This window comes from Mercenaria mercenaria, chromosome 7 (genome assembly GCF_021730395.1).
Source record: "Mercenaria mercenaria strain notata chromosome 7, MADL_Memer_1, whole genome shotgun sequence".
Classification (NCBI taxonomy): Eukaryota; Metazoa; Mollusca; class Bivalvia; order Venerida; family Veneridae; genus Mercenaria; species Mercenaria mercenaria.
The window spans coordinates 7,118,544-7,262,722 of NC_069367.1; the positions used below are offsets into that span (position 1 = coordinate 7,118,544).

At 35.4% G+C, this 144,179-nt stretch overlaps 8 protein-coding genes across 14 annotated transcripts; 2 read left to right on the forward strand and 6 right to left on the reverse strand.

Moving 5' to 3' along the window:
* The first annotated feature begins 869 nt into the window (after positions 1 to 869).
* Positions 870 to 26,210, forward strand: LOC123554987 (glutathione synthetase-like). 5 transcript variants are annotated; one of them, XM_053547487.1, is made up of 14 exons: positions 8,586 to 8,731; positions 11,969 to 12,151; positions 15,280 to 15,407; positions 16,028 to 16,211; positions 17,492 to 17,567; positions 19,162 to 19,307; positions 20,349 to 20,391; positions 22,132 to 22,205; positions 22,586 to 22,750; positions 23,154 to 23,223; positions 24,041 to 24,232; positions 24,806 to 24,884; positions 25,199 to 25,388; positions 25,684 to 26,210. In XM_053547487.1, exons 3-14 carry the CDS (start codon positions 15,305 to 15,307, stop codon positions 25,805 to 25,807), a joined length of 1,446 nt encoding a protein of 481 aa, XP_053403462.1. In that variant the 5' UTR covers positions 8,586 to 8,731; positions 11,969 to 12,151; positions 15,280 to 15,304; the 3' UTR covers positions 25,808 to 26,210. The 5 variants fall into 5 exon arrangements, with proteins under 5 accessions (XP_053403463.1, XP_045201411.2, XP_053403462.1 ...); XM_053547488.1 differs by lacking the exons at positions 8,586 to 8,731; positions 11,969 to 12,151 and adding an exon at positions 870 to 892; XM_045345476.2 differs by lacking the exon at positions 11,969 to 12,151 and having other exon boundaries at positions 8,573 to 8,731.
* A 1,760-nt stretch (positions 26,211 to 27,970) lies between these two features.
* Positions 27,971 to 76,210, reverse strand: LOC123554988 (ribonuclease H2 subunit B-like). Of its 3 annotated transcripts, XM_053547490.1 has the most exons (12): positions 76,025 to 76,209; positions 51,216 to 51,287; positions 47,553 to 47,660; positions 47,037 to 47,110; positions 38,896 to 39,010; positions 37,453 to 37,517; positions 36,872 to 36,962; positions 34,237 to 34,318; positions 33,753 to 33,807; positions 32,182 to 32,256; positions 30,719 to 30,778; positions 27,971 to 29,657 (listed from the first exon to the last, which is right to left on the reverse strand). In XM_053547490.1, exons 1-11 carry the CDS (start codon positions 76,155 to 76,157, stop codon positions 30,737 to 30,739), a joined length of 912 nt encoding a protein of 303 aa, XP_053403465.1. In that variant the 5' UTR covers positions 76,158 to 76,209; the 3' UTR covers positions 27,971 to 29,657; positions 30,719 to 30,736. The 3 variants fall into 3 exon arrangements, with proteins under 3 accessions (XP_053403465.1, XP_045201413.1, XP_045201415.1); XM_045345478.2 differs by lacking the exon at positions 30,719 to 30,778; XM_045345480.2 differs by lacking the exons at positions 30,719 to 30,778; positions 47,553 to 47,660 and having other exon boundaries at positions 76,025 to 76,210.
* Positions 76,211 to 77,839: 1,629 nt separating this feature from the next.
* On the forward strand, positions 77,840 to 78,958 carry LOC128558752 (uncharacterized). Its single transcript, XM_053548939.1, has 3 exons — positions 77,840 to 78,065; positions 78,262 to 78,360; positions 78,755 to 78,958. The coding sequence occupies exons 1-3, from the start codon at positions 77,961 to 77,963 to the stop codon at positions 78,956 to 78,958; spliced, it is 408 nt and encodes a 135-aa protein (XP_053404914.1). The 5' UTR covers positions 77,840 to 77,960.
* A 1,503-nt stretch (positions 78,959 to 80,461) lies between these two features.
* Positions 80,462 to 83,186, reverse strand: LOC123554989 (glucose dehydrogenase [FAD, quinone]-like). Its single transcript, XM_045345482.2, has one exon. It carries the CDS (start codon positions 82,918 to 82,920, stop codon positions 81,109 to 81,111), a length of 1,812 nt encoding a protein of 603 aa, XP_045201417.2. The 5' UTR covers positions 82,921 to 83,186; the 3' UTR covers positions 80,462 to 81,108.
* Positions 83,187 to 91,311: 8,125 nt separating this feature from the next.
* Positions 91,312 to 92,767, reverse strand: LOC123556065 (glucose dehydrogenase [FAD, quinone]-like). The gene is made up of 3 exons (XM_053548940.1): positions 92,704 to 92,767; positions 92,154 to 92,230; positions 91,312 to 91,920 (listed from the first exon to the last, which is right to left on the reverse strand). Exons 1-3 carry the CDS (start codon positions 92,765 to 92,767, stop codon positions 91,312 to 91,314), a joined length of 750 nt encoding a protein of 249 aa, XP_053404915.1.
* Positions 92,768 to 97,665: 4,898 nt separating this feature from the next.
* On the reverse strand, positions 97,666 to 99,688 carry LOC123555640 (L-sorbose 1-dehydrogenase-like). The gene has a single exon (XM_045346234.2). It carries the CDS (start codon positions 99,636 to 99,638, stop codon positions 97,827 to 97,829), a length of 1,812 nt encoding a protein of 603 aa, XP_045202169.2. The 5' UTR covers positions 99,639 to 99,688; the 3' UTR covers positions 97,666 to 97,826.
* A 5,647-nt stretch (positions 99,689 to 105,335) lies between these two features.
* On the reverse strand, positions 105,336 to 109,620 carry LOC123556066 (glucose dehydrogenase [FAD, quinone]-like). Its single transcript, XM_053548941.1, has 3 exons — positions 109,482 to 109,620; positions 108,883 to 109,077; positions 105,336 to 107,107 (listed from the first exon to the last, which is right to left on the reverse strand). Exons 1-3 carry the CDS (start codon positions 109,618 to 109,620, stop codon positions 105,336 to 105,338), a joined length of 2,106 nt encoding a protein of 701 aa, XP_053404916.1.
* Positions 109,621 to 114,808: 5,188 nt separating this feature from the next.
* LOC123554990 (glucose dehydrogenase [FAD, quinone]-like) lies at positions 114,809 to 118,797 on the reverse strand. The gene has a single exon (XM_045345483.2). It carries the CDS (start codon positions 118,698 to 118,700, stop codon positions 116,904 to 116,906), a length of 1,797 nt encoding a protein of 598 aa, XP_045201418.1. The 5' UTR covers positions 118,701 to 118,797; the 3' UTR covers positions 114,809 to 116,903.
* Positions 118,798 to 144,179: the final 25,382 nt, after the last annotated feature.

Here is a 144,179-nt window from a genome sequence, read left to right on the forward strand (position 1 = left end):
TCATTATGTCAAAATATTCTCTCGTGCACCGTGAGTCCGAACACAGTTATGAGTCTGGTTTAACAGTAAATGTATGGTTTTGAATGACACCTCACAGAGTTCTTTAATTAAGTTAATATTGGTAACATGAAGATCGGAAACGCTTTTTTGTGGGGTGGGGTGGGGAGGGGTGCAAAACATAAATTAATAAATCAATGTGTGGAGCTTTTATGTTGATTTTCAAATCCGAAATTACGTCAGCTCGTTAGGTTTGTCTCAAATTCCGATAAAACCATGATTTGAACATTATATCTACATAAAATGATAAGTAATACCCGGGCAGTATATTCAGTGCAGTATATCCCTGTGGAATTTTGGTTCTGGACTGTCACCGCGTTAGAGTTTGGAGACGGTATAGGCCTACAAGAGATAATTTGCATATCCCATACTCTGATATAACTTACTTTTGTCCTGATTTTGTATATCTGACCGACAAAGGAGAATATTCACTTTGCCCAAAATGGCCTCCAATCTGAAATTTTGTAAACGGAGTAGATCTAAATCTAAGTTTCCTTTCATAAAAAAACTGTCATTTCGTCAGCTTATGTATGCACTATTTTGCAATTTATATATCATTGAAAATTAACATATACTTTCACACCAGACTGGCGTTTCTCGTATACCGTACTTTACAAATTATAGAATAAAGAAAGCGAAATATTTTCTTTGTAGCACTGTTTCTACTGAATAGTACCGTATTTAAACAGAGCGCGGGAAATTAACGTCCTTGAATAGAAATGACGTCATGACGCTTCAAAGGTCCACAGTAACAAATAATCATTTGTAGGTAACATTATGCTTTTTCTTTGAACTGAGAAATATATATTATAAGGAACAAAAAGCAACTGACAAGGTATTTGATTTTTGTCGAATTTTACATCAGTAATACATAATTAATGCACGAGCTGTCAGCTACATTACTAGATTATAGTCCAGCGTGCAAGAAAAATAATCTACTTAGTTGAAGAACTGAACACTCTAAATAGCTGCTCTTCTTTACAGCAAACGTCTGTAACTTGCATTTTCTTGAAGAATATTGTCAGTGCTATAAGCAAAAATCAGAAGAAAAATTGGGTATTGTTTGATGCAAGGAATCAAATAAACACACTGTAAAACCATCCCAAATTGTAGTGGTCACTAGCGAATCCAGCCGGGTGTGCCCCTTCACCCTGAAATCGCCGGAGCATAGGTAATTTGTCTTTTGTTCTATGTAAAAAATGTGCCTTTTTGTCTCTCGCAATCATAATTTGTCTCTTGTGCCGGTTGAAAAATATAAAATATTCACCTTTTTCTCTCTCGCTACGCTTGCATACGTAATATGTCTTTTGTTCTGGGTGAAAAATATCAAAATATGCATTTTTCTCGCCCGCTATGCTAGCATAGGTAATTTGTCTTTTGTTTTGGGTAAAAAATATACATGTAAAGTATACACTTTCTTCTCGCTTGCTACGCTCGCTTAGGTAATTTGTCTTTTGTTCTGGATGAAAAAAACAACAACAAAAAACAAACAAACAAACAAAAAACATGCATTTTTCTCGCTCGCTACGCCGGCACAGTTAAAGTCAGAAATAGTTTTGGGTTGATTTTGTCGTGGAAGTTAAATGTAACTTTTAAAATAATGCAGTCCTACATGATACTGTTTATGTCTTATATGGTACTGTCCGCAATCTCTATTCACTATCAGGTTCGTATGCACTTGTATTGGTTTTAACGATGATATTATAAAGCATAAAATATAGCCTCAGATAAATCTTAACTTTCGTTTCGCAAGTAGGCAACTCTGGGCAGAACCAGTGCTGTTTTGGTAGTTGGTAACCCTTACAATTTCGTTTCGGTAAGGATTTACACCATTGTTGTAATGTAGTTTAATTATATTTACTATTGAACAGCGGCGTGTGTCATAATATTAATGCATTCTTGGGCTACATGATTAATTTATTGCTATTAACAAAGTAAAGTATAGTTTGCTTCTCTTCTTGACTTTGATACACCTAAACACAAGTAATTGATTATATTGTTAGATTGTGAAATTTGATCTCATTCGTTGATATGTAGAAAATGTCATTATACCATATATAAACACTTTGCTAAATTTATCAATGGAGTCAAAAATTAATAAATTAGTTAGTACTAATTCGGTAGCACGTTAAAAATTAAGAAGTGCAGTTTGAACAATTTCAGCATGTTTTTAATTTATTTTATTTCATATGTATATATATTGTTATACTCTCTCGTATACACGCATGCATGTACAGTTTATGTGACGATGAACGTCTATGTTCAAGTCAAGTTGTTAATAAAAATTCTGTTCTGTTCTGTTTGTTCTGTTCTGTTGATTTTGTCACATAACCTGTCCTTTTTCAATACCAAATAAAGTACCTCAGAACGCCCAGAATGCACCAGATGGATCCATTTTTTTTACAATTTTTCAGGGGGGGGGGGGGGGGGGGGGGGGGGGCGGCATGCCCCCGGACCCCCCTAGTTGCTCTACTACAAATGTTTTACGCCCCCACGCCCTAACACCAAATCCAGTACCCGTTCCTGGTGGTGGTGTATGACCTTAGTTCTAAAACACAATCATTTCTTTATGAAAATCCTACATAAATGACTGGCTTACTTCTTTCACGTGGTTCTTGCAATGAAGAAAGGGAAAATAGCTCTACAGAGCAAAGGAATAAAATTAAGAACTATTTGAATTCGTCGTTATGCGATACCAGTTGTTTTTTTTTTTTCGTGTCATTCTCCTTTTTAAAGTTTGTATACGTTGTATAGATACAAATGGGAATATCCGGTAAAAGGGTAACACTTTTAGCGGTAACGAGGCAGAAACTGTAATTCCAAAACCGGATGCTCACATCAGCAACCAGTTCCAGATTGCTATATTCTGGTGATTTGATCCACTTTGTGAAATACAATATGCAAGAAAATTTCTTACACATGTAAGCAATAAGACTGTTAACATTACGGGCATGATATTGTCGTGTACCGTTTTATAGTTATGGTATATCTTTCATAACTCTAAAATTGAAACGGGAAGGTGTCCTGCATTCCCCTCTGTTGTGACAATTTCAGAGCTGGTTTGTTTATGGCTCTTTGAGGACAGGGGCTTTAAAAGAACTTTGAGCTTCGTGATTAGAAAAAAAGACCAATTAAAAGACAGATAGTTTCGGGCATGGAGACGCTTGATTAAACTTAATTTTTCAATTGAAAACCAATAAAATTGCTTCTTGTCAGCTTACTAAACTTCATACGCGGGAACCGACGCCTGAGAAGTAAGCGTCCGCAGCCAAAAGTAGTGCTAAAAACAATTGTCATTTATTACCTAATAAGCGATTATCATATAGGAGCCGCGCCATGAGAAAACCAACATAGTTCGTTTGCGACTAGCATGGATCCAGACCAGCCTGCGCATCCGCGCAGTCTGGTCAGGATCCATGCTGTTCGCTAACGGTTAGGCTTTGACAGCGAACAGCATGGGTCCTGGATCCATGCTGGCCGCAAACGCACTATGATGTTTTTTTTCATGGTGTGGCTCATATAACATCTTAACACTGCATCAATAGCCTGTAGCCTGGTAGCTTATCATAAAGTTAAAATAAGAATCACTTGGCTTTAAGCTAACATCTAAGGCAAATGACAGGTAGATCTAGTTAAGATACAAAAGGGCAAGACTGTAGGGATAATACACGTTTTTTTGTGTATTAACGTCTGCAGAAGCCCGCGGGATTGTTTGTGACCGAGACCGAAAGTCGAGGTCATAAACATATCTCAAGGGCTTCTGCAGATGTTAATACACGAAACAAACGTGTATTGTCGCTATTCTTGCATAAAAATATATTTCACGACGATTTATGTATTGTTTTCAAACGTGATGACTTGACGATTCCGGTACATTTTTTATTTACCATTCCAGTTGTTCTTGGAAACGGTAAACATGTTTTAAATATCCATATCCAGGGCCCGGAAATAAACAACGCTATCAAAAGCACCTCCTGAAGGTTTTTAAGCGATTTTTTATCTCTCATTATTACAAACATAAAATTACCAATAATTGTTCATATTATTTCACAATTTGGTGGCCTCGATCACAATTTCAAGAATAATTACTTTGCATTCGAGTAATATTGAGTACGGACACGCAGTTGGAGTACGGATAAGTACGAACGTAGTGTCAAGTTTCCAAGCTGTTTATATAAATTCTTCGAGAAATCAGATAAAAACATACCGACTGATACTTACCAAAATCATAAATATAATACCTAAAAACGAACAATAGCACAAGTTAAACGCGATACTTATTTATTCACAGTTATTTACAATGACTGTGACTCAATGCAGACTTGGAGCGCCGGTATAAATTACAGACTCCGGTACATACCGGATTAACTAAATTTGAACGAAAATATCATAAATGTATATATTTTGTAACCATGGTGATACTAACCCTAACCTTTAGTCAGTATTTTATGTATATTGTACACTAAATGCATGCGGACATGCAAAAATATGCATATTTTGCCGTGCGCTACAATTAACAATCACTTTCGGGCATGCGCAGAAGACCGCTCCAAGTCTGCAATGAGTTACATCGATTTACAATAATGAACAGACCCTTTGTAAAGGGAGTGAATTCTAAGAGAAGCTAGAGCGTACACTGATGGGGGCAGTACGTTTGGGGTTGGAAACAGATACAGCTAAACATACTATGGATTACATTGTATCTATAATGCTACAAGATGAGGTTGTTAAGGAAGAAACAAGACGCAGATGCCAAATATCAGTGTGCGTGAAAATACATACATATATCCCTGGCAAAGCATTTCAAAAATAAAAATCGGGTATTAACAACACGTGAATTGCCTTGTTTGCACACGATTTTTCTCCCGTTTATACATGGGCGGATCCAGTGAAAAAAGTAGTTTTTATGCAAGAAAAGATAATAAAATTGCCACCTAGCTATATCTTTGATCCCTAAAATCCTTCCTGTTTCTTTAGATATCACATTCCAAACACTATTCTACTTTTTTTGTTCAAAATGAAAATAAATTATTGAAATTCTTAGAGAAAACATTACATGTATGCACAAAAAATTTACCGTATCATAAACAATATTCACAACAATTTATTGCATAATAATTATCATAATTTATTTTTTTAATTTTTTGTTCTCTCATATTTTCTGGGCTCAGGTGAATTATGGCACATTACAGCACATTTCTGCGCGTCTTCTGTATCTTGCACTATCCTCCCACCACATTGCTGACAGTCTGGAGGAGCCGCCAATATGGGTTACTGGTGGTGACTATATAAAAAATGCATACAAGCAAGCGTAATGGGTTCATTAGGCGTAAAAAAATTGTTTGTTTCCGGTATCCCGACCTACCATAAATTTTTGGCCCGATCCTAAATGATTTTATGGCCTTGGAGAATATTTTTGTCAACTTTTTAACAAAAAGTTGCAAAACTGCACTTTTATACTTTAAACATGGCCAGTGATGTTAGAAATCAACTTATTGATGCTCTAAAGGCATAACCCCCTTTATTTGTATTCATTTTTTGACACAAAAATAATTTCCGAAGGTCCCTTAATAAAAAACAATCAAAAAAAAAAAAAAAAAAAAAAAAAAAATTCCGACCTACCTACCCTAATTTTTTTGAGCATGTTACCGGAAACAAATATTTTTTTTTAGGCCTTAGATGGAAGCAACCATCATTTAGAGGCAGCACAAATTAAAAGTATATACATGTATTGCTTAAATTCAGTGAACAAGGCACGATGTTTTTTTTTTTGCACAAAGTAAGATTTTTTTTTATATCCCACATAAACCTGATAAAGAAGTAACCTTTGTACAGAACTTGCCGGATACTTTTGGCTTTTAGTATACATTCCGATATATAAGTTTACAAAGTTTATAATTATGAATTTAAGTCCTGTAAAGCGAGATTGTTGTCGGTTTTAAAAGGTTTACTGCTTTTACGTTCGTTACATGTTGAATCATTCACAATGTACGTGATTTAAAGTTAACACTAGCCTGGCTCCATGGCTATTTGTTTTTTAAATACTGCAAACATTTTATTGTCTAAAATAGCACAATCATTAACTGATGGCTAAACCATACAGACCTATGTTAGGAGCCAGGGACAATAAAAATACGTCAATACAAAAACAACCTGCTGGAGTAACTTCAACTGTTAATGAAGAAAACTTTTGCGAAATCTCACACGGAAGCCAGTCTAACTTGACATCTACAAGAGAGAAAGAAATGACATATTATTTATTGAGGTCAAAAGTTTAACCTTAAAGTGATGTCGCAACAAGTAACAGTTTCTCTTATTTTTCATCAAATAACCTGTACGTATCTCCAAAACGTAAACTGGTTCTGTTTAAAGAGCCGTTTGGCTTTCATTTGGATAATAATTATCGTCCTTGGGTACCTGCATCAGTCTGAAGTGGAGGCTGTATTCAAATGTACATGTTTATTCCTATTACAATGTACGCATTATTGAAACATTCTGTAAGTAAAACTAGCAAGAAAATAAATCTAGCCTAAAATGCGCCCCGGAGGAAATTCGCGCTGAGATGGGGCTCATTTCAGATAAAATCTATTTAGGTAGCAAGGTACACTTAGATGCGAAAATTTTGGGCACGGACGGTCTTACATGTAGCGCGTCGCAATATTGCACTTCCCCTATGAGCAAAATTTGGGTGGCTATTTTATAAATTGCGTGCATGTTTTGTGCTTTTAATTAACGGCAAGATCGGGATTCTCATACAAGAATAAAGAAAGTTATCAAAGCGAAAGGTTTACATCATCCATGAAAAATAGCGTGCCAAAATCATCAATTTTGCACCTTTTGAACAGTCTACAATGATCCCGCTGCAAGAACACTGTCCAATTTTATTGCATTTCTTAATTTAATAGTCCTTACTGAACGTCATGACATAAACGGAATGGGGGCCCATCCAGCTCGTTTTTTCGGAAAATAACGAAAATGTTCCCGAGTATCAATCAACAAGCACAGAACCCTTCCGTGAATTGAATTTTTCCGCGAAATGGTGTCTCATTGATCATACAAAGCTACCAGCAGTTAGTTTTCCAACTGACATCAGAATTTTACATGTATCGGCTGTATAAATTTTCTAAAGAATTAATAATCATTATCTCTCACCTTAATTTACAGACATCCAAAATCACGATGTTCTCTTTATAACAAATATTGACGGGGGCCAAAATTCGAAAGTGTACCCTGCTACCTTAGATTTTTCAGTTAATGAACAAAGAGGTTTTACTTGTTCTGAACTTTTATATGTCTTTCGCCAATTCAACCAAGTAAAAATGTTTTCAATAGCATGAAAAGAAGTCTGTATGAGAGACTCTAAACTTGCCCACCCCTAATGCACAAATTTAGCCAAAATGTACAAATCGTCGCTACGAGACAAAGAACGTACAATACATCCGTTTTTACCATTTTCTGACATGATTTAACGTATTTTGTCATTAGGAACGATATAAGGGCAATTCTGCACCATTTTGCGAAAATAAAATGTCTCCACCCCTTATTTTCTTATTTCACGGGGTCCCCACCGTCCGACTATCCCCCTGATTGACGAACTGCATAGCTGGTGGGCCAGATATGCGCTGTGTGGGTTAATAACATTAAAAATGATGTTTTTACTGTACCAGAACATTGTTACTGGAGCTAGAATCCAAAAAAAATCGTATGCGTGTATATTGACTTTTATGCTTTTATGTGTCCTCACCGTGACATTTTTGAGCTGCTGTGCCGTCAGGTAGCGTTTTAAGTGCCCAGAAAGTTTAGAATATCGAAGAAGAGGTTCTAAACTATTTGAAACCGCACAAATTTAAGAGTTCTTTCAAAATTTAATTTTGGCAGATTTTCCTTAAGGTAGCAAGGTACACTTAGATGCGAAAAGTTTGGATACGGACGGTCTTACATGTAGCGCGTCGCAATATTGCACTTCCCCTATGAGCAAAATTTGGGTGGCTATTTTATAAATTGCGTGCATGTTTTGTGCTTTTAATTAATGGCAAGATCGGGATTCTCATACAAGAATAAAGAAAGTTATCAAAGCGAAAGGTTTACATCATCCATGAAAAATAGCGTGCCAAAATCATCAATTTTGCACCTTTTGAACAGTCTACAATGAACCCGCTGCAAGAACACTGTCCAATTTTATTGCATTTCTTAATTTAATAGTCCTTACTGAACGTCATGACATAAACGGAATGGGGGCCCATCCAGCTCGTTTTTTTTTTTCGGAAAATAACGAAAATGTGCCTGAGTATCAATCAACAAGCACAGAACCCTTCCGTGAATTGAATTTTTCCGCGAAATGGTGTCTCATTGATCATACAAAGCTACCAGCAGTTAGTTTTCCAACTGACATCAGAATTTTACATGTATCGGCTGTATAAATTTTCTAAAGAATTAATAATCATTATCTCTCACCTTAATTTACAGACATCCAAAATCACGATGTTCTCTTTATAACAAATATGCTACCTTATCCCTAATGTACGCCATACCGTTATCTATTGTTCTAAATATAGAACGTATTAACGTGTTAATCTCACTCACTAGTGGAGTATAAAGATACTTTTAATAGACGCTTGTTTTTATGTTTGGATTTCGAAGGAATGTTAAAGCTTGTGTGATCATCTTTGTAAAGGTTCGTTTGTTTTTTTTTAAATCTATTTTGCAAAATCAGTTTGTTTACATGTAATGATTAATGAAACGAAAGTAAACAGTATTCATACTGAATTTATTTTACAAATTGAGTTAAACTCACTTTTATGATCTGTCAAAAACACTTGATGGAACAATTAACTAGGCTACAGTTGTGTACACATAAAAAAGAAGATACACATGTATTATAATTAGGGTTGTGGTTATCGATTATCATGAGCAAGTGATGTTTGCTATTGTTTGGCCTGGCGTATGGTGGTTAAAAAGCGCCATCGCAAAATTTCCAATATATAAGACATCAGTTTCGGAATCTGTTCTTGTTGGCTCCAACATTTATTTATAATAGCCGGCCTACCTTACATTAGATCGAAAGAGATCAGACGGTCGGATGATAGACGTTTAGACAGTGCATTTTTGCACTTTTAATTATCACCATTATTTACATAATTTGAGCTAGCTATATGTATATGCGTTTGCACATTTTTGTGTGTTTGCGGTTTAAATATAATGATAACCTAATTTATTAAGTTTATCTCAGAGCTGTTTACATTACTTCTTTTATAAATAGCCGGTCTTCTTTTATAAATTTATATAAACAAAACTCTGAAACTAAAACCCGTGAAAATTAGTTTCTGATTCATGTGATTTAACATTTCGGTCAAGCCATTCAGTACGTGGTATTATCACACCCTATTACCTGATGTCCACCACGCCGAGGGATGCGGCTGCCACAGAGGTAGGAAATCAATAACGGTGAATAGTGGTGTTAGTTTTTTGCGCTGTATTTTTTCATTTCGACTTTCCATGAAGATATTCTGGTGCAGGCATATGTGTAAATGCCTAAACATATTATATGATTAATCCTGGTCGCCAACTTTGCGGAATAAAGAAGTATTCAGCTGTTTAAATTGGACGTTTATTAAAATTGATGCGAAAATCATATTCAACGGCCCAATTCGAAGTGTTTACAAAATAATTTGATCGGGTTTACCTCACAAGTCAAACGAACAAACATCTGGGGATAATGCTGGCAAGTTTCAAGTCTGTCCGTACGTGTACACCGACGTTATGACCCTCCAAAGGGACTCGGGTACAGTCACGCATGATAAACTTTACCGCAGAGGGCATTTTTAAATGATGCCCATCCCACCGAGGAGTCAAAATATAGGATATCGTTTACGACAGAGGGAAATTTTGTGTAAAAATGTCTATTTTGGCTGTTTGTTTTGCTTTTGAGACCTGGGAGGTCATGGAATTATTTGCAGTATGCATTGTTTATACTTATGTTTAATAATGGGCGATTTTCAATGGCGGACACCGCTGTAACACGGTGTAAATAAGTCTAGATTGAACTTCTATCTATCTCCGACGTTGTTTTGGTACTATAAGTTTTCGTTTTGTAAACTCAGTTTTGTTTCAATTTCTTTTATAATGAAATATACAGAAATAATGATATCGTAAGTCCTGATGGTATCAGTACTTGCGTTCATTCTGGATTCAGTGTTGAATTTACGGTTTATATTAAATGATAAATCGTTTTGCAATCAGTCTAGATTGTATACATGTTATATTATACATGTATAGAGTTGTTTTACCACTGAAAGTCTTCGTTTTGTAAAATCATTTTTGTTTCTTTTTTATCATAATATACAGATATTTGCTGCCAGCAATGAAATCCTAAGTCCTGGTACTTGCGTTCTTGCTGGTTTCAGTGTTGAATATATGTTAATATTAAATATCAAATTGTTTTGCATTATCAAGCTTTCATACTAAGAGGCTACTGATAGTAACATAGTTCTACAAAAAAAGATCCGTTAGGCTAGAAAATTTGAATATATTTGTTGTCAGTGGCATAAGTCAAGTGATCGGTTCTAAATAAAGCTGTTATTCATTAATCGTTTACAGAAATGTTCTAAACAATTTATTTTGTATTCATTTTCAGAACCAAAGATGAAGGCATACACGTGTTATTACTGTAACAATGATTTTGAAGTTAACACTGGAGTGATTGACCATTTAGTTAATTGTCACGTCAAGAGAGATCTATCACAATGCAATGGAAATAACTCAACCATCTGTTATTACCGAGTTACTATCTGAAATGAAGATTTCATTCTGATCGATCTCTCTTGAAAACTTTAAAGATGTATTCAATTTTGATATTTTGCCCTGTAACTTCGATACATGCCCACACGCTGGTCACTAGAAATGAATATTTCACCTTCATTTGGAATCACGTCGGTATATATTTTCTGTCCTATATCCAGCATTCCAAATGTTTTCATCTTATTCCAGTTCCATGTACTTAAATGGTCAATCACTCTAGCGTAAGCTGCAAATCAGTGTCTTAGTTTTTTTTTAAAACAATTCTCATAAAAGAAATTGAAGCAAAAATGAATTTACAAAATGAACATTTACAGCAGCAGAACCAATCTATACATGTAGCAGATAGTATGCAATGTCGGAGATAGATAGAAATACAATCTAGACTGATTAACACTGCGTTACAGCGGTGTTCGCCATTGAAAATCGCCCATTATTAAACATCAGTATATAAACAATGCATACTGAAAATGATTCCATGACCTCCCAAGACTTAAAAGCGAAACAAACAGCCAAAATAGACGTTTTTATACCAAATTCCCCTCTGCCGTAAACGGTATCCTACATTTTGACTCCTCGGTGGGATGGGCATCATTTAAAAATGCCCTCTGCGGTAAAGTTTATCATATGTGGCTGCACCCGGGTCCCATTGAAGGGTCATAACGTCGGTGTAGACGTACGGACAGACTTGAAACTTGCCAGGATTATCCCCAGATGATTGGTCGTTTGACGTGTGAGGTAAATTCGATCAAAATATTTTGTAAACACTTCGAATTGGGCCGTTGAATATGATTTTCGCATCAATTTTAATAAACGTCCAATTTAAACAGCTGAATACTTCTTTATTTCGCATAGTTGGCGACCAGGATTAATTATATAATATGTTAAGGCATTTACACATATGCTTGCACCAGAATATTTTCATGGAAAGTCGAAATGAAAAAATACAGCTCAAAAGAATAGCACCACTACTCATCGTTATTGATTTCTGACCTCTGTGGCAGCCGCATCCCTCGGCGTGGTGGACATCAGGTAATAGGGTGTGATTATGATAAGATCAAATTTCTTCCTCATAAGAGAAGAATGGTTTAATTTATATAAGCCTTCGGTCTCTCAGGGAACCCACTCTGTGACTTAGATGGATCATTTTATTTGTGGTTTTTGTGCAAGGTCCAATCCTGACTGTTATGCCATGTGAAGGGTGAAACGGGTTCGAGACTCTGGAGTACCATTAACTGAAACAGATAAAAGTTGCTGAACAAGTTCAAGTAGTAGCCCATGTTTTAGAAGTGTAAAGTCGGTAAGCATACCCATATGTGAAGATGGTATCTCCAATATGTAAAGATAGGTGAAGATTGCATCACCCGTAGGTGAAGATGGTGAAACTAGTAGTGTAGTAGGGTATATAGTATAAGGGTGCACTTACTTCCTTGTGTTTGCCTTAGGTGTGAGAGGTCCCGGGTTCGATTCCCGGTCAGGCCTGTTACATTTGGCGCCCAATGTAAATAACTTACGAGTAGATATGAATGGACACCTTGGAACGTCCCACAGAGGTTCAGACTCCTGGAATTGACGAATTCTAAAATGGAAGGAGGGTATGTAGTAGGGTATAGGCCCTAGTATAAAGGTGCACTTACACTTCCTTGCTATTGAGCTAGCTTTGCTTTTATAGCGACGTGGTAGAGTGTCCACCTTAGGTGTGACAGGTCCCGGGTTCCATTCCCGGTCAAGCCTGAAGTATTTTCAGCCTGTTACAGTAGTAGCTTTTGCTGAATTGAAGGTAGTGGACTTGTAATGCCAATTGGCAAATAACGTATTCTCCGCATGCACTTTCGGCGTTCTCCGGTTTTTACGGAAAGCTACATGCACGTTGAGCTAGATTTACGTCCGAAAAATGCCGAAATGACTAACAAGAATATAGGGATAACGCATGTTTTTTTCGTGTGATAACATCTGCAGAATCCCGAGGGATTCTGCAGATGTTATAACACGAAATGAACATGCGCTAACGCTATTCTAGCATAAAACGCGTAAAAACTGATAAATGAATACAATGTCACTCAACGTCATTAAATTTCCACGAAATGCACGGGAATGTCTTTCCTGTTAAAACACCCCCGAAAAGTGACAAGAACAGCAGTTTTATGCTAGAATGTAGGGATAATACACGTTTTCTTGGGTATTAACGTCTGCAGAAGCCCGCGGGAATGTTTGTGACCGAGACCGAAGGTCGAGGTCACAAACATATCCCAAGGGCTTCTGCAGGCGTTAATACCCAAAACAAACGTGTATTGTCGCTATTCTTGCATAAAAAAACAACAAAAAAACATAACACGACGACTAAATGCATTGTTTTCATATGTGATGACTTGACGATTCCGGTACATTTTTTATTTACCATTCTTGTTGTTCTTGGAAACGGTAAACATGTTTTAATTATCCATAACCGGGGCATACATAACATCTACACTACTAAAAGCGTGATTTGAAGGTTTTTGAGCATCTTATTTTTATTTTTAGTTATTACAAACGTTACATTACACATAATTTTGCATATAACTAAAAAATTTGATAAACAGGAACACAATTATTTTAAGAATAACAAATTTACATTCGAATTATTTTGAGTACGAACAAACAGAGTACGGATGAGTACGAAGCCAGTGATTAGCTTTCGAGGTTTATTATATGAATTCTGCGAACAATCAGGTAAAAACAAACCGACTGATACTAACAAAAATCATTAATATAATACCTAAAAACGGGCAATAGCACAAGTTACACGCGATACTTATTTATTCACAGTTATTTACAATAACTGAACAGACGCTTTGTAAAGGGAGTAAACTCTAAGAGAAGCTAGTGCGTACATTGATGGGGGCAGTATGTTTGGGGTTGGAAACTGATACAGCTAAACGTACTAAGGATTACATTGTATCTTTAATGCTACAAGAAGAGGTTATTATGGAAGAAACAAGATGCAGATGCCAAATATCAGTCTGCGCAGAAATACATACATACGTCCCTGGCAAAGCATTTCAAAAATAAAAATCATGTATTAACAGCACGTGAATTGCCTTGTTTGCACACGATTTTTCTCCCGTTTATACATGGGCGGATCCAATGAAAAAGGTAGTTTTTATGCAAGAATACGTATTCTAGCATAAAACTGCCGTTCTTATCACTTTTCGAGGGTGTTTTAACAGGAGAAAAAACGTATGTTAACAGGGAGATTTCCGCGCTCACGTGCTGTTATAACACTTTTTTATATATGCGCGTTCCGTGGCAAAGCGTAAACGTATTACGGCCCCAAAACGGATAATTCAAACGGAAATCACGTCAACGTGAAAAACAGCGTAGACTTTACCGCGCATTTCATGGAAATTTAATGACGTTGAGGGACAGTATATTCGTTTACTTGGTAAATTATGCGTTTTATGCTAGAATAGCGTTAGCGCATGTTCTTTTTGTGTTATAACATCTTTAGAATCCCCCGGGAATCGTTGGTACCCCCGCCCTACTGGGCTCGGGTACCAACCAATCCCTCGGGATTCTGCAGATGTTATAACACGAAAGAACATGCGTTATCCCTACAACCGCACCGAGTGTCATTATAGGTCCATTTACAGTTTAATTAACTGTAAAGTTTTGTCTTTGCATCAAGTTGATTTAATTAACATACGGGTTTTTCCTCGTTCGTCTTAGTAATCATTTGAATAAATATAGAATGATTAATCTAGAATTTTCTATATTTTAAATAAATAGAACACTTGAAAATTACATCATATATGATAGAATGTTCTAGAAAAAGCTTTATTTTCATATATAAGGCAACCTCTTTGGTACAGTTAGTTTATTGCATGATAGTTTCACCAGTGTTACAGCTTGATATTATTAGTGCTCATACAAACTGATTTGTGAGGAAGTTTAATACAATCGGTGAAGATTTTATTTAGTGTTTATATTCTATAAATTCAGGTATTCTTTTTAAGGCAGTGGACCCGTAATAACAGTCGGCAATTTCCATGCGATTTCGTATTCACGAATCTCCGGTCATAAATGTAGCTTATACGAGCAATGGTTTCCGTAAAACCCGAGAAATGCCGAAGTCACATCAGAGAAAACGTAGTCAACGGATATTAAGGGTTTTCTATTTTCTTGCTGAACGTATCACTTACTTATACTGAAAGCTTAAAAATTTGTTTGCACATTTGTTATTAATTTTCACATTTATCAGAGTTAAAGTATAATAGACCCGCATGGATCACAACTTCCCCTCCTTATTTTATATCAATTTCCCTCGTGTTTCAGACGAAAATATATTTATACACGAAACGTTTTCTAAATTTTCCGCTTTCACTTTCATAACTATAACATTGTGACCTCGCTTCCAGGTTTAGGAAATATCGCTCTTTTTATTTTTTACAGTGAATAGTGCGTGCCAAGTTTGAAAATGCCGAGGGTCCAGTCAGTTGAGGAAGACTATGGAAAGCCGTTATCGCCAGAAAGACTCGATGAAATGGTACAACGTGTCAGCGGATGGGCTTTGTTAAGTGGTTTGTAAGATGTATCATTGAAATGAAACAAACCGAGATGGTACAATAAATTAATTGAGCCATGTCATGAGAAAATCAACATAGTGGCTTTGCGACCAGCATGGATCCAGACCAGCCTGCGCATCCGCGCAGTCTGTTAACGATTTATGCTGTTCGCTAAAGGTTTCTCTAATGGCAGTAGACTTTGAAAGCAAACAGCATGGATCCTGACCAGACTGCGCATGCTGGTCGCAAACCCACTATGTTGGTTTTCTCATGGCACGGCTCAGTTAATGCTTAACCTTTCAACTTTATTATAAACACATTCAGAATCTTTAAGGTACATTTTCAAAAAAAAAACGGTCAAACATTAATTTTAGTTTTTTTAGCAAGAAAATAGTGTTGTTGTCCGATACGGTAGCTAGCTATACTTCAAGGACATTTACAATTAACAATACGTCAGTTATCTAATGAATAAACTGATATTTATAAGCACAAAAAAGAAATGATAAAAAATATATTGAAAGTCACGTCCCGGTGTGATTACGAAGAACTCAATTGTTTCGGTATATGACACTAGTAGTTACAGTTTTGCTGATGTTTTACTCTTTCAGTTGGTTTAAAAACGTTATTTTTTTAAGGCGTTCAGAAGAAAATAACGGCAACCGAGTTTCCAGAGAGGCTCGAACCTATGCCGTTCACGCTTTTTCCCAGTATATTACCAGCCGACGTGCTGAGCAAAACAAAATCTTTACAGACAGCCTTCCAGACTGTAATATACAAAGTGGCAAATAACCATGAGTTCATGAAGGCATGTTTAAGCGGGTAAGTCCCATATCTGATTCAATAAAACTTGCTGATTTGGTAATGTAGTCCGTGAACTTGCATCTTTGTTTATATTAGTAATTGACACAGTGTAGTAGCCGGTTGGTCGTTCAAGAAGAGCGTCATTTAGGAACTTTGAAGAGAATTTAAGATATTGCGGTCACTCAGCTTCCAAAAGTTTTCACATCTGCACTTGACTTTGGTTAAAAATCTCACCAGAAAGATCGTAAGTCATTAAAAGATGGAGAATCGTTAGATCGAACTCACGAATCCTGGTTCCGCATTCCTGTATGCTGCCACTTGATCACTGATTTGTTGGCTAATTGGCGTGCTATGTAGAGGCGAATGGCTTACTGGTCAATGGTGAAATCTAGTCAGTAGTCAAAACTGTTGTCCGAGGTCTAAAGGACGGAGGGTTAATAGTTTTAGACTATTTACCAGAAAGCCATTCAGCAAGTGTTTTATTACATGACATCAGAAGTGTTCAAACTTCGTTATTCAAAAGTTTTTATCTTAGCATTAACTATAGACAAGTCAATAGTACAAACTATCGACTAGCGATTTATGTAAAAAAATCTGTTGGATCCTTAACAAAACAATTTGAGTTTTGACAGGCTGTCACATGTTGACAACTTATAGCGTAAATGCAGTCAGTTAATTAATAAATATCACAAGTCAGAGGGTTCAATAACAAGCAGCCTACGTACTATTTTTAGACCGCCCAGTTAGCTCTTTTTTGTTGGGTTAAGAGTTGCGCCAATACTGTTGCGGCCATACGGCGATTTGGTGGTAGAGGAAGACCCCGTGTCCCTCATCAGATGTTGTGCAGTAAGTCAGCTGAATGGCTTTCTTATATGAAGAAAATCTGCATACGAAGCGATGTTTCGAAGCCACGTCAGTAAATGGAAAGTAATTTGAAGTCAGCTACCTTAACCACTCGGCCACGGAGGCCCGATTAGCAAAACAGGTGTAGGATAAGGCGTGTAGTTCCAGTTCCCATGTAATTTATTGAAAACACTACATTTAAGTTCCTTCGTCCTCCGCCTTCAATTTATGTGGGGAAGTTGGAAATACTGGTCAGATTTAGCGGCCAACATGTGTAAGTGAAATATTGCATTTAGCAAACAGAGAAACAAATTACGGAAATAAAACAATTTTATTTCTATTCAGTGTACATTTACAGCTGTTCGTGTATTCATCCATTTAGTAACTTACATTTGAATTTTACGGCACATTAAATTTTGTAAAAAAAAAATAAAACCTTCAATTTTAATTTTCAGGTTACTGAATGTTGATGATTTTACGCAACAGCTATGGAAAATTTATGAAACAGTAAGAAATGAAGGAACAACTCAGGTAAAACAACTGATTTTATACACAGACGCTTGGGGTTAGGTGAGCTGCTCTGGCCCGCAATAATCTCTTGCTTTTCCATTTTTGTTTTATTTTTATTTTATTGTTTGCAAATTATCATACCATAAGTACTGCAAACAACTATCAAAACGATTAAAATAGTATTTGACGGCGTTTTAAAAATGCCACCAAATACCATCAAGGCACTAAGTAGTATTTAGTTTGCTTTGATGGTATTTGGTGGCATTTTTAAAACGCCGTCAAATACTATTTTAATCGTTTTGATAGTTGTTTGCAGTACTTATGGTATGATAATTTGCAAAAAAAATAAAAATAATGGAAAAGCAAGAGATTATTGCGGGCCAGAGCAGCTCACCTAACCCCAAGCGTCTGTGATTTTATATTTGATATACCGCCTATGAAATGAAATCAACCGGACCTTAAATTTATGTACTTTTATGAATATATATGTATATATACACATCATTTATATTTAGGCCTAAAAAAATCTTTGTTTCCGGTAACATGCTCAAAAAATTATCGTAGGTAGGTCGGAATTTTCTTTTTATCAAGGGAGACTTTTCGGAAATTATTTTTGTGTCAAAAATGAATACAAATAAGGGGGCTATGCCTTTATAGCATCAGTAAGTTGATTTCTAACATCACTGGCCGAGTTTAAAGCATAAAAGTGCAATTTTGCAACTTTTTGTTAAAAAGTTGGAAAAAATTCTTCAAGGCCATAGAAACATTTAGGGTCGGGCCAAAAATTTTGGGTAGGTCGGGATACCGGAAACAAACATTTTTTTTACGCCTTAGTACCATATATTATATCTATACAACAAACTTCAAGGCGCAATTCTGCATGGTCAAAAGTCCAGGAACCAGTTACTAAGCGAGGTTAAGTGGGGATAATGTCCTTTGCAGAATCATTTTTTGACCTTTAAAAGAGACTATTTTTATCATGACGTGTTACAAGAAATACATTATAAAACCTCATGACACAAGAAAAAGTACATGTTCAGTAGGCCTATAAAGCAATATAGAAAGCCTTCCGTGTACGAAATGAAATATGAAATACACTTAAAACCAAATGTACAATGCAACCTCTGTAGTGCATCACCCTTTGGGAAATACATATATTGACTGTTATGTAGAGGTTGTTGTTCTGGCGGGGTAAATTAGATTGTATATTTCATTTTAAGGAAATTTTGATGTTGTTAAAGAGGGATTTTTGCTTAAGAGAGGGCCGCTCTGGAGAGGTTGTATACATACATGCAGTTCGAGCGAATATAAAATAACTGATGCGTATATCGGCCAAATATTTATTTGTTTTCGAAACTGGTTAAATTAACCTTCATTTGCGTACGGTAATATCTAGTGCTGTCGTTTCATATACTATAGTATGATCTAGAATATAAGCCATGTAAAAACAACAGACATTTTTGTTTCTTTCTAGCCTCTTTAACAACTCTAAACAAATTACTTCTGTCGCTAAGTCACACTTGGCGTCTAGTTAAAGTTGTATGCTTAATCCCGGGTGGAGACGTTTATTATTTTAAAGCTCATTTATATTATGGACAGTAATTGCATATTACAGGAGGTATCAATTATTCTTACACGAAATGATTACATGATGGAGTATGCGGAAGAGGATGGCGTCAAACAAGACTGTAAGCAGGTCGAGTTCAACACTTTTGCCTCTGGAGCTGGTGGCGTCATTAGCAGTATGGTAGATGTTCACAGGTAATTTTAACACACTATCTTGTTTATTAAAGAAAAAGTCATTTACGTGAATTTTCTGTTTATCTTTCGAAAAATTATCCTATGGTGGGTTAATCGAACGAGGGAATCGGCAAGCAGAACATGCAGTGAGCACTCGTAGATCAATCTGAATTGATTACCGCCTCGGTGGCCTAGTGGTAGAGTGCCCTCTTCGAGTGCGGGAGGTCGTGGGTTCGCACCCTGAGCGCGTCATATCAAAGCCGTGTAAAATGGTACTAGTAGCTTCCTAGCTTGGCGCTCAGCAATGAGAGCATAGGTCAGGGTCTGGTCAGCCCGATGTCAGTAGAATGAGATTGGATAGGTTATCATGCCACGTGTCTACAGCGTGATATTCCAGTGAGGCAGCCATTTTGCTCAGTGCTACAATAGACTCTGTCGTGTATATGACTAATAATGACTTGAAAGTATTGACTTGACTTGTTGAAAAAGACGCTTAACACAAACACGCACTGAATGGTCAGAACAATATAACATGACAAGTCATTGTTAATGACCTAGCCAGCCGCAAATGGGAAAACAGGCATAGACCTACATGTGCACATGTGCTGGGGCAACCTTGAGGGTTCGCGGCATGCTCCATAGTAACGCAGAACGGTCTGGCGCATTTTGACGTATATTTTGAGATAAAATCTACCCTATTTGGAAATTAATGATAAGATAAATTTAGCTTGTGGAATGTATGTGCAGGCCAGGGCCTTATTGCGTTATAGGTATCTGCGCCAATTAAATTTTCTTTGGACATACAATGTAGCAGACGATATTATATTCAACTAATATTGAGTTCCTTTAGCAAGAAGTTCAGAAATATATGTGATATCTCCAGGTTGTACGTGACACACAGCAGGAACGAGATGTATGTGTGGTATCTCTACCTTGTACGTGATACAAGAAAACCGAGATGCGTACGTGACATCTCCGCTCTTCTCGTCCTTGCGGTCCGTGTTTAAATAAACCATAGTTGGACATGACATTTTTCTTCATGCTATGTTACTTTTTTTACAGGTATAGTTTATCATTAGAAGATATACTGTTCAAAGATAACCAGGTAGTTACCCTATATTATAAAACCTAATCAAATCAGCGATTATAGCTGCAAAACTTAGATTTTATACTAAATTACATTTATCAACTCATTTTTATACGCCCGTTTGAAAAACGGGACGTATTATGGGAACGCCCCTGGCGGGCGGGCGGGCGGCGTCCACAGACTTTGTCCGGAGGATATCTTCTACATGCATGAAGGGATTTTGATGAAACTTGGCACAGTTGTTCACCATCATGAAACGGAGTGTCATGCGCAAAAACCAGGTCCCTAGGTCTAAGGTCAAGGTCACACTTAGAGGTCAAAGGTCAAATTCAAGAATGACTTTGTCCGGAGCATATCTTCTTCATGCATAGAGGGATTTTGATGAAAGTTGGCACAATTGTTCATCATCATGAGACGGAGTGTCATGCGCAAGAACCAGGTCCCTAGGTCTAAGGTCAAGGTCACACTTAGAGGTCAAAGGATACAAGAATGAAAACTTTGTCCGGAGCATATCTTCTTCATGCATAGAGGGATTTTGATATAACTTGGCACAAATGTTCACCACCACGAGGCGGAGTGTCATGCGCAAGAACCAGGTCCCTAGGTCTAAGGTCAAGGTCACACTTAGAGGTCAAAGGATACAAGAATGAAAACATTGTCCGGAGCATTTCTTCTTCATGCATAGAGGGATTTTGATATAACTTTGCACAAATGTTCACCACCACGAGGCGGAGTGTCATGCGCAAGAACCAGGTCCCTAGGTCAAAGGTCAAGGTCACACTTAGAGGCCAAAGGTCAGATACAAGAATGACTTTGTCCGAAGCATTTCTTCTTCATGCATAGAGGGATTTTGATGTAACTTGGCACAATTATACACCATCATGAGACGAAGTGTCATGCGCAGTTCCCTTCTTTAGAATTACTTCCCCTTGTTGTTACTATAAATAGCTTATATTGTAACTTTTTCATTACTAGTCGTAGAGAAAAATCGAGACCACTTTTCTGTAGTACAACATGCATGCTACATCCAATTATGAGGTTTATTTTGACCAATCTCTACCTGGTAAAGATTTTTGTGTGGACTTACAATTTTTGGATTTTTTTTTTTTTTTTTTTTTTTTTAAGATTATCTTCCCTTAGTTGTTACTATAAATAACTTATATTGTAACTTTTTTATAATTGACCGTAGGGAAAAAACAAGACCACTTTTCTGTGGTACAACATAGATGTTACTTTCAAATTTTAGATGTATTTTAAGGTATCTCTACCTGGTAAGGAGTTTTTTTGTGGACTTAGAAAAACAAATGACTTACAATGATTACTAAACAACCACAAAATTAAATTCCATTTGCAAATACAGGTGCTAGAGTAAAGAAATTTGCTGTGACGGGCGTATATTGTGACATTCTGGCACTCTTGTTGTGTTTATCACAGCCAAAAAAAAATAGAAAGAAATAGTAAAGACATTTTATTATATTTACGACCCATGAAACAAATGTTCAGATGTTTTGTTTGTTTTGTGTTGGACCGGAGGATGGTTCCAGGCGCACCTCTGGGCATTATTTAATATATGGAGCAGTCAGCCTTCCATAAGCCAGCTGGAGGACTTATATTGTATACTTTATGCTCTGTAGCTGTCAAACCCACAGCGTTGAGTGGCAAATGAAACATAGATAACGACCTTAACCATCTTTGTTATTAGCACAGATGAGTCAGCAAATTTTGTCTTATATGATTACTAATTTATTTATTTTATAGTTACCAGACAATCACCCTACCGCTGGACTAGCAAAGGGCTTGGTTAAAGCATGGCAACTGTACAAAAATAAACGGTAAGATGGTGGTGTGACTACATTTTCAGCACTACATGTTCTTTTATAAATACATGTATCAGTGAATATTTTAGTGTATAACTATTGCAACCATTAAGTACCGCGATACCAGCGAGGACCAGGCTACTTGTAATCATGTAATTCAGTTTTGATGTTTCAAGTCTCTTATAATATAGTCATTAAGTCATAATATGTAAAGTTTTAAACATTATTTTTGTTGTTTTCATTTAAGTTTGGTAGCCAACATTTATTGAGTAAATTATACGTTATTCCAAATTGACGTCATTCTTCAGGCTTGTTTTAACGATGTTCATTAATTAAAAAGCAAAACGGGCATTGATTAATGTACAATATAACATGCGTTTTATTAATGTTTACAGAGCAGCACTACTGTTTATAGTTGGTATACCAGAACCAAACACCCCGGACCAGCGCTGGTTGGAGAGGGACATATTAAGGCTAGACGGGTCAATTAAAGTAATATACAGAACATTCCCACAGCTGATAAAACAGATGACGTTAGGAGAAAATAAAGAATTAATAGTGTAAGAATTGTGACCATTTTTAAAGGATTTGTATACTAGGTAGCAAAAGGTGTTGCCGAGCTGAACTTCTGCTAAAATGGTAAACAAAAGTCCAGATCTGTACACTCGTAGCAATTTCTGTGAAATTGAATGCTAAGAGAAGTGCGTTGCTCTGACCGAGAATATATTTTGCGAGCAGTTGTGAATAGGTAGCCTGTACTTCAGTTTTTAAAGAAAAAACAAGGACCTGCATATTGTTTGTTTACTTAATTTTGTGATTCGGAATTTAAATATTGTAGTTAATTTTTTTTTACATTGAAATAAATGCATTGGAAATTTGACTATTTACTAGCAGGTGACTATATTATGCTACTAGTAAGTGTTATTTACTATTTTATAAGTTCAGATTTTCTATGTTTCACAGTGACGGGACAGAGGTTGCAATAGTTTACTACAGATACGGGTATGCACCTAAACATTACCCTACAGATGCGGTAAGTCGTCTACATTGAGTTTATCCTACATAATGCAGTAAGTCATCAGCCTAAAGTTTAGTTAGTCGTCTGCGTGAAGTTTGTCCTACATAATGCGTATGTCATCACTACATAAGGCAGTGAGTCCTTAGCTAAAAAGTTAAAGTTGTCTGCGCGAAGTTTTCGCTGCATGTTGATGTAAAAGTTATCAAGGTAACGGTTAGAAAGTCCTGTGCATAAGTTGTCCTTCATAATGTAGTAAGCCACCAGTGTAAATGTTTAAAAGTCGTCTGTGGGTAATGCTGTTAGTCATCAGCTTAGAGGTTTAAAGTCGTCTGCTTCAAATTGATCATACATAATGCAGTAAGTCATTAGCATAAAGGCTATTCTGCTGTATCTTTTGGTAAAGTTTGTCATTTTAATACAACAGATTTATTCCCGTTATTAAATACGAATTCATGTTTTGTAATAGCCTAACTTTAGGAAAGCAACTGAATAGTTGAGTATTCTAATAAATATACGTTTCTTATTCACCAGGCACAAAGGTTATTCAGTACAAATCACTCGTTATAAGACGGTGACATCTTGTTTGACTTGGGGAGTTGAGACCAGGCGCAAATGATAGTTCATACAATACACTTTGTTTTGGTCCGCTATTTATCATTCAGAATATACATGAAATGTTGTACCTTGCGCAAAACATACGATGCACTGTTGCTAAAATGGGTGCCTTATAATCTACTCAAAATGCTTCGCAGCCGTTACGGACAGAACCGATACTGAATATCAAAGCAGTATAGAATTTCATTATAGCTGTATAATTCTTGGTTTTTTTCAGGAATTCAAGTTACGATTAGACATGGAGAGATCTCGCGCAATCAAATGCCCTACCGTAGCATTCCATCTTGCCGGCTGTAAAAAGATACAGCAAGTGTTAGCCGAACCTGGAGTATTGGAGAAATTTATAGATGGGACAGATGTAATAAAAGATCTTAGGTCTACATTTGTAGGATTGTACAAACTAGATACAGTGAGTTGAAGCATTTAGTGTAGTAAACCCTTGTCGGCATTTTCCGGTAGTTTTCGTATTCTCCGTTAGCGACTTCGGCATACTCCGGTTATGAAAATTATGGCCAAGGGATGCTTAATGCACAGACATTTCAGACTATAATTACGAGCTTTTTACTGTAAACCAATTCATTCTCTTCGTTCGATTAATTCATTAACAGAAGGTGTCCCTCGACGTACTACTACACTCGAGTGTTGATGTGTTTCAAGTATAATCTTATTCGATCATATCACTTGAAATAGATTATTTATCAAAGATATCTCGTATGGGCTTATTTAAAGTAAAATTTGACTTCAATTTTCAGGTTCACTTTATGCGTAAATGCTGTAACATGTCTCGCCTTTCTGATGTACAAAGTCCTTCAGTCACGAAGGCCAAAATTCAGTCAGTGATTTGCAATTTGTTTACAAATACTTATAAGTTGTTCAAATATGAAAGCAGTGTGAAGTATCCACTTGCTTACTGAATAGCGTTTGTAGTTTCTTACGACTAATGTTAAATGCGCAAGAAGAAATATGCCCTTGTCAATTTCAGAAAGATTCCAGCAAAATAATAACACAAGCTCTGCAGACGCCAGAAAGATTCGTCCTTAAACCACAAAGAGAGGGAGGAGGTAGAGATTTTATTGCACACACATAATCCTTATTGTTGCTCTTTGATAAACATTACGGTGCTGACTTTGGTTCGCCTGTATAACCACCCTGCAGAGTCCTCCCTAGCACTAAATGAATGAAGTATTGTTCTAAAAACATTAGCAATGAAACGTTTTAATTATAGTTATGCTTAAGAGGATGGTTTTGATTTTCCAAAATGCCACCGCTACCTACTCCATTAGAATTTGTATGTAAATCCAACTGAAGGGTATTTACCACTTGCCTAGGTTGTGATACTAATATATACTTCTCTAAATATATCTTATTACTTTAGGAAATAATTTGTTTGGTGACGAACTGAAAGATTACCTCGAGAAGATCAAGGAATCACCAGAACTGTCTTCATGGATCCTGATGGATCGGATACGTGCTGCCAAACATAGGAACCGTCTGATACGTGTTGGTCTTGGGCCCGAGTGTCGTGATGTAGTCAGCGAACTTGGAATCTTCGGTGTTCATATCAGGTAAGCAAGTACGTAAAGCGTTTGCTTGCACGATTATCGTGTGGGTCTTAGCAATTACTGTATACAGGACGGCCTACCCAAAGGAGTTTAGAACATAACCAATTCCACACTTGGTTTAACTTGCGCTTCAAAATGCATTATAAATTAATCTAAGAAGTTTATTTAGTTTATACACTCGATTCCGCTTCCTTGAATAACTTTCCTTTTAAACCTGGTCTATTTATTTCCTTCTCGCCTTAATGCGTCAGGGAATTTTGTCGCAATGTCCAAACGTGAGCATGTTTTACATTTTCAGCACTCCCACGTCGGAGCTGGAGAATTTTGAATGTGGATATTTGTTACGTACCAAGCCCGAAGAGGCAAACGAAGGGGGATTATTCAGCGGGCATTCATGTCTAGATTCACCATTCCTTGTTTAGCGACCATTGCATAAACGACATGGAATCTCCACCGTACACTACATGTAAGAATCTGACTATCTGCTGTGAACATTTTTATGAAATGTCCATGTCCATGCAAAGTTTTAAGACAATACCGATAGTTTTTACGATGGAACCATATATATATACACGTATATATATATATATGTTGTTTAATCAGTGAACAAAATCCATGTGCATAATAATATGCATTCATTTTGGTCATTTACGCACTTTTGAGCAGCATTTATTTTGTTGTACCTTTTTTGTTGTATTATGTAGTTTTTATCAAAAGCATTTATTTACTTGCCATTTTAAATAACTAACGAACCAATCTGTTCTGTCGAATTATGCCGTTTATATTTACACGATTTATGTTTACATAAACGTTTTCCTGTTCATAGTCATGTTTTTGTTGTTGTCCATTCATGCCATTTTATTTTAAGTGACGCTTTTAAATACAAGTCGAGAATTTCATACGGGTCATGTTTAGGAGTCATTTATGTCAACATACAAATGATCAAAATAGTTTCAAATGCACAATATTGCTTCAAGATCATACGCATAAAATTGACAAAGGGAAGTGGGTAGAAACACTTGCAATGTCTTGCTCATCAAGAAAGTGAGACCATGTGGTAACAAGTGGGCCAAGATGGCCCTAGGTCGCTCACCTGAGTAACACACCATAACAGTGTGAACATGTTTTACCTAGTGATTTCATGGAGACAAATATTTTGACTAATTTTCATCAAGATTATACAAAAAAAAATGTGACCGGAGTGTAAACAAGCATTTTCTTTGATTTGACCTAGTGATCTCGTTTTTTATCACACATGACCCAGATTCAATCTTGTCCAAAATTTCATGAAATTAAACATTCTGACAAAGTTTCGGGAAGATTTGAGCAAAAACGTGGCCTCAATAGTGTATACAAGCTTTTCCGTTGATTTGACCTAGTTTTTGACCCCCCGTGACCCAGATTTGAAATCGTCCAAGACTTCATAATAACAAACATTCTGACCAAGTTTTAGTAAGATAGAATCAAAAATGTGCCCCTAGGGTGTAAACAAGCTTATTCTTTGATTTGACCTGGTGACCTGGTTTTTGACCACACATGACCCAGATAAAAATTCATGCAATGTTTAATGCAGACAAACATTCTGACCAAGTTTCATGCACATCAGATGAAGAGTGTTAACAAGCTTTTCCTTTGATTTTACTGTGACCTATTTATTGACCCCAATTGACCCAGTTTCGAACTTGGCCTATGAATCATCAAGATAAACATTCTGACCAAGTTTCATGAAGATAGGGTCATAAATGTGGCCTCTAGGTTGTCAACAAGCTTTTCCTATGATTCAGGGGCAGTAACTCTAGAACCCATGAGGGAATCTAGCCGGTTTTCAAAAGAAACCAAGATCTTATTGTGACTTAAGTTGTGTGTAAGTGTGGTTTAAATCAAATATAAAATGTCACTTCTATCGTCTTCACAAAGTAACTCTGCAACCCATGATGGGATCTGGCCAGTTTTCAAAAGGAACCAAGATATTATGCCAATACAAGTTGTGTACAAGTTTGATTAAAGTTGATTGCAAAAAGTTTGATTAAAGTTGACTGCAAAATGTGGTCTCTATCGTGTTCACAAGCCACAAATATAAAAGTTTGGCCCTTTAAGGAGCCATAACTCTAGAACCCATGATGGGATATGGCCAGTTTTCAAAAGGAACCGAGATATTATGCTAATACAAGTTTTATGCAAGTTTGATTAAAGTTGATTACAAAATGTGGTCTCTATCGTGTTCACAAGCTAAAAACAGCAAATTTTGGCCCTTGAAGGGGCCATAACTCTGGAACCCATGAAGGAATTTGGCCAGTTTTCGAAAGGAACCAAGATATTATGCCAATACTTGTTGTTTTCAAGATTAAGATTGATTGCAAAATGTGGTCTCTATCGTGTTCACAAGTAATTGTGGACGGACGACAGACGGACGAACGTGCGATCACAAAAGCTCACCCTGTCACTATGTGACAGGTGAGCTAAAAATGTACCCTGGGCAGGATGGAATTTTCCGTACATTGTTTTCAAATGACATATTTACCAGCCCCTACAGTCCAAATACAAACATTTCTATATTTTATTTCAAATAAACTTTCAACAACAAGTTCTGTGTGGCTTTTACAAAGTTTTATTCAATTTTGTCTGTTATACATGACTTAAATGTTCAGAAAATCTTATACTAGTATGTATATCATAAATACAGCACTGATACAATTGCTTTGTACATCAGCATTATAAACCGTAAATAACAAATATGCCTACTAAAAGCATCTATTTTGAACACAAACAATGGCAGCAATTGAATAAATATCTCTCATAAGCAAGCTGCTTTAACACAATGTAACAATACTTACATGCATTAACTGAGGTGGACATGCAAGTTAAATAAAACTGCAGAGTAGTAAATTGTCTTTTATGGTTTCACGAAGTTTCAACTACAGATCCCATCATGCATTTTTATTCTTAAACTTTAATCAATGTGAAGTCCATCCTGACCAACACTGAACAGTAGTTGGAAATGTACCCCTTTAATATAACTATTCATATATGGCAGTTGGTTTTGGTTAATACATGTACTGTGAAATCATTAATATTTGTGGGGGATTAACTTTCGTGGATTTCGTGGCCGAGTCAATCCACGAAATGTAATCCCAACGAAGAAGTAAAATTCACATTCATTTTATGTTCAAAAGTTTAAATCCACGAATTCATATTCTCCATTCCCCACGAAATTGCCGTTTTTACCAAAACCACGAAATTTCATGCCCACGAAATTTAATGATTCACAGTATATATAAAGCCCACTACAATGTAAATGCAAAATTTTAGCACCAGCAAACAATTAACGATTGAACAAATCATTCAACAAACCTAGATCTTTGCAGTAGACCACAGGAATTTTTGGTCTTCAAGTTTCTCCCATGCTTGCAATAAATTTCAACATTTACATAGCTCATTATTACAAATGTAATGTACTATACTGTTAACTTGTAACTAGGCAGAATGTTTAAATAATACAGATATGTAAAACTGTAATAAGCACTGGTGGAGTACTGAACTTTTTTATTAAAATGTCAGTCTAATAAAAAATTTACCGACTTTGGAACACGTTATCAAATGCCAATAATGGAGCCGAACAGGTCATAAAACTTAAAGGGAGGTGTATAATATTCAAAGGATCCTTGTAAAGTTGCAAATTTAACAATCAAATTAGTTACATGTACAACTAGGCAAAATTAGTAAATTTATCTCAAAGTATCCATAACTCCTGCGGATAGGAGCATAAACTGTTCTTCCCAAAACAAACCTCAAAAGCATAACTTAATTATGAACATTATTAATGTGTCTGGGAACCTATCTAACCTGCTTAATACTTGTTAAGTCAAATTCCACAAAAGCCCTGACCTGCTCTATTTCAGACTTGACTGAAAAAGATATTCTGGGAACAATAATTTCTCACAAGTTTCCCTGAATATTTTTCTTCCTGTAGTCAAAAGTCCTCAAATTCCAGACTAGCTTAAAAAAGAAAGATAAACTGGTACACTAAGGTTATAACCAAACTCTTCAGGCAGTGCGATTTCAACAATAATGCAGTAATGGGAACATCATTCTGATTAGCTAAAACAAATATACAAAGAACATACTGCAATGCCATTTTCTCCAGAAGAATGTCATACTCTAGCACAATAATTTTTATCAAGATTTGGTTTTCGGTGAGAAGAAACTCATCATGCTCTTCATGCCAGACTTGTCAACTTTCTCCAACTTCTTCTGTGCTGTTGTCTGTTTACCCTGTAATAATACAGTGATAATTCTCATATTGTTTGTTCATATTGGTGGAAAGTCTGAATTTCACTCACTTGATATTCATTACATTAAAAAAGAAACAAGACTGTGGCATTATTTATTGTATGATTTACAACAGCTGAGTTCTGAATCTGATGCATAGAAACTGAACCACAAGCACGTTAGCCCAAGTGGTTAAATATTACGCATCTGAATAACGAATGTGGTAAATCATACTAACCACAAGGTCTTTGTTATTTTTGTTCTTAAGGGGACGCATATTGCTACATTCACAGTTCATACAGAAATGCGGAAGGGGTGCATATTCAAGAAATCAATGGTGGGAAAATAAAAAACATATTCCTAAACTGATATAATACTGATGGACACCTGTAATATTCAGTATTTTGTGGATAAGGATGTGGTACTATGAATGTAATAGGAAAACAGAGGTCTTTGTGAAAGTACATTCAACACAAAATATTAAGCTTTTGTATAAGGAAAAAACAGGTTTTTTACAATAACAGTGTTCCAAATAATGTTGAAGGGATGAGATTTTCTTTCTAACATACCAGGTTTGCTTAAACATGTAAAAATTTAACGCCACGTCATTTCAGCTCGGGATGGACGCCATATTTCTCATTGATAAAAATGAAAACAAAAAATATCAGAATGGGATTAGCATTGCAAGGGCATAACATGACATTCTACACAATGAATACCTTAGAACAGATATCTAAGATGCTACACAGGTCAGGTGGGTTAAATGCATAATGGCGATCACTTGAAATTCATCTTGAAAAGGTGGTTAATTTTAGTTTATTTACATGGTTTTTAATTTTCCCACGACTTCTCGGCGATTCACTGCACATGTATTACTGCGCCGGACGAAAGGTAACTCTAATAAACAACGGGAGACAACTTAGGTGTCAGCACGTGTACGATTTCTAAAAAAACATGTCGATGATTATAATTTCTTATCAAATAATGAATCCTATTCAGATATTCGTCTTTAATATTAGAAAATTATTAATTTCTGTGGACATTTGTCAAAAAATATTACTTACATTGGACTACTTTGCGCATCAAACTGGTTTCCGCTTCAGTTGTGAGGCACTTCCGTTATACTTTTTGACAACAATAACAAAACACAAAATGAATCAATAAAGTCACTTATAAACCGACTGCTACTTAAATCAGTGTAAGTAAAGTTGTTGTTACAACATTATACATGTTCGTTACGTTATGAGATAAAGTTTATCTTGAACTGCATAATCCATTAATTACGTTTAGATGATATTGCATTTACAACTTATTTGACCCCATTTTTTACGTGAATGACAGCATTCTCGTGCAACTCGTGCAAACAGAGTTATGAAAAGTATGGTGGAGAATTCAAGGACAAATTATAAATGACATTAAAGTGAGGATAACTGTATATTCGTCCAGTTTTTATCATTGACATGCCTGCTGTGTATTAGTAACTTTTGTGAACAAGATTAGAATGTTACTTTTACACATATACACATTGATTGGACCTCTCAACCAAATTTCATACCTTATTTTAGGGATTTTTAAGACAATACATTTTCAAAAGTTTGTTGAATGTGTTTTGATATTTAAGTGCATTGTAGTTCATGAATACCAAGTTAAAAATTAATAATGGCAACATTTCTAGGCCCTTATTATAAGCTACTAGACTTCTGTAACCATAAATGTTTAATGTATTAAGGGGAATATACTCTTTTAGTTTTGGAATGTGGCATTCCTTGACCACCGTATCTTTTCTTATGCACTACTTTGTAAACAAACTAAATAATGTGTTTTAGCTTACATATGCGAAATGAAAAGCAAGACAGTGACCATATTTCACATTCTTTCTTTAAATTAGAATCTGTAGGACATTGATAAATGTTTGGACAAGGTGAAGCACTATTATTTTCGCACCAAAAAGTCTTAATTGTTGACTTTGAATGTACACAAGAAGTCTTATGTAATTCAACAATAACTTCCTTGTTTCAGTTTTCTCATTTTTATTTTAGTGAGCAATCCTTTATGTATTTATAACAGTTGAAACAGTATCCATTTCATGTACCAAAACCTTGTACTTTTTTGCATGTAAATTTTATCATACCCCACCCACTTTTTTCTAATTTCAAAGTATGCGTCCCCTTAAATGCCCTCTGCAATATCATGATCAATATTACGATGAACTTCATTTGTCAGTTTTGTAATGGACAAGACATCATATTATCCGATGTCAAATTAAGCAGACACGAAACAACGTCATATGACCTTTGACCCCTGTGACCTTGACCTTGAAGCGAGTCATCCAAAACATATGCTCTGCATGCCGTCTTGATGTGGTGAACATTTGTGTCAAGTTTCTTCCAAATCCTTCAAGGGGTTACAGGGCGGGTACGAAATTGCTAACAGACGGATGGATGGACAGACACTAGCGTCATAACATAATTGTCCCTTGGGGTGTATAAAAATTATCAATTTCAACTCTCAACGCTCAAACAATTACCTTATTAGATTTATCATCCTGTTTAACATTTGAACTGTAATCTTCGCTAGGTGTTATATCTTCCAACTTTGCACGCTGCAGAAAAAAAAAGCATCATTTAATTGGTTTAAACATATTTTATTTTGAAAATTTAACTTTGACTACATTTCAAAGTTTTGTCCTTGTGTAACAGTGACATATTTACATATATATATATATAAGACAGGAAGGTTAAAAGCATGCATAAAACTGCCATAATGATTCTAAATGGACAGGTTAGAAAAGTTTATCAAGAAATTATGTATCCCAGTGATTTTTTCTTTGAATTAAATCATTGATTAGAGTTCATGCGCGAAGGAATTATATCATGAGGGCGCAACCAGCTGGCAGCATGCGACCAGTGCAGACCAAGATCAGCCTGCACATTCATGCAGTCTGATCATGATCTGCACTGTTCGCTATTCAGTATCTTTTTGGTATGCACTCCTTTTAACAGTTAATGGTACTGTCCAAATTGAAAGATGGATAACTTCATTATAGAAGGGCGAGGGTTAAAACTCATCTCGATGACAGTGATTTTAATAAAGACAAAATCACTGTCTGGGATATACTATTTTGATTCTAACACGATGTTAAAGGTCATGATCAACATCCTTGACGACACCCACCAAATATTTATCTGTCTTGTGTGGTTTTCTTTTCCAGCGTGCCGCTATGCCGTTTTATGCAATTATAATTGTGACATACAAACATTGATTTTGTTGTATAATCACAAAGTTTCAGTCTCTCTTTTGTATATTAGGGAAATAAATCGGTCATGTTAGAAATAATGACAAAAACATACTAGGTCAGATATTTGAATATGTAAGATTCTAAAATACATGTAGAACTATTATATTCTATATCGAAGACACAGACCAGATATTTTACATATACAGATGGATATTCTACATGTATTTCCTGCAAATTCTCTCAAAATGAATAAACTCATGTAGACAGTATCAAAAGGGATGTCTATATGGCTATTAAGAGGGATTGAATGAAGATGCGGCACTCTTCAAAGAAGTAATAGGAAATGTCAGCACTGGAATCAGGTTTTGAAGGAAGAACTGACTCTCAGTAGATGCAATGTCTAAAGAAGTTACCCCACATCCCAGACTGATCTATAATAAGTTAAATTTGTTTGTTTTGTTGGGTTTAACGTAGCATCTACACAATTATAGGTCGATATGGCAACTTTCCAGGTTTTGACAGTGGGGGCAGACCTCAAGTGCCCTTCCATGCATTATTTCATCACAAGCAGACACTCGAATAGAACCATCAACCTTCCATAAGCCAGCTAAATGACTTCCTCACATGGAGAATTCAACGCCCCAAGTGAAGATCAGACCCACGAGGGGCAAAGTTTTTGAAGTCAGTGATCTTTACAACTCAGCCACGGAGGCCCTAATTTTCAGCTGATGTAACATCTGAAGTGGAAGTTTAAGACGAAACGGCTATTCCACTTCCGAGGCTGATCTATCTGACCGGAGCCAGTATACTGATCTATATCAAGTCAAAAGTTTGGCTGAATGAATGAAATAATGACAAACCTTTGATGGAGGATTTTTAGCATCAGATGGTCTCTTCTCTGTAACAACTGGAATACTGAAAAGACGAGAGTTCTGTAACAACATTTGTAATACCATCCTGATTTTAACAAGTTTTTATAAAAGAAAGAAATTGAACTGCCGTAGGCTATATAAGTAAGCTGATTTAATATTCAAACTATTCATCTAACAAATATACTTGAAGAATGTGTGTTTCTATATCATGACAAACTTGTTACAATATTATCTGTGCACCTGCGACTTTGACCTTACAGTGCGAGAGCCAACAAAACAAGCTTATTGCAAACTCAACCTGCATCATGTGTTAAATGAGGCTTGTTTGCAGCAGACCTCACTCATTGTGACATACTTGCACAGGGATAGACAGACAGAAGGCAAGCATCTGAAAACAGATTTTTTTTTAGTTGTAGAGACATATCCAATCAGCAGACGTTTTCCAGAAAATGTTGAAGTTGGAACCTCTTACCCTAGATGTTCTCTGAGAGCAGAACTCATCTCTGTAGAGAGATAATCTGACACAATTCCATATGCATACCTCATATATTCATCTGAAATCAGTAACAAAGATTATTAACTGATCATAATTTGCAACCATCTACTGTAAAACCATTTAATTTTGTAGGCATGATTTTCATGGTTCCTGTGAAAACAGCTGAAACTTGTTATCTCAAAATTCATGCTATTTCGAAGACATCAAGACCCGTCCCAAAAACATGTGCACAAAATATTGTTTTATCAGATTTTGATTATCTAAAATGCTTGATCCCCTGGAATTCATGACACTGAGTTTAAACTGTTTATCTTGGGGTAATGAACTTGTTGCATTTCAACTTCTGAATAAAAAATAAACGGGAATTTTACAAGTTTACTGGGATTTTATTTTGAGGAAACTGCGAAAATTAGTCCCCCATGAATATTGATGGTTTCACAGTATTTAATTATGCTTGTACAAAGGGCTGGCATTCTTAATTAGGTTTTGCTTTGTTGTTGGGTCACACCAAAACAATTTAAAGTCATATGGCAACTTCTGATGGTGGAAGAAGACACCAGGTGCCCCTCCTTGCATTATAAAATCACGGGTGGGCACCTGGGTAGAGCCAACGGCCTTCCGTAAGTCAGCTGGATGGCTTCCTCACATGAAGAATTCAATGCCCCCAACAAGGCTCAAACCCACATCGGTGAAGGGCAAGTGATTTGAAGTCTGTGACCTTAACCACTAGGCCATGGAGAACCCTTGTTAATTAGGGTATCAAGGTATTGATATACCAGTATATGGTAAAGCTAATAATATTATGGTAGATCATTTAAGAAACCTGGACTATGGGAAGTTTGTAATACTATTTACCATTGAAGATACATGTATATTTTAAATATTTTCTGTATTAGAGTAATTCAAAACCATTTATTTGCAAGTAAAAAAGGTCTGAAGTAGTACAGTCCTGGTTTTCCTTTTCAAAGCACTCAAATTATTTCGAACAAAAAATCATGTCCAAAGTTCAACAATGTTACCTTTTTGGTCTAATATTTGCCAAAATGGCTAAATCAAACCTTTACTTTCAGTTTCAAGGTCACTGTTATCTTGAAATTTTGTATACACTGACCCCGGAAACATGTGAAATAAACTTATGCTAGCAGGCCTCGACACTTACAGTGTCCCGGGATCCCGAGGACCCCAAATTCTAACGAGGGACACCCAATAGACAAAGCTGGTGTTCCTCCTGGATACCTATTTTCAATAATGACAATGTAATAGAAACATTACAGACCGAGTTACATTCAAAGATCTCTTAATTCCAACAGAATATTCAACCAAAACATATGAAACCGAAGTTGCTTTCATCTCATCTTAAATCGTATTTATATCTATTCTTGCTTCAAGTTAAATTAAGCAACAACCTATATAGAGTGTTGCTGAATTTAATTCGAAACAAGGAATTTAAGGTTTAGCTGTTATGGTTGAGTACATTTTCATCCTTTCAAACTGAAGGGATCCCATATATTGTTGAGGGACACCAAATTCAACAAGTAGGGGGCCCTCTATGACACCATGTCAAAGCATGATGCTAGGCAATCATCCCATGAAGTTTGATGGTTAGAGGCTGAAGTGTTCTTAAATTACTGATCTATCATTAGACCTTCTTCACTAAAACCTAATGACATGGATTTTTGCATTCTGTATAAAGTTTTGATTAGGCTAACAATGTTTGTTTTATGAAAATTCTTCCAGTGGTTAAGAAGATATGGAGCGGACACAAATTTATGTTTTTTTTATCTTTGGCCTACAAGTGTGACGTTGGACCTAGTGATTTGGGTCGTGAACTCTGCATGTCATCTGGATGAGGTAAACAACTGTTGCTAATTTTTTAAAATTCATTGTTCTGGTTAAGATATGGAGTAGACATGAATTCATGATAACTGATCTTTGACCTCAACTTTTGTGACACAGGTCATGTGCACTGAATGTTGTCTTGATTTGGTAAACAAGTGATACCAGTTTCATGAAAATCTTCCCAGCAGTTTAGACAATATGGAGTAGATGCAGATAAGCTAACTCAACTCTGACCCAGATACTTGTGTTGTGTGCTTTGCACATAACCATGATGAAGTTAATATTTAATGTGAACTTTACGAGTCTACTCTGGGGACAGAATTAGACACGGAGCAGACAAAAATTCACAAATTATAGACAGATGGACTAACAGACAGACATACAATACAAGCCCCATATATTCCGTACCTAAGTGGTGTAATGAATTGTTTTTTTTTTTTGTTTGTTTTGGGTTTAACACCGTTTTTCAACATTAATTCAGTCATATAACGGCTGACAGTTAACCTAATCAGTGTTCCTCGATTCTGTACCAGTACAAACCTGTTCTCCACAAGTAACTGCCAACTTCCCCACATGAATTATCAGAGGTGGAGGACAAATGATTTCAGACACAATGTCTTTTATCAAATTGTCACGGAGAACATACCCCCCTCACTAGGATTGAACTTGCGACACCGTGATCCATATACCAATGCTCTCCCTACTGAGCTAAGCGGGTGGGCTAGAATGGTGTGATAAAAGAAGCAAGATTTTAACTCAGTGTTTTACCAACCTTCAGTTGCCTTACTCTGAATAAGTTCGGATGTTTTAGCACCAGACACACATATATTCTTCCTTTCCAACACTTTACACACATTTTCTGTCTGAAATGAATAAAAGACAAATTTTCACCTAAAGACCTCACATGAAATGGACTGACATCAATGTACATAACAACATTTAAAATTATGGAATATTTATTTTTCAGTCATTAACTCAATTAAAATCATGGTACTATTTTTCAGTCATTAACTCAAATTCATGTATTATATGTAATAAAATTTCTTACTGGCCTTAATATAAATGCTTATATATGTGCCAGACTTTTAAACTGCTTGGTTTTTCCCTTAACCTAGTGCTAATTTGGAGCATTGCTAAAATGACATCTATTTGTCAGATGAAAAGTGCATGTACTTAAAAGTGAAAACAATAATTGTCTGTTATTAACAAACTTTATTTGATTGACAAAAGTTACCAGTTTAAACCTTGAAAAGTTTGAAATGGATTAATTTAAACAAAACTTGCGCAAAATTAAAGCCTGTCTGAGAGCCTTTGTTAGGCTACCAGTTTTGCAGGATTTGGTATGAAACTTACCTTTAACTTTAACCATGATAGAGTTTTATCTTTGTTGAATCTGTATACTTTAAAGTCATCATCACCTGAATATACATTACAAACGTCTGCAATTATCAAGGACTGTGAATTTTGAAAATGTTAATCCATTTTAAAAATGTCAACTTAACAAATGCAGGATGTTGAGAAAAAACTCATATTTTAATTCCATTTAGGGTTGAGTGTAAATTTTACTAAATGTTGCCCATTGACATTGTGAGACACTGTTCTAATGCCAAGTTAGAACATTCACAGTCCCAACAACAACCAGCAACGACAATCTGCTCCTGATACAGATTATTTATTTCAGAAGTTGGCAACACTGTCTACATGAATTCAATGTTCATGAAAGGTAATAATCAAGGTTTACAATACATTGGGTTTCTCAATATTCACAAACACAGTATCAAAATACCCCTAAAATACTTCATAATGCAATTTCTAAAGCTACTACTAAAGGGTGATTAATACAGGGGAATAAAAATATAAAATGATGTGATAATGACCATGGACTTAAAAAGCGTTGATCTGGACTTTGGACATAGTGACCCAGGTTGTGCACGCTGCATGTCCTCCTAATTTGATCTCTGACCTCTTACGTGCAAATTAAATCTAGTGACTTGTGTTGTGCTCTCTGCACGTCAAACTGATGAGGTAAACTAGAGCTGCTTTTGAGAAAAGTGCATGTCTCTCACAACTGCCAGATCACCTAGATTGGCATTTCTTCTCCATTATGTATCTGATTCAACCATGCACCAAGACCTGTATCACTCGCATCAGTTTTTCCAGTTCAAGGGCCATAATTCCGAAGTGCCTAGGCCGATTTGGCTAGTTATCGAACTTAGCCGAGGACTTATTGGCAAACACATTTTATTCAAGTTTGGTGTAGATTGGATGCAAAATGTTCCACTTACGAGTGCGGACAAGATTTGTGACAGACTAACAGACACACAGACAGACAGGAGTAAATCAATATGTCTCCCACCACAGTGGTATGTGAGACAATTTAAGATTATAAATCTTCAAACAGTTTAGACACAGTTCAGCTACTTGACCTCTGACCCGCGAATGCCAGGGGTGTTGCACATTTCATTAACCTCTCAGACTGACACAGTCTGCTTTTATTTAGCTTGGTTGTGATCTAAGCTTCCAAAAGTTCTTTTTGAATAAAATACCTTGACATTTGGCCTAGTGACCAACCTTGCATTTTCTGTGTGTCAGTCCTGATGAGGTTAACACTTAATGCCAGTTCAATAAAAATCTTTCCTGCAGTTCAGAAGATATGAAGCAGACATAAATTATGGACGGACAGACAGACAAGAGTGACTTTGGTAAATTTAATTCACTTCAGATATCGGAAATCATACAAAGAGCAGATGTTCTGACTGACAAAAAATAAGGTGTATTTTCATTGAAATTCATTACCTTTAACGTCGGCTACATGCTCCAGAAGTTCCGGCTGACAACAACTTTGTAATCTCTGACATTCTGGAAAATCGTCATCACACACTGTCTGGTCCAAGGTCATGAACTTCTCAGACTACAATATCACATAAATTAATATACATAACAGAACTGACCTATGATACTTGAGAAAGTTTTAACTAGTGATGTTCCGACTGTCGCCGATAATAGATTGTCGATCATTTAAGGAGCCAAAGTCGCCGACATCGATTATGAACTTGCATAATCGATTATCTGACACGTATGCTAGTTTTAAGCCTGTTCGGGAGTTACGCGTCTTTTCGTGGTATTTCCGCTTTAGGTTCATTTCTTTTCCACTCTTCAAAACGGAAGCAAAGCAATTTACTGCATTCGCTCAAAATAATAACGCAATCAAAACTATAGTCTATATTCCCTTATCCAAGGAAGACTATACCACCAGTGTGGAAGTAGTTGGATTCTACAAGATATATGAAGGTGCAGCAGTGAAAGAAAATTAAACAAGAGGACCATGATGGTCCTGAATCGCTCACCTCTTCCCACATGACCCAGTTTTGAGTATGACGTCATTTTTTCTATTATTTGATATAGTGACCTAGTTTTGAGCTCATGTGACCCAGTTTTGAACTTGACCTAGATATTATCAAGATAAAAATTCTGACCAATTTTCATGAAGATCCATTGAAAAATATGGTCTCTAGGTTTTTCTATTATTTGATCTATTGACCTAGTTTTCGAAGGTACGTGACCCTGTTTTGAACTTTACCTAGATATCATCAAGGTGAACATTCTCACTAATTTTCATGAAATCTCATGAAAAATATGGCCTCTAGAGATGTCACAAGGTTTTTCTATTTTTATACCTACTGGCCTAGTTTTTGACCGCACATGACCCAGTTTCGAAACTGACCTAGATATCATCAAGGTGAACATTCAGATCAATTTTCATGAAGATCCATTGAAAAATATGGCCTCTAGAGAGGTCAAAAGATTTTAATAATTTTAGACCTACTGACCTAGTTTTTGACCACAGTATCATCAAGATGAACATTCAGACCAACTTTCATACAGATCCCATGAAAAGTATGGCCTCTAGAGAGGTCACAAGGCTTTTTATTATTTGACCTACAGACCTAGTTTTTTATGGCACGTGACCCAGTTTCAAACTTGACCTAGATATCATCAAGGTGAACATTCTGACCAATTTTTATGGAGATCCATTCATAAGTATGGCCTCTAGAGAGGTCACAAGGTTTTTCTATTTTTAGACCTACTGACCTAGTTTTTGACCGCACATGACCCTGTTTCGAACTTGACCTAGATATCATCAAGATGAATATTCAGACCAATTTTTATACAGATCCAATGAAAAATATGGCCTTTAGAGAGGTCACAAGGTTTTTCTATTATTTGACCTACTGACTTAGTTTTTGATGGCACGTGACCCACTTTCGAACTTGACCTAGATATCATCAAGGTGAACGTTCTGACCAATTTTCATGAAGATGTCATGAAATATATGGCCTCTAGAGAGGTCACAAGGTTTTTCTATTTTTAGACCTACTGACCTAGTTTTTGATAGCACCTGACCCAGTTTCGAACTTGACCTAGATATCATCAAGATGATCATTCAGACCAACTTTCATACAGATCCCATGAAAAATATGGCCTTTAGAGAGGTCACAAGGTTTTTCTATTATTTGACCTACTGACCTAGTTTTTGACGGCACGTGACCGAGTTTCGAACTTGACCTAGATATCATCAAGGTGAACGTTCTGACCAATTTTCATGAAGATCTTGTAAAATATATGGCCTCTAGAGAGGTCACAAGGTTTTTCTATTTTTAGACCTACTGACCTAGTTTTTGACGGCACGTGACCCAGTTTCGAACTTGACCTAGATATCATCAAGATGAACATTCTGACCAACTTTCATAAAGATCCCATGAAAAATGTGACCTCTAGAGTGGTCACAAGGTTTTTCTATTTTTAGACCTACTGACCTAGTTTTTGACCGCAAGTGACCCAGTTTCGAATTTGACCTAGATATCATCAAGATGAGCATTCTGACCAATTTTCATAAAGATCCCATGAAAAATGTGACCTCTAGAGTGGTCACAAGCAAAAGTTTACGGACTGACGCATGGAAGCACTGTACCCCTATCAGCCGTTTTTAATATATAGTTCGTTAGTCGATCGTATAGTGGATTTTATTTAGTACAAAAAAAACATGAGGTACAAAGTTCTTTAAATATGATTTATTCATTCCAAATCCCGTAATCATCCTGAATTAATTAATACATAATAACTCTCTCTCTAGATGCACATTTAAAATAAATAATTCTATCTTTCTTAAATTAATTTGTCCATAGTTCCAAAATAGTCCTTTGAAATTAAATAAGTTTAATAAAAATAATTATAATTTAGAATCTTATATGCCAAAACTGAGAGACACCCATCATCTTACAGCTCTGTTCGAAAGCTGAGGCGCTCCGCAGCAAAAGCGCTGCCTAGCTAAGGTGCTCTCGACATTCTAACCTCCTAAACCCACCTTTCAGTCTGTCAATGAGACAAGAGTTATATAGCAAAACCGTTAAGGATGATGTGTCAACTGCTGACCATTTCTCATGCCACCTTAGTGGAATTAGTATATAATATATTCTAATAAGGTATATTTAAGGAAAGCAATCCAGTAACATCTTATAATAAGGATAGATATCTGCACGCCGAATAGATACCACGGTGGAACTTGTCATGCTTTATCTAAACTTGCTGACCCTTAAATTAGTCTCGCCTTTACTATAGTCTAGCTACTTTAAAGAAAATGAATATGATTTCAAGTTCAGAAAATAGTTAAAATCAAAATCTTATTAATTACAGAACGATACAGTCATAGTATTATATTTCCTCCCTTCCTTGGAAAAATAAAAGTGAGAATCACTTTTCTTTTTAAAATCAGTGCAAAAGTAGATAAACATGTGCATCCGTACAATGATGATGCAAAACATACAATTCTCACTCACACAGTCCTATCATGATAACAATGATTATATACAATTCATTTCAAGCATTTCAAATAAGGTTTCATCGTTGTGGAGGCGATAGTGGTTCGCTAGTGGGACATCATGGAAGCATCAGTGAACATCTGTGAGGCGTTAGTGGTTTGTTTGTAGGACATCATGGAGACATCAGTGAACATCTGTGAGGCGACAGTGGGCAGTGTAGACATCGTTGAACATTCGTGATAGTGTTGACTTAGTTTTGCGTAGACAACACGCTGCTGTACTGAGGCTACTGTTGTACCAATACATTGTTGACCATAACATCAGGATGTTGTAGCATTACCATTGCTGTGACCATTAAACCATAACACCATTGTTCCATAAACAGTTGTACCATGACACCGTTGTAAACAGACACCATTGACCAAAAGACAGTTGTACCATAACACCAATATACCACAGCATCGTTGTACCATAACACCAATGTACCACAGCATCGTTGTACCATAACACCAATGTACCACAGCATCTATGTACCATAACACCAATGTACCACAGCATCTATGTACCATAACACCAATGTACCACAACATCGTTGTACCGTAATACTATTAGACCATATGAGTGTTGGACCATAGCATCGTTGAACCATAACATCGTTGTACCATAACATCATTGGACCATAACATCATTGGACCATTACATCGTTGAACCATAACATCGTTGTACCATAACATCGTTGTACCATTACATCGTTGAACCATAACATTGTTGTACCATAATATCATTGGACCATAACATCGTTGAACCATAACATCGTTGTACCATAACATCGTTGTATTGTTGCTTCATTGTATAAGTGCGATACTCTTCATGCTGTAAATCTCAGATAGTGGATTGTTTGGCATTTCGAATAAACAGATAGTAGAGAAGGGTTCATTCATAGTACAACGCAGCATCCAATTTATTATTAAAATTTTTTAAAAGATAATGATTGATCGCGGAGAGAGAGAGTTAACAGTCACTAAGAACATTCGTGCCTGTAATATATCCTTCACCATATAAGTAAATTTCATTTATGCACTTTTATTCTTCACCATGTGAATGGCCCGAAATATTCATATCCCAATGCAGTGCAATATTCTCCTCAACAGGTAGTGCTGACTTGAATTTCACAATAGGATTCTTGTCCTTTTCAGCATCCATTGCCTGTTACCTTACCCTTTCTGCTAGTACCTCTTGCAAGCCAATGTCTTATAGAAAATTACTTAAGTCTATAACAAAAGCAGCAACAAACTAAAGTTATCATACCACGCACAAAGACAGGAAACCCCAACAACAACAGCAAAATACCGGAATAATAAACCTGTCCATTTATCTTCATATCGCGTGATGCCTTTTTTGTCAAAGCAGACAAATGCCACTCCAAATGAGTTTAATTACATGTTATAAGCTCCCCAAACTTAAACATTATTTTAAGTCATTTTTCTGTTAAAATGACATACGTTGAATACTGCTAATGTATTGCTAGACAATACCTTGCAAATGATACTGAGCAATTATCATGAACCTGCAGGGTAAGAAACCATGTTTCTATTATGGTTTTCTAATAGACAGAAACGAAATAAAATGCATCTCATGCAAATTTTATAAACACCTTTAATTCTTTTAGGTGCTATATAACATTTTTTCATTTGTTATATAAATAAAGTCTGTCTTCAGTATTCTAGGAGATATTTATCAATAAAACAAAAACAAGATATTCATAGACAAACAAAAATAAAACATTAATAAATTTGCCCTCACCCTAACTATAGCTATTAAATTCTAGTACTTACATATGTACAACGTAATAATTATCAAAGCCTTTCACTTATCATGCAATGATCTATAATAAGCAATTCACTAGTTCCAAAGAACCTTTTTTTCTTTTAATCAAAACAAAACATTTTGAGCAGTCCTTTTTTATACATGTACAAAAAAATCTTGATTTACTTAGTTTCTGGCTTTTTACAAGTAGCTTTATCTACTACTGACCTACCTTTAACAGATCGCAATAAGTTCGGAATATGAAAGGCGTCTAATGTCTTAAATCTCTAAAACTTTCCGCAAAGATAACCATATTTTTCTTGATAACACGGAATAGCACATGTTGATATTCAGATGGACATTTGACCTCTTTTAAAGGACTATGACTGTGGGAATCGTTACCATTCTTTGAGAAACTGATTTTGTCCTTATTTGAACCAAATTATTTGGAATTTTCCTGTTCTGTCCTATTTTGACCAAACTATCTATATATAATAAAGCCAACTTATCTGTCATGTAATCTTCGGTAATGGGTGAAATTTCATAAATAATTGGTTGAAAATGTGAACTTGTCCGTAGTTTTACTACACATGTTTGTGAACTCAGTGGTTTAATAACAGGCATTATTTACGGTCTATTAGTAAAAAAAAACGTTCAAATCTTTTTTTTTTGACGCATATAATTTCTGGCTACCCTTAGCCTTTGTAAATCGTAGTAAATATGAATCCTAAAATTATACAATAAACCTTTTCCTAAAATAACGTTTCTTGTCGTATCAGAGACAGCAAAAATCAAATAATTTACTTCCATTCTACCCATTTTGAAACATATTCTACATGATCAAGTTGCACATTTACATGTTTTTCTTTGATAACTTTGTTGAAATGATAAAGAGCCATAAACTTATTATAAATCAACGTCTTATGGTTATGTTTACCAATTTTTGCTAAACAAGAATTAGGATTATCTGCCTTATTAAGATGATAAAGTTTTTTAACTGGATATTTAAATCTTCTTTTAATGGTCTCATTTTGAGAGAAGAGTGCTAAACATTTAAACATTTCGGATGTTCATAAGATACAACTTCACACTGTAAATAATCCCTTTTAAAACGACAAGTCCTATATTTTCTATTTTCTTAATCCTGTTTATGAAAAATTTTGCATTCCGGTCTAATGCTGATATTGTGTGATTTATGCTATACGTGCTTAACTGAACAGCCTATTTGAATTTCTGTTGCTAAAGAATGGACGGCTTGCGTCATACTAGAAGGAAGGGAAAAATAAACAGGACTTACAATTGTTCTGATGTATAACTTCTTATGTTGTCCTTCCGTCATTCCTCTCAAAGACTGTAACTAAAACTGTCCGCCGACGAAACTGCTCAAAATGCCTAAAAGTCTAAACATTGTTGAAAAAATTGCTGGTCACGAGCACCAAGAAGGGACGATGTACCCCTATCAGCCGTTTTACATAGTTCATTAGTCGATCGTATAGTGGATTTTATTTAGTACATAAAAACATGAGGTACAAAGTTCTTTAAATATGATTTATTCATTCCAAATCCCGAAATTATCCTGAATTAATTAATACATAAAAACTCTCTCTCTAGATGCACATTTAAAATAAATAATTCTATCTTTCTTAAATTAATTTGTCCATAGTTCCAAAATAGTCCTTTAAAATAAAATAAGTTTAATAATAATAATTATAATTTAGAATCTTAAATGCCAAAACTGAGAGACACCCATCATCTTACAGCTCTGTTCGAAAGCTGAGGCGCTCCGCAGCAAAAGCGCTGCCTAGCTAAGGTGCTCTCGACATCCTAACCTCCTAAACCCACCTTTCAGTCTGTCAATGAGACAAGAGTTATATAGCAAAACCGTGAAGGATGATGTGTCAACTGCTGACCATTTCTCATGCCACCTTAGTGGAATTAGTATATAATATATTCTAATAAGGTATATTTAAGGAAAGCAATCCAGTAACATCTTATAATAAGGATAGATATCTGCACGCCGAATAGATACCACGGTGGAACTTGTCATGCTTTATCTAAACTTGCTGACCCTTAAATTAGTCTCGCCTTTACTATAGTCTAGCTACTTTAAAGAAAATGAATATGATTTCAAGTTCAGAAAATAGTTAAAATCAAAATCTTATTAATTACAGAACGATACAGTCATAGTATTATAGCACGGACTGACGACGGACACTGCGCGATCACAAAAGCTCACCTTGTCCCTTTGTGACAGGTTAGCTAAAAATGGGGATTGTCGTTTGCCGATTATACCGTAAAGACCGCAAATAACGGTACCCCTCCCACGTTCGTAAATTATGTAGGTTGATTTACTTCATAGTTTCAATCAGCACTGTGCTTGTAGATATTTTTAAAATGCAGCTGTAGTTGTGTGATTTTATAAACAGAAATAGTTATAAATAGAAAATTAGAAATAAAAACATTGGAGGGCATTGAAGTTTGAACCAATAATAAAATGTACAAATAGGGACAAAAATAGCATTCTTATTGAGGTGTTAGGTTTGACAACATGGTCAGTTTCTCAAGGAGTCCTGATTGTCACACAGACGTTTGGGTGCAAATCATATAAAAATGCCACATTATACCTCCATATATAAAAGATACTTTTTAATTAGCCACATTGGTACGTGCATACAAGGGCTAAAACTTCATACACAATTATACTACTCCTGCTAAATATATGCTAATATAGTTAGTCATGTGAGCTAATGGTTAATACGTTACAGAAGCTTCAGTGTTAAAGTCCGATTAGTTTTCCGATTAATCGCTATGAAGGCCTTCCGATTATATCCGATTAATCGATTACCATAATGCTGTCCGATTATCATCACTAGTTTTAACCCTTAGCATGCTGGACAGGATTAATTCTGCCTTTGCGCCCAGTGCAGATCTTGATCAGACTGCATCTTTTTGTCAAGCACCCATTTTAACAGTAAACGGTACTGTCCAAATTAAAAGATGGATAAGTTCATTATAAAAATTTAGCAGGATAAGGGTAAAATAAACATTAATACATATAAATAATAAATTCTTTTGTTTGAATTCGAATTGCTCGAATACTTCTTTTTGCTTGAACTTGTCCAGTCCCTGCAACATATATATTGTTCTACCTTGGACTGATCAAACATGGATGCCTCAGAGTTTCTCATTGTATCCCTATTCAGAGAGTAAATTTTCAGAACACCCCATTGAAAAATAAGTGGTGCTGTCCAAATTGAACGATGACCCAGTCCATTTTAGAAATTTAGCAGGCTAAAGGATAAATAATCTTACCTGAGCAGCCTTGATTAGGTATGGCAGAATAAGGAAAACTGGATCAACTTGTGTTGTAAGAAATATACTGCCATCTGTAACAGATTTACAACAGCACAGTAACAGGGAGTTTTTCTTCATTTAATCTAAAATACCTGTTTTTTTTTTTCTGAATTTTTTTCTGAAAATTACGAAAAATTATCTTCTCACAATTATCAATTTGGATAAAAGATTCAAGTCCCTGTAGAACAAAGGATTAAAAACACTGCAAGACTTCAACATGGGCTAAGAAATAACACACAAGTGTTTGATAAAATATTTTCAAATCCAGTTGCAGGAGAGGGCTAGTCCTGCTCAATGTGAATCTACCATCTTCAACTTTAACCTGCCATACACTTTTATGCACTAAAAATAACTTTACAGGTTCTGGAAAGACTACAAAACTTTTCCACTTCCACTTGCAAATTCCTCTTCTTCTTGACAGTGTGGCATGTGAAAAGCTGTTGTCAAACCCTGACTAATTTAGACACAACATACCATGTTGAATGGTCTCTCCAATAAACCACGATCTATATTCTTCTTTAAATTGTACAATCTCATAAATATCTTTGTCTTCATTCGTGAATAAAAACAGGCACTTCTGTCCTGAAAATAGAAACAGGCACTTCTGTCCTGAAAACAGAAACAGGCACTTCTGTCCTGAAAACAAAAACAGGCACTTCTGACCTGAAAACAGAAATACACACTATTGTCCTGAAAACAGAAACAGGCACTTCTGTCCTAAAAACAGAAACAGGCACCCCTGAAAACAGAAACAGGCAATTCTGCCCTGAAAACAGAAACAGGCAATTCTGTCCTGAAAACAGAAACGGACACTTCTGCCCTGAAAACAGAAACGGGCACTTCTGTTCTGTCCTGAAAACAGAAACGGACACTTCTGCCCTGTCCTGAAAACAGAAACGGACCCTTCTGCCCTGAAAACAGAAATGGGCACTTCTGTTCTGTCCTGAAAACAGAAACAGGCACTTCCCGACCTGAAAACTGGAAAACAGAAACAGGCACCTCTGTCCTGAAAACAGAAACAGGCACTTCTGCCCTGAAAACAGAAACAGGCACTTCTGCCCTGAAACCAGAAACGGCCACATCTGTCCTGAAAACAGAAACAGGCACTTCTGACCTGGTACAGAAACAGGCTCTTCTGTCCTGAAACCCGAAACGGCCACTTCTGTCCTGAATTAGGTGAAAATGTTCATTTCTTACTATTTCAGGGGCCATAACTTTAAAAATGGGGGGTGGAGCCAGCCAAAATATAAGGTGTGCAAGTTTATATTATGATAAAGACTTATGCAAGTTTTCAACCATTTATATTAAATACTTTTTGAGCTAGGTGCGTCACAAGGTGAAAATGTGCATTTTTTACTATTTCAGGGGCCATAACTCTGAAAATAGGGGGCAGGCCCAAATGAAAAATAGAAGGTGCGCAAGTTCATATCATGATTAAGACTCATGCAAAGTTTCATGAATCTATATCAAATACTTTTTGAGCTAGGCGTGTCACAGTGTGAAAATGTGCATTTTTTACTATTTCAGGGGCATAACTCTGAAAATAGGGAGTGGAGCCAGAAGAAAAATAGGAGGTGCGCAAGTTCATATCATGATAAAAACTCATGTCAGATTGAATCAATTTATATGAAATCCTTTTCGAGCTAGGGGCATCACAAGGAGAAAATGTGCATTTTTGACTATTTCAGGGGCCGTAACTATGAAATTTGGTGGCGGACACAAATGAACAAGAGATCACAAAGTGATCTTGGCGCCCACCAATGTGCCATTTTTGAGTGTTCCAAATTTTAAGACTTACTGACTAGCTCCAGGTCAAATTTCATTTCCGTACACAACACTGTGCATGTGGTCCAAATTCGAAAGCTTAGCTTGAGAAATGTGAAAGTAGGTCACTAGATCAATCTTAAGGTCAAAGTTTGTTTCGTTACACAAAACTATGCAAGTGGTCCAAATTTGAAGGCTGTAGCTTGAGAAATGTGTAAGTAGGTCACTAGATCAAAATCAAGGGTCAAATTTCACAGAACACAAATCTATGCATGTGGTCCAAATCTGAAGCCTGTACCTTCAAAAATGTGAAAGTAGGTCACTAGGTCAATGTCAAGGTCTAAGTTTGTTTCGGTACACAATCCTATGCATGTGGTCTAAATTTGAAGCCTGTAGCTACAGAAATGTGAAAGTAGGTCACTAGGTCAATCTTAAGGTCAAAGTTCATTTCGGTACACAAAACTATGCATGTGGTCTAAATTTGAAGGCTGTAGCTTGAGAAATGTGAAAGTAGGTCACTAGGTCAAAATCAAGGTCAAATTTTATTTCAGAATACAGAACTATGCATGTGGTCCAAATTTGAAGCTTGTACCTTCAAAAATGTGGAAGTAGGTCACTAGGTCAATGTAAAGGTCAAAGTTTGTTTCGGTACATAAAACCATGCATGTGGTCCAAATTTGAAGGCTGTAGCTTGAGAAATGAGAAACTAGGTCACTGGGTCAAAATCAAGGTCAAATTACATTTCGGAACACAAAACTTTGCATGTGGTCCAAATTTGAAGACTATACCTTCAAAAATGTGAAAGTAGGTCACTAGGTCAAAATCAATGTCAAATTTCATTTTGAAACACGGAACTATGCATATGGTCCAAATTTGATACCTGTACCTTCAAAAATGTGAAAGTAGGTCACTAGGTCAAAATCAAGGTCAAAGTTTTTTCAAGTGCACAAAACTATGCATGTGGTCCAAATTTGAAGGTTGTAGCTACAGAAATGTGGAAGTAGGTCACTAGGTCAAAATCAAGGTCAACTCATGTCAAGGTTCATCTTGCCACTCAAAAATATACATGTGGCCCAAATTTGAATGTTGTAGTTATTGACAAAAAGATTTTAAAAGCTTTTCCCTAGTGCGGGTAGAGAACCACTAGATGATGCTACATTACAAATATCAAAGCCCTAGGCTTTGTGGTTTGGACAAGAAGATTTTCAAAGTTTTTCCCTATATAAGTCTATGTAAACCATATGACCCCCAGGGTGGAGCCATATTTGACCCTAGGGGTATAATTTTAACAATCTTAGTTGAAGACCACTAGATGATGTCACATACAAAATATCAAAGCCCTAGGCCCTGTGGTTTTGGACAAGAGGTTTTTCAAAGTTTTTCCCTATATATAAGTCTATATAAACCATGTGACCCCCAGGGCGGGGCCATATTTGACCCCAGAGAAATAATTTGAATCATCTTGGTAGAGGACCACTAGATAATGCTTCATACCAAATATCAAAGCCCTAGGCTCTGTGGTTTTGGACAAGAAGGTTTTCAAAGTTTTTCCCAATATAAATCTATGTAAATTATAGAAATAAACAAAGGGCCATAACTCACTCATAAATTGTTGAACCAGTCTGATTTTCAAAAGGGACACAACTAGGGTACCAATACATCATTCTGACAAAGTTTGGTCAAAATCCCCCCAGTAGTTTCTGAGGAGATGCGATAACGAGAAATTGTTAACGGATGGACGGACGGACGGAATGACGGACGGACGAACCACGGACGCAGAGTGATTTTAATAGGCTAAAAATAAGAGGTGTGCAAGATCACATCATGATTAAGACTCATGCAAGGTTTCATGAATCTATATCAAATACTTTTTGAGCTAGGCATGTCACAAGGTGAAAATGTGCATTTTTGACTATTTCAGGGACAATAACTCCGGAAATAGGGGGCGGAGCCAGATGAAAAATAGGTGGTGTGCAAGTTCACATGATAAAGACTCATGCAAGGTTTCATCAATTTATATCAAACACTTCTTGAGCTAGGCGCATCACGAACTTCGGACAGACGCAACGACAAGACCAAATCTATATTACCCCACCACTCATGGGGGGCATAAGAAGTGGTACACATACTAATCTAATTTAGTTATACTTCAAAAAGAGGACCTAGATGCTTTGTACATATAAATCCTGCACGATAACTCAAACGATAACATGTTTGATAATTATGATTTTTCTTCATTAGGACGTTTCAATACAGAAAATATTTTTGCAAAACATAATTACAGTATGCACTTAACTGCTATCACTGACAACCTTTTTGAGTTCAACAATGCATGAGAGCCAAAACAATCAAACAATAATATAAACATAGTACCGGTTCTCGGATGTCTCAATCCACATACAACAGTCTCGTTATTTTTGTTTGGATCCGGCTTTATAACTTCATCTGTAAAAACAATAATATTAAATATACATCCTTGAACGCATGCACATTTCTTTTTAAGAGAGTAAATAAGCTAAAACTTTAAAGGTGTCTAGTATTGTCTACACACAGACAAAAGTGTTTCATGAAATATTAATCAGTCCTATTACCCTTTCTCTATGTATTTTGACACTGCTATTTTCCTCGAGTCTCATTTTCTTAGGCTGGAATAATTATTGTTTTTTCGCCCTTGTAAATGATGACCAGTATAATTACTTGTACCCAGCAAGCTGCAGCAAAATTATCCTAGAGTGTAATTCCTATGTTGGCTAAAATATGATCATTGGGTAAATAGTATTTTCTGTCAATAAAACAACCACAACTTCAAACAATTTCAACATCAGAGACCCTACTGCCCATGCACATGAAAGGAAAGAAGTAACACTGTGTGGGGTAGATGAAATAAACACTTTAACAGTTCAGTCCGGTACAAAAAATTTAAAGGCACATACATAATGTTACTATGTTACAAACAAGAGCTGTCCGTAAGACAGCCAAGCTCGACTATTCGAAATATTGTCACAGAAGCAGGAAATTATTACCCAAAATGTTAAATATCAAAAGAGTTTTAAGTTCGAAAGGGGACATAATTTGACTAAAATACATATCAGAGTTATGGGACTTGATGTTATCAACTAGTTTTATAACCCGAAGAAACATGTTAAGTTTCAATTCAATATCTGCATTAGTTTTGGGGATAGTAACTTGCATGTTAAACTTTAACCAGAATTTTCTAAGTCCAAAAGGGGGCATAATTTGCTCAAAATACATGTTAAGAGTTATGGAACTTGACCCAGTGAGGTTGGTAATTGACCTTGAAAAAGAATAAATAAGTTTCAAAGCTATATGCCTTTTGGTAATAGCTGTATGTACTTGCACGCAAAACTTTAACCAGGATTTTCTAAGTCCAAAAGGGGGGATAATTTGCCCAAAATACATGTCAGAGTTATGGGACTTGGTGCTATCAACTAGTTTTATAACCCCGAAGACATATGTGAAGTTTCAATTTAATATCTGTAGTAGTTTTGGAGATAGTTACTTGCATGTAAAACTTTAACCAGAATTTTCTAAGTCCAAAAGGGGGTATAATTTGCCCAAAATACGTGTCAGAGTTATGGGACTTGACCCAGTGAGGTAGGTAATTGACCTAGAAAAAGAAAAAATAAGTTTCAAATCTATATGCCTTTTAGTAATAGCTGTATGTACTTGCACGCAAAACTTTAACCAGAATTTTCTAAGTCCAAAAGGGGGCATAATTTGGCCAAAATACATGTCAGAGTTATGGGGCTTGACCCAGTGAGGAAGGTAATTGATCTAGAAAAAGAAAAAATAAGTTTCAAATCTATATGCCTTTTAGTAATAGCTGTATGTACTTCCACGCAAAACTTTAACCAGAATTTTCTAAGTCCAAAAGGGGGCATAATTTGGCCAAAATGAAGGTCAGAGTTATGGGACTTGGTGCTATCAACTAGTTTTATAACCCCAAAGACACATGTGAAGTTTCAATTCAATATCTGCATTAGTTTTGGAGATAGTAACTTGCATGTAAAACTTTAACCAGAATTTTCTAAGTCCAAAAGGGGGCATAATTTGCTCAAAATACATGTCAGAGTTATGGGACTTGACCCAGTGAGGTAGGTAATTGATCTAGAAAAAGAAAAAATAAGTTTCAAATCTATATGCCTTTTAGTAATAGCTGTATGTACTTGCACGCAAAACTTTAACCAGAATTTTCTAAGTCCAAAAGGGGGCATAATTTGGCCAAAATGAAGGTCAGTGTTATGGGACTTGGTGCTATCAACTAGTTTTATAACCCCGAAGACACATGTGAAGTTTCAATTCAATATCTGCATTAGTTTTGGAGATAGTAACTTGCATGTAAAACTTCAACCAAAATTTTCTAAGTCCAAAAGGGGGCATAATTTGCTCAAAATACATGTCAGAGTTATGGGACTTGACCCAGAGAGGTAGGTAATTGACCTAGAAAAAGAATAAATAAGTTTCAAAGCTATATGCCTTTAAATGATAGCTGTATGTACTTGCATGCAAAAACTTAACCAAGGTGTGACGCCGACGCCGACGCCGACGCCGACGCCGACGCCAGGGTGAGTAGAATAGCTAGACTATTCTTCGAATAGTCGAGCTAAAAACAAAGCACAGTAACTGTGCTTTGTTTTTTGTAACATAGTATTTTATGATGCCAAATTTCGATGAATATTTCAAAGTGATCAATAATTGAGGCAAGTCTCCAAAATTTCAGCTTGAAGGAAATGGGTAGTGTGGCAACTTGACAACATTCTGTCGTGGTTACTACTGCACAGCAATAAGACTTCAAAATTGTATTATATAAGCACTGACCTTCAGACTTTGGCTAAATTGATCTTTTTTTAAAATTGAATTTTGGTCATACTTAAAGTTATGATACTATTAGTATTAACATTTTGTCACCTCAACGCAACAAAGTCGTATCTCTATATAAATTTATAATAACATACGACTTTGTTGCGTTGAGGTGACGAAAATTTTGTTTCTAAAATATCTGAAAATGTCAAATCAAGGAAACACTAGTGGGAAATCTTACTCGGGCAACCCCCACAATAAAAATTTTCCTGTGTGCTTGACCAGTACAACACGGAAGAATAAGTACAAGAATATGTAACAAATGCAGTAGCTTATACAATGACTTATTCAACAATCATGTACGCGATAATCCACAATGTTTGTACGGCAGTTTGTGTGAACAGGGTTTTTTTTTATTCTATAGCATCAGCCGAATATCGGCCTCGTCCCCCATCCGAGGATTTCCCCCACAGCCAAGGATTTCCCCTACGTCCGAAATTCCCCCCTCTGAAATCGTAAACAAAGCAAGGGAGATTACTCCGTTAGTTCATACTGACACTTTACGATACTGTTTTACAACATCATTGGTTCCGATACCAAGCGTAAAAAAACTAAAATATCAGAGTCATTTTCGGAGGTAAACGGGGATTGTTAAAAAAAAAACTTTTTTCATCGGCAAAAGACGTAAGTATATGTCTCATATTACGACACACTTTGTAAGTTTGCGGCATTTGTGACCGTCAACAAACAACAACGAAAATGGACTGGTCTTATTCTATGTGCTTATCTGCTAAGTGACAGTGTGTATAGTTGCTAAAAGTTGCAGGAATATGTAATAAAAACATAGTTTAAAGTGTTTATTATGCATAATTGTAAATTCCCCTCCCCCCACGAGTGAAAAAAATCCCCCAAAGTTGCTTGTCGCGCGCTATTTTCTTCCCCCAATGACAGGCTGAGGCCCCTTCCCCCAGTCGTAAAAAAAAGTCCTGGTGAAGATGCTGAACATTTCTTTTTTCACTGTCCGCTACACATAAACCAAAGACTCCAACTGTTTACCAATACCAGAGAATATCACCCTCTTAACAGTAAACAAGAGGACCAAGATGGTCCTGAATCGCTCACCTGTTCCAACATGACCCAGTTTTGAGTATGACGTCGTTTTTTTCTATTATTTGACATACTGATCTAGTTTTTGAGCTCATGTGACCCAGTTTTGAACTTGACCTAAATAATTCTGACCAATTTTCATGAAGATCCATTGAAAAATATGACCTCTAGAGAGGTCACAAGGTTTTTCTATTATTTGACCTATTGACCTAGTTTTCGAAGATACGTGACCCTGTTTTGAACTTTACCTAGATATCATCAAGGTGAACATTCTCACTAATTTTCATAAAGATCTCATGAAAAATATGGCCTCTAGAGAGGTCACAAGGTTTTTCTGTTTTTATTCCTACTGTCCTAGTTTTTGACCGCACGTGACCCAGTTTCGAAACTGACCTAGATATCATCAAGATGAACATTCAGACCAATTTTCATGAAGATCCATTGAACAATATGGCCTCTAGAGAGGTCAAAAGATTTTTCTAATTTTAGACCTACTGACCTCGCTTTTGACCGCAGTTGACCCAGTTTCGAACCTGACCTAGAAATCATCGAGATGAACATTCATACAAACTTTCTTACAGATCCCATGAAAGGTATGGCCTCCAGAGAGGTCACAAGGTTTTTTTATTATTTGACCTACTGACCTAGTTTTAGATGGCACGTGACCCAGTTTCAAAATTTAACTAGATATCATCAAGGTGAACATTCTGACCAATTTCATGAAGATCCATTCAAGGGCATGGCCTCTAGAGAGGTCACCAGGTTTTTCTATTTTAAGACCTACTGACCTAGTTTTTGATCGCAGTTGACCCAGTTTCAAACTTGACCTATATATCATCAAGATAAACATTCAGACCAACTTTCATACAGATCAAATGAAAAATATGGCCTTTAGAGAGGTCACAAGGTTTTTTCATTATTTGACCTACTGACCTACTTTTAGAAGGCACGTGACCCAGTTTCGAACTTGATCTAGATATCATCAAGATGAACATTCTGACCAACTTTTATGAAGATCCATTCATAAGTATGGCCTCTAGAAAGTTCACAAGGTTTTTCTATTTTTAGACCTTCTGACCTAGTTTTTGACCGCATGTGACCCAGTTTCGAACTTGACCTAGATATCATCAAGATGAACATTCAGACCAACTTTCATACAGATCCCATGAAAAATATGGCCTTTAGAGAGGTCACAAGGTTTTTCTATTATTTGACCTATTGACCTAGTTTTTGAAAGCATGTGACCCAGTTTTGAACTTGACCTAGATATCATCAAGGTGAACGTTCTGACCAATTTTCATGAAGATCTTGTGAAATATATGGCCTCTAGAGAGGTCACAAGGTTTTTCTATTTTTAGACCTACTGACCTAGTTTTTGACCGCACGTGACCCAGTTTCAAACTTGACCTATATATCATCAAGATAAACATTCAGACCAACTTTCATACAGATCAAATGAAAAATATGGCCTCTAGAGAGGTCACAAGGTTTTTTTCATTATTTGACCTACTGACCTACTTTTAGAAGGCACGTGACCCAGTTTCGAACTTGATCTAGATATCATCAAGATGAACATTCTGACCAACTTTTATGAAGATCCATTCATAAGTATGGCCTCTAGAGAGGTCACAAGGTTTTTCTATTTTTAGACCTACTGACCTAGTTTTTGACCGCATGTGACCCAGTTTCGAACTTGGCCTAGATATTATCAAGATGAACATTCAGACCAACTTTCATACAGATCCCATGAAAAATATGGCCTTTAAAGAGGTCACAAGGTTTTTCTATTATTTGACCTACTGACCTAGTTTTTGAAAGCACGTGACCCAGTTTCGAACTTGATCTAGATATCATCAAGATGAACATTCTGACCAACTTTTATGAAGATCCATTCATAAGTATGGCCTCTAGAGAGGTCACAAGGTTTTTCTATTTTTAGACCTACTGACCTAGTTTTTGACTGCATGTGACCCAGTTTCGAACTTGACCTAGATATCATCAAGGTGAACATTCTGACCAATTTTCATAAAGATCCCATGCAAAATGTGACCTCTAGAGTGGTCACAAGCAAAAGTTTACGGACGGACTGACGGACGCACGGACGACGTACGCTGCGCGATCACAAAAGCTCACCTTGTCACTTTGTGACAGGTGAGCTAAAAATTGCTTTTCGGTACTGATTATTTAACCGATGAAGAAAATTCTACTCTTTACAAAGAAGTCCAGCAATTTATTAACTTTACCAAACGCTTTTAAACATCAAATATCTAAGGTTGTCTATTGTACCTTACCATAATTGTAAAAACTTAGTCGCTGATCTCAAACAAAACAGTAAACTCCGGGGGCATACGAGGCACGAGAATCGGGGGTGGTCAAATTTCAAATTTTCATAATTTAGTTTATTTTCCCTTTCTTTCTTGAGCTTTTTGTCTTTCTTTATTGAATTACACTTTTATGTTGTTTTTTTTTTTGTATTTATCATTATCTGTATAACAATATGACTGTGTTTATACTAGATTCTAGATCCATCTGTAACCTTAATTTACACTTGGGGAAGGCTGTCGCTAATGTTGGGAAAACTTGTGGCCCAACCCTTTCGCTTCTGATTTCAATGTATATATTTACTTAACATGCTTTTCTAATTCTCATTAATTTATGTTAAAATAACACATGTGTTTAATTGTATTATAAACATGTATTGATTCGTTTACAATAAAATATGTTTAAACTTTTGACAAAAATGCGACAAAGTGCTGTTTGTGATATTATTAACCCTTTGCCTGCTGGCGGCAGTAATTCTGCCTTTGCGACCAGTGCAGACCAAGATCAGCCTGCACATCCGTGCAGTCTGATCATGGTCTGCACTGTTCGCTATTCAGTCAGTAAATTTTCAGTAAACACCCCTTCGAATAATAAATGGTATTGCCCAAATTGAATGATGGATCAGTCCATTATAGAAATTTAGCATGCTAAGGGTTAATTTATTTATTCATTTTGTATGTTATAATATACTGCTCTTCTCCATAGCAGATTAAAAAATCCAGTAGCCAGAACTTTCAGCTGTGTTTACTTGTTAATTTTGTGTTTCTGTATGGAAGTTTAATGCAGTAGCATTATTTCCCACAATTCCACCAGTATACTGGATTTACCAATTACCGTGAGTCTTATATGTGTGTCTGTGGTTAGAGTGTCCGCCTACAGATCTAGAGGTTTGGGTTTCGAGCCCCTGAAGGGTCCTTGGTATTTTCTCTCCCAGGGTTATTTCAGCAATATTCTTTTTTAATTTAAATCTGATTTCTTTGAGCTTGCTTTGCGACTTTGCTTTTTTCGTATTAAACTTTTAGGCTGATCACTACCAAATAGAATGTAAGCCTCCGCTCGACTAGTCACAAGTAGTCCAAATATAAATAGTACTAATCTTCTTTCCTTTCCTAGTGCATTTTCTCGACAGCAACGTGCTTACATTTTTACCCTACCGTGTTTCAGTATGTATCACTTTGCATCCTATTGAAATCGGCATGTTCCTATCGCATGCTAGGTAAAAATGGTGGCGTAAGAATTTAATGTCTCGAAAAGAGAAACTGAAAGAAGCGAAAAGTAGTAAATTCAGCGGGTTGTATTTAACGAACTGTAGTTTTCTTATATAAAAGTTAACACCCCCTTTTCTTTTTGTTTTTGTAAAGTAGCGATCTAGTTCTTATGGGAATACAAGTCTCTGAAAATCTGATATGCTAGAAAATGTCGAACAAGAGCTGTCTGTGGACAGCGCGCTCGACTATTCTCAGTGCTTGATAGTATAATATTTGTGTAAGCAATGAGTAAAACTTTAACATTACAAATACAATAAGCATATTCTAAGTCAAAAAAGGGGCCAAAATTCAGTCAAAATGCTTGATAGAGTTGCCTCCTCCTTTTTACAGACTGGGGTCATGATGGTAAGCAAGTATGCAAAATATGAAAGCAATACCTCAATGGACTTTGAAAATATTTGGGGTGGTACGCAAACTTTAACATTTATTCCAAGATGAAAAGGGGCCATAATTCAGTCAAAATGCTTGATTTGATAGAGTTGCCTCCTTCTATTTACAGACTGGGGTCATGACGGTAAACAAGTATGCAAAATATGAAAGCAATATCTCAATGGACTTTGAAAATATTTTGGGTGGTACGCAAACTTTAACATTTATTCTAAGTCGAAAAGGGGCCATAATTCAGTCAAAATGCTTGATAGAGTTGCCTCGTCCTTTTAACAGACTGGGGTCATGATGGTTAACAAGTATGCAAAATATGAAAGCAATATCTCAATGGACTTTGAAATATTTGGGGTGGTACGCAAACTTTAACATTTATTCTAAGTCGAAAAGGGGCCATAATTCAGTCAAAATTCTTGATAGAGTTGCCACGTCCTTTTAACAGACTGGGGTCATGATGGTTAACAAGTATGCAAAATATGAAAGCAATATCTCAATGGACTTTAAAAATATTTGGGGTGGTACGCGAACTTTAACATTTATTCTAAGTCGAAAAGGGGCCATAATTCAGTCAAAATGCTTGATAGAGTTGCCTCCTCCTTTTTACAGACTGGGGTCATGATGGTAAACAAGTATGCAAAATATGAAAACAATATCTCAGTGGACTTTGAAAATATTTGGGGTGGTACGCAAACTTTAACATTTGTGCGACGCCCACGCTAACGCCGGGGTGAGTAGGATAGCTCCCCTATTCTTCAAATAGTTGAGCTAAAAACCGTTATGAAGTAAGTGAATTTTATATGAAATAAAGAACAGCTGGATTTAGTGGTGTTCAGCCTATAAGAGGCAATACATGGTATTTTGTCAAACTCTCGAAAATCAATGAAAATGCCATTAATCTATTTTTTATGATGTAAAACGGTGACAAATGGCTGAAAGCTCTTAAATTTCTTGTGATTTTGGAATTTAGATCGAATTTTCGACCAGGTGGCTATATTTTGGTCAGTTTAGGAACTAGTGAATGTCTTTTCTCGCATTTTAGCACTACAATTGTCTAAATATTATTGAAATTAGCATGTTTCTGAATGAAAAGGACAAACATCATAACGATTAAATGGATCTTGAATGAAAATTTGACGACAAAGGTAAAATAAATTGAAATATTGCTTGCACAGGGCTAAATTTCGCGTACTTTTTGGGATGGGGTGACCTGTAATGAATTGTCATTTCTCTATATTTTCTCAATATTTTGCAACAAAGCTAAGCAGAATCATTGTAAAATAGGTGTACCTTGAGAATGAATGTAAATTCATGGAAAAATCAAACAAAAACATTTTCTTCTAAGCTGATCACTACCAAATAGAATGTAAGCTTCTGCTGGTCTAGTCACAAGTAGTCCAAATATAAATAGTATTTATCTTTTTTCCTTTCCTACTATAGGGCATTTTCTTGACAGCAACGTGCTTACTTTTACCCTACCGTGTTTCAGTATGTATCACTTTGCATTCTATTGAAATCGGCATGTTCCTATCGCATGCAAGGTAAAAATGGCGGTGCAAGAATTTAATGTCTCGAAAAGAGAAATTGAAAGAAGCGAAAAGTAGTAAATTCAGCGGGCTGTATTTAAACGAACTGTAGTTTTCTTATATATACTGGTAAAAGTTAACACCAGAGCTCCAGATAAGGGCCGTATTTTCGTAATTACGAATTTGTTAGGGGTCAGATACAAATTTATTTTAAAATGTGGCCGTATCAATACGAATTTATTTTAAAATGTGGTCGTATCAGTACAACATGTAAACAGTGTTACAAATTTTAAAGGAAGATCGAGCCGAATTGCATGTCTGCGCCAAGCTGCGCTAATCAACGCTATCCGGACTGTTGACAATTTACATGGTGTCAAAATTAGTGTATTCCACACGAAACACACGCCGATAGCATAATTTAAGCTCCGCCTACTTCAGGTACTTGCGAGATTTTCCTGAGAAGTGTGAAAGCGAATCAAATTATCCGATACACTACAGTCGATTGTGTCCAGCCAATTAGCGCCGCGATTACGTATTTGACACTGTGTTTAATTGTTAGCATGTTCGAGAGCAAAAAAAATTTTTTATAAAGAAACTGCTGTAACCGTGCGATTAATTGGAATATTGTACACATTTTTTGTCATCTATGGTAAAAGAACGACACGTAATGTATTATTAATATGTTAAATCTAACTGACTTCAATCAATGAATTGATCTGAATATATGTAATTTTAGTTTACAGTTTACTTTCAGTTTTTATTCGAGTGAGATACTGTTCACCGATGATATGACTCGGTGTTAATAAGAACAATTTCATCCTGCATTCATACAAAATAGTTATAACCAAAAAATTAGATTTACAGCATCTGCTTGAATTTTTAAAAACGACTTTTTACAGAATTCTGTAATGAAACAATAACATGTTACCACTGTATGGAAAATGATATAACTAAGAAAATGAATGGTCACGTCAATGCTTTTTATCTAGAAACAAGAAAATTGTAGGCTCCACCTTTCAAATCACTCAACTGTGTTCAGGTAGAAAAAATCTTGCCCACTTCTTCCTAAAGTTGACGAGTTCATGGTTACTGCTTATTTTTGTCTGTTACATGTATCTGGAACTACCATTACTAATTTCACAAAACATCCGGTAGTACCATTACTAATAAGAAAAGATATCAGGTAGTACTGTTACTAATTAGAAAAGGTATCAGGTAGTATCGTTACTAATTTTCTGTATTATAATACTCTGTACTGAAGTCCCTAAATTGATATATTTTCAACAGATTTCGGAAATAACAAGAAATCACATTTGGTCATTGTGTTACAAATAAAATGTCGGGTCTGAATTGATGCAAACATCATGTCAAGCTGATGTATGAAAAACGTCAAGTATTAAACTTAATTAAAGGGCAATAAACATGTTTAGAGTGGTAAGGGATTTGTACTGTTGTGAAAAATGTGCATGTATATACACAAAACATAGATCAATAATAATCTAAATGGTTTAGATCTAGTTGAAAACACTTGGTCAATTTTTCTTAGTGTTTCAATATAAATAACGTATGTATTTACATCTACATCCATACAACCAAAAAATCATTTACCGAAAAAGTAAAGAAGTTGGGTGAAATTATACCAGTCAAATGAATTCAGTACTATGTGTAACACAAAACTGCCGTATGAATAACCACCTGCGGACTTTTCATAATTCGAAGAGCCGTAGGAATAGACACCTTCGGGCTTTTCACTATTCTTACACGAGAGCCATAATAGCAACTTCCGCTCTGTTAACACCCCCTTTCCTTTTTGTTTTGGAGGTGTCTAGGGGTACGGATCTGTACCTCTAGAATCTGATTCTAGAGGTACGGATTCGTACCTCTAGACAAGCCTGTTAGGGGTTTTCTAGGGGTACGGACCTCCTTTTTCGGGAGATTTAGGGTTACTTACATCTTAAATTTTGTTGAAAATGAAATAACAAATAAGACTTAACCAGTGTTCACTTAAAACTTGGATCTAAATGGTTTACAGATACCAGCGTTCACCCGATTGTTTACCTTTTCTTTCAAAACATAAAAACCGAGGAACTCCAAATGAATACACTCTTCCGTGCCGATTAGTTTATTGTAAAATAAACAGATGATAACAGATTAATGACTGATTCTAAACCTTGAATGAATTATACCGTATAAGTACTTATTTCTGCGGGCTTAATATTCTTCGATTTTTCAAAAATGAGGTGGTATTAAATTTCTGCGTACATTATTTCTGCGGGGTCTTCCTTCTCACGTTGATGGGATTTATTTCTGCGGTTCTGTATTCACCGGTTGTTTCATTAATTTCAAACAGACAGGTACATATTTGTTGTTATTTTGACAGAACTTTATGTCTGCTTCCGATTTGAAAATAAAAGTTAAAGGATACCGATGTAACATCGTCATCATCACATAATGTTGAGTGTTAAACGCAAGGAGAAACAGCCATTTTATAAATATGGTCATGCCAAACAAACACGAAAAAATGTCTGAATCTATAATTTGCAAACATTCTTGTCTGTGCATTGTAACGGTATGATAATTTTTGTTAATCACACCTTTTTCAAGTCCTGTACAAATAACGGTAAATATGACCGACGGACCGGTTAACAATAGACACAAAGAACACAATGGATTGTGTTTGTCACATAATTTAAGAAAATTGAAACTGAGAGCTGACTGCTCAATGGTGAATGAAAATCAAAACAAATTCGATGTTTTTATTATGGTTTATTCAACAGCAAAACATTAATAAAATGGTTCTATTATATTACCGTTACTACTAAATTTTCAACTTGATTTGTCAGTCTTTGGCTACATGGTTGACAAAAGCCGATAACGCTAACAAACGTTGTATTATACTTAACCGGATTATAATGGCGGCTTGTATCGTCGTATCACAGCATGTCAGGACAAAATTTTCTGCGGATTTTAAATCTGCCGTCTTATTGTCTTCCACAGAAAACGCAGAAATAAAGTTCCCGCAGAAAAAAGTACTTATATGGTATTTGAAATTCAGCAGGAAAAAAAATTAATTAAGCATAATAATAAGCACCAATTTATTTTGTTATTTAACAAGATATAATGATAATCGGCACGGAACTGATTGTTTAATAATCATTTAACCGACATTAAGTGAAAGAAACTGTTTGCGAAAACATTCTGATCTCGTAAAGGCTACCAAATATGTGGAAAAAATAAATACCCTAGGGTTAATTATTATTGAAAAATAGTTGGATTGTTTTTTTCACAACATAATTAACATTATTTTGTTTAATCTTTAATCTTTTTTCTGCCAGTTCGAATCCTCGTTATTTATTTGGTGTTCCTCGGTTATTTACGTTTTGAAAAGAAAACGTAACCAGTCAGGTGACGTTGGTATCTATATAAACAATTTAGATCCTAATTTAATGTAACAGTCTCAGGAAAAATGTGCAGCCTCGACCAGGACTCGAATCTCGGACCTTTGGCTTACCGTGCCAACGCTCTACCAATTGAGCTACCAAGGCCACCCGATACGAGAACCGCTACACACTTTTCCTCTTATTGCGAGAAATTGGCACTCCTGGCCAATGTCTGCCGCAGACTGTTAACCGAATTCAGATGCACACCCCAGCCAAACTGCTTCGCCCTGCATGGGCTCCAAGGGTGAGCATCCCGGACGAGCCCCCAAATGTAACAGTCTCAGGAAAAATGTGCAGCCTTGACCAGGACTCGAACCTCGGACCTTTGGCTTACCGCGCCAACGCTCTACCAATTGAGCTACCGCGGCCACCCGATACGAGAACCGCTACATTAAGGTGAATACTGATAAAGTCTTATTTGTTATTTCATTTTCAACAAAATTTGAAATGTAAATAACCCTTAATATGTAGAAAAACCGAGGTCCGTAACCCTAGAAAACCCCTAACAGGCTTGTCAAGAGGTACGGATCCGTACCTCTAGAATCAGATTCTAGAGGTACGGATCCGTACCGGCACTAGACACTTCCTTTTGTTTTTGTAAAGGCAGTGGCTAGAGAACCGGAATCGGTTCCCTAGACAGCAAACTTATTCGTCCGGAACCGGTTCTCTAGCCAAAGTACCGTGCATAGGCTAGGGAACCGGAATTTTATTTCTATGCATAAACTGGCGAAATTCACTTTGTTTCTTTTCATAAGTATCATGTGCATGTTCTTATCTTAATAAGTTAATTAATTTTACTATTTCAGCAAGCTATGCCCTGTTATTTATTTGTGTTTACTGTGTCTCCAGAAGTGTACTCGCCGCATACTGTCCGCCATATTGGAATGATAAAATAATCTAGTACGAATGAATGCGGAAGCCGAAATAAACTTGAAATTTAAACTTAAAAGGTGTAAGACAATAAAAGAAACGATTAAAACAAATTAAGTAATTTCTGTTAATTAGTATTGATTACGTATCTTTGAACGTGAAATGCCGAGGTGTTACAAACCAGTATTTAAAGAATCTGTATGAAGTTTTAAGGGCAATTAAATTAACTTGTTCATCTATAAACATGTAATGACGCAAATACAAACCAATATTATTTTATATTTAAATAATTTAAATATAGTAAAAGTTTAAAGCAAAATTTAATAACATTTAAAAACTGCGAAGTATAGTTAACGCATTTATTCGTACTAGTTTATATCATTCCAATACGGCAGACACGGTATATATGCGGCGAGTACACTTTTGGAGACAGTAAACGCAGTTAAATGCAAGTGAATAGTAGGGGAGACCGGGGCCATCGGGGCAAGTTGTTACATAGATTGGGGCAAGTTGTTACAAACTGTACTGCATCATAAAAAAAAGAAAATTGCAAATTTATTTTGCTTTTAACTTTATAAACTTCAAAAACTTTCATCGCAGTAACAAAGAACATCGTTCTGTATACTTCAGTAGGCCTAAATACTAGTTTCAAACACAGCAACTTTTTAAAAAGTTAATAGTATCCTTAAAATGTCCTGTCTATTTAAGTACATTCAAGTTTCAAAGACACTCACTTATTCAAAAGTCTATAGTATCATTGAAATTTTCTAACTGTAAAATCATAACAATGTCGCTTCAAATAAGAACACATAACATTACAACATAGTAGCAAAAATGGTTCGTAAGTCCGACTCGACCTGCTGTGTAGAAATTTCACTGCTGACATGGCTTTTAACTGCTACCCTGCGCCCATCAGTTGGCTGTGAGTCGTTGCCGTTCACCGTCACATCTGGACAAGGCTGAGGGCGATCTGTTACATAGGAAGCGCCAAACTCTGCCTCTTCAAAAATGTCTTCATTTAGTGGGTGAATTCCTGTAACCTGAAAAACAAAAGCTGTCACACGAGACAGCGCGCTAGACTATTTCGATGCTGGATAGTGAAACTGGGCACATCTGAGGAAACTAGAGCTGTCACTGGAGTGTTTAATGGCTCCGATTGTGGATGAAGATATTGCACAATAGCCTGTGTCTATGTCAAAAATATCAACTTAAAGTAATAAGAGAGGTAAAGATAAAATGTATCAAAACACTATATAAGTATATCCTAAGCAAAAAGGGGCATAATTCATTAAATACTGGAGCCAGAGTTATGCAGCTTGTGTCATATAGTGTGGGTGATGATGTTGAACAACTATTTTAAGTTTGAATCAAATCCATTCAGTAATAACAGAGACAGAGTGAAAGTGCATCAAAACTTTAACCTAAAATTCTAAGTAAAAAGGGGGAATAATTAATGAAAAATTGGTGCAAGAGTTATGCACCTTGCATCATATGGTGTGGGTGATGATGTTGAACAACTATTTTAAGTTTGAATCAAATCCATTCAGTAATAACAGAGACAGAGTGAAAGTGCATCAAAACTTTAACCAAAAATTCTAAGTAAAAAGGGGAAATAATTCAAGAAAAATTGGTCCCAGAGTTATGCATGCTGTGTCATATGATAAGGGTAATGATGTTGAACAATTGTTTAAGTTTGAATCAGATCCATTCAGTAATAACAGAGATAGAGTGAAAGTGCATAAAACTTTAACCTGAAATTCTAAGTGAAAAGGGGAATAAATTATGAAAAATTGTGCCAGAGTTATGCATCTTGGGTCATATGATGTGGGTGATGATGCTGAACAACTATTTTAAGTTTGAATCAAATCCATTCAGTAATAATAGAGGTAGAGTGAAAGTGCACCAAAACTTTAACCTGAAATTCTAAGTAAAAAGGGGGAATAATTCATGAACAAATGGTGCCAGAGTTATGCCCCTTGTGTCATATGATGTGGGTGATGATGTTGAACAACTATTTTAAGTTTGAATCAAATCCATTCAGTAAAAACAGAGATAGAGTGAAAGTGCATCAAAACTTTAACCTGAAAATCTAAGTGAAAAGGGGGGATAATTCATGAAATATTGGTGCCAGAGTTATGGCCCTTATGTCAGATGATGTGGGTGATGATGAGGTATAAGTATTTTTGAATGTTGGTAAAATAAACAAAAATTTTGATTAATAATTGTAAAGAGGTCTATCTAGTATACAATAAAAGAATGTTGTATCAAGTTACAGACTAGTACACCTTAAAACCACTTGAAGCATTAGTCTGGTTTGCTGAGCACTCTCTTCTAGGCTTCTCCTGCAATGCCTGGCAGGTGATAGATACTTAAAGTCCGCGCCGGATTCGCACGCATCCACGTGTCCTGGAGAGAAGATACATACTTCTTGAAGGGTCCGTACACTGTCACTGTTCAATCAAGCGGTCGAAGCTTGTGACTGGTGTGAGGCGGGAAGAAAAGCATATTAAAATCCCTTGTGCTTCTTGTTTGAGCCTCCTTAACGTATCTACAAAGAGTCATAACTTTCATGCCAAGCTCTGAAGCAACGGACCTTATAATTCTTCCTGCTAACAAAATTTCACTGACCCCGTGCCAAATGAAATCGTGTGGTGTTGAGGACCTGTTTGTTTTTTGTATATAAATTCTCGCCATCTGAAAAACAAGATAGATAATTATATAAGATGATGTTATGATATATCTAGATTTATAAACATGTATTCTATAACCATGGATATAGATCTATAAATATATTAAAGTCATTTTTTCATATTTGAAACTAATATAGAGTTCAGCTTTCCTACCCATTAAACCTACGAGATCTAGCCTATTCTGAAATGCACTAGATGTAAAATGACGCTTAAACCAAATTGTGGTTGTCTACATGCAAAATTATAACCAGTTTTGCACAAAAGTAACACATAAATTGAAACAAAATATATCACGGGGCAAGTTAGTATACACTGTAAAAACATGCCCCGTGGAGTGTGTAACAACTTGCCCCATCACTACCTCGTGTGACATAAACCAAGGTAGACAATTCAGATGTAATATTTTAATGTTCTGAACTCAAGAATCTGTACGCAATATGGTGCAAAGGTTTCATTATGAATCGGAGCAATATATCTCAATTATTGAATAAATGAAATTTTTTTTTCGGAAAAATTAGGAAAATTACTTTTGAGGCTAAAATTTGACTTTTATGTAAAATTTTCAAAAATACCTTTCTCTTGGTCTTCAGGCTTCCGGAAAAAATGGCGGTATTGAAATCCTATAGATTCTAGAAATCAGTGACGTGATAAACTACGTCTTCTTTTCAAATCAAACGCTGTAACAACCTGCCCCGTGTATCAACTAGCCCCGGTCTCCCCTAACATTAATTAAGATAATAATATGCATGACACTTACCAAGAAACAATGTGGATTTCGGCAGCATTATGCATAGAAATAAAATTCCGGTTCCCTAGCCTATGCACGGTATTTTGTTTAGAGACCCGGTTCCGGACGAATAAGTTCGCAGTCAGCCACTGCCTTTTGTAAAGTAGCGATCTAGTTCTTTATGGGAATACAAGTCTCTGAAAATCTGATATACTAGAATATGTTCAAAAACCGTTATGAAGTAAATGAATTTTATATGAAATAAAGAGGACAGCTGGATTTTGTGGTGTTCACCCTTATAATCAGGCTGGGGAACACTCCCGATCGAGCTATAATAGCTCGTTCGGGCTATAATAGCCCCTTCGGGCTATATTACAATGAATGAAAACCTGCTAAATGGCCCGCTTTTCATAGTTATCCGAAATATCGAATAAAACCGGAAACTATGCCACTTATACTTTCAGTATGGAACCTAAAACAGTAACTTTTTTCAACATTCAGCCCCGACGGGAATGAGAAATATTGGGTTAAAAAACACAGATTTTGAGAATTACCTACGAAAATGTCCCGTTTCTGCATAAAAATACGATTTCTGTAGGAGATCTTTCCGCACACTGCAACTCTTTAATTTTGGAGGAGATCCGCTTGACGGTTACCTACATTTTTGATCAATTTAAACGAAAATCTTTTGTTTTAATTAATTAGTGTACAGGGACTGGCCAAATGTTGATTGCAACGTATTTTAAGCTAAAAAGAAAGCTTGCTTTACTCTACAGGTTAACATGTAAATATATACTAATATAGTAAAAAATAATTCGTTTGTTTTTATATGATACCCCAGAATGCACGGGTTTGTTTATATGAATAACCTTGAAAAGCATTGAAGATGCCAGGCTCTTGTTCATGTAGAGAACATAGTAAATTTAGCGGTGGTGAATCAAGTTACCTCCATAAATAAGTAATAAGAAGTAAAAGCAGATATTTTGAATTTTATGAAAACGAAAGACCTAGTACCAAGAAATTGTACTGCTATATGCCAAAAATGTATTGACTTTGTGCAAGAAACTCTTATCCCTGAAGAAAGTTGTAAAAGAAAGAATGGCTTTCTAGGTGACATTATAACAGCTATTCTTCGGGGGATTTAAGTAACAATGAGATTGGTGACATTGCTGAGGCAATAGGTTCACGTATATGCAAGGATATTGACATAGATGTTCTCAATACAACTTCTGATTATAAAACCCCGCCTAATTTGACCTCTTTTTCTATCTCACAAATGGCTACAACAGAGAAACAATGTGTTGATTCGTTTTTTGATGTCATCAGCAGGGTGTTTATCTGCAAAAAATATTAAAAAGGAAGCATGTATTGCCAGTGCAGTTGATAGTGTGTATAAAGCCAGGAGGCTGACTTATGTTGCCCCCTTCCCTTTTTGTAATAATCTGATTGCGTATTACATAACTGGTAGCAAACTTATGGCCAAATGAACAGCCGACAGCACCCTTGCGGCAGCTACAATACTTTAAAAAAATGGTTGAATTCAGTAGCTTCACAACCGTTACAAACAAATACTCAAGGTGACATTATATCTTTTTTTGATAACAACCAGACAATTGCCAGAAACTGGCGTGTTACATTTGGGCATAAGACCACCGCCTCTGTTATTACCATGGTATTAAACATTTTTCCAAAATTAGCAACCTCCATACAGAATGATGCTAATAATAGTCCCAGACAATGGCTATATGTACCAATGACAATGCCACTATAGAAAGATTTATGGAAGCGCTGAAAAGGGACGAACGTAATTTCGATAGTATACGCAACAGTTTTCTGGCAGAAAGACTAGAAAAGGTCATTACTGAAAGGCGAAATTATGATGAGGTGCAGGAAAAAATTGATGGTAAGCTTGTCACATCATTAAAAATAGTACTATTAAGTGAAAAGTGTAATTATAAAAAGTGCAATACATTGAAACTTAGATCATACCCCACCACTATAATTTGGCGTTTGATTTTCTAGCTGATTCTGTATTTTGTGAGTTTGACTGAAATTATTTCTTTTGCATCAAAGTTTACATGTAATTTTCTTTTAATTTTGATTTCGCACTGACAATATTCTTCAAGAAAATGTAAGTAACAGACATTTAAAATCGGTCCTGGTGTGTGCTGTGGCCATTGAAAACAGATCCATATTATATAGAATAAAGAAGAACTACTATTTAGTGTGTTATAACCTTAATAGTTGGTTCACTCTTACTGTTGTATTTAGCATGCGTGAAGCAGGGAACCATATATCAATGTAATTAACCCAATGTTTCATAATTGACGGAAAGCTATACTTATAGTAATGATACAATGAAAAAGTAGTCAAGAAATATGTGTGCTTTGTTATTATTCATGTTATTGAAAATTATGGTATACATTCTGATAAATGAGAGTGAATGACTTTAATATATACCTTTGATATGTTTAATGTTTCTATTTTCTCTAAATATGGTTAAAATAGTATTTTATGACAAAATATATATCTTAATTAACCATTATGTAGGTTTCATTGGACCACGAATAAAAAATGCATCAGAAGATCCATATGCATGGGTCCCAAGTCAACACCTGCATGAAAAACCTACAATTTCAGTCGGAGAACCAGTTATGTGTAACCCATGCTCATATGAATCAGTGAAAAAAGTACTTCAGGTAATAATTGCAGGAAAAAAAGTTCTTTTTGGTATTTATGTCGTCTTTTTAGTAGTTTTTTAATGGTGCATACAAATTCTTTTATAGACGTTTTAAATACGTGTTTTTTGCATATGGACGTCTTTTACTTCATTTTTGAAGACGTCTTTTCCGTCTCTTTAGGTTGTTTTGAAAAGGTGTCATAACGTATTTCATATAGGTCTTATGACGTCTATTGAAAGAAATGTTTGTTCTGTACTATAATGAGGCCTTTATGAAATAATAAGATATTATAACATTTATATGATAATAAGATATAACCTTTTTGAATATGAATTACTACCATAATACAACGGATGAATGTTTTGTATTTAATGCATTGATATTTTTTACTTATGCATAATTTGTGATCAGCATGGATATTTTTATATTCTATATAGCATTTACATAACCAGAGTCTTGGTAACAGGCAATGGATATGTGCTGGTTGTGATGGCCTGCCGTACGTTTTGGGCTCAAGGCTTATAGAAAAGCATGAAGAATTACGTGATATCCTCCTCATACCTGGACATGGTCATATGGAAATGAATGCAGTAAAGGCTTGTTTCAAACTTTTATGGGATGTATGTCTACAAGACTTAGCCAAAATGTTAGGATATCGTTCGCCGCGTGCCCTGATCTGTTGCAAGAGTTGTACAGATCATCACAAAGCATGGATGATTCTTAATATATTTCTTCAAGGTACTGTAGATGAAGTATTGACAACATATATAAAGTATTGTACCAATGAACGTCAAACTCCATCTGTCACTGGACTGTACCAATACATATCCATTAGTAAAGACAAAAATTTCCGGTTTTTGTGCGATGCAACTTTCAATATCGTTTTAGCAGTATTTGTTTTCAGGTCCGGAGTTCGTAGAAATAACTCAAAATTTATTATGGCAGGTAAAAGTAAGTTCATTAACTATTTTATGGCTTCAATCATACATATTACCAGGAAATAGTATACAGAGACCTTAAAACAAGAACATTAGCTCCACAGGAAGTAAAAGAGTTTTTGGAAAAAAACTGAATCTTTCTCTGTGTCTGGCCATGAAAGCAAAGGCGAAGGTGGTGATTTTGTTCTAGAGGCAGTTAATGGCAAATCAAAGCGCTGGTTGCCACCTGAATACCACAGCACCAGCATTGGTTGCAAGTTTGCAGAAATTTGGACTTGCTTGATAAGGTAAGACAGTTTTTTTATATTGTCATTTGATTGCTTGACAATATTACTAATTATAAACAGAAATGATATAGCGAAACAGATTGTACGGAAATAAGATCACATTTTCCATATACATTTTCTTGTAAAATTCAAATATCCTAGTAATATTTAAGTGTTACAAAACATATCAAAAACATTATATAAATTTTGATTTATTTTTCTGATACAGATTAGAGAAAACACCTTCAAAGAAACAGGAATGAACGAAGAATCTAAAGGGGTATATCAGAGAGATATAGAAAAGGAAATATTAGAATGGCGTGTGAAACTTCGAGCTTCAGGATATATTAGCAATACAGCAGATGAAAATAGGTATACTTCATTCATAATGTTATTTTCAATATTAAGTATTTCTTAATATAATATACCTATTAAACATTCATAACGCTTTATGTTTTAAAACATGATGATGAAATCGTTGTCAAAATATTTGTAATGAATAATTGCATAGGTATCATACGGTTAAATTTTATATTTCACATGCACTTTTATAGGTAGATTAATAAAGGGAGTTAATAGAAATTAATGTATTCGATTATTTATAATATGTATGTCAATAATCAGATTTTACTTAAATATTCCATAAAAGAACAAACGGGAGTAACGTTTCAATATAAATAAATAAAAAAGTCAATAGTATAACAATTATTGATAAAAAATCATTATGTTCTTTTTTTTTCAGTAATATTTAATAATACACTTACTTTAAATAAATAAATGTATAAAAAAAATGTAATATCGTTTCAGTTGCCATATATCTGTATCTGGTGAAAATTTAGATAAAACGCTTGTTTCATTTGAGAGACAATGCAACACGAATATAAATGATTATTACAATGAATTGATCAAAGGAGGATTACCTGGAAAAGGTGTTTCCTTAACGCCCGTTTTTTACTACTCCATTGGACAGAACTAAATTTCACGACATTAGAAAAAAAACAAAATTACAGATAAGTGAAATCATTGAACAGGCTATTAGTGACATACAAAACCACGGTCACACAGATGAAGCATTCGTTTTAGAGGGGCAGTGGCAGAAGATAAAAGGTAAAATTATTCTTATTAATTTATTTCATAAATTTCCGAATGTGTTCGGGACAGAAAAAATTAACATCATCAAGATCACTGTCGCGCTTAACCACTATTCCTACACATAATGTGTGGACCCAATAATCGCACCCTTTTCTGTATTCGCAATTAAGCCATACATCATTCTTCTTCCCGACACTTTTCTTGTGGCAAATGTCACATTTAGATTTGATTCCTTGGGCATCATTATTGCCCAGATCTTGAACTTTAGGTTCCATTGGAGGTTCTGGATATTTAGGTTCTTCGTTTCCCAAGACCGGTTGAGGATCATTGACAGGTAGTATGTCTGATGTTGGGGCTTGCTCTGCTGCTGAGGATGGTGGGGATGATCTGACATAGTTTCATTCTGTACTGCTAAGTCTCCTATAAAAATGTAATTTTAAGGTATTCTGCACTTTTCATAAACATGCTTTGATGCCGTAACGTCAGTTATATGGCTAGCTTAGTATAATATATGGACATATTGTACGGAAGTTCTTATTATAGTAGTATATAATTATCTAAATTGATGTTATGTCTTAAATAATCTGCAAATATATGCACAAAACATTTTCCTTTCATTTGTCCTAACCACCTAGTTTTTTACTCCAGATGAACCATATTCAAACTTGACCTTATTTCACCAATTTGAAAGCAATAATTCTGAGCAAATTTATGAAGATCATTAAAAAATACAGTCTATATTGAATACACATACTTTTTATTTTATTTTGCCTAGTGACCTAGTTTCTGACCCTAGATGACCCATATTCTAACTTTACTTTATTTTATGAATGCAATAATTCGACTAAATTTTTATAAATATCCAGTGTAAAATGCAGCCCCTATTGCGTACATAACATTTGATCGGTTGGCCTAATTTTTGACCCAACATGACCTATATTCATACTTCTCCTACATTTCAATCAGACAAACATTCTGATCAAATTTCTTAAAAAACTACCGTGTAAAATGCCGCCCCCTATTGCATACATAAGGTTTTTGTTAGATTTGACACAGTGACCAAGTTTTTGACCATTTTCTGACAAAACTTAATGAAGATAAGTTGAAAAATACAGCCTCTATCGAATACACAATCTAAATGTTGACAGACAGACAGACAGACAGACGACAGATGACGGACGCCGGACATCGAACGGTCATTAAAACTCATCTGAGGATTGCTCAGGTGAGCTCAAATGTGTGAGGCATCATTATTTAAAGTCAATGGAGATAAAAATCAAACACACAAGTTCATAGTTTTAATAATCGAACTATCTAAGCATGTTATGAAAGTTTTAAAATCAGTGTTTAAAAAAGAAATGTTTTAAAATGAATTGACCCGAACATACTGAACTATATTAAGTAAGTGATAACATGTTTGTCATAGATAAATTTTCTATAAAAATCTCAAATAGTACCATTTTCTGCATGTTTTGCTTCTTTCCCATCTGACTTGAAAATTCCACTGCTACCAGTCGGGGTTTTCCATCTAACCACAAATTCTGTCTTGGTCAGTTTTGATAATTGTTCCATCTGAAAGAAAGAAATGAAAATAGATTTAATATTCTTTTTACGCCAACAAGACGTTTTGTTAAAATAAAAGTAAATGTTATTTGTCACTATAATGGTAGATATATTGTTTTGAAATATCACATAAGGTTATGTTTTATTGATTTGTAATGTTTAAATACATCTTATTTTATCATAGTGAAAAAGAAAGACGATATGCTGATGTTTTTATAAAGAGGTTGTGGTCGCTCTAGAAAATGCAACGAATGTAGAAAGTGATGATGGTAATACTTTATTACCTTACTAAAGATGGTAGCCCTTCTTTTACTTAGAGTTTGTGACCTCTTAAGGGGTCATTTAAATACTCCATACTGATATGTCCCGTGTGGTGATTCTTGGCACGTGAAGGTTGGCCATGAACATTATTGCCTGGGTTGTTTCCTTTGGTTTTCTAATTGTAAAAAATATTATAGATCTTTTTGTAACATTTTATTACAAAACTATGCAGTCATTCATTATATAAAGAGTGTGTTGTATGAATTGTGACTAAGCATTAAGACATTTCATTCATTTTTCAGAAATGGAAGAGGAGTCAGATGATAACGAAGACGAATAGAAATGTTATAGATATCTTTATAATCTGTGCTATATTATATCAATGGTAATATATAAAAATATTTCAAAGATTAAAGTACAACTTACAGCCATAATATTATATTCCAGCAATTGCCCTCTGTGATGTTACAGATACAGGAACAACGAAATACTCGTGCAAAAAACATCACGTGACATATAAGCTTGAAAATATATTTATTTATTTTTTTTAAAATATCCGATTTTACATATTGTAAAATTAAATTTTAAAACATATGAGCACCCACTGTACATTAATTAAGAAAAACAAAAGAATTCGTTTAATCAAAACATTTATTTACGTACCTTCAAGCGGAATTTCCTCCAAAATTGAAGAGTTGCAGTGTGCGAAAAGATCTCCTACAGAAATCGTATTTTTATGCAGAAACGGGACATTTTCGTTGGTAATTCTCAAAATCTGTGTTTTTTAACCCAATATTTCTCATTCCCGTCGGGGCTGAATGTTGAAAAAAGTTACTGTTTTAGGTTCCATACTGAAAGTATAAGTGGCATAGTTTCCGGTTTTATTCGATATTTCGGATAACTATGAAAAGCGGGCCATTTAGCAGGTTTTCATTCATTGTAATATAGCCCGAAGGGGCTATTATAGCCCGAACGAGCTATTATAGCTCGATCGGGAGTGTTCCCCAGCCTGATAATTTACTAGATACATCTACATCTACGCAGTACATCGTCTCAGTCACTCTTGACTATTACACGATGGTTGGTTACATGATCAGAAAAAAAGAGAAAAATAATAGGAATAGGTAGAAGAAGCTTGACAGATCAAAGAAAGAATACTAGTAAAAGATCTAGTTTTGGTACGAAGCAGTTCGAGAACGAATTCATGTCCTAACTCTATACTGTCGCACCTTTTGTAAAGAATAGCCATTGGGTTGGGTCTTTAACAATGAAAGATTGCTTTTTTGATTCTGTTTCTGGGTTTTCAGCTTCTTCATCATCTACTTCATTGTTTTCTTTCTTTATTTTTCTTGTAGAAGGCATCGTAGGTTCGCGGGGAAATGTAAACAGGTGCGGTAGAAAACAAACACGTCGTGATAATTACAAACTCACACCGTAGCGCCGGCACAATCCGTACAGTAGCTTAAGTTTCAAGCCGACGAGGCATATAACAATTCAACATAAGCTCTGAATGAGCTTTATCAACCGAATAAAGATAACAAATACATACAGACATGAGCTGTTAATTGTACGTGCCATTGTATAGGAATGTTTCGTTTGTGACAAACTGCTCAGCTATTAAGACCGATGCACTTGTCAACGTCGGATATATTCACACAAAGTGCTTCTCCGAAAAAATACAAGATAAAAATATCAATGTATAAGCTTCATCGAAATGTTCGTCCTTCATCTTCATCATCTTCTTCAGAGTTTGCTTTAAGTTCACACTATTTTCCATTGACTGGGACTTTTGATTCGATTCTCTTATTTCTTATTTATGTATAGTGTTGTATAATATCCTTGCTTTGCAGATTTGATGACTAGTGTAATACTATACAATTCTTAACTTTTTATCAACAACAACAACAACAACAACAACATTAGCAAACATCGACAAGAACTTGCCTTTGGCTAATGAACAGAAAAAGAAAATACTGATACAATAGATATGTAATCATACATGACATGTTATGAATATGTTGATAGTAAGTATATAATAGCATGTACATATAGCGGCAGCATGAACAGCATTATCAGTCAGAACCTTTGCCATATATCTTATAACTTTTTATCTATACCGATCATCTTATCTATTACCGGAATAGCTGTATTAAGCTTGTAGTTCATTTCCTGAGCTTTCAGAATTATGAATTCAATTCAGTAGTGCTGTATGAATCCCTCTTTTCTGGGTAGTAGAGTTCTGCTTTAGGTGGAGGGGTATTTCACATGCCATAAACTCTAATGAACAGACTCAAAACAACCAGTGTCGGTTAATATATAAAATTCTGAGGTTCTTTGCTCGGAAGAAGATATTTTCATAATAAACTATGTAATCTTATAATGTTGTAATTCATGAAGTGTTAAATGGCACGGATAGGAACAATGTGCTCTTTTTCTGCATAGCGTTTATCATAAATTACTTTGGAGAAGTCATACAAGTTCTATTTACATTATTCATTGACATTTAACATGGTTTTTGGACAAAGAATTAGCACAGTTTCTTTTCTGTTTCCGGTTTCTCCATGTCTTATGTCTTACACCAAGAACCGAACGAGCCGCAGTCTACTTTATTTAAAGCATTAAAGAGGACCCACTATCCATTCACCACCCGCACTCCAAAAATAAAAAAAGAAAAAAGAAAAAGAAGAAGATGAACAAAACAACAACAAAATCAACAAGAAATATCTTTAAAAATGATAGTCGGGGAATTGTAATAAGGAAAGAAGTTTATGAATTTTTCATCTAACATTCATCTTTCATCTAACATTTTTTCAAATTACAAAACTAAACACCGCACTTTAACAATTTAAATGGTTCTCTTTTAATTTTTCGCAAAGGTTTCGTAGGGTTGCAATTTTGTTTCGTTTATCCTTAGACGAATAATTACAGCAGTAGTTTGATGAGGATTTATGAAGCATTACATTTTAGTTGTTAATGTAAAGAAAGGCATATCTACTTTTAGCTATAGTGGTCCCTAATAGGGCCCAAGTTCCTATTGTAGTAGGGTCATTTATCCCCATTGGATACCTCTATTCCTAATTGTCCCTCATTTTATAGTTCATTGATTTTAGTTCACGAAATCTCGTGTTCAGGGAGATTTCGCGGGACTTTCTGAAAGTTGGTTGAATGGAAAAGGCGTTGGATATCGCTTGGTATCAAATGTACTTTTTTACAAGTTTTACTGTTCATCTCAAGCTCTTTTTAGTCTCTGCAATTGGTCATCTTACAAAGGTAACTGCTGGATTGATTTAAACCCCTTTCATAGAAATATCTTTAGATTTTGATAGTTTCGGTGCTGCAGAATTTAAGTATTGTATTGTGAATTCGCGATTAAAGATGGCGGTCTCAAATACAACTTTTCATATCTTCTCATGTTTGGAAATATTTAACAAGCATGTTATTATTAACCAGTTGTTCATTTTAACAGCAAGTTCCAGCACAGCACAGTAGAAGTTTGTATGAATGGCAGAGTGTTTTGTGGTTTACAGTTCGGAGTACTTTGTGGTTTACAGTTCTTACAGAACTGGTAAGTGTAACTGTTTAGTGTTATTCAGTTACCTTTCTGGATATAGTTGCAGCTGTATTTGTTTGTAACATATACCTTTTATACGTAGGCATTTTAATATGTTTTATTAGTGAATAAGGAATACTCGGACCACTGTGCTTAACTGTTGATTTAATAATACATAAATACAGCCATATTTTGTATATTGATCCTATAAGCCCAGTAACCGGTTCGAACCAGAATACAGGCCGTACCGCTTTATTATGCAACGAACCATGCCGGCTTGAACCGGTGAGCCCGGTTTCTAAGTCTTGTGTATATATGTATGTTAAGAGAGACTGAATGCTTTGTGTTTATTAATTAATAATCAGCTCTCTCGCATTATATTATAAGGCTCTTGGTTGTGTATTTTCAGAGCCAGGGTTACGAGGATTATGAGAGCTATGAGGATTATGCTAAGGACAGCTTTGATAGTACTATAAGTGATGAATCTGAAATGACAATGATTGTTGTAGAAGTAAATATAGTTATAGAAGTGAATAAATTAAATCCACGTCTGACGTCTCGTTTGTATTTAAATAAAGTAAGGAAAACCAACGAGATTACACTATATAAATAAAGAGGACCTTATAATGATGCTCCAGACCAAGTATGACAAAGATCCACCAAGCTGTTCATGAGACGCTGTATAAAGGCATTTCTAATTTTAGCTCTAAATGCCCCTAAAAGTGTCAAATGTCCCAGCTGAACAAAGTTGGCTGCTGGCCTTATAAAGATGCTACAAATCAAGTTTGATTAGAATACATGAGAAAAAAATCAATTAAAGGATTTTTTTATTTATTATTTTTATTTATTTCTAAAACAGGCCAACTGATCCCGCTTTAAGAAATGCATATTCGCTATTCATGAATCTTTGGACAATGACGTCACACCTATAAAAAAGTGAAGGTCAAGCAAAACATACAATTGTAATTATTTCAATATTTTTGTTTCATAAGCAAAGTTTGACCGTAGTCATATCACATAGATAAACTGTATGCAGCGTACCTTCATTTCAGTGTAATGAGATTCAGTCATTATATAGCATATATATAATAAAACAGATTTCAACTGAGTTCAATATTTGCATACCATACTAAAGAAAAATATTCATATATTATAATAAATCAGTTAAATAATTTATAACAAATATATCAAAGCAAACAAGTACTCATTTTAATATGCAATCTGAATAAGTCACAAAAGCAAGAAACCTTTTCATATACAGACGACAATTGTAACAAGGAAAATCTTTTAAAAAACACTTCTCTACATAAAAGACTCTTATCACACTCTTATTCATGTGATACGCAGACCGTATTCAGCTCTTTCTTTAATTTGAACAGGTTTTTATCATATTTATTAAACTTACTTATCATTTTGAGATATATCAATATTCTTGCTAAATATACTGAGCCAAAGTTAGCTTTAAAACTGTGAACAGCGTCGTTTAGAATAAACGCTTTGTCTACATTTCACTCAGCGTAGCACAATCAACAGAATGAAAGAAATTGACACTCTCGGCCAATCAGGCAGAGTGTTACATAAATCTTCCATGTTGATAAATTATCTATAATGCTCTCGAGTAGTTTGATTTGCAAACTGAAGTCACGTGGCATAGGTAACGAAAACGAATTTAGACGGCGTCGCCGAAAAACATATTCGATCTGCACAGGTACCTTGCTGATGATAAACACGATTGTAAAACATAAACATGAATCCACAGGGACGAACACTCCCCAAGGAAACATACGTTACTGTTTAGACAAATTACAAGGACGCAGCCATGGCTTTTTCTCTTCGTGTCATATGAGCCGCGCCATGAGAAAAACAACATAGTGCATTTGCGACCAGTATGGATCCAGACCAGCCTGCGCATCCGCGTAGTCTGGTTAGGAGCCATGCAGTTCGCTAACGGTTTCTCTAATTGCAATATGTTTTGAAAGCGAACAGCATGGATCCTGAGCAGACTGTGCGGATGCTATGTTGGTTTTCTCATATAGCTGCTCAAATATATATCATAATAATCAAGCAGACTTAGACTAGGTTTTGTCTGAAGTAATGACAACAGCAATTACAGTAATAGAATAAATACTTTGTCTGTTTAATAAAACAATATGTCAATGATAATGATTCAAAGTGTATCTGTACGACACTTAAGGACGTATGCTAGAATTCGGGGCGAAAATGTTCCAATAACAGAATTTCCTCAAACTTTGGATATTGAGGGACAATCATCTAAGAAATAAAAATATGCAATAAAAATCATAGGTCACCGGTATCGAAAATGAGTTATCTGCCCCTGAAAACATTTCCCTCAAAATTGACGTTTTCAAGGGCAGATAACTCCTTTTAGATACCGGTGACCTATGATTTTATTGCATATTTTTTGTTTCTTAGATGATTGCCCTTAGATATCCAAAATTTGAAGAAATTCTATTATTGGGAAAAATTCCACCCAACGCATATGTATACAAGGAATTCTAGCGTACGCCTTTAAAACCTCTGTTTCTATCGTTCACATTACACATAAGAACAAGTATGCACTTAGTTGGCCTTATCTATTGTTCTACCTTACACTAAATTATTTTAACTTTGTAGAACTGCTGGCACAAACACGTGTTAAGTTTTACTAATTAACTATTTCACAAATAAATCTCACAAACACATTGATTTGAATTATTCTATGTGAAAAAAATCAAAGAGTTCCACTACTCATGGTATTTTCGTTTATTTTTGACCTTTTAAATGCGTTCGTATGTTACTGACAGTGTCAGTTCCACGAATTATATCAGCGGCCTTTTCTGCTATCATAATAACTGGTGCATTAGTATTCCCAGAAATAATATTAGGCATTATAGAAGCGTCTAACACTCGAAGGCCTTCTATTCCCTTCACTTTCAACGCAGGGTCAACGACAGCTTCAGGATCTGTGTATGAACCCATTCTACAAGTTGATGTCGGATGATAAACAGTGTGAGCTAAATTCGTTATCAGACATTCATAAAATTCTTCCGACTTATATTCATGCATTGTACAGAAATCAGCATTCTTAAACCTGTCGGAATTCGCTCCTATTTGTTTAAAAGTGTCCGTCTCAAGTAACTTTTCCGATATCTTTATTGCTCTTTTGAAAACTTCCATGTCTTCCCTATGGTCTAAATAATTCGGGTCAATATCTGGGTAATCAAACGGATCGGAACTTTTTAATGTTATCGTTCCACGGCTCCTAGGATGCAATAGTATTGGGATCAGGGTGAAACCTTCCTTAAGCTCTTTGTTGTACACATTTCTTAGAAATGTTCCATTAATTTTAAAATGTTCTAAATTAGGTTGTCCTGCACCAATGTGAAACTGAATATCTGGATACTTTTTAAGCTGTTCTTCGGACTTGATAAACGCTGTTCCAATAAGACCAGTAGTTGATAAAGAACCCGTTTTAAATAACAAGTATTTAACAATTGGTAAAACACTTTCAACTTGTGACTTTCGAAGGACTTCTAATGTTTTATTGACATCTGACGGGTAGAGTATAAAAAGATGGTCTTGTAAATTCTTACCCACAGGCAGATCTTTAATTACATTTATATTCAAACTGTCCAAATGTTTCTTTGGACCTATTCCTGACAACATAAGGATATGTGGTGAACCAATCGCACCTGCAGATAAAATTACTTCTTTCCTTGCCTTTGCAATTTTCTTAACTCCATCTTGAACGAATGTCACACCTGTGGCGGTTTTCTGTTCTATGTTGACTTTCGTTACATGTGAGTTAACAGCAACGTGTAAATTACTGCGTGTCAAAGCCGGGCGCAGAAATTCCTTAACAGTACTTGCTCGAACTCCATTCCTCACGGAGATTTGGCTGATTCCAAAACCCAGTTGACTCTCGCCATTATAATCATCGTTTTCTACGTATCCCAAGTCTTTACCAGCTTTTATAAATCGTCTCACCAAATCTATGAAAAAAGTGTCTTGACTCACACCTAATGGTCCACCAACATGATGGTATTTCGAGTCTTCGAGCTCTCCTCCCAAATAGTCTTCTGACTTCAAAAAGTAGGGTAGTATATCATCATAACTCCAACCTGTGCATCCATTTTCAGCCCATTCGTCGTAGTCATATTTACTTCCTCTGACATATTGCATATTATTGTACATGCTTGTTCCTCCTAGAACTTTTCCACGAGGCCAGTAATGTCTGTTTCCACCAATCAAACTTGCCATACCAGTCTTTGTTTGAGATGTTGTGTAGAACTCCCAGTCAGACGGAGAATGTTGTAAAAGTGGTGCCAGCAAAGGTGCGTCATAGAAGGTGGAGTTGTCTGTTTCCTCGCCACCGGCTTCGATAAGTAGGACACTCACATGTTGATCTTCAGAAAGCCTTGCGGCTAGAACGGAACCGGCTGAACCGGCCCCTACAATGATGTAATCGTATGTGCTGTTTACATTTTTTACAACTAGCGACTTAGACGGAAAGTTTACATAGTAAATCAAATAAGCTATTATTCCAAACAAAACTGTAGTTTTTAAATTTCCCATTTTAAATCATACTTGACAGGTTTAACTCAAATTCTGGATATTTTTTTGTACTTCCCTGATCACAATTTTGTTCAGTCTAAATACACACTGTGTATATATATGTCCACGATATAAGTGACTTAAAGTTTACATTTTTTGTCATATCAGCACGAACTAAATATTGAACTGATTTATTCAGATATAATAACCTTTATTAAATAAGAACGAACGATCACGAGAGCCGCGAGTGAAGAAGTAAAAACCAAAGAGAGGTAGGGTAAGGTAATCAGTGGCCAGCTATCATGAAATAATTACTTTAACGTTGATGGTAAAGTTATTTTAAAGCTATAGTATTTTAGATAAATCGCTATTGTACACGGTACAAAGAGTAATCTAAATTTAACTAAATATACATAGTACGTGCATATAGCTACATTAATTGAATAAACTGTTAAGACATTAAACACAATAACTTAGCCTAATATATCTTATGTTACTGTGAATATGTAACTTTAGATATTTGTTATTCTCATTTTTCTTGCAAGTCAGGGATAATTATCACATGATGTAAACATAATAGAATATAGTTATGTATATTATCGCCTGTCAACTGTTTGACTAGAGAAATGTAGTAAATGCACATTACGATGATAATTGTGTTTTCATTCACAGTGTATCGTTCTGGCCATCTTGAATTAAAATCTTTTAATTACTGAATGAAATAAAGTCCAAAATGATTAATTTTGCAGTAAAGTTTTATTTGTATACTGCTTTTAAAAACATATCGGTAGTAATTAGCACATTATGTAAAAGTTGTTCTTTTCAGATATGATGTGTACAATAATTAATTGTTGTGTATGTTGTCTGTACTTTGTTATGAGTAGATGAAGTGTTATATAGAGGATATTACATGAGTGACTTTTCATATTGACTTTATTATACCAGTTGAAATAAAATAATAAAAAGCAAGGCTCTGTCGAGCATTTTATCAATTTTATTCAACGAGTTTAATAAATTCAATGTGGAAAGTCACGAACGTAATATTCTTTTTATCACATGTTAGCTTTTCCTGCCGAGACATTAAAGACATCTACTTTTCAACTATTATAAATAAGACAGTTTGACGAACGTCTCATATACTCTAAACGACGTTGACGTCAAACCTTTATTACACTAGTGTATGATCAATTTTATGTTGATCTAATGACTTTATTTCACTCCCGCGACGTCAAACATGTGAGAAATAATTTTATGCAGTTCTGTTACGTGATGCCATGATAGTTTGAGTAGAAATCAATAACTGAATAATTTATTTTTTCATGAATTTATAAAATGAAATTTTGCATATTCAATCATTTAACTTGCAAGGCTTAAGAGAGATGTTAAAGCTTACTAGACTTCTCAATGGAAAGAGATAATTAATGTTTAGTCATGGTACCAAAGTCAGCGAACTGATGCATGTTGTAAACAATGTCCAAATTTTACGAGCAAACAAATAGATACTTACTCGACATGTCCTTATTCATATATAAACAATGATAATCTGTATTCCTCGTTAACCATTTATGCACCAAATGATAAAAGGACTCGAATTCGTGTTTTTGAAACTGTAATCACATTTTTATAGGTCATTCGTACAGCTTTAAGGCAATCTGTGCGGATTTTAATAGTGAAGTAATCGAGCTTCAAGATAGAATTACGAAGTAGGTGAAAACACATAATAACCAAAGCATAGATCCTAGCTAGAGCCTTAATAATCTGTTTTAGAGTAAAAACCTTTCTGAACTTGGAGTGAGGTTAATGAAGATAAGAAGCAATACATTTGGAAAAGACTCCCCCTCCCCCGCCCCAAAAAAGACAACAATAATTGAAAATAGTCGTATTAATTTTTGGCTGGTTGATAGACATATACCTCCTTTAGTTTCTTCTGCAGACAATTGATCTGTATTAATCTAAAGTACTGCATCATCTAGCATTATCAGTGAAATTAAATCCCCATTTAAGCCAGGTCTGGTAATCAGAAATTAGGTAATCAGAAATTAAACAATTTTTATCTTTAAGACGAAGAATATTGAAACTTGTTTCTGATATTATTGACAAATGCATCATCTCTTACCGCTAGATAGCCCATTTAAATGTGACATTTGTACATATGAAATAAAAGCAGGTTATGTTATTCACTTCAAAACGAAATGAAGAGGTAATGAACTGATCGAAATATCATGTACATAACAAAATGATAATACGCGAAATGCTGAGATTGTTTGTTTAGAGTTTAGCACTGTTTTCCAACAGTACTTCAATAATGTAACGGCGGGCACCATGAAGTTTTACTGAGTTTTGTAAAAGTACAAACCTGTTCTCTATAAGTGACTGCTGAATCAGATGGAGGAAGAATGATTTGAGACAATTTTATCGACAGTCACGGAGAACGTATCCCTTGCCCGTGGATCGCACTCAGAAGCAATCGATTAATAAATCGATTCATTATAGATTTAAAACTAGAATGTGTCTGTAGGACACAGGGTGTGCCCCCACTGGTACATTTGTCACAGATAAGGGGCAATAATTCAAATGTTTGTAGTGTTAGTGGGGTTTAGCCTATACAAACATTTTATGAAAGGATTCATTATTTTTGAGCTATGAGCATCACAAACAAAAAATCCACTATTTTGGCTATTTCAAGGGGCATAACTCTGTAATAAGCGCAAAGATTCTCAAGAAAAATGCCAAGTGTGAAAGGTCACATCATGATAAAGACTCAAGCAAGGTTTCATGAATTTACATTAAATACGGTTTGAGCTAGGCACATAATTAGGTGAAAATGTGCATTTTTTTTACTATTTCAGGGGCCGTAACTTTAAAAATAGGGGGTGGAGCCAGCCCAAAAATAAAAGGTGTGCAAGAAGTTTATAATTATCATGATAAAGACTTATGCAAGTTTTCAACCATTTATATTAAAAACTTTTTGAGCTAGGTTCGTCAAAAGGTGAAAATGTGCATTTTTGACTATTTTAGGGGCCATAACTCTGAAAATAGGGGGCGGAGCCAGAAAACAAGAGCTGTCGGATGACAGCGCGCTCGACTATTCGAAGAATTGATTGAAGAATGGGGTCAAAATATTTCCATAGATTTTCAGACTAAACAAAAAAAAGAATTAAACAAAAAATGTTCCTGTATTTGTGGATTTCTATTAGTCTTGAACTAAATGGCAATGTGTGACCATGATGGCAAATATGTTAAGTTATATGCTAGGAAAAACATGGACTTATTTGAAAAATTTAACTAATTTCCATGTCCAAAAAGGGCCATAATTCAGTCAAAATAGTTGACAGAGTTATGTACTCCTGCCTACAGATGGAAATCATGTTGATAAACTAGTGTTAAAAGTTTCAAAGCCACAGTTCAAATAGTTTTGACAAAACGCTGACTTGTAAGAAAAACTGAACAAATTTCAAAGTCCAAAAAGGGCCATAATTCAGTCAAAATAGTTGTCAGAGTTATGTACTCTTGCCTACAGATGGAAATCATAATGATAAACAAGTGTTTAAAGTTTAAAAGCCATATGTCAAATAGTCTTGACAAAACATGGACATACACAAAACAGAACCAATTTCCAAGTTCAAAAAGGGCCATAATTCAGCCAAAAAAGATGAGAGAGTTATGTACTCTTGCCTATTGATAGAGACTATTATACTGAACAAGATATAAAAGTTTCAAAGCCATATGTCAAACACTTTACACAAAATATAAACTGGTACGAAAAACTTAACCAAGATTTCTAAGTCAAAAGGGGCCATAATTTAGTCAAAACGCTTGATGGAGTTATGTACTCTTGCCTACAACTGGACATTGTGATGGTAAACAAGTGTTGAAAGTTTCAAAGCTTTATCTCAAAAGACTTTGTCAAAATGTGGACTGGTACGAAAAACTTAACCAAGATTTTTAAGTCAAAAAGGGGCAAAAATTCAACCAAAATGCTTGATGGAGTTATGTACTCTTGCCTACAACTGGACATGGTGATGGTAAACAAGTGTTGAAAGTTTCAAAGCTTTATCTCAAAAGACTTTGTCAAAATATGAACTGGTACGAAAAACTTAACCAAGATTTCTAAGTCAAAAGGGGCCATAATTCAGTCAAAATGCTTGACAGAGTTATGTACTCTTGCCTATAACTGGACATGGTGATGGTAAACAAGTGTTGAAAGTTTCAAAGCTTTATCTCAAAAGACTTTGTTAAAATGTGGACTGGTACGAAAAACTTAACCAGGGTGTGACGCCGACGCCGACGCCGACGCCGACGCCGTGGTGAGAAGGATAGCTCTACTTATTCTTCGAATAGTCGAGCTAAAAAATAGGAGGTGCGCAGGTTCATATCATGACAAAGACTCATACAAGGTTTAATCAATTTATATGAAATACTTTTTGAGCTAGGCACGTCACAAGGTGAAAATGTGCATTTTTGAGTATTTCAGGGGCCATAACTCTGAAAATAGGGGGTGGAGCCAGACAAAAAATAGGAGGTGCACAAGTTCATATCATGATAAAGAAAATTGTGCTTCAGTTTTTTGACCTAGTTTTTGACCCATCTGACCCTGATTTAAACTTGACCTTGAGATCACTAAGATTAACATTCTGACCAAGTTTCATGAAGATACAGTCATAAATGTGGCCTTTAGAGTGTTAAGAAGCTTTTCATTTGATTTGACCTTGTGACCTAGTTTTTGACCCCGGTTGACCCAATATCAAATTTGTCCAAGATTGTACTGTGGGTAACATTCTTACCAAGTTTCATTAAGATTGGGCCCAAATTGTGACCTCTAGAGTGTTAACAAGCTTTTCCTTTGATTTGACCTAGTGACCTAGTTTTTAACCCCAGAAGACCCAATATTGAATTCGTCAAAGATCTTATTGAGGGTAACATTCTGACCAAGTTTCATTAGGTTTGGACCAAAATTGTGACCTCTAGAGTGATAACAAGCTTTTCCTTTGATTTGACCTGGTGACCTAGTTTTTGATTCCAGACGACCCAATATCAAAATTATCCAAGATTTTATTCAGGGTAACATTCTGACCAAGTTTCATTAAGTTTGGGCCAAAATTGTGACCTCTAGAATGTTAACAGTCAAATTGTTGACGACGGGCGACTGACGGACGACGACGGACACAGGGCGATCACAAAAGCTCACCTTTGAGCACTTCGTAAAAATCCTCAATATCTATTTAATAACATAAACTTTAGATGTCATCTTTGAATGCATTTGAGAATTTTTAAAGATAAGCGTTACAAATATGTAGCAAAATGTTAATACTTCTAACAATAAATTTACACATTCTTGCATGTTAGACAGATTTTCCAGGGAAATACTTGCAGGCTGTAAGATGACCAACATGCTGTATATGTGATACCATGCATTTATACAAATAATCTTCTAAATACCATTATATCTTGCATGCTAATAACATGTCCATCTAATATATTTTCAAAGAAAAAAAACAAACCTGGCCCTGAGCAAGTTATTTATGCTGCAGTGTGAAAGTGTAAGTGTCAAAATATGCAGTAGAAGAAACTGAAGCACAATTTCTACTATTGTATGAAATACTTTTTGAGCTAGGCGCGTCACAAGGTGAAAATGGGCATTTTTGCCTATTTCAGGGGCCATAATTCTAAAAATAGGGGGCAGACCAAAATGAAAAATAGGAGGTGCGCAAGTTCATATCATGATTAAGACTCATGCAAGGTTTCATGAATCTATATCAAATACTTTGTGAGCTAGTCGTGTCACAATGTGAAAATGTGCATTTTTGACTATTTTAGGGGCAAAAAACTCTAAAAATAGGAGACGGAGTCAGACGAAAAATAGGAGGTCGCAAGTTCATATCATGATAAAGACTCTTGCAAGGTTTCATCAATTTATATCAGATACTTCTAGCTAGCGCGTCACGAACTTCAGACGGACGGACGGAAAAAACCAAATCTATATGCCCACCTACCCTCATGGGGGGGGGGGGGGGGGGCAAAAAGCGTTTAATGCTAGATACTGTAGTAACCAAATGTTGAAAATAAGAATTTATTTACTGGACAATATTAGATAGAATAGCATTTCAAATAGACTCAGAAAACTATAAAAGGATTAAAATAATTAACTCGGCAAACTGACGATACCATCATGAAAAATACATAAGAAATAACAAGTTGAAGAACTAGGACTGTCACACCATTAACCTTTACCCTGCTAAATTTCTGAAATGGACTGGTCAGTCTTTCAATTTGGGCAGTACCACTTATTATTCAAAGAGGTGTTCACTGAAAATTTACTGACTGGATAACGAACAGTGCAGACCATGATCAGCCTGCACGGATGGATGTGCAGGCTGATCTTGGTCTGCACTGGTCGCAAAGGCAAAATCACTTGCCGCCAGCAGGCTAAAGGTTAAGGACAAAAACATAGATGACCCGCTGATTTGAAATAAAAAGCTTATCAATTGGTAATACTCGTACACATCATTAAGTTTAATATAAAAGGGCGTAGGAGGCCTACTTTGGACCAAATGCTACAGAATGTGAGCAGTTGAATTTGAACTGTAAAATAAAAAAAATGCTGTAATTTCCATATCCTGATAACGTGAAACTGTTTGAGGAAATATCAAATCTCGTTGTTTCATTTGTTCATTTCAGCTGTTCTACATTTTACTGAAGTACACATGAAGATGGATATTAGATCTGCCTTACGATTTTTGGTAACATAATCAGGCTGCCTACAGTTTAGTAAATATTTCACATGTGTCATTCATGTAATAATAGCTACTGCAGACACGTATCGAATGTAAATGATATCATATATATCTTCCTAAATTATCAACAAACGTTTTATAACTATTATAATAAATGTGTTTCAGTTAACATATTTTCATATCATTTCATTATTCAGACACGTGAGTAAAGAAATTTAAGGAAAGTAATCTTCACAAGATATTTACGAGATATAATACGAGATACTAGTATAACACTGAATCAAGTTTTACGGTCAAAAAATGATCTCTCTATTAAGTTATACCTTTCATCGTAATCTTAACACTGATTAATACATAAAAAAGTATCTACACTACTATGTTAAAATGATCTTGAAATGTATGTAGCGCGATGAATACCACAAAGTAAGTCTTTGTGCAGTTTTAGTTGCTGGGATCTCATTACTTGGTAATATGGGCATAAGTTACATCTTGTCATTAAATTTGCAAAAAGATGGGAATAAAAAGCACTTGATAACTGCCTTCGAACAATATAATCAGACAGAGCCTAATACTGTAAATGTAATGAATTAATGGACGTTTAGCTTTCCAGATACGAATTTCAAAAGATTACAGAAAACACATGTCTTACACCAAAGGGTTACGAATTTTGCTACTTTTAGAGTAGCGGAATTCTTTGACGGAAATTACAGACTTAAATTACTCAAATTTAGTAAAACAATAATAAAACACATTAGGTCAGAGGTGTTGAACCCAATGATGATATTTTGTTACACGCTTACATTTACCATGTTACATTACATACAATGTAATGTTCAAAATTGTATTATTATTTTATACGAATTCAAGTTTGTAAATTTATCAAATCAGAAAAGTATATACGTGTAGTGCAATATATAGTCCATTGTACAGCTTTAAATATATCCTACATGCTACGTGCCTATCATGTGCTTTATAGGTCTACACAGGGACATGCTGGCCATTCACTTTGAACAGAAGCCACCAATTATATTTTCAATAAAACCTACCCCTGGGGAGGTTCCACTGACCAAACCAAGCGGAAGACGATCCTTCTTTTCACACTCTCCGCTGTGTAAATTTTATTTTGATTTTTATATTGATTTTCAACACGAACCACAAAATATTACATTTAATCTGAAAAACAATAGCAACCAAACAATATAATACTTTTGACTGTTTACTATAAATTGCAAAAATGACAATGATTATAAGCTTATTCTCAAGACAAACACAAACTCGTGTTCATATCATTTAGATTTTGTAGCAGAAAGTACGATATAATAATAATTGTATTAAAAGTTTCTATTTAATTTATTTAACGCATTTTAAACGAAATCTTAGCAATTTATCAAATTCTAGCTTAATAAACCGATGTTACTGCCGTTTATTAAAAAAAACCTGACACATACTGACGAAAATATCGAACACGAATGACTCTTGATACACTGACTTACGTAAAATCGTCATACACCTCCGTAATAACATATTGATTAATAGATTTGTGATTACTAACGGGTGTTGTTATGTACATATGATTGCAAAGGCATGTAATAGTATATAGCTATCAAATAGAAGTGCATTTAGTTTATCCAAGAAAAGAGTTTACATATAAAGACATTGTCTCGCAGTATACATTTTTTTAACTGCTACGTCTTCGTATGTTTTTCACCGAGTCTATGCCACGGATCATATCAGCCGCCTGCTCCGCTATCATTATAGTTGGCGCATTTATATTCCCAGAAATGACTTTGGGCATTATAGAAACATCTGCCACACGAAGGCCTTCTATTCCCTTCACTTTCAACGCAGGATCAACGACGGCTTCAGGGTCTGTGTCTGAACCAATTTTACAAGATGATGTTGGATGATAAGCAGTGTGAGCTAAATTCGTTATCAGACATTCATAAAATGCATTCGACTTATATTCATGCATTGCACAGAAAACAGCATTCTTGTAAGTGTCGGAATGAGTCCCTATTTGCTTAAAACTGTCCGTCTCAAGCAATTTCTCCGATATCTTTATTGCTCTCTTTAAGACCTCCATGTCTTTCGTGTGGTCTAAATAATTCGGATCAATATTTGGGTAATCAAACGGATCGGTACTTTTTAATGTTATCGTGCCACGACTCCGAGGATGCAACACTATTGGAATCAAAGTGAAACCTTTCTTAAATCCTTTCTTGAACACATTTCTGACAAATGTGTCATTAAGTCTAAACAATGCTAAGTTTGGTTGTGTAATAATAATCTGAAACTGAATATCCTGGTATTTCTTAACCTGTTCTTCAATCTTGATAAACGCCGATCCAGTGAGACCAGTAGATGACAAAGCACCCGTCTAAATAACTAGTGTTGTAAAGCTATTAATGAGCTTTCAGCTTGCGACGCAGTCAAGACCTCTGATGTTTCATTAACGTCTGATGGGTAAGGTATTATAATGTGGTCTTGTAAATTTTTTCCAACAGGTAAGTCATTAATTACATTTACACTTAAACTCTCCAAATGTTTCTGAGGACCTATTCCTGATAGCATGAGGATATGTGGTGAACCAATAACACCTGCAGATAAAATGACCTCTTTTCTTACTGTGACAATTTTCTTTACTCCATTTTTAACAAATGTCACACCTGTAGCTGTCTTCTGCTCCACGTTTACCTTTGTCACGTGGGAATTAACAACAACATGTAAATTATTGCGATGCAAAGCAGGGCGTAGAAACTCTTTCGCTGTACTTGCTCGTACTCCATTCCTCACGGAGATTTGGCTGATTCTACGTATTCTACGTATCCTAATTCTTTACCAGCTTTTATAAATCGTCTCCAAAAATCTATAAAAACAGTGTCTAGACTCACGCCTAACGGTCCACCAACGTGGCGATATTTTGAGCCTCTGAGTTCTCCATCCAAATAGTCTTCTGATTTCAGAAAGTAAGGCAGTACATCGTTATAACTCCACCCTGCACATCCTTGCTCTGCCCATTCGTCATAGTCCTATTTCCTTCCTTTTACATATTGCATATTATTGTACATACTTGATCCTCCGAGAACTTTTCCACGAGGCCAATAGTGTCTATTTGCACCGATAAAACTTGCCATTCCAGACTTTGTTTGAGATGTTGTGAAGTACGTCCAGTCAGATTGAGAATGTTGTAAAAGTTATGCCACTAAAGGCGTATCATAGAATGTTTAGTTGTCCGTTTCCCCGCCACTGGCTTCGATAAGAAGAACACTCAAATGTGGATCTTCAGAAAACCTTGCAGCCAGAACAGAGCCAGCTGAACCGGCTCCAACAATGATGTAATCGTATGTGGTATTTACATTTCTTACCAGCAGAGTATTTGACGGAGTATTTAGATAATATATTAAATAAGCTATAATTCCAACAAAAATTTCAGCTTTAAAACTTCCCATTTTAAAACATATACTGCAGGTGTATTGCAAATTTCACTGATATTAGGTTCGGAAAGGTTAAATATATGTGCTATCACTAGGCAAGCTGCCAAATATTTACCTGACTTGTAATTTAACTTGACTAAGATCTGAAATTTGAACTTAAAAGTAATTGTGGTAATGAATACAATACATTTCAATACAATACCATAATGGTTTTATTTGTGATATATAATATCCAGCCCAAAATATATTTAACATGATATCAAATTAATGTACAAGATATTAAGTCTTTAAAAATGGTTCCAATATCAGTAACTCAATCTTTCAAACTGAGGTACATAATTTCTAGCTTATTCTCCTATTAATGTTTAAAACAGACAGACAGACAGACAGATAGACATGCAGGTTTCTTTATTACAGCCCAAGTATACATTTACATGTATAATATGGGGATTTTCTAATAAACAGAATAAGTACCGCGAGAGCGACACTGACTATTCTTTTGCATGTAACAGTATGTTACAATCTGTCAAATAGAGCATTTTTTTCTACATTTGTACTTGCATATATTAAATGTAGTCAATACTTATCTTCTACTTTATTTGCTCGTCAACAGGTTCAATGTCAGACGTACTGAATTATATCTGAATATGATTTACATAAACTACATAAAACGTACATATTTCAATAAACAAAGTAAAAACTAGGAGTACCGGTATTTGAATTGTGTAGATAACGAAGATAGGTTTATAGTTCAGTTTTAAATATGACTCTAGGGTAACTTTTATTTACACTGTCCTTTGACTTTGGAATTTGATGGGGTTAAAAGTGATGTTAGATGCACCAAAAACCGGTTTAAGCTCCCCGGTGGTGGTTTTGCAGTTGGCGGCCTATTGTGTTCCTTTATTTGATCGTTTTGTCCTAGTGTTTTCTTTGTGTGAGTGTTATTGTTGGTCACGTGCACGAGCGTGTGCTGAATTAAGGTTTTTGTAGACTGCGTTATTGGAACATGGCTTTCCCTGTTGGATATATTTTATTATTTTTATTTTAACATTAACTGTTACTTGATATTATGTTCGCGTTAAATATTTGGTTGAAAAGATTTTTTTTTCAGGGGAATTAATTACTTCTTGAATTTTGATATTTTACCAAACGGGATTTAACATCGTTCACTTGATATTGCTCAAGTGCTTCATTGTTAACTGAAACTCATGACCGTGAGCGTGATTTTTTCTGTAAACGTTTTTTTCATTATTTACATATAGGAACATTTTTGACTTAAGCCTAAAAAATTATTTCTGGTAACATGGTAAAAATAGGATAGGTAGGTCGAAATTAAAAAAACAAAAATTCTCCAAGGCAAAAACATTTAGGGTCAGGCCAAACATTTAGGGTAGGTCGAGATACCGGAAATAAACAATATTTTTACGCCTTAAAATGATTGCTTGAAAAATAATTGAAATAATGATGAACGTTCTGTACTAGATGCATGATAATTGTATATTCTCAAAACATATATTAATGTTTTCTTATGACGATTATTTCTCAAGTTGTTTGTTTGTTTTCGGTTTAGCGCCGTTTTACCAGTATTTCAGTCATGTAACGGCGGTGAATAAACATAACCAATGTTCCTGGATTCTGTACTGGTACTAACCTGTTCTAACATGAATCAGAGGTGGAGTACAAATGATTTCAGACACAATGTCGTTTATCAAATCGCCAGGGAGAACATACGCCCCGCCAGGGGATCGAACTGACGACTCCACAATCCGTAGATCTGTGCTCTGCGCATTGAGCTGAGCGGGCGGGCTTCACTTTTATCTAGTCTACATTTCAACAATTCAGATTAGGAAAATCCATCAAGCAGTGCATTCAATTTCTCGTCAGTTGGCAGTTTCATCAGTTTTTCCAGATTAAAAGCAGAAATTTTCGCTATATTCGCGAGGCCCTACATCTCGCGAAAATTAATCCTCGCGTAAATATTCAACGTTAGTAAAATGCGAATTCAAGTAAGACACCATTGTTACAATTTCGCGAATATTAAACCTCGCGAACATAGTCATAATTCCAAAATCGCGAAATTTTGACCTCGCGAAAATATGTGCTTTTGCAGTAACATGTGCAAATGGTTGTAATAAAATTGCATTCACCAAAACCATCATTCAATTCGTTCATGTAATTGCAGTACACGGACATTTTGCTGTTTTGTAAAACAATGAGTTGTTTAGAAGATTTAATTATGCTCATTTACGTACCTAATCCCTTAATCGGATTAATAAATAAAACGACCATCGAAGTTCATCTGGTGATTTGCATAGTTGTTTGAATATATCTGTTAAATTGTTTTCATGTCAGCGATGCTAGTTGTCTCGATCAATATTTGTTGACACTGTTATTCGATATTTGTAAAGACCATTTATCATATCTGTCATAAGACAACTTTATAGGTGATGTGAGAGGCAAAATGGTTTAGTTTTTAAACGCCACCAACTTCGAATTACTTGCCCCTCATCGATGTGAGTTCGAACCTGTCTAGCGTTGCAGAACATTTTTATGTGCGGCATCCACCTGGCTTATAAAATGTCTATGTCTCTACCCCGTGTGCCTGACTGAGTCTGAAGTAATGCACCAAGAGTAAGGAGATAGATGTGTAAACAATTAGCACGTGCATGGAACAGTGCGTATGTGCAATAAGCACGTGCCTGAAACTGTTGCCAGGTTTTTTTTTTATAGAACCGGAAGCAACTCAATCTCAGTCAAACTCCGGAATGAAGGTAGCTTCGACGAAGCAATTCTTTATTTATGTTTAAAATGTATAAATCGGCCATGTGCATTGAAAATAATCATACGTGTACACTACCAGTCTCGTGAAAAGTTTGTTACAGTTTCGGAAACTGCCTAGTGCACGGAGCCTTCTCCGTCGTTTGTGATACTGATGTTCAAAAGCAAATATTTGTTAAACGCGAAATGAACATAAATTAAGAGAGATGTACTCTAAATGGCCTATTTTTTAAAGTCCTGCACCCTCTTCAGCCGAAGTACCCACCCGCTTAACTCAATAGGGAGAGCGTAGATCTACGGATCGCGTGGTCGTGTATTCAATCTCCGGGCGGGGCGTATGATCTCCGTGACGATTTGATAAACGACATTGTTTCTCAAATAATTCGTCCTCCACCTCTGATTCATATGGGGAAGTTGGAACTTGCGAAGAAAAGGTTTGTAATAGATCTAGTACAGAATCCAGGATCACTGGTTATTTAAAAACGGCGTTTTACCCAAAACAAACAAACAAAATCTACAAAATAGATACGCGTATGTTCAACGATAATTCATACACTTTTAATATTAAGTTTCAAAAAAGAGGTTTTAAATACATTGTAGTACAATTTGAAAAGGTTAATAAAATTGCTTATGTATTGTTAACTTGGAACATATATTAAACAGGAAGTGTTCATGCAATGTAATTAAAATTCAGGAAAATATTACGCATGAGGAAAATAGTAAGATTGCTTTAAACATAATGACTGGCTCTGGTGTTTACTTTAAGTAAAATATAAAACTGATTAACCTTTAGCCTGCTGGCGGCAAGTGATTCTGCCTTTGTGACCAGTGCAGACCAAGATCAGCCTGCACATCCGTGCAGTCTGATCATGGTCTGCACTGTTCGCTATTCAGTCAGTAAATTTTCAGTGAACACCCCTTTGAATAATAAGTGGTACGGCCCAAATTGAATGATGGACCAGTCCATTTTAGAAATTTAGCAGACTAAGGGTTAAGAGGTCTGGTTATCTATATGTCTATATGAGATGTAAATATCCAGGTAATTCATGAATATTATAAATACCATGTCAACATGTAGTTATGTTATCAAAATTACAACATTTAATACAACGTAATTTACAAGTTTATGTCAAGCAGAGTGCACCACTATTTACGTAATATATTACGTAATATATTCGTGTCTATTATTACGTCATTGGTTGCGTTCTATGCTTCCAAACCTCTACTCTTCTAAATATTATCATTTACAAAATGATTATACAAAATATTTAAAAACAAGAGCTGTCTGTTGACAGCGTATTAGACCATTCGAAGAATTGTTGGAAGTATGAGGTCAAATTATTACTAGAGATTTTCTGACAAAAGAAGAAAAATAGATCAGACAAATAAAGTACCTGTATTTGTGGATTTGGATAAGTCTTGCTTTATATGGCAATGTGTGACCATAATAGTAAGCAAGTGTTCAAAGTTTCAAAGCCATATATCAAACAATTTAGACAAAATATGAAATGGTAGATCTATGCGAAAGTTATCTAATTTCTATGTAAAAAAGGACAATGGGCAATAACTAAAGTCCTTGTCCTAATTATGTAGATCTAGTCTTGCCTACATGTATATGTAGACTGTAATCATGGTAAACAAGTGGTCAAAGTTTCAAAGTCATACGACAAACAGGTTAGGCAAAATATGGACTGGTATGGAAAATTTTACTGATTTCCTAGTCCAAAAAGGGCCATAATTCAGCCAAAATAGTTGACAGAATTATGTACTCTTGTCTACTGATAAAGATCATGACGATAAACAAGTGTCCACATGTCAGATAGTTTTGACAAAGTATTGATTTATTGATTGTATACCAGTTGAATCATTTGTCTCTCTTACTGAAATTTCAGTGAACAGTTGTTTGGAACTCATATAGTTTATACCACTGATATTTTGTAGTAGAAAGTAAGAATCATAATTATATACACCGTGTTTCTATTTATTTTTCACTGCTCAAACGCTTTCTTATGTTCTTAACCGAGTCTATGCCACGGATAATGTCAGCGGCCTTTTCTGCTATCATAATAGTTGGCGCATTAGTATTCCCAGAAACGACATTTGGCATTATAGAGGCGTCTACAACTCGAAGGCCTTCTATTCCCTTCACTTTCAACGCAGGATCAACGACAGCTTCGGGGTTTGTGTCTGAACCCATCTTACATGTTGATGTCGGATGATAAACAGTGTGGGCTAAATTCGTTATCAGACATTCATAAAATTCATCCGACTTATATTCATGTGTTGCACAGAAATCAGCATTCTTGTACATGTCGGAATTCGCCCCTATTTGCTTAAAAGTGTCCGTCTCAAGTAATTTCTCCGATATTTTTATTGCTCTTTTTAAGACATCCATGTCTTCCGTACGGTCGAAGTAATTTGGATCTATATCTGGGTAATCGAACGGATCGGAACTGTTTAATTTTATCGTACCACGACTTTTAGGATGCAATAGTATTGGAAGCAGCGTGAAACCTTCCTTAAATCCTTTCGTGTACACATTTCTTACAAATGTTTCATTTAGTTTGAAATATTCTAAATTTGGTTGAGTGACATAAATGTGGAACTGAATATCAGGGTATTCCTCAACCTGTTCTTTGGACCTAATGAACGCCGTTCCAGTAATACCCGTAGATGACAGAGCACCCGTTTTAAAAAGTAAGTATTGCATAAGTGATAATGAGCCTTCAGCTTGCGACTCACTAATGACCTCTGATGTTCCATTAACGTCAGTGGGGTAAGGGATCATAAGATGGTCTTGCAAATTTTTTCCAACAGGTAAGTCATTAACTACACTTATTCCCAAACTCTCTAAATGTTTCCTAGGGCCTATTCCTGACAACATTAGGATATGCGGTGATCCAATCGCACCTGCAGATAGAATGACTTCTTTCCTTGTTTTGACGATTTTCTTCACACCATCTTTTACAAATGTCACACCTGTTGCTATTTTCTGCTCTATGTTTACCTTTGTCGCGTGGGAATTTACAACAACATGTAAATTTTTGCGAAGCAAAGCTGGACGTAGAAACTCTTTCGCAGTACTAGCTCTTACTCCATTCCTCACGGAGATTTGGCTGATTCCAAAACCCAGTTGACTCTCGCCATTATAATCATTGTTTTCTACGTATCCTAATTCTTTACCAGCTTTTATAAATCGTCTCCCCAAATCTTTAAAAACAGTCTCTTCACTAACGCCTAACGGTCCACCAACATGATGGTACTTTGAGCTTTGGTGTTCTTCACCCAAATAGTCTTCTGATTTCAGAAAGTAAGGCAGTACATCGTTATAACTCCACCCTGCACATCCTTGTTCTGCCCATTCGTCATAGTCATATTTACTTCCTCTCACATATTGCATGAGATTGTATATGCTTGTTCCTCCAAGTACTTTTCCACGAGGCCAATAGTGTCTATTAGCACCGATAAAACTAGCCATACCAGACTTTGTTTGAGAAGTTGAGAAGTACTCCCAGTCAGATTGAGAATGTTGTAAAAGTTGTGCCACTAAAGGCGTATCATAGAATGTTAAATTCTCCGTTTCCTCGCCTCCGGCTTCGATAAGAAGGACCCTTACTTCTGGATCTTCAGAAAGTCTTGCAGCCAGAACGGAGCCAGCTGAACCGGCCCCAACAATAATGTAGTCGTATGTGTCGTTCACATTTCTTACGGTTAATGTCCTAGACGGAGAGCTTACATAATATATTAAATAAGCTATAATTCCAAAGAAAAGTGCAGCTTTTAAACCTCCCATTTTAGAACGTGTAGTACCTGTATAGGTCAAATATTGTTCTGTGTTTCACAAGATTCGTAAAGGTTAAATAAGTGTGGTAAAAGTTAAATAAGTGTGTCATCAGTAGGCGAGCTATCTAATGTTGACATAACCTGAAATATTAACCTGACACTGATCTAAAATTTGGATTTAAAAAATCTGTGAGATCTCCTTACATAGACAAATTGATTTATTTCAACATACACAGTGTACAATTAAATGGCAAGTATAATATTAATACATACAACAAACAATAAACAGTGTATGACTTAATAGTCTTATGAACATTTGTCCGCAACGGAGTGCAGTGTATGCACATTCTTTACCCTGAGAATACGGCATCTTCGCCTAAGCCGGCCATGCCGGTAACATACACAGTACGATGCACCCATATCCTCAAACAACAAAGGATGTTTCAACAGCGCATATATAGGAGATCTGAACATGGCTGCCATTTCAACGGGTTCAAAATCCACATACACCACACTATTAAGTGGCTATCAATGTTGAGAACCTTTGTCTCAATTAAGTGTTTCATTTTCTTCCTGTTATACAATAATAGCCACAGACGACCCCCGAACAACAGAAGGTATTTTGCAACCTTTTTCTATTTATTTCCTTAAAGGGAGGGGATTCATCTGAAGTACAGAAGACGGCCTAAACTATAGCCATGCCAATCAACACAAGTGATTTCTGTTAAAAAGAAGCCAAGTAGAGGTCATCTACTTTGCACAGTATGTCAGTATGAGTTTCTTACACAGTTTCTGTTTGACTGATAACTGTCAGATCAATTGTAAACCTCAGCAGGTCTATCGCAAGTAGTCCAAATATAAATAGTGCTAATATTTCTTCCTTTTCTCGTGTCCTTTCTCAATAGCATCATACTCTTTTTTATTCTACCGCACTCCAGTTTGTATGTGTAGCATTCTATCGAAATCGGCATGTTCCTATTGCGTGCTAAGTAAAAATGGCGGCGTAAGAATTTTATGTCTCTGATATGCTAGAAAATGTCAAAAAAACCGTTATTAAATAAGTGGATTTTGTATGAAATAAAAGACATCTGGATTTAGTGGTGTTCAGCCTTTTGTGTCTTGAATTTCCCGAACTGACCATGTACAAAAGAAGGATTGCCACTGTTGTGGGCGAAATATCTTTTTTAATTTTCATTTTTTTTTCAAAGCTCTTAAAACATGTTTAATAGCATCAAAAAGTTTTCTTGTGCATTTGTGCATATGGAGAATATTATGTTAATATTATTTCAAGTCATTATATGCGTAATTATTATGCAACTTTACAATATTAAACACTGTATAATATCAATTCCGCACATCATATAAAACAAGTAGAGATAATACAAAGCATAACTGAGCCAATATGAGAAAAGCAGGGCCAATACGAGAAAACAGGGCCAATACGGAATTCAAGCATTCTGATTGGTTCAAAAGGGAGAGCCAATACGGAATAAGTCACTTCCGTTAGGTTCTTTAAATGACGCCATTTTGATTTACATAAAAATTATACATTACAATATTTTTCACAAAAATATTATCTAACATGTTCATGTAATAACCACGTACGACTGAGTAGACGTACGGTGTCAATGTACGATTTTGTAGATTATAACAATATTTTCTGCTTATTTGTTATTGTGTTCAAAACAAGTTCCTGCCCGAAGTCCTGACAATTTTCAAGGAAATATATTTTGAGATAATTTGCAAAACTCAGATTAATTGAAAGGATGCGACTTATCTTAAACCGAAATTTACACAACGGGGTTTAACAACGTTTACTGGATATTGCAAAGAAATACATTATTGTTGAGAGTAAGCTCTTGACTGTGTGGTTATCTGTTTTGAAAAAGCATTTATACTTATATCTGTACACATATAGGAAAGTACTTTCTAAGACGGATAAATGATTGCAGAGCAATCATTCAAATAACGACGAATGTTTCTCACTAGATCCATGCTTATAGCCTGGAAATGATACACTGTATATCAAGTTCTAAAAGGTAAGATCAAAATTTAACTAAACTTATACAGGTATAATTAGTATTTTTTTTGTCTTGTTTAACGTCACACCAACATATTAATAAGATAACATTTTCCAGCTATTAATGGCGAAGGAAATTTATTTAATTTATTCTGTTGTGTTTAGCGTCACACCTACACAGTTATAGGTCATATGGTTAACACTTCCGGTCTAGCGCAGACTACTACTTCATGCATGCAATAAGCAACGTCGCATTCAATTAATGTAACGTCGTTTTCGATTGATTAGTAGCTATCTCCACGTACGTCAAGTACCGTTGAAGTATGAGAAGCGGTGCTGAAACTATAAAAGACCCGCTTTTTGACCCCTAATTTGTCAATCTTTCCTCACCCCGAAGGCAGTAACCCTTATGTTAAATAAATAAAGATTGGCCCAATAAATCTTAATTCATCCTGACATAAGCATACTGTATACGAGTCATAGAACAGCAACTTTTGGTGGCATGTGGAAGTTAAGAATAATTTTCCTGCACACCGAACTGGCGTTTCCGGTGATTTCACCCATGCCGGCAAAACCCATCTGGAACCCCAATGTCGGATGACACTCGTGCTGTTAATGAAGAGTAAGAGTTCATGCATTGATTACATATTGTTCATGTAAGACACGAAAATATCGGGAACCTTGATAGCTTCTCTCCGTTCCTTAGTATATTTCTCGATTCAAAATTTCATTACCTTATTTTATTTAAAGAACATATCGTTACTCTAAAATCGATGAAACTAAAGTGAAACTTTGTTATTGTGTGTCACTGAAACGTCATGACGTCACCTCTGCTTACGGACGTTGATTTCCCGCGCTTTGTGTACATACTGTGAAAAATAATCTTGTCAGAATAAGAAAGTTTATATGTTTCCGATACGCAAGAAAAAAATATCGGCAATCCTCATTACTGCCCAATGCGCAAATGCCCTCGGGAGGGATATTTCTTTCCAGATAGAAAACACATGACAGATAGTACTAATAAACTACTAAATGTATTACCACTGGACTTCTTGAATATTACATCTGAATAAAAAAATTTGCAACTGAACACCATTTTTGCCTCTTTGCTATTGTCATCTCTCTTTGTCCGAACCCAATTAAACAACAGTTACCGGTCATAGGCAGTAGTTCCAGCGGAACAATATATCATATGTACCAAGCTTCTCATAACTGAATCATACCAAGGTCTGTCTTGAGGGTATTTTAAAGACGCACTTTGTTTATTACATAAATGTTAGTACCTCTGCGGTTATTCGCGTGAAATAACATGTCTCATATACCATCAGTGAATTTGAGAGAGAAATCAAATTAATATCTGAATTGTATGTAGTTGGCGGGTTCATTTATGAGTTCGTTATGTTAGCAGTAAATTACCTTTCAAACGCATGGTGATGACAGGAAACCATTTTAATTTTCATATCACCTACTACAATGAAGTAGTGAAATTTTCAAAACAATGGACAATGTCATGAATAACACCGACGTATTATATGTATTTAGTTGCATTCTGAAACAAAACAGGTTGTAATATCAAAATATCTTTTGTGATCTCTGCATTAAAAGTTTATGTATCTCTCAGACATGTTAAGAACTGATCTTATAAAGATATTGGAAATGATGTTTCATAGATGATTTGTTACCTATATATCGTTTTTAGATTTAATACCACACAAAGAAAGGATAACAATGTTAGATAATGACATTGAGCTTTAAGAGATGAATACACAACTCCTCTGCATTAAAATAGTTCCAGTCGGCTGCCTATTAGATATAGAGTGCAGTACAGACGCATACATGGTCATTTCTGTGTTTACAAAACCTTTAAAAAGGATATGATAGATGTATAAAGACCGACCAGGAACCTAAATTTTAACAGTTATACCAAATACTCGGCCAGAATTATGGCAGCCGGAACGTATTTTCCTTTTTTACTGTTATGCTACCATCGAGATGGATTGCTGTTGTTGTTCTACCAAGGTGCACGCCCGTAATAATATACTGCGCGTCGGAGCACCTAGGGTCTTCGTCCAACATTAAAACCTGGTTAGTTGCCATATGACTTATATTAGTGTCGTGGTAACGTTAAACCCAAACAATAACTATTAAAGCTATCTGTCTGAAGTTTGTATTATGGTTTTTTATCTTTCATATAAACAAGAGGGCCACGATGACCATTGCTCGCATAGCATGGTCGAAGGAACATTTCCGCCAAATTATTCTGAAACTGGTTAAGAGTTCAAAAGGCCATCTCGGACACAATTTTTTTTCGGATAATGTGTCATAGAAGAGGACATCCAATGAACTTTTAGAGCTGTGAAATAACTAAGTAAAATGGAACAGCGCTTTAGGAAATGTTCTTTGAAAGGTTTGTTAAAATGTTAAGCTCGGCTGGATATAATAAATACGATTATTTTGAACGATCTTGTTGAAAAGTTACCCGGAAATCTGTCTTAGGATTATTTTTGCCACAGTTGAACCTGTGATAATGACAAAATCCATTTAAAGGCCATTGCTATAAAAGTCCAATATTTTCTCTTGTTGTTTATCCAAAAGAAATGTAAATACACCTGTGTGGAGAGACTACTTGTTAACAAAAATCTTCTCTACTTTCCACTTGTGTCTTTACAAACACTATATATACATAAAGGTTTTAGTGACAACGCGTCCGGCGGCTATGCTTTGGACAACTTACATTTTATTAGATCATTAAATGCACATTTTCTTGAAATTATTTAAAGATTATAAAAAAATTTCAATTTATGTATGTCACTTGTTAAATTCTTATGTGCAATCAAACTCAAGTGTGTGAACACTGTTTGAAGACGAGTATATTAGAAACATTCATATCAAAACAAGGATGACATCTAACAGGGAAAGCCACGCGGACGCTGACACGACCAAACAAATAAACAAAGGAACACAGTGAGACACCAGTTTAACTTCTAAATTGTTTTAGAGGAAGTGTCATATATGATAAAAAGAAGACAGATGGACGCGGAGTGGTCACAATAGTCCAAGCCAAGCATTTCGATGGTAGGTTAAAGCATGCGTTTCAAGTTTGTATTTCAAGGAATAATTGGAAATGTTTAATATATATAAGATTACCTTCTTCACCAAACCGTGGAAATGAGTTAGATTTACAGTCCCAATGCATTGTCTTTTCCCGAACGTACACGTAAATTTATGATTTATGTTTTTAACTTTCAAAGGAAAAATCCGATTTATTATATAATTAAAAACACGGAGGAAGTAGTTTGGTACAATAAGTAATATCATGTATAATGCCACTTTATGTCGAATGCCAAATTTAACCGCCTGTTAAGCTTATATTTTGTTGGGGCCTCCGTGGCCGAGTGGGTAGGGTCGCCGACTTCAAATCACTTGCCCCTCATCAATGTGGGTTCGGGTTTTGATCCAAACTTGCAGTCTTGATGCGAATCACAAGCATTATGTTTAAATTAAACTGTAAACACCTTTAGTGCTCATGAGCCTTAACTTAAACATTTGTTTAACCGAGCTTTCTAAAATCTCGAAATATAACCCTAAAAAACTTAATTGCCTGTTATAATTTCGAACAACTGGGTCCAGATTTACGTCGTACATTTTGTATATAAATGTCGACACTTTATTGCAGTATCTATTGAATTAGTATTCATTTTTTAAATTTTCGCGAATGTCGTTAACCGAGTCTATGCCACGGATCATGTCAGCGGCCTTTTCTGCTATCATAATAGCGGGAGCATTAGTATTCCCAGAAACGATATTAGGCATTATAGAAGCGTCTACCACTCGAAGGCCTTCTATTCCCTTCACTTTCAACGCAGGATCAACGACAGCTTCAGGGTCTGTGTCTGCACCCATCTTACATGTTGATGTTGGATGATAAACAGTATGAGCTAAATTTCTTATCAGACATTCATAAAATTCATCCGACTTGTATTCATGCATTGCACAGAAGTCGGCATTTTTAAAGATATCGGAATTCGCCCCTATTTGTTTAAAACTGTCTGTCTCAAGTAACTTCTCCGATATCTTTATTGCTCTCTTTAAGACTTCAATGTCCTCTACATTGTCTAAATAATTCGGGTCAATGTTTGGATAATCAAACGGATCGGTACTTTTTAATGTTATCGTACCACGACTTTTAGGATGCAACAATATTGGGATCAGAGCAAAGCCTTCCTTAAAACCCTTATCATACACATTTTTGAGATATGTTTCATTTAGTGTGAAAAGTTCTAAATTCAGCTTTGTGACACCAATATGAAACTGAATATCTGGGTATTTTTCAACTTGTTCCGAAGACTTTATAAAAGCTGTTCCAACGGTACCTGTAGATGATAACACGCCTGTTTTAAATAATACGTATTTCACATCTTTTAAGAAGCCTTCAGCTTGCGACTTACTTAATACCTCTGATGTTTCATTAACATCTGAAGGGCACACTATCAAAAGGTGGTCTTGTAAATTTCTTCCAACTGGAAGATCATTAACTACATTTATATTTAAGTTCTCTAAATGTTTCCTGGGACCTATTCCTGATAACATGAGGATTTGTGGCGAACCAATCGCACCTGCAGATAAAATTACTTCTTTTCTCGCTGTGACAATTTTCTTTACTCCATTTTTAACAAATGTCACACCTGTAGCGGTTTCCTGTTCTATGTTGACCTTTGTTACATGCGAATTAACAGTAACGTGTAAATTTTTGCGAGTCAAAACCGGGCGTAGAAACTCTTTTACTGTACTTGCCCGTACTCCATTCCTCACAGAGATTTGACTTATCCCAAAACCGAGTTGGTTATTGCCATTGTAATCATCAATTTCTGGGTATCCTAATTCTTTACCAGCCTTAACGAATCGCCTCGCCAAATCTATAAAAACAGTATCCAGGCTCACGCCCAATGGTCCACCAACATGATGGTATTCAGAGTCTTTGAATTCACTTTCCAACATGTCTTCTGACTTTAAGAAGTAGGGCAGTACATCTTCATAGCTCCAGCCCTTACATCCGTTTTCCGCCCATTCGTCATAGTCATATTTACTTCCTCTGACGTAAAGCATATTATTGTACATACTTGTTCCTCCAAGAACTTTTCCACGAGGCCAGTAGTGTCTGTTTCCAGCAATCGAACTTGCCATTCCAGACTTCGCTTGAGATGTGGTGTAGTACTCCCAGTCAGATTCTGCATGTTGTAAAATTTGTGCAAGCAATGGCGGATCATAGAAGGTTGAGTTGTCTGTTTCCTCGCCACCTGCTTCGATAAGAAGGACACTCACATCTAAATCTACAGACAGTCTTGCAGCCAGAACGGAACCAGCTGAACCGGCTCCAACAATAATGTAGTCGTATTTGCTGTTTACATTTTTTACAATTAGTGTTTTGGGCAGAAAATTAAGACAGTAAATAAGATAAGCTATTAATCCAAATAAAACAGAAGCTTTTAAACTTCCCATTATTAAAACATGTATTTCCCAAACAACTGTTAAACGTTTGAGGTTTATTGCACTTGATCTGTAAGTTTAAATACATGTAACTGTTGAATGTTTATATATGCGACATTTATTTAGCTTATCCTATCTAACCTAGATATTATAGCGCAAACTTTAAGATATTTGTGCTCGTGAACCAAATTTATTTTAATCGTATCGTCACCAGTCCTTTAAAAGTGATAAAAGTAAATAGTGATATATCCACAAAATGGCTTAGTTTTCCAATCAGAAAATAAACTTTTATAATGCCTTTAACAAATAATTGGGGCCGTAATAGTAACAATGAATTACATCAAATGAAATTCTTATTTGACTGGTTTGAACTACACTTATGTTGCAATTATGATTTTACGACGGTATTATACTTGTTTTTCTCTAAAGAGTTACAATGAAGTTGACTGTTGTCAATGAATTATAGGGCTGCTAAAATCGTTGACTCTATCTTTAGCTACATTATACATTAATGACGCTAAATAAGCAATAAGCTAGTGTAAAACCTTCATTTCCTGTGGAATGTTCGCGCCTTCTGATGTTGTAGTCATATATTGGATGAAGTCTCTATGATGCCTGTAATATTTTTCCTTTATAGCCTCTTTTTGTTGCGGGCCTACTTGCGTGGCCGTGTGGTTAAGGTCGCTGACTTCTAATCACTTGCCCCACACCGATATTAGTTCGAGCCTCAATCGGGTCATTCAATTCTTCATGTGCACAATCATGTGCCAGCAGTTTGACGTGTGAAAGCCCGGCAAGCCGTGGACAGACATACGGACGGATAAACGGACATATAGGCAAAAAAATATGTCTTCCATATGTATGGGGGAGACATAATAACTTGAAACAAGTCACGAAGGCCAATTAGGTGTAACAAATTGTTTGTTTTCGGTATTCCAACCTCCCCTAAATGACCCGTATTGTTTTCATGGCTTTGGAAGATATTTTTTTCACATTTTTACAAAATGTTGCAAAACTGCACTTTTTATGCTTGAAAAAAAAAAAGGATCGGTGATGTAAGAAATCACATTACTTATGTTCTAAAGGCATAAGCCCCTTATTTGTATTAATTTTTTGACACAAAAATAATTCCCGAACAGTGTCCCTTAACAACAACAACAACAATAATAATAATAATATTAAAGAAATTACTGATCTACCTACCCTAATTATTTTTGCATGTTACCGGAAACATAGATTATAAAGACCTTATTTAAAAATTTCAAAAAGGTACTTTTTGAAGACTTTTTTAAGGAAAGACCTGAGTCACGTATTTGCAATAAAACTCCAGTGAGTAAACACTGTTTGAAGACGATACTCACAGAATAATTAAGACATTTGTTGTTAATAATCCTCTGCTGACACATTTGTTTCAATAAGTTTTCTAAAATCATGAAATGTAAGTAAACGTTCAAATGTAATCGACAATAGATTAATTGACTGATAACATTTTGAACAACTAGGTCCATATTCACTCTGTATAAAACTGAAGATAATTTATTATATTATCTATTCATTCAGTCTAAATTTTTAAAACGTATGCGTAAGTCCTTAATCGAGTCTATTCCGCGAATTATGTCAGCGGCCTTTTCTGCTATCATAATAGTTGGTGCATTAGTATTCCCAGCGGTTCCAGTCGATGATAAGACACCTGTTTTAAATAATAAGTATTTCACATTTGTTAAAGAGCCTTCAGCTTGCGACTTACCTAAAATTTCTAATGTTGCATTAACATCTGAAGGGCACACTATCAAAAGGTGGTCTTGTAAATTTCTCCCAACTGGAAGATCATTTACTACATTTATATTTAAACTCTCCAGATGCTTCTTAGGCCCTATTCCTGATAACATGAGGATTTGTGGCGAGCCAACCGCTCCAGCAGATAAAATTATATCTTTTCTCGCTGTGACAATTTTCTTTACTCCGTTTTTTTAATAAATTCCACACCTGTAGCGGTTTTCTGTTCTATGTTGACTTTCGTTACATGTGCGTCAACAGCAACGTGTAAATTTTTGCGTAGCAAAAACAGGGCGTAGGAACTCTTTTACTGTACTTGCTCGTACACCATTTCAAACGGAGGTTTGGCTGATCCCAAAACCGAGTTGGTTCTCGCCATTATAATCATCATTTTCTTGGAATCCTAATTCTTTACCAGCTTTAATAAATCGCTTCCCCAAATCTATAAAAACAGTATCCAGACTAACGCCCAATGGTCCACCAACATGATGGTATTCGAGCCTTCGAATTTTCTCCCCAAAAAGTCTTCTGACTTTAAAAAGTAGGGCAGTACATTTTCGTTCCTCCAACCTATGCATCCGTTTTCCGCCCATTCGTCATAATCATATTTACTTTCTCTCACATATTGCATATTATTGTATATACTTGATCCTCCGAGAACTTTTCCACGAGCCCAGTAATGTCTATTTTGTCCTATCAAGCTTGCCATTCCAGACTTTGTTTAGGCTGTTGTGTAGTACTCCCAGTCAGACTGCGATCGTTGTAAAAGTTGTGTAGGCAATGGTGGATCATAGAAGGTTGAGTTGTCTATTTCTTCCCCGCCTGCTTCAAGAAGAAGGACACTCGCATGTGGATCTTCAGAAAGTCTTGCAGCCAGAACAGAGCCTGCTGAACCGGATCCAACAATGATGTAGTCGTATGTGCTGTTTACATTCCTTACAATTAACGTCTCAGACGGAAAATTGAGATAGTAAATAAGATAAGCTATCAATCCAAATAAAAGTGAAACTTTCAAACTTCCCATCTTTAAAAACATGTATTTCGCGAATAACTGCATTAACGTTTGAGGTTTACTGAACTTTATTTGTAAAGTTTGAACATGTTTAAAGGTTAATATATATGCTATATTCATCTAGCATATCATATCAGCACAACCTATATATTTGAATCCAAACTTGAAGATAATGCTGCTCGATAACCAGATTTAGTTTTACGGTATTTTATGATACGGTTAGTGACCCTTAGAACACTTTAATAGTGACAAAATGTAAGTTGCAATATTTCAATTAAATGGCTCATTTTTCCCATCAGAAATGAGTTTCATAATGCCTTTAAAAGTGTTTGTTGGAATCTTCATGGTAACAATGAATTACATCAAATGAAATTTCTTATTTGACTGGTTTGAACTATTTATAAAACTTATAATGCAAGTATGCTTTTAGAAAGGTAGTATACTTATTCATATCTAAACGGCTAAAATGAAATCGACTGAAGTCCAAATAATTTAGTGGGCTGCTTAAAGGTTGACTCTGTCTCTAGCTTCATTACAACTTAGTGGGCTGCTTAAACGTTGACTCTGTCTCTAGCTTCATAACAACTTAGTGGGCTGCTTTAACGTTGACTCTGTCTCTAGCTTCATTACAACTTAGTGGGCTGCTTTAACGTTGACTCTGTCTCTAGCTTCATTACAACTTAGTGGGCTGCTTAAACGTTGACTCTGTCTCTAGCTTCATTACAACGTAGTGGGCTGCTTAAACGTTGACTCTGTCTCTAGCTTCATTACAACTTAGTGGGCTGCTTAAACGTTGACTCTGTCTCTAGCTTCATTACAACTTAGTGGGCTGCTTAAACGTTAATGACGCAAAATAATAATTATAATAAAAAAACATAGTACGGAGTCTATCTACTAACGTCGCAACAAATTCATTATTCTTATGATCATACTTTTAGAAGTTACGTTCTTTCAAAACCAGTTAATCACATGAATTTGGCGAACGGCGACACTTATCTTTTACATGTAACAACGTGAATGAGGTCATGACTCAAAAGGATGCATACATTAACTTCGCATTCATTCTTATTGATAAATTTCTTTTACTTATATTGATACACGATATCTAAGTCATATCTTCTAGTAAAATACTGTAAACAATCATAACTTTAATGCCAAACTGCTCGGACAAAATGTTTTTTTTTTAATCTAAGACATAACTGTTTGACGTTGGCGTCAAGTTACTGATCTGTTTTCTCCCTGTTTTAGTAGCTATTGGGTTCCTGAGAGTTATTTGTACTCGTTCGCCATAGAAAGGACAACCAAACATTTCTTTTATGTGTGCTTCATTGATTCGTAAATTGCAAGTTCTTAATAATACATTCACCTACCTGCGAAAATACTTTGAATTCGACCAGTTAAAACTACAAACACTGCAATATGCAATGATAAATTTCAAGTTGCACTGCCCATAGTAGGCGGCGTTTGACATAAAATGTTGATTTTATTTTCGTACATAAAGCTGTAATAATATAATCACCCATTATGACTTTTCGGACAAGATTTATAGCTAGAGGTTAACCAAGTATCAAAAATGTTTACTGCATTTTTAATCAGATTTTGTTGCATGACATCATGTTGTTCAGTAAATTATTCAAACATTAGAATGACATATATTTTGAATTTTACAGTGAAAAATATCAGCTTTGTTTTATTCCCTGGTGAGGCAGTATAAAATGAGTAGTCAAAACATGAAATAAAAAAAAATGTTTGTTTTACGTGCAAAGTCAAAATATCAATTACTTAGTGGTTATTACACAGGGTTAGTGTGCCTTAAGGCGATATTGGCATTAAATGTGAAGTATTGGCCCGAGGGCTTTAGCTCGGGGGTTAATACCGCTCTAGTATGTCAATATCGCCTTAAGGCACACCAGCCCTGTTTTATAACCTTTTTATTGCATATGTTCCACTATACTGTTAGTTCCACTATACTGTTAAAGTAATAATGACATTAAAACAATTTTCTGATGTTGGAATGTTTATGTAATGCGCGGGAACGTCAACGTTCTCTGATGACGCTGACGACATTTCCTTTCAAACATTTGTTTTAAATTCATGCATTTTAGTGCCGTAGTTTCTTGTTTCAGCCTTATTCAACTACCATAGAAATAGGAACTAGCGGAATCATGTATTCATATCATGTTTTCTTATTAAAATTAGTGCTAATTTGTATATACTTGACATTCTGCCAATGGAAGTATAAAATCTTGATGTTTTGAACAGCCGGAAGTATGCCTGATATGGATATTAGCACACACGGAAGTGTGCCTGATAACGATATCAGGAACACCAGTTCACACGAACGCGAATATCGGTCTCACGCTGCTTATATACGTTTAAATCCAATGCATATTTGTTACTATATTTAGTAACATATGCAATAATAATCAATATCGTACTTTATATTTCTTTCGTGGCTATAACGGCTTCTAATATTCACCCGGAACAGATGATTCAATCTTACACTGAAATAAACTAACATCCTCTTTATCTTCTATGACTTTATCTTTAAAGACCCACCATGACCTAGTGACCTACTTTTTTTCTCCCACCAGAACTTCGTTAAATCATTTTAATAATACAGCTGTATTACATGCTGACAGGTGGGTGATTTAGGCCTTCTCTGAATGAATATGTTTTCACAACTTCATCTACAAACTTATTCAGTCAATCTCTTATCAATATAGGTTTAAAAAACATTGATGAATAATTTTATTGCCATGTAGAAACAAAGATTGATCTAAAATCAGTTTAATATATCAAATACTGTTCTTATTGCTACATTCATTCAAAACAATTTTTAGACATTAAACACATTGTCTTGGCCTTAAATATCTCACGATAAATTTACTAGTAGATATTTGTATTTCTCTTTTTTTTTTCATGCAAATCACGTATAATTTCCATCATGGAAACACAAAAGAATACTGTTATTTTGTGGTACCTCTTTAAGTGCAGTAACAGAGGATGTTAAACGGGATTATCACAAGCTGAAAATAGAACGGCAAGACAACTTATAATTATTTGCTTTTAGTTAAAGTTTATAGGATAAGAACTTTATCGAAAAAGTATATGTTGCTATTTTAGTTAACATTCATATCAAAGTCCATTTTCACAGGTATTTCGATAAGTTCGTCCCTTATCTATTTCAAAACCTGAAGGTGTTACAAATCTTTCATAGTCTTTCCGTGGTTTTAAACAGTATAATTTCCTACTTTTTGCGGACATTAAAGTTTAAAAAAAACAATCAGTAGAAAATACCATCTAAAGTTAGATACAAGCATAATGTACTACAGTTATCGCATCAGGTTACATGAAACACAACCTTCTCTTGCACGGAAGACTCATCATAATCACTGAAAAATGCAGATAAAATGTTTTCACTGCATTAGATGGATGATATAACTTATTCACCCACCCGTTTAACTCAATAGGAAGAGCGTTGATCTATGAATCGCGGGGTCATTAATTTGATAACTGGGCGGGGCATATGTTCTCCAGGACGATTTGATAGAAGTCATTGTGTCTGAAGTCATTAAATCATTCATCCTCCACCTTTGATTCATGCGGGGAAGTTAGCAGTTACTTGCATAGAACAAATTTGTTCTGGTACAAAATTCAGGAACACTGGTTAGGTTAACTGCCCGTCGTTACATGACGTCAATACATAACGGCATTAAATCATTTACACAAAAATTAGGTTATTATGCACCGTAGTGCTGTATCCAACGTCATTACAGTTTCTGCTATCATTATCCACAGAAATTACATCCCATGATTTGCGGTTTAGAACATTTCATATAATTGATTCTGTTTCTATGTATTATTGTATACAACCATATATTTGGTCGTGATATTTATGATTAATTGAGCGGGTGTATATTTACACTGTTTTGCATAAGAGATTAAATTTAGGGCTATTTAGACATTAGCATGCCCAAAACTCTTTGCCTTTGCCTTTACAGTTATCATTGACCTGTCAAGGTTATTTCTGTTGAAAATTTTCTTCGTTCGTACCATTTTATATGTTAAGCATGTTGTCTTGTATGTGGTGTTACTTTTGCGTTTTCCCATTCTCAACTTCTTCTCTTCACATTTTCTTGTTCCAAAACCATTATTTTGATTAACTTTGTATAAAAATATTGGTCGTATTATTGCGCGTCGTCTGCCGTAACTGTCAATAGTATTGTTTTATATGTGTTGCTGCGGTACATTGTTCTGCTATTGTTGGCTTTGTAAAGCTGAATGATTCAATGGAGTAAACTGTTTGCCGGGTTTCAAAAACAATTTGTAGAAATGTTTTCTAGGTGACCCTCTACTAAAGCCTATCTCATCCTGTTTCAGTAAAAAAAGGTCGTTTGGGGGCGGGGCGTATTAATCGTATATGGCTATATTGTAAATCTCAAAAACCCTCTTCTTCAAAACCGCTGGGCAGATTTACACCAATTTTCACAGAAATGATCCTTGGGTACCCCTCCCCCTATCAAAAGTGCCCTAAAATTAAAATCCATGTAGAAATCTGGTTGCTATGGCATCTGAAAGTAAAACTTCGAAAATCTTCTTGTCAAAAACCACGGTAGATAGGTATTTGATATTTGGTATGTGGCATCATCTAATGGTCCTCTACCATGTTAGTTCAAATTTTCCCCTAGAGTCAAATATGGCTCCGCCCTGGGGGTCATATGGTTTACATAGACATATAGAAAATATTTGAAAATATTCTTGTCAAAACTACAGGGCTTAGTACTTTGATATTTTGTATGAAACACCATCTAGTTGTTCAAATCATCCACTAGGGCAAAATATGTACCATTGAAATTCTTGAAGGTATAAAGGCGACAAAACAAACAAGAAAAAAATCTTTAATATAGCAAACTAGCTCACTAACAACAACTTTTAAGAAAATTGTAGATTACAATTAGTAAGATCTGCTAAGAGATTCAAGGCTGATAGGCTTATAGGGGATGCACTCAATGACAAACCTTCAGTTTTTCAGTGGAATGTTCTTGTTCGCATCTTCTGATATCGACAGTACATAATTCAACTTAGGTGAGCCATCTGACCACTATGTCTACAATGGCACTATGCGCCCCACAGCTGTATATTGGGGTCTCGTGGCCGAGTGGTTAAGGTCGCCGACTTCGAATCACTTACCCCTCACAAGTGGGGGTTAAAACCTCACTCGGGTCGCTGAATTTTGCATGTGCGGAATCCGGCCAGCAGTTTGACCTGTGAAAGCCGGACAAACTAAATTTCGACAGACGGACGGACGGACAGACAGACGGCTAAGGCAAAAACAGTATGCCCCCCTCCCCCTCATACATGGAGGAGACATAATCATTTGAGAGCACTCATCAAGACCTATTTATGAAATTATTAAAGGTTGTATTACTTGAATATATTATTTTATGTATTCCGTACGAAAATAGGACCTGTTTTACAGCTGTAAAACGTCTGTAAAAGACCTGTATTTTAAAAATGCAGCCGTAAAAATCCTGTAAGTGATAAAAATACCAGGGATACAGTTGAAATCTACAGGTGTAAAACATGTAGGTCTCAAAAATGCAGCTGTAAAAATGAGCTGAAAGTTACAGCTGTAAAACGGTCATGTCCCAAATTCACAGCTGACCATTAAAGCCACAATGGCACTATGCGCCCCACAGCTGTATATTGGGGTCTCGTGGCCGAGTGGTTAAGGTCGCCGACTTCGAATCACTTACCCCTCACAAGTGGGGGTTAAACTTAGGTGAGCCATCTGGCCACTATGTCTACAATGGCACTATGCGCCCCACAGCTGTATATTGGGGTCTCGTGGCCGAGTGGTTAAGGTCGCCGACTTCGAATCACTTACCCCTCACAAGTGGGGGTTAAAACCTCACTCGGGTCGCTGAATTCTGCATGTGCGAAATCCGACCAGTAGTTTGACCTGTGAAAGCCGGACAAGCTTAATGTCGGACAGACGGACGGCGAAGGCAAAAACAGTATGCCCCCCCACCCTCATACATGGGGAGACATAATCATTTGAGATCACTCATCAAGACCTATTTATGAAATTATTAAATTTAATATATATAATATCTAATTTCACAGCTGTAAGTCTTTATTTACAGCTGTATCTCATTTACGTATTTTGACCTGTTTTACAGCCGTTTTACAGCTGTAAATTGAAATCTACAGCTGTAACATCAATGTTTTTATATGAAATCTACAGGTGTAAATTTGATAAAATCAAGACTGTAATTTTGAACAAAAATACAAGTCTTTTACAGTTGTTAAATTTCGTACAGGATGTCTGGAGAATATAATTTTAAATTTTCAGAGGAGATGTCTTACAGGAAAACGGAACACTGATGGACGAAGGATTGGAGTGATCATAATAGCTCAGCCCGAGCATTCCGATGGTAGGTTATAGCATGTGTTTTCATTTTGTGTGTTTTAAGGATTGTATTTGAAGATAGCTAAAATATATAAGATTACTTGCTTCATCAAACCATTGAAATGATTTCGATGAACAGTGCCAATGTCTAGTATCTCCTCGAACATATACGCAAGTTCAGCTATATTTTTTTAAACTTGCATACGAAGTGTCCAATTTATGAAATATTAAAAACATAGATGAAGCAGTTTGGTAAAATAAATAATGATATGTGCAGTTACACTTAATGTGTAATCATCTGTTTAGCTAAAAGCCGGTAAGATTTGATTTCAAATAATCTTGGTGAGAGTCACTAGCATGATGTTTTGAATTAACTTTTAAGACGTTTGTTGTTCATGATCCTTTACTCAACCGTTCAGTTTTCTAAAATCTTAAATTGTATGTTAAACCCTCCCCTCAAAGTTATTTGAACATAAGCTTTAATTGCCTGATAAAATTTCCAACAACTAGATTCATATGTACGTTGTGTAAAAGATAATTTGTTGCAGTATCTATTCATTTAGTCTTATTTTTTATAAATGTCTTTAACCGTGTCTATGCCGCGGATCATGTCAGCAGCCTTTTCTGCTATCATAATAACTGGTGCATTAGTATTCCCAGAAACGATATTAGGCATTATAGAAGCGTCTACCACTCGAAGACCTTCTATTCCCTTCACTTTCATCGCAGGATCAACGACAGCTTCCGGGTCTGTGTCTGAACCCATCTTACATGTTGACGTTGGATGAGCAACAGTATGAGCTAAATTTGTTATCAGACATTCATAAAATTCATCCGACTTGTATTCATGCATTGCACAGAAATCGGCATTCTTAAAGGTACCGGAATTCGCCCCTATTTGTTTAAAAGTGTCTGTCTCAAGTAACTTCTCCGATATCTTTATTGCTCTCTTTAAGTCCTCAATGTCCTGTGTATGGTCTAAATAATTCGGATCAATGTTTGGATAATCAAACGGATCGGTACTTTTTAAAGTTATCGTACCGCGGCTTTTAGGATGCAACAATATTGTGAACAGTACAAACCCTTCCTTAAAACCCTTATCGTACACATTTTTGAGATATGTTGCATTAAAGTTGAAAATATCTAAATTCAGCTTTGTGACACCAATATGAAATTGAATATCCGGGTATTTTTCAACTTGTTCCGACGACTTAATAAATGCTGTTCCAGCGATACCAGTTGATGATAAGGCACCAGTTTTAAATAATAAGTACTTCACATTTGTTAAGGAACCTTCTGCCTGCGACTTACGTAAAACCTCTGATGTTTCATTAACATCTGAAGGGTACACTATCATAAGGTGGTCTTGTAAATTTCTTCCAACTGGGAGATCATTTACTACATTTATATTTAAACTCTCCAAATGTTTCTTAGGACCTATTCCTGATAACATGAGGATATGTGGCGAACCAATTGCTCCAGCAGACAAAATTACTTCGTTTCTCGCTGTGACAATTTTCTTTACTCCATTTTTAACAAATGTCACACCTGTAGCGGTTTTCTGATCTATGTTGACTTTCGTTACATGCGAGTTAACAGCAACGTGTAAGTTTTTGCGAAGCAAAATCGGCCGTAGAAACTCTTTAACTGTGCTTGCTCGTACTCCATTCCTCACGGAGGTTTGGCTGATTCCAAAACCGAGTTGGTTCTCGCCATTATAATCATCGATTTCTTGGTATCCTAATTCTTTACCAGCCTTAACAAATCGCCTCCCCAAATCTATAAAAACAGTATCCAGACTCACGCCCAATGGTCCACCAATATGATGGTATTCCGAGCCTTCGAATTCTCTCCACAAAATGTCTTCTGACTTTAAGAAGTAGGGCAGTACATCTTTATAACTCCAACCCATGCATCCGTTTTCCGCCCATTCGTCATAGTCATATTTACTTCCCCTGACGTATTGCATATTATTGTACATACTTGATCCTCCAAGAACTTTTCCACGAGGCCAGTAGTGTCTGTTTCCACCAGTCAAACTTGCCATTCCAGACTTCGTTTGAGACGTGGTGTAGTACTCCCAGTCCGATTCAGCATGTTGTAAAAATTGTGCAAGCAATGGCGGATCATAGAAGGTTGAGTTGTCTGTTTCCTCGCCACCGGCTTCAATAAGAAGGACACTTACATCTGGATCTTCAGAAAGTCTTGCAGCCAGAACGGAACCAGCTGAACCGGCCCCAACAATGATGTAGTCGTATGTGCTGTTTACATTTCTTACAATTAGTGTCTTAGACGGAGAGTTGAGATTGTAAAAAAGGTAAGCTATTAATCCAAATAAAAGTGATACTTTCAAACTTCCCATTTTTAAAACATGTTTTTTTCCGAATAACTACAATAACGTTTGAGGTTTACTTAACTTAATTTGTAAGGTTTGAATGCATGTGACTATTAGATAGTAATGCGATATTTATTCAGCTTATCATATCTACACAACCAAGACATTTGAACCCAAACGATAAAATATTCGTGCTCGTGAATCAGATTTAGATTTATTGTATTATATGATTCGGCTCGTCACTTTTAGAATACATTAATATTGACAAAAAATGAATTGTGATTTCCACTAAATGGCTTAATTTTCCCATCAGAAATGAACTTTTATAATGCCTTAAAACAAATTGTGTGAACCTTAATATCAACAATGGATAACATCAATTGAAATTCTTACTTGACTGGTTTGAACTACTCAGTATAACACTTATGTTGTATTTATGATTTGAGGAAGGCAAAATAAGAAATAATAATCATACTAGTGTGCAGTCTTTCGACTAAAGTCGCAGCAAATTTATCATTGATATGATCATACTGTTAGAAGTTAGACTCTTTTAAAAACAGTCACTGACAAGAATCGTGCTAACGGTGATAATTATTTTTCAACGACGTTAACGACGTCACGTATACAAAAGGATACTTACATCTTCGCAATTCATATATGTAAATAACTTTTATTAATACCATAAACCATCGATGTGGGTTCGAGCCTCACTCCGGGCGTTGAATTCTTTATGTGAGGAAGCCTTCCAGCTGGCTTACGGAAGGTCGGTGGTTCTACCAAGGTGCCCGCTCGTGATGAAATAATGCACGGAGGGGCACCTGGGGTCTTCCTCCACCATTAAAGCTGGAATGTCGCCATATGACCTATCATGTGTCGGTGCCACGTTAAATCCAACCAAAAAAAAATACCATAAACAATATCTCTAGTTTGGTAAAATACTGTAAGCAATCACAAATCTAATGCAAAACAGTTCGGAGAAAATGTAAAAAGTAATTTTCTTAATTCAAGGCATCACGGTTTGATGTTGACGTTGAATTACAGATTGTTTGTTTTCTCCCGAAATCTTCACTGTTTTTGCAACTATTGGGCTACTGTAAATGATTTGTATAACTCTTAGACCATAGAACGGACAACCGAACATTTCTTTGATGTCTGCTTCATTAATTCGTAGATGCAAACATTAGTGATCGAGTTCAGTTAATACCAGACAAAAACAGTGACGTTAAATATTTAATTACATTCATCTGCCAGCGAAATTATTGTGTATATGATCCAGGTACAACTACACATACTCTGCAATATGCAATGATAGATTTCACGTTGCCCTGTGCACAGTAGGCGGCGTTTGGAAAAAAAATCGACGTTTTTTACAACCCTCGTACATAAAGATACAAGTTACTGCATGTAATAAGATATTCACCCAATATGACTTTTCGGACAAGGTTTACAGTTAGAGGTTAACCCCTGTATACAAAATGTTAACTGCATTTTTCAATGAGATAGCTTTTTCCCTGGTGAGAAAGTATGAAATGGGTAGTCAAAACGTGAATTAACAGGTAAATTGTGTTTTTTACGTGTAAAGTCAAAATATCAATTGTTCGGTAACATCATATTTTACATTTTTCTTGTGGCTATGCCACTCATGAATTTATTACAGCTGTTGTTCCCTCGTGTATTAACATCTTACACTGAAATAAAAAAAAATATTATCATTATCTTCTTCAAATTCATTTGCTGATCTTATCATTAAATGCATTGACAAATGGGTGTACCCCCTTAACCATACAATAAACGTCATCAACAGCAACACACAATGTTTCAAAAATCTGTTATATGGTCCCCTAAAATACAGACTAAAGTATAAATTGAACAACTATAACTATATAATTACTTTAGTGGCCTATAACTTTTTTGAAGTCAAAAACTTAGGGATTATATAGCTTTCTATCCTTTTCTAAATTTCTATATAAAAGATACATAAAAATATACGTATTCATCTACATTTCTTTTCCTACTTTTTAACTTAACAGGACTTATATAGAAAGCAATTGCTTCGTTAACGCAACAACAAGGAAGACTAATTAGAACCGCTGAAAATGTACACTGAATTGGATGTTATAGCTGATATGCTTTCTAAAACGTCATTGCAGCATCTGTTATTAGTTTCTATATAGTACATACTGCCTTGTTTTATGGTCAGACCGTTTCGTAAAATTGATTCTGTTTATACATGTTATTGTGTACAGCCCGTAATTTGGTTGATTAATTGAGTGGGTATGTATTTACACTGTCTTGAATAAAAGATCAAATTTAGGGCCATTAAGAGATTAACATGCTCCAAACTCTTTGCCTTTACAGTTATAACTGACCCTGTTTTTGTATTTCGAACTTTCTTTATCCGTACTGTTTTATATCCTTAGGACGGCCGACACATTTTTATGCAATATCCTCATGAATACGTATGTTTTGACAACACAAAAAATTACGTCAGACGACCTTCTGCTTTTCCGGAAGTGAAGAAAATGAAAATAAACAGGCTAAGCTTGAAAACGAAAGCCCCTTTTGCATTTGTCTATAGTCATGGGTTACGCGCATGGGTCACCCCGTCTAAAGGTATGCGCGTGGACTGCTTTTTTTTCGCTACTGGGGAGTCAAATTTCATTCTAACGAGTTCAAAATACCCGGGCTCTAGCACGACATGTCAGCTTTTCATCTACGAAAAAACATAAAAACTCGGAATAAACACAATCCCACAGGGAACCGTAACGAAGCAAGGGTATATGGAGAGTTTTGAAACTTCGCAAGATCGTTCAATATGTCCTTTTTTTGATGGTGTCTAAAAGTGTCAGTATATGCTCCATATTTTCCGTAATTGAGAGCTGCAGACCTAGACATTTCAAACATACATTCATAATAAATGTTGATTCTACGGAAGTGTGAAAGGGCAATCAGACGCCAATACGTTTTATTACGTTACGGTCGCGGAAAGGGTATTTTAAGCATGTTGTCTTGTATGTCAGTGATGCTACATTTTCGTTTTTTTTCCATCCTCAGATTATTTGTTTCATATTTTCTTTTTCCCAACTTTTTATTTTGATTATGTTATAGCATAATATTGCTCGAATTATTGGCACATCTGTCCAAAGTATTGTTCTCTGTGGATTGCTGCGTTTCACTGTGGGCTATGGTTGAATTTGTTAAACTCAATGGATTCTACTCTTTTAGACCCATCGCACCCTTCAAAGTTACCCCAACAGATAGAATCCCAACACGGAATGATATTGTCATGTACATAATAATGTACAAACGAAACAAAGTTTAGCTGAGTCTTTATGTTTTAATATATACTAGTGATGGGCAAATCGGTTAGATTTGCCAACCGATTAATCGACATAATCGGACAAGTCAACCCATTCGATTAATCGGATATAATCGGATAATCGGTTGCATATTGATAAGTTCACCTCAGATTGTATGTTTTATGTCATTACTTAAGGAATGAACCACACTATTTCTATTTTATCCCTTCATAAACATGAGTAAGTTATCAGCATAAAAGTAAAATATTTGTGAAGATAGTAAACTTCAAATCAGGTACTCGTCTTAATTTCACCAGGGACTTATCCTGTGATATTGTGTTATTAAATTAAAATTATTTGGAGCAAAAAAAAATATTAACGATTCATTAATTCTTAGTTAACGACTGGAAATGATTTCAATTCCACAAAATCAAAAAATTGAAATACCTTTGCTAATATATATATGCTTGCGTAAGTCTTGAGGAATGCCCTGCATATTGCCATACTAATGTCAAGAGTTTAGTTGATGGTTTTTCTGGCTTAATTTTGCAAAAGCCATATATCTTCCAAAATCTGGGTGATCACAGATGACCTCAATTTCTTTCGAGACTTTCGAGGAAGCCATTTTTACGTAGAGTAGTTTCCCTTGGCATAATTGCCCCAAAGAACCGTAAATACCAGAAAGAAAAAAAGTCAGAAACAAATAAATTATCCGTTTCCGGTGCCAAGTAATTAATCGGTCAGGGAAAAGTGAAGTCGGCGATCGCGCTCATGAATGCAACGCCGACGATTATTCGATTGTCGCCGATTGTCGGCCCATCACTAATATATACACTTACATCGTAAGACTTGATGTAATTCCGTCAATTACCTTTAAGTTATCATCTACCTGGACAGGAAGTTAATTAGGTTTAAGATATATTGACGGAGTGGCATCTTCACAAGTGTTAATAAAAATCCCTAAAGGTCACTACTGACTAAATATTGAATCTGATCTTGATTTATTAGATTCATCAATCAGATTTAACGAATCAAAAATAATTTAAAAGAAATGTGACCACAAACATTACCACAAAGATTTGATGGTGATTAAGAAAAAATAATTTTGAGTATTACGTGTTAATAACTTTTGATGGGAAATTAATGTCTGTGGTATCGACTTTTCTAAATGAATCCCAGTCTGTTACTCTGTTACCTTACATGCCTAATGTACTTACCTACGTTACGGTATTTGAGGCGCATTAGACACAAATTACATTAGTTTTCGCACCATCTATTTATTCATCTCCACAAGAAAGATGTTGCTGAATAATGTTATTCTCTACATTGAATTAGTTTTTAAAAGGTCTTTTATATTTCACTAATCAAAAGTATTTTATTATTGCCATGAAAATCGATTAAGCATTTGGGTTTACTGGAACGTTTTTTGTCTTAAAAAGTTTATTCAAAGTCATGTAGCGATCATGTTGCACCAATAGTGTTGGTTGAACAACAGGTTATTCAAATTGACTGCCCGTTGTTCCTTTGAGTTGTGTAATCTCTGATTTCAAATTGACATGACATTGTGTGATTTTCGTTCGGCTGATCCTACCGAACAAAATGGTAAATTTAGAGAATTTGTCTAGGACGGATGTATGATAGACCTTACCAATCCAAACATACTAGTACTATTAAAGTTACGGTAATACTAAAATTAATTCATTTCTTGTGATGAGATTTAAATCATTTAAAACAAAACTGGGCGAGAGATCCAGCAGTAGATTGTACAATTTTAGTTAAGTCTTGATTGGAAACTTGAGAATATTACTTTTAAACATTTAGCCTGCAGTCGGCAAGTGATTCTGCATTTGCGACCAAGGTAGACATAGATCAGTCTGCACATCTACACAGGCTTATCATGGTGTACGTTGTTTGCTTTTCAGTCAGTTAATATTCAGCAAAAACGTTTTTGAATCGTAAGTAGTACTTCCCAAACTGAATAAAGGACTAGTCCATTTTAGAAGTTTAGCAGAGTAAAAGCTAATCACCTTTAACGTACTTGTAATTATTTATTCCAGATAGATCCTCTGCTATCTTGTAATTCCTTACTTATGCTAGAGTATCATAAAAACCCATTAACTTCGCGTCATTTATGGTATTGAAATTAATCCGCTTTAAGTTGTTCGTCTTTTTATTTACGGCTCTAAACAGGATAAGCTAGCATTATGTTTCCCGGTTTTTAATCAAGAACTTGATATGACAATATCCCTGAAAATAAGTGTAAAGTGTTAAGCCTTTCTGCATGCGAAAATACTTGTACATGTATTTTGTTCTTTAAGTCTCTGTTTGTGTCATTATTTTGTCCATTTATCATTTATCATTTAAAATGAACTCTGTTACATGGTGTTTAGATGGAATATATTCTATAAGATATTTTTGTCGGCAGCGAAATCGAAGTCGAACTACAACATAACATCTAAAACTAGAACAGGAAATAGCTAGTATGGAATACCATTTCTCCGAACTTGAAACGTATGAACCATTTCTCTTCTGATATAGTTATATTAAAGTGGAATTCTGTGTATTTTTCAAGTAAATATCCAATTGAAATAGAGGTGTAGGAAATTATAGCTTTTAACCCAATATACCAATCTTTTCCTGTTGCCGGTAAGAAATAATTACTTTCCAAATACGACTTTCCTTATTTTGATTGGGGCAATCCTTTTAAGTAAAGTCGAACTGCATGCAGGAGTTGCTTCCCTTCAACTTCAAAAATCTACCTATAGGCAAAGGACCTATGGGTATGGACATCACTGTGAATGCACAGCAACAGAAAATTGCTTTTAAAAAACATTCACCAAAAACACACTATTTGCAGTACGATGCGCCTAATTCCACTTTAAACGACTAAAATAGGTAAAGCAAACAGATCTAGCGTCTAATGAGACAAATTCTTACTAAGAAACCTCAAATGCAGATGGATGAAATTATCTTAGGGATGGCGATAATATCTTAATCGATGAACTTGTTATTAACGTAAAAGAAGGTATGAAGGTACGTTTTTATATAAACAAAATAAAGGCACCTTTGTGGACAAACCAAGTCTATTATTAGTTTGTTTGGTTACCTTTTGTGCTTCCCAAGGATCTTCTTATAGATTGTATGAACTATCTGACACTAAAACAAATATTGGAGTTGCTGTTCCTTTAGCATCATGATGTCCATTTAATGTATATGTATACGTATGATATAATTCCATTAAAGCAAGTGCCAGATCCCGTCAGGGGTGTAATGTATAGTTTAATAAGCACTTTTGGCCAAATTCAATCAAACAGTTCCTGCTATTGTTTTGTTTGGTTGTAGTCGGTGATTCTAATTGATTTCCTTACAAATACCGACTTGTTTATAGTAGATGTTAGTGCTAGAGATCTTCCCGTGGACGGGGATGCGGTTAGGTATTCGTTAAAACAAAATAAAGCCTCAGTATCTTTTTGACAAAGACAGTTCAAAGGCGGTACAGTGGTTAGTTTGTTTCGCTTTATTCTTGTGTTGTGACAAGTTTTGAATTTTTATGTTTGTTTAGTAGTGATTACCGTTCTGTGATGTACTGTCTTCCGTTTGTGGCTAGTTGTTAGGTTTTGGTCTGTGATGCACTGTGTTCCTTCTGTTTTTGAATGCATGTTTGTGTGCTGTGATGTACTGCGTTCTGGTTTAGTTTGGTTGTTTGTTCATGGTCGTTTTGTGATGTAATGCGTTCCGTTTGTGGTTGATTGTAGGTTTGTTTGATAGACTCTGTCCCGTTTGTGGTTGGTTATTGGTTGTTGGTTTGTGTAATCTACTGTGTTCCGTTTGTGGTTGGTATTAGGTTTGTGTGATAGACTGTGTTCCGTTTGTGGTTGGTTGTAGGTTTGTGTGATAGACTCTGTCCCCTTTGTGGTTAGTTGTTGGTTTGTGTGATCTACTGTGTTCCGTGTGTGGTTGGTTATACGTTTGTGTGATAGACAATGTACCGTTTATGGTTGCTTGTAGGTTTGTGAGATAGACTCTATTCCGTTTGCGGTTTGTTGTTGGTTTGTGTGATCTACTGTGTTCCGTTTGTGGTTGGTTTTAGGTTTGTGTGATAGACTCTGCCCCATTTGTGGTTGGTTGTTAGCTTGTGTGATCTACTTTGTTCCGTGTGTGGTTGGTTATACGTTTGTTTGATAGACAGTGTTCCGTTTGTGGTTGGTTGTAGGTTTGTGTGATCTACTGTGTTCCGTTTGTGGTTAGTTGTATGTTTGTATGATCTACTGTGTTCCGTTTGTGGTTGGTTGTAGGTTTGTGTGATCTACTGTGCTCCGTTTGTGGTTGGTTGCAGGTTTGTGTGATCTACTGTATTCCGTTTTAGGTTGGTTTGGTTGTAGGTTTGTGTGATCTACTGTGTTCCGTTTGTGGTTGGTTGTAGGTTTGTGTGATAGACTCTGTCCCGTTTGTGGTTGGTTTGTGTGATCTACTGTTTTCCGTTTGTGGTTGCTTGTAGGTTTTTGGGATAGACTCTCTCCCGTTTGTGGTTGGTTGTTGGTTTGTGCGATCTACTGTGGTTCGTTTGTGGTTGGTTTTAGGTTTGTGTGATAGACACTGTCCCGTTTGTGGTTGGTTGTTAGTTTTTGTGATCTACTGTGTTCCGTTTGTGGTTGGTTTTAGGTTTTCGTGAGTGACTGTGTTCCGTTCGTGGTGGGTTGTTAGTTTGTGTGATCTACTGTGTTCCGTTTGTGGCTGGTTTTAGGTTTGTGTGATAAACTGTGTTCCGTTTGTGATTGGTTGAAGGTTTGTGTGATGTACTGTGTTCCATGTGTGGTTGGTTCTAGGTTTAAGTGATATACTGTGTTCCGTTTGTTGTTGGTTGTACGTTTGTGTAATGAACTGTGTTCCATTTTTGTTAGGATATGTGGGTTTGTTATTTTGCTCTGAAAGGTCAAACTATTGTATCACGCAATTCATGTGAATCCCGTTTGTGTCTAATAATATCTCTCATTTCTTTAGCCGTTTTGTAAAATTGAGAGTACATGTAATATCAGGTGAATAGAATTTGTTAACATTTTCATTTATCGCATTTTAGAGGTTTTTATGTAATAAAATAACTTTTAAAAGTTAGTTGTACAGCTCGAAATATTACTTTTGACTTTATACTGCTTAATTAAGCGCTTTTCATATACATTTAGAAACACATTTCCACATTTTACCATTTGGTGATGTAAGCACATCATACAATACAAATTGTTCATTGAAACCCATTCTTAGCCTCAAAAGATATTTCTTACTGAGTCTTATATGTTGCACGTGCTATGTATTCTGTCTCACATCATACTAGATACGACGGCTGTTTAAAAATGACGTAGACGTTTTTTACCAAAAGCCGCCTATTGTGTAACGTGTAATGTGAAATATTTGATCGTATTTCGCAAATTTTGCGCAAGATGATCATACATATTTGTAACATTATTTGCTGTTAGGCGAAACGCATAGAACGTTTTAATAACCATAGCTACGCATAACCGGCGCAGTTGCTTTTTCTCGTATCTGCAGGTAATGAAAAAGATTGTATGAAGCATTAAATGGAATCGACAAATACTGTAAACCTGTCGACGAAACATATCCAGCTTGAAAGGTAGACAAAGGACAAATTACACTGAAATGTTCATCACAGCTCTGGCAAAGCTTCGTCGTTTCTGATGACATTTAGACCCGCCAATAATCTATCTGTTGTAAACAACGATTCATCGGTCGTCCTTTAGTCTTGATTGTAGTGACACCCACCTCCATTGATGACCAGATAGAGAAGAAGATAAAATGGTTCATAAAACATAACAACCATGCAAGAAACTTCAGAAGAAAAGATGTATTCTTCTAATTCTATTGAGTACATCCTTTCAAACGATACGTTTATGAGATAATGTCCTAACAAAACCATGCCTACGCATTAATTTTGTATCATCAACTTATTCCTAAATGTATCGTAAATATGTGTTTATGAAGTTACAAACCTATGACATTTTAGGTTCAATAGACAGCATATTCATGTTAGATTTCGCTATTTCAACTTCATTCATCAGTTTATAAGCTTTTTCAATACAGGTGAGATTGTTTATCAATTTTATATTCTTGAAAAGGTTAATGCTTCTTTCGCTTCGTTTAAACAGAAAAAGTACCTGTTATATCATTGAGTTTTGTTGTCTTAAAATTTCTGCATTCTTGTCAGGGCTTTTTACGAACCACTAAGTAAAGAAATGTAGCGTTGCCCAGTGCTAATTGTAACACGTTCGGCACCTAATTAAGATGTCACCGGTTTGAATCCCGGTAGAAACAAGTAAAATAGATGTGTAAGCGACCGTTATAGTAGATGTCAGTACAGGTAATTCTTTTAAAGAAAAAGCCATCTGAAATAGAAAACAAAAGGGTAAGACTGACTAAAGTACTTTTTGAATTTATTTCTTGTAGAGACTTGTCATGTCCTACATTTTGTACTTTTGAAGATTACACGTTTTCCTGTAAGATGCAACGATGAACAGAGCGTGGTTAAATTGCCTCACCATGCTTCATTAAAACAATATCCTGTAACAGTGAGAAGCATACTCTGTATAAGGCAGTCAATACAGGGTAAAGTTTCCATAATTTGTACAAGCGTTTTAACGGTCGAAAATCATCTTAATTGAAATGGTCTACCATTTTTGTCAATTTTCTCACTGATTATATATGTATAAGACGACGGACAATGTTTAAAGAAATTCCTCCCATTTTTAGTGATTATGTTTGTCCATTTACTCCTCTGCTTTGATTCAAAATGTATATTTAAAAAACAGGCTTGTAAGTAATTTTGTATCGCATATTCCAATTCGGAATCCTCCAATTCAACAAGTACTTAGAATTGTCATACACTTAAGTGACACGTAATGCAGCGACTTTTCGTTCTCAGGAAAATAAACGTTGTGTACATGACATTGTAGATGCATCATATGTAGTCAAGTTCACAGGACACTACATAAAATAAATTTCACTATAAACAGCAACAAGCTCGAAACTTGTAAGATATTGATATCCCCAAAACTCTTAACTAGTGCTGAAGCGGCAGGATATGTAAAAAGTCCGTACTCTCATATTTATGAGGGTAGGCATTTGTATTATTTGTATTTTCAAACTGAGAGATAAGCAAGAGCGTCCAAGAACTGTGTGTTCCTGGAAGAGTACATAATCACTGAATCTAGAATAAAAAATACGAGGGAATTGTTTATCAATAATGTTAAATGTGCTCTGAATAGCTGCAGCCTTAAAGTTTCTACAGGAGTCTCAACAGTTTTGTATGGCAGTGTTAGATAAAAGCGTTAAGGTAGTTCTGCATGTTTGGATCGAAATTTTTTCTACAATGTAGAATTTGATTAATCTCTGGTTTTTCAAAACTTCAGAATATATCTAGAAAAATCAGCAAATAAAAAAGATAGGGTCGTGTACTTGATTTTTTGCCAGACTGATTTGAAAAATTTGGACCTCACACAATATTTTATAATGGGAGTCTAAGGGAAAATCATAACTTTCATAACATTTTCGCGAATAGAAATTTTTCTACAATGCAGATTTTGATGAAAGTTCTCACACTTATAAATAAACATATGGCCTGTAATTTGGTGAAATAGAATGTATAGGTCCGTACGCTTATTTTTGTGATATTTGACCATAATTAAGCGAACCGGACATTTCACACTAATTTTAAGACATTATTTTACAATTTTTAACGTGTCATATGTTTTAATATCATATTACGAATTAAGAAATATAGCAACAGTGTCATTGCAATAAATGTACTCACAGGTTTCGGCTTATTCATAAAATGATTTTCATTTCCGTACGCCGAATCCAGGATTTATTCTACGTTTTCCGGATAAATGACGTTACGCCACCACTTCCGGTATATCAAACTATCTAGTTCTGCGTTATTCATGGTACTAAGATCCTTGTTTGGTTACTCTGTTCGTTTAATAAAAAAATGCTTATGTTTGAAAATGGCCGTTGAATGTCAAGAGCATTTTGCAATTAACATTTGAAAGCAAACAACATATAAACTTCAAGCTATATTATTAACTTTGGTATTAAACCAACAGGGTGCGCCTATTTCTTGGTGATTTATTCACAGCATTACATAATTAATGAACGGTTTTATATACACTAAAGTTCTTTTTCTTGGTTGTCAAATTGAGTGTAGAATTTTTAATCTGATTTAAGTATTGTAGCAGGTGTTTTCTTCCTATGCGGATATTAAATCAGTAAGAGTGTACCTGCTTCCAGGAGATATATTCACGGAATTACTTGATTTATTTTCAAGCTTATTTTGCAGACTGTAATATCTAAGAGGACATAATTACGGAGACAATTACGTCCACGCATTTATATGCCCGCCATAATTTAGAAATGCTTCTTAAGAAAGTATTTATTTCCATTACGTTTCCTTGGCTAAAACTATTTACGGTAAGTTACATGATTTAGATTTAGAATCTTAGTTTTTCTTTAATGTGCTCAATCTAAGTGAGTGCTGATCTTAGAATTTAGGGAACGTCATGGCAAAAACATGTAAATAATAAGTGTCTCATGGTGGGCTTAGACGTGTTGCGACCATACATTGCACGGAAGAATGAAAACTCTTGGTATAGGACGAATTAACAAGGCTAGAGATTTAGAAAGGCAGAATAATCAGTCCAAACAACACAAATTAAATAGTTAGAAACATTGATCATCCATACGTTTCAACACACAGTCATTTAACCCTAATCATAAGCTAAGATATGAGGTTCCAAGCACACAAACATCTATTTATAGCATACAAGTCATACATAGTTATCTGTCTCTATTTACTGACGTTTCATGCTTCAGGAAAAAGATCTTCATACGAGCTTATCACCTACTCCAGCAGCAGTCATAAAATCAAAATTCGCAATGTACACAATATCAAAATAAAGTTTCTTTAGCGGCTATATTCAATAAAAGACGTTTCAACAATAAAGGTACAAGATATCAAATTTAAAGCTTTTAACAAGGAAACTTGGACATATCTTTTAAGTGTTACAAATTGTTCTATCAAACGTTTGACACGTTTGATTAATGTACCTGTCAATACTGAAGAATGTTTCATTTCTATGAAACATATTTTGACATGCAATTTAATGTTATGACGTCTATAGATAAAGTCAAATTTCCGTTATCTTTATTATGATAAATGATGAGGGTGGTGTATATCTTGGAAACTTTGTTATTTGATGCAGAGGCGGGGAGATTGGGGGATAGGGCGGAGGTGGGAGGGGGCAGGTAGCGCACCCCTCTCTATAATTTTGAGCTTGAAATAACGGTACATAAAGAAACATTTAGATGTACCAAGGGCGTAACAAGGTGGGGGGGGGGGTGCGACGGGTGCGATCGCACCCCCCTCCACCTTTTTGCCTAAGCTTGCATTTTTCATTACACCAAAATACTCTTGAAGGCCCATTCTTTGATTTTTTTTTTGGCTCGCTATGCTCGCCAACTTACATATGTTTACAGATATTGACGCTGTAACCTTTATATAAAGTCTGTTGATTACTGTCTATATCTCAAAAATCAATGAATTGAACACCGGCAGCTTTTTTAATAGATTACCTAACGTTTCAATGTTGAATCTGGCGATTTTACAGAAGGTTGGATGTATCTATCAATACAGAGGACTGTTATTACAACCATCATATACTTAGATTGATCGGCTATAATTGACAGATTGCTCAAAAGTCTTGTATACTGAAAGTGCGAAAAGACTAGTAAATATGGATAAGGTGCTGATATGACAAATACTTTACTGTATAAGTGTTTGTTTATCTAGCCTGATGAGAAATAAATCTAACATAAGTTATTCTGTATTTTTTTGCATGAACTGCAAATGAAATCAAATTTTACAGCTGTGCCTTTTTCTTTCAGTATATTTATTTATTTATATATATATTATGTATTGATTTTCCTGCGCTTTCGTGAATTTAGATTAAATTTGAATTGATCGAAAAGCGTATTTTAATCCCCATTTCTTTTCTTTCTATAGCTGATACCTAATTCACATTTAACCCGGGCGCCGTGCGATAATTCCTTGCGGATTTTGGGGCATCGTAGATGGGTACGGGCTACGGCGTATGTGTTCACATTATATACGAGCATCGTGCCATTTTTGTACAGGTTCTATGTACGGAGATTATAAGGAAAATTGTTCAATTTCAGTGCAGTTACCGTGCAGTCTCCGCAAGCTTCCCCCGGAAATCGTACGACGCCCGAACTGCTTCCGTGCATGAAGAGGCTGCGAGGAGAAGATACAAGGTAAAAGCCTGGACGGCAGTCTAGGTGCATAAAAATTATGGGGGTCAGTATGGCTACCATCTCCCAAAACAAGGTTGGCTCGATTATGAGGTAAGCTTAGTAAGTCCCCATGGGATTCAGGCATCAACTCCTGCATCAGGTTGTCGCAGTGTCCCAGTGTGACCCGTCTCAGCAGCAAGGGCTTCACGCACACCGTCCTCTTCCTGTGCCTCTGTCGGGCCTGCTGCTCACCAAGAACGACCAGGCTTGCAATCATCTGCTCTCTTCTCCTCACCTGTCTCAACTGCAACCGCAGGTATGCCGTTCTGAGTCTTAGGAGTACTATCACTTCTCCGACAAAAAATGAAAACATGTCAGAGATGGCCATTTATATATAACCATCTGAAAAATGTTGATGATGCGGCCGCTGTAAGGTTGCCGAGCGATGATTGCTAAATATTCGTGCGTATTCATGGGTACCGCACGGGCAGCAAGAGAGCAACCTTGCGGCTGTGCGAAGGCCGTGCGAAGCTCCAACGAGTCTACAATCTCCGTACGATTCCGTTTGGGCAACATGTCCACGAAAAATCGTGCGTTGGCTGCTGCACGATCAGCGCAAGGCCTCCTAAAGATGCCCATGCAGGGATTTACAATGCCATCTGCAACACGTCTATGAGCTACGGGCTTTCGAATTTTCTATTTTGTATAACTTTTCACTAAGCAAAATCGTACAGGCTGCGGAGCCCGTTAACAAAATTGCTCTGTCGCCTCCTGCATGGAAAGGAGGATACGGGCAGTCTACGGGCTCCGAAGACACATCGCAGGCCAAATGTGAACTAGGCATTACTTGCCAAATATTCTCAGCTGTGTACATATACATGTAATTATTCTTTGTATCCTATTATATGACTTTTAGAAAACACAGATCATTACTTTTAAGCAAAAATGATTATGTATAGCTATATACCTTTTCACAATAGTGGAATGAAATATATAGAAATAACAGTTTAAGTTTACATTAATTTTCTAATAAATGGTATGATGTAAACTTCGTTTCATAAACAACAATGACCTTATTCTATGCACATCACATCTGTCAAATATATTTTTTAAATAATGCGTCTGTCTTGATATTCCTTTTGTATTATTATCATTATCTGAACTTAAAAGACATTATGTACTATTCACAGAAAAAAAAAGCGAAAAAATGAGTCACATATCTACCCATCAGTAGGCTTTCAAATACACGCCAAATTGCACGAAATGACTTCTTAATTCAAAATTTTTTTGGGGGGAGGCCCCATACCCCACCTGCGCGAGGGGGTCACCCCCTCCCACACCTACCCACGTAGTCAACTCGCACCCCACTCCGAAAATCCTGGTTACGCCTATGATGTACTGAATGTACTTATATATGGATCTACTTGATGTGATGTATACTGTGAAGAAGGTGAAGGTTTTTATTTTACACCAAATACACAAAATACCTGATGTCAACAACATTATCAAACTAGTGTAATAGCTTATTAACTGCTGTAACTGATGTCAGTAGGAGCAGTTAACTGCTGTAACTGCTGGCAGTAGCAGCAGTTAACTGCTCCTACTGCTGCTACTGCTGTACTGCCAACTTCACGCCGATTGATTATTCTATTGTTATATGCGGCAATAATGTACATAGCTTTTGTTTTAGATTTATTAGGAAGCATTGAGTTATAAATGCACCATTTTCAACTGCCTTTATGTCAGCCAGAAGTGTATTGTGTACTTCCATTATTGATTTACCCGAGGCAGATATTGTTTTGTCATCTGCAAACATGTCAATTGATTATTTGCCTGTGTGTAGCGGAAGTTAATTGCTATACAGTATGAACAGTATCGGCCCGAAAACAGAGCCTTAGAATACACCAGTAGAAATATCTTGGACAGAAGATAGCTGACCAGCTAAACAAACATTTTGGGAATGGTTCTCTAAATATGATTATAACCATGTAAAATGTTGATCCGATGTTTACGTTGTGTCAGTCTAAATGTTGATCCGATGTTTGCGTTGTGTACTGTGCGAAAATTACGAAACGTTGCATTGTAGAACATATATTTATATAATGTACTCCTCAAATCATTGTTACACTGACATTTGTTAAATAAATTCAACACTGGCCAACAAAATTCAAGATGGCTATTATAAAATATTTTTTCCGGTGCTGTTGGACATATTGTGTGAAAATTTTAAAACGTTGCATGGTATTATAAAAATTTGTAAAATATGTTCCTAAAACAATTTTAACACTTACATTGGGTAAATAGAACCAATATGACCACCAAAATTCAAGATGACAGCTATAAAGTATGAAGTCCCCCAAGATTTAATCTTTTTTTTTTAGATTAAACGTGTTTTATCTCAACAATTGATGAAACATTTACGAAATAAAAATTGAGGAAATGGACAGACCACCTTGCTAAGTAACGCCCTCTTAGTATGTTGCAGTAATGTTGCCAATGTAGGAAGTATGTGACCAATCCGCTGGCCATTCTGTCTTAACAGCTCCTTTCTGGCAGTACTGACACAATGATTCTGTTACACTTGCACTGTGCCGTAAGTCCCAATGGAAATGTTGTTTTCAAGGGGAATGCAGGTTTCTTCACTTTTTCACAGCATTATTTGGAAGAACCTTTACATTACGGTTGCAGTACTATGTTGGATACACCATAACTGCTTTAGTGAGACCAGTATTTAGTCTCTTAAAAATTGGAACCCGATCCAATAACATTTCATTAAATACGTATGTTTCAGTAAATGTTGCACTCATATACAGATTGACTAGTAACCTTTTTGAATAGTTGGGTGTAGTAAAAAGTAAAGAACGATGACATATACTGATATATACAAGTGTTGACAGTATATCCGACAATGTTTCTGACTGCTGATTACCTAACGTGGAGATAACAAGAAATATTCTTTTAATTAACTTGGTAGAATCACAATTTTCCTTGTAGAAAATTCACGCACGAAATATGTCAACATCTCAGAGGTCGACTAGTAACCTTCTTGAATAGCTGGGTGTAGTCAAAAGTAAAGAAAGATGATATATACTGATTCAGCGCCTGAACGTATAATGTGAACTTTCCCTCCCTAACTGATTTAACAAATATCAATATGGTTCAATATCAGTTCAAATTTCCGTGATATGCTCCAACATTGTATTTGCAGTTAATCAAACAACATGCAATAAAATCATGGACATGCCTTGTCCTGGCAGATACACAAACAACATGCAATAAAATCATGGACATGCCTTGTCCTGGCAGATACACAAACAACATGCAATAAAATCATGGACATGCCTTGTCCTGGCAGATACACAAACAACATGCAATAAAATCATGGACATGCCTTGTCCTGGCAGATACACAAACAACACGCAATAAAATCATGGACATGCCTTGTCCTGGCAGATACACAAACAACACGCAATAAAATCATGGACATGCCAACAACACGCAATAAAATCATGGACATGCCTTGTCCTGGCAGATACACAAACAGCACGGAATAAAATCATAGACATGCCTTGTCCTGGCAGACACACAAACAGCACCAATAAAATCATGGACATGCCTTGTCCTGGCAGATAAACAAACAACATGCAATAAAATCATGGACATGCCTTGTCCTGGTAGATACACAAACAACATGCAATAAAATCATGGACATGCCTTGTCCTGGCAGATACACAAACAACATGCAATAAAATCATGGACATGCCTTGTCCTAGCAGATACACAAACAACAAACAATAAAATCATGGACATGCCTTGTCCTGGCAGATACACAAACATGTCCTGGCAGATACACAAACAACATACAATAAAATCATGGACATGCCTTGCCCTGGCAGATACACAAACAACATACAATAAAATCATGGACATGCCTTGCCCTGGCAGATACACAAACAACAAACAATAAAATCATGGACATGCCTTGTCCTGGCAGATACACAAACAACATGCAATAAAATCATGGACATGCCTTGTCCTGGCAGATACACAAACAACATACAATAAAATCATGGACATGCCTTGTCCTGGCAGATACACAAACAACATACTAGTACAATAAAATCATGGTCATGCCTTGTCCTGGACAAACATGTAGATTTTTTGAGAAAACTGCTTTTTGATTTCCTGTCGTAGCAACATTTTAGCGGGCTTAAGCATCTGTCTACCCACTATTAGCCTTGATAACGCATATGAGTTGTATAGTTTGCATTCCCATGAGTCAGGTTTGCAGGCCATTGCAATGGATGTGTGGTAGTTTCTGGACATATAAGACAAAGTTTAATTGTAATGCCCTCCTTATGTGATAGTGAGCTTACATGTGACATGCTGATTTGTTAGTAGAACCTAAGCATTATATAGATATTTATTTTTCTCACAGCAACTGTCACATTGCAAGCACATATACCGTAGCTAACCACCTTTAAAAGCTAGCTATATTATTGTCATTGTTTTATACAGGTATAGGCTATAGTATTGTTTTCCAGTACCGAAATAATACATAACAACAGATGGTTACGGTGTTTACAAATTAATGGATAGTATGAAGTCATACACAGAACAATAAATGCACAATAGTACAAATCAAATACTTGGCAGTCATTCAAATTCATACATTTACAGTGTGTATACATGTCATTGTGCAAATAATCTGCAATACTAAATTGTGTAGTTCACTAGTTGATATACCTTTGATTCACGCATTTGGAATGGAAATTGCATTTGTTTACTATTTTTGTTAGTAAATAATTTCAAATACACAACCATATCTATGTTGCAAAGATATTTTACACTTTAAAACAAACTAATATCACTATTAAATTTCCTTTTTGCGCTGTACACTAACATATGAACTATTGACCCGACAAGTACCTGCTATTTACCTGTCTCAGACAATTGTTGTCATTTTTCTTGCATTTTTTTGTAATAATTATCTCTAAAAATCATTTATTTATTTTAGCAAAACGTTCACATAAAAAAATTGGTAAAACAATATTTTGCTAATTTGAAAGGTTTTGGAAATTATGTCCTGTTTTTACCTTTGACATTTTAGATACTGCTTTTAATCTATGGCTGCATTTAGACAAAGAGAGGGGGCGGGGCAATTTTCATTCATAATTTTTGTATGTAAACTAATAAACAAAGGGAAACAGCTTTTATGCATAACTGTTAAGTATCAAAGAATACATTAGATAAGATAATGTGTACTTTCAGTCCAGAAAATACGTATATACAATATGGACTGTATACTAGAAAAACAAAAGAAGTGTCAGTAGTGAATTCATAAACTGATTCATAATGCTGGCGAACTTGGCTGGCCAATATGGTGGCCATAATGGATTTTGTCTCAATATGTTTGTCTTCTTTAAATACGGTTATATATTTTATATATTACTGTTGCAATTTACATCCCTTTTAACGTGATGTTAAAATTATTTCGTATAAAAGATGATTTTTTTGCGACCATCTTTGATTTTGGCAGCCAGATTCATTTTTTTTTTCAGTATAAAACGCAGACTTAGTGGAGGTGTAGTATGATATCACACTATTATTCAAATGTTAAAGCTTTTTGCATGATATGCACACTTGTTTTTTGCCATTTTCACGACGATAGAAACTCAATATCGATAGTATTTTTGTAGATCCTATGTAGGGTGTTCACCTGTTGTGATAATGGATCTTGCTGAAGTTGGCAGCCTAGCGGCCTGAAGTTGAGAACAGTAGGCTGCGTTGCAGACTATGCAAATAGCAATTATTATACTTAAATTCAATTTTGCTGATTTTTCATGTATTATTAGAACGTGACATTTAAAGTATAGTATTTTCGTCGATTTTTCCGATACGTCAAAAAATCCCCGGATGTAAACAATCAACAAAGCCGACCGCATGCAGTAGTTCAGAGATTTCGGTATTAAAATAATTTAACCGCAACTTGTGTGTTTTGGTAAACGAAGTCTTAATTATTTTTCTACACAATCGTTAATCTTTCTGTCTCGGTTATAGATATAATTTACATCTGGAAAACAGATGTCTTAGCATGTGCCGAGGCTAACTGTGCTTTTTTTTGGGCTCAAAACCGGTGTAACATTAAATATTGACCCCGTTGAAAATTGACACCATGAGTCGTTTTTCAACGGATGACTGATCAATTTTCAACGTTGATAATTGACCTCGCCAAAAGTTTTTTTGGTGTTTACAAACACTGATCAGGCGTCTTTCCATTAGTCACGTGTTCCCCATAAGCTCCTAGAGTATAAGTTTACCACTTCTGCCAGTTACACATTTTTCTATGGCAAACCGTCTAAAATAGACACCTATTACACAAGAGAGCTTTAATATGGAAGCGTCCTAGTGCCAGGTGGATTTATAGTTTATTAAAGTCTCATCCATATTTACAATTTATACACACATTACAAAAACCATTAAAACATGTGGTAATTCTAAACAGAAATTATAAGTGACTGTATCTAAAAGCCATATATGTACATTCTATAAACGAACTTAAAAGGAAGATTATACACATTCGTAAAATGACATATAATAAGTATTTACAAGAATAGTTGGTGCATTTACTTTGATATACGAAAAATAAAACTGATTAAAGGTAAGAAAAATGATGATATTGTAATATTTTTATCTCATAATTAGAAGTTATTATAAGTCCTATTTCTACTATCTCGTTATTAAGATTTAGTAACTCCTAATTATGAGATAAAATATTTCAAACCAGGCACTAGGGCGCTTCCATACTTTAACATAAAGATATATCTTTATAACGTAAAAATACACCTCTTTGTGTTAAAGAGATATCACAATAATTTACAGAGATATCCCTTATAAATATCTTGATACTTCCCGTATTTATAAAGAAGCTATCCAGCAAGCCTGCGATAGTTTCTGGTTCTTTCCATTGTGTTTCTCTTCTACAAACAGACGACCTCCGACGTTTAACTTAAATTTAAATAATTGTTAAAAAATGACCCCATTACTGATCAAAATTTAACGACTGATCAGTTTGGTCTAGATCTACTTATGACTGTTTCCTGACTTTTATATAATAAATATGTTAAGACGTTTTTAAATTATTTTTTCTGTCTTTTAAATGTTGGTTCCTACCATGCATGTGGCCTAAAAAGGAATTTGCATATTCAAAACAATTCCCTTTACAATTTTTTCTGTAACTGAATTTAATTGTATTGGTCTGTAGAAAGTTGCTGTAATTAATTTGCTGATAACCAATTATTTTAAAATCATGTGTGTTCCAAACAGTCGGCATGGAAGTCCATAGAAAGATTAATATAATATATAACAGCTCTACTCGCCAAAATGACAATTTTTTTTTTGATCACAATAATTATTGTACATTTAAAAAGACAATTTTTAAAAAGACAGTTTTTGTGCCATTTATTTTGCAATGTTTAAAACGATGCTGTAAATAGAAAAAAAAAGTTGATAAGAACTCAGCAACAAAGACTAAATTGCTTTCCTAAATTCTATCAGTTTGCTACAAAATATGCCAACAGTAGAAACTGTGAAACGCTTCCCCAAGATTAATATTCAGGCGAAATCACAACGTTCCAGCATTAAAAAATAACAACAAATACGCATTTGCTGAAGTTAATCACCAACATGAAAAAAAATGTATATTTCTGAATTGTTACCTGAACAATCGATGAGCATTTTTCTGAATACTTGCTTCCATTGGTACAATAAAGACAAATTAAGAAAACAAAAGGCAAATTCAGACATTTTTTCTGAAATGTTCAGACATCAATTCAGAAATATTCAGACATCAATTCAGAAATATTCAGTCATTCAGAAAATCTCCCACATAAATTCAGAAATAATCAGAAAGATGTTCAGAAATTTATAGAAATATATGGAAGCTAAATTAAACCCAGACTAAGACTTAACCTGTTATGATGCCTATGGAATGTGTGAAGTTTAAAGCATTCGGCTTTGTAGTATTTGGAAAATCTGCTTAAAAGCAAAACTTATCCAAAATTCCTTACTTAAATATGAGCATAACTTTGACAAGATAAAAGTTAGATAATTGTCTAAGCCTTGGTGCTTAGGCCATCGATGCTTGAGCGGAGTTGTGTTTCACTGTTTGTAACTTGCCCGTGGTGTGAGGTCATCTCATGATGACGAATACGTGTGTGATGTTTGAAAACATTTGGACAAGTTGTTTTAGAGAAACCTTACTTCCAAAACTTTTGTGATGCGGACGCCCATACAAATGAAAGGGTTACAAAAAATCTCTACTTTTCAATTTAGTAAAGCCCAAAATGCAGAAATATTCAGCCAGATTTTCTGAAATATTCAGAAAAGCTAAGACATCAATTCAGGAATGTTCAGATCAAATCGGCACAATTTTGAACCAGATTTGACTGGCTGAAAGCCCAAAATTACTCTTATTGTTAATGTTAATTATTAAATTTTATTGATTATTCCCACATCAAACTTCTAAGTAACTTAAAATAATTCTGTAAGTTTGATATTTCTTTTTCAAATTATGTTTTTGATCAGTGATACAAGCGACGTTATAATTATTTTCTGAATATTTCTGAAAACTTTCTGAAACTTTTCTTAACATGCCTGAACATGAACATGTACAGCATATTACTTTTATTTTAAAACCTCCATTAAGTAATCGGTACACTTACATCAAGAAGTTTTATGTTGAGAATTGAATAATAATGTTTCTATTTTTCTAGTTCAGCACCATAATGGAATATGTCAGAAGTAACTTTTAGGAATATTTAAATGTAACAATAATACAGCATTGCATGTTCAGTCAGCATTAAGGCAAGGATAGGTCAATATGATTAAGTTTATTTTATATCATTATTATATCAAACCAAATTCAAATATTGCCCTTTTCATAACAAACATGTTCAAAGGCGCCGAACATACAAGGACAGCCATACAGGGCGCCATTCAACCAACACAGAGCAATTTGACCTGAGGGACACACGGAGAAAAAGCCCCATGAACAGAGAGAGAGAGAGAGAGAGAGAGAGAGAGAGAGAGAGAGAGAGAGAGAGAGAGAGAGCCATCGAATGCCCGGTGAGTAGCACACCAATACACGGAAAACCGTCTTTCCTGGGAAAAACAAATACTGGTCTATTAGGTGGGAGACACATCTCGGAAATTTCCAATGTATGTAGTTGACCATGACATAATGCCTTTGTTTATAACATGGCCGCCACATTTTTGCTATGAACATTAAGTGCTTTAAGGAAAAATATGACTCTTTAGAAGAAAGGATTTTGTTGATTAATTGTAACATTCCTGATGAGAAAAAGAGAATGTTATGCTTAAAAAGGTCTTAAAAGACATGGGTCTTGAAAGGCTGTACCATATTAGAATGATCATGGAAAACATATTATTTACATGTAGAATGTATTAGATTTTTTTTCACTTGTTTAAAGATATAATGAATTTGTGAAAAATCTTATGCATATTCTGTTGTTAATAAAATATTTTTAAAATTGTTAGTTAAAAAATAATATCAAGAAACATTTTAAACTTATTTCTGATGTACATTTCAATTGTTGAAGTTTAGAACAAAATGTCATCTGAAATATTCTGAATTTACTTCTGAATCTTTTAGGATTATTTCAGTAAAAGTTCAGAAAAAAACTTCTGAAACAAATTTAATGATACATTTCAATACAAGTTCAGAAAAATTCAGACATGTTCAGAACATAAACTCCCTGTTCAGAAAGATTCAGACTGCTCTATAAAACTTGTTTAAACAGGGTTCAGTCTATGTTTAGAAATGTTCAGATATGTTTCAGAAATATTCAGAAAAATAATTTCATGAGGGGATGCATTTGAAAGCCCACTGAAATTAATCTTGGATACTATAGGTTTAAAGCACAGAAAGTATGCAACTTGAACAATTATGAACTTGATAATAAGTTATCACACATACACTTCTATAGAAATGACATAAAGATTTTATTCACAGACAGGGAGTAGATGTTTTTTTTTCTATTCAAAATGACATATAATATCGAAATGGAAAATTCGTACAAGTTTTTACATTCAAGATAACGATGCCACTAATGTTCTCAAGAAATACTAGTTGATTTACGAAAAAACCATTAATCTTTTGACTGACTGATATATTGTTTGTTTGAAATGGAGTCTTACTTACATTAAAACTGGTATATAATGTTCCTCTTTTGAACTTATTCCTGTAATCAATCACTTGTAATCAATCACTTGGCAATCATGTCACATAGTAATGAAAAACGAAGCTCCTTTTGGGTGCATTTGATTAAAGTGGTAATATTTTACTTTTTGTTTACAATTCATGGTCATGCATGTGTATATTGTCTGACATATTGATTTTCCAAAAAACACAGCGTTCTTATTGCAGTTACCTGACTTGAAATTATTCACAGAAGTTATGATACGTTTATAGAAAATCACGCATGCATTTAAAATAAAAAAAAAATGTATTTTACAACGTGTTTCATTGGATAATATTTTTTACACGTAAATAGATTTCTTACGAAGATTAACGTGGACAGATGATTTTGATATTGATGTAGTAACCTTGTATTATATATAGTATCACGATTAGTCAGCAGTGGTATTCATAATGCTAATAAACAAATTACTGACTATATGTAGTACACCGGCTCTTAAACTAAGAAGCATTTTACATCGTCATATATATATATATATATATGCCTGCTGTTTTAAAATAAATGATCAATGATCATGTCAAGTCCTACAAGCCATTATGATTATGCTGCCGCAATAACACCATTCCACTCATCATGAAGCAATAGTTTTTCTTTTCATTTATCCATCAACATTCTGTGTTATATCAGGCATTTGCTGATTACACAAAATGCAAAATAAAACTGACCATCTTAGGTCATCTCATATAATTTTAAAAATAACCGTTCTTGTCTCATACAATGTACCGATTGGTCAGTTCTAACGTCAGGGGCTTTAGAAATAAGACCACGCGCTATTAAAACCAATTTTAAGTTGATCTCATTCTCGGCGATATATGGCCATTTTGTGTCGATTCGCCGTAAAACCCAACTCACTCACTCACTCATTCTCGGGAACTACTATACTGCAATTATGTTTAAATATCTACATGTTAAATTTTTAAATCAATATTTGCTCGAGTCTGTTGCCTTGTGAAAGGTATACAAGCAAAGTATGATTGTGTCACCTACGCCAGGCTTGAACCTTGTTTGTATATTAGTTCATAGGAGATAACTCCTAAGTCTATTCAAATATTTTATAATTATGCCCCTTTTGCAAAAGAAAGATATATCAGAGACGAAAAAGTAGAAATTTAGAAGACAAGCTTTAAAAAAGTTTTTTTATTAAAGATTATCTAGTGGGTAGCCGGGCTATGTTTAATCCAAACACCACTTAGTTCAGCGATATTATCTTACTTTGTATATTACATAAAATTATGAATTTAATGTTATGTGTTAGTTCTGAATAAGCAGAGCGACATTTAGCGCTGGTATTGTGCCATAGAACAGTGGTACGAATTCTTGTGACATTCTTATGAAAGCCTTTTATAACATTATAACAGTTGAATGAAATATACGAACGTATTTTAAACTTGTTTATCGTGATAATTTATGAACCGTGTCAGTGCGCTTTAAACTTGTACTTTGGTTATACGAAGAATAACAAGCAAATTCGATGAATTGGTATCCCCCGCCAAAAGGGTTTGTGGTGAGCAATGGCAAAAAATATATCCGGCAACAAGTTAAGGATGTTAATAAGAAGCAAATAATTTCATTATTCAAAATCAATTTAACAGAAAACAAATGTTAAATTAAAG

Bases quoted from the DNA above. Each gene is read 5' to 3' on its own strand.
- LOC123555640 (XM_045346234.2), bottom strand. From the start codon at position 99,638: ATGGGAGGTTTAAAAGCTGCACTTTTCTTTGGAATTATAGCTTATTTA.
- LOC123554988 (XM_045345478.2), bottom strand. From the start codon at position 76,157: ATGCCTTCTACAAGAAAAATAAAGAAAGAAAACAATGAAGTAGATGAT. The intron at 51,288-76,024 runs GTGCGACAGTAT...TTGTTTTTACAG, and splicing joins ATGGCTATTCTTTACAAAAG to ATGAAGTTATAAAGCCGGAT. The intron at 33,808-34,236 runs GTAAGAGGTTCC...TCGTCTTTTCAG, and splicing joins GCTCTCAGAGAACATCTAGG to TATTCCAGTTGTTACAGAGA.
- LOC123554990 (XM_045345483.2), bottom strand. From the start codon at position 118,700: ATGGGAAGTTTGAAAGTATCACTTTTATTTGGATTAATAGCTTACCTT.
- LOC123554989 (XM_045345482.2), bottom strand. From the start codon at position 82,920: ATGGGAAATTTAAAAACTACAGTTTTGTTTGGAATAATAGCTTATTTG.
- LOC128558752 (XM_053548939.1), top strand. From the start codon at position 77,961: ATGGAAAAGGCGTTGGATATCGCTTGGTATCAAATGTACTTTTTTACA. The intron at 78,066-78,261 runs GTAACTGCTGGA...TCATTTTAACAG, and splicing joins CAATTGGTCATCTTACAAAG to CAAGTTCCAGCACAGCACAG. The intron at 78,361-78,754 runs GTAAGTGTAACT...GTGTATTTTCAG, and splicing joins TTACAGTTCTTACAGAACTG to AGCCAGGGTTACGAGGATTA.
- LOC123556066 (XM_053548941.1), bottom strand. From the start codon at position 109,620: ATGGCAAGCTTGATAGGACAAAATAGACATTACTGGGCTCGTGGAAAA. The intron at 109,078-109,481 runs GTTGGAGGAACG...AAATTGTCACAG, and splicing joins GGCGGAAAACGGATGCATAG to CGAGAAAAGATATAATTTTA. The intron at 107,108-108,882 runs GTAAGTCGCAAG...TTGGATTAATAG, and splicing joins TGCAACATTAGAAATTTTAG to CTTATCTTATTTACTGTCTT.
- LOC123554987 (XM_053547488.1), top strand. From the start codon at position 15,305: ATGCCGAGGGTCCAGTCAGTTGAGGAAGACTATGGAAAGCCGTTATCG. The intron at 19,308-20,348 runs GTAATTTTAACA...CTTTTTTTACAG, and splicing joins AGTATGGTAGATGTTCACAG to GTATAGTTTATCATTAGAAG. The intron at 22,206-22,585 runs GTAAGATGGTGG...TAATGTTTACAG, and splicing joins CAACTGTACAAAAATAAACG to AGCAGCACTACTGTTTATAG.
- LOC123556065 (XM_053548940.1), bottom strand. From the start codon at position 92,767: ATGGCAAGTTTTATCGGTGCAAATAGACACTATTGGCCTCGTGGAAAA. The intron at 92,231-92,703 runs GTATGTACAATA...TTTTATCTGCAG, and splicing joins AAAAGTTCTCGGAGGATCAA to GTGTTATTGGTTCACCACAT. The intron at 91,921-92,153 runs GTAATTAATGAC...ATTCAGTTTCAG, and splicing joins TGGAGAGTTTAAGTGTAAAT to ATTATTATTACACAACCAAA.